This window comes from Xenopus tropicalis, chromosome 1 (assembly GCF_000004195.4).
Source record: "Xenopus tropicalis strain Nigerian chromosome 1, UCB_Xtro_10.0, whole genome shotgun sequence".
Lineage (NCBI taxonomy): Eukaryota > Metazoa > Chordata > Amphibia > Anura > Pipidae > Xenopus > Xenopus tropicalis.
The window spans coordinates 27314157-27458335 of record NC_030677.2 but is presented as its reverse complement, the minus strand read 5'-3'; the positions used below and the strand labels follow the sequence as shown (position 1 = coordinate 27458335).

At 38.4% G+C, this 144179-nt stretch overlaps 2 protein-coding genes across 3 annotated transcripts; both read left to right on the top strand.

The window, feature by feature from the left end:
• The first annotated feature begins 41492 nt into the window (after nucleotides 1–41492).
• On the top strand, nucleotides 41493–49951 carry nkx3-2 (NK3 homeobox 2). The gene is made up of 2 exons (XM_002940741.5): nucleotides 41493–42439; nucleotides 48578–49951. The coding sequence occupies exons 1-2, from the start codon at nucleotides 41902–41904 to the stop codon at nucleotides 49027–49029; spliced, it is 990 nt and encodes a 329-aa protein (XP_002940787.1). The 5' UTR covers nucleotides 41493–41901; the 3' UTR covers nucleotides 49030–49951.
• A 32020-nt stretch (nucleotides 49952–81971) lies between these two features.
• On the top strand, nucleotides 81972–143079 carry rab28 (RAB28, member RAS oncogene family). Of its 2 annotated transcripts, XM_018093837.2 has the most exons (8): nucleotides 81972–82282; nucleotides 87493–87589; nucleotides 98132–98220; nucleotides 102789–102918; nucleotides 129440–129543; nucleotides 132601–132678; nucleotides 136715–136809; nucleotides 139660–143079. In XM_018093837.2, the coding sequence occupies exons 1-7, from the start codon at nucleotides 82208–82210 to the stop codon at nucleotides 136802–136804; spliced, it is 663 nt and encodes a 220-aa protein (XP_017949326.1). In that variant the 5' UTR covers nucleotides 81972–82207; the 3' UTR covers nucleotides 136805–136809; nucleotides 139660–143079. The 2 variants fall into 2 exon arrangements, with proteins under 2 accessions (XP_017949326.1, NP_001025601.1); NM_001030430.1 differs by lacking the exon at nucleotides 136715–136809 and having other exon boundaries at nucleotides 82167–82282; nucleotides 139660–141175.
• Nucleotides 143080–144179: the final 1100 nt, after the last annotated feature.

The following is a 144179-nucleotide window of genomic DNA, read 5'->3' as shown; positions in this document are numbered from 1 at the left end:
TTTGATTCAGTAGGAGGGCATGCAGGCAGTCTGTCTGAATATCATACCTGCTTATAACCCTTCTTGACTGGTAAATGGGGGACCTGCAGGCATGGGAGTGACTGGGGCAGCAGGTCTAGAATGAATGAAACAGTGCCTGTGAATGACTAAATGTGTTCATGCCTGTGAATGACTAAATCACATAATTCTCAGCTGTTCAGCTTGCAGGCCAATCAGATGGATAGCGCTATGATCATCATCCATTTAAAAAGGCTATAGAATTTTTGCATTTTTCATCAACTCTGAACCTCTATGTGGAGCCTTCAAGTTTAGACTTATGACCCACATAAACAATTCACATTTAAAACAATGATACTTCTAGATTTCAAAAAAGGGGTTTGGAAATGGAACCATTGTTGGTTTAATCTATATAGTGAATAGTAGTGTAGGCATTATCATCATGTTTATTACCTGTACCCTGCCAAACCATGATAGTCTGTTCCATTTTTGGAGCATCTTCTCTACTCCCTCTAATAATGGTAGCGTTCAATTCATCTATGTTTAGGTGTCCTTTGAGTTGCTCCAAATTCAGGACCAAAGGGGTTTGTCTTTATCCTTGTAATTATCAAACTTCAAGGTGGATTTTGTTGTGAATAATTTCATTTTGTACTATTTTGTATCATTTGCTCCTGGTGGATACAATTTCATAATTTGTAAAAATCTCCTCGTGTGATGGGAATATTGTTATCAGTTGTGTTATGTATTGTCATCTGAAGAAAAGATCTGCCCACCAAACAGGTTATATAATATTAGGTTCAAACTGGAGAACTGGACCAAACTTGCACTTGTTTAACTTGAACCCCCCAAATGGTATATAGATGGTATGCGAAGGCATCAAATCATATGCTAAAAGAAATTACAAGCCTATATTTATCAAGCTCTTCTGCAATGTAAGATAAAACATTTCAATAGAGCCGGGCTGAGACTTCATGGGTAAATATACATTAAATACACATTATGTACAAATATATGTAGATGATTCTGTATGTTGCTTCTGCTCTGTCACAATAAAAACCACTGGTTACCGTGGAGTAAGAAAAGAAAATACATCCTCTTTAATCTGCAGGTTGGTATACCAGCACATAACTAACAATCACCTTGTTCTAACTAAATCCTAAAAGTAGTTACAACTAATCTAATTTTAATTTGTTACTATTTATTTAACAAAATCAGTCAAAATGAAGAAGCCATGTGTAGGAAAGCAAGGGCAGAACTTGATTCTGTATTTTATAGAGAAACCATTAGCAGCCCAGTTTAAAGTAATGGTTTATTGTACAGGTATCTGACCCCTTATCCGGAAACCCTTTATCCAGGAATTTCCCATAGACTCCATTTTAATCAAATAATGCACATTTTTAAAAATGATTCCCTTTTCTCTGTAATAATAAAACAGTACCTGTACTTGATCCCAACTAAGATATAATTACCCCTTATTGGGGGCAGAACAGCCCTATTGGGTTTATTTAATGGTTAAATGATTCCCTTTTCTCTGTAATAATAAAACAGTACCTGTACTTGATCCCAACTAAGATATAATTACCCCTTATTGGGGGCAGAACAGCCCTATTGGGTTTATTTAATGGTTAAATGATTCCCTTTTCTCTGTAATAATAAAACAGTACCTGTACTTGATCCCAACTAAGATATAATTACCCCTTATTGGGGGCAGAACAGCCCTATTGGGTTTATTTAATGGTTAAATGATTCCCTTTTCTCTGTAATAATAAAACAGTACCTGTACTTGATCCCAACTAAGATATAATTACCCCTTATTGGGGGCAGAACAGCCCTATTGGGTTTATTTAATGGTTAAATGATTCCCTTTTCTCTGTAATAATAAAACAGTACCTGTACTTGATCCCAACTAAGATATAATTACCCCTTATTGGGGGCAGAACAGTCCTATTGGGTTTATTTAATGGTTAAATGATTCCCTTTTCTCTGTAATAATAAAACATATGTATAAATAAATAATGTTTTAAGCAGACTTTAGGTAGGAGATCTGAATTACTGAAAGACCCCTTATAATCTATAATTTTTTTGGCTGCCATTTTAGCTTGGTCTCTGTAGCTTCCTGCTGCAGCTCTAGCCGTTGGTAGCATAGATCACACATTCTGATGGGAGGGGGAGTAAATTCTTATGAATTATTATGGGAGGGGGAGCAGGAGAAGGGAGAGAGCTGAGTAGACTCTGGCTCCCGGAATGAAGGCTTTTTCTGAGAGAGAAAGTCAGATACAGAAGAACAAAAAAGGAGAAATAATGTGTTTCTTTTGATAGAGGACTCATTAAAGCTTTTCTGTGAGTGCTTATGGCTGTATTTACATAGACCTTTCTGATAAAGCTTACTTAGTTTTTCCTTCTCCTTTAAAGATGGTGGCCACATAGATCCTTTTTTCCCTTTTAACCGTAATGGCTTATAAAGGAAGAGTGGTCTAATCTAAATGTAAATGTTGCCTAATATACTTTAGCTTTAAAGACTCAAATCCCCTGCAACCCTTACCCACAAAGAGCCATAAACATGTTGAACTTATTATATTCACCATAGTGAGGAGCATCAGGCACCAGGAATGAAGTCATTAGATACACCCATTCACAACTGATTACAAATACAGACCTCATACTGTTTATACAATTGTACATTATCCAGGACGAAGAAAAAATGAAGGCAAGATAGATATAAATATTTCAGCCTACTGGGTGTTACTAAATATTTTGAATTTTCAACCAAGCGTAGCTCAGCCCTGTGATAATGCGCCTCGTAACATCATCTATTTTCTGGGCTAAAGCTGGGATGTCACAAAAGGAGAGTAGGAGTGGATGAAGCTATCGAAAAAAAATCCTGCACTGTGATTTTTTGCCACTTAATATGCTTTTAAATGTGACCGTGCTGCCCTCGCTTTATACTTTGCTGTGGATTCCATTTGCGCCGTTACCATAGGACTCGTGTTCTCGTTAGCAGTAATGACTCACATGTTTTGCTGGACAAACTGCTTCCATTTCCAGCCAAGATTCTGTAAAACGAGGCCAAACTTCATTCTAGCGGCAGTAGGGAGTAGGGAGTTGATCCCATTTTGGGTGAAAGCCAGGATCTCGGTGAACTTGTTTAATCTGAAATTGAGTTGGAAGTTTATTTCTTCAACGATTCATTTTTTTGTTTTATTTGTAGGAAACGGTAGGGTCGTGAACCTTTGTGTCCGATAGAGATTTAGTGGACTATTTGACAGCGCAATCATCTTCATCGTTGCTGTTTATAATAGGACGGTAGCTATTCCTGATGGGTTTTAACACGTTTCTTCCAATGAAAGACGTTTACGGGCCAAAAAAAACCTTTGGGCACCGCTATTAAAACAAGGTTAAAGGCTGTCTCCTCGAGAGGAGTATATTCTACTGCTGAGCCCGACAACCTGTTAAAGTTGGCCGGGACCTGTAAGTAATATGGGTGCACGTCTTTGTAGCACAATTTGTTACAACGTTGCCTGGAAGCCAACGTGTCTCTCAACAAGAAAGATGTGAAATAGCATAGATATGGTTTCAGTTTAACGATTTGAAATGGGTTTCGTAAAATTCCCATTGCCAGAAGCGGTGTTACTAATATGCCATTAAAGGGAAACAAATAGTGCAATAAAAACCCAGATTATCTACACAATACTAGAGAATGGGATGGAAGGCAACACCATCAATGAAAGGGAAGAACAGGTTTTATCAGTTGCAAAGTTACACATTCTCCTAAATGACTAAAACATGCAGAAATTATTCAAAGAAATAACTCGATAAAGTACAGGTATGGGATCCCCTTTCCGGAATCCCGTTATCCAGAAAGTTCCAAATTACGGAATGGCTGTCTCCTATAGACTCCATTATAAGCAAATAATTCTAATTCTTACAACTGATTTCCTTTTTCTTTGTAATAATAAAACAGTACAGGTATGGGACCTGTTATCCAGAATGCTTGGGACCTGGGGTTTTCTGGATAAGGGATCTTTTCGTAATTTGGATCACCATAACTTAAGTCTGCTAAAAATCATTCAAATATTGAATAAACCCAATAGGGCTGTTCTGCCCCCAATAAGGGGTAATTATATCTTAGTTGGGATCAAGTAAAGGTACTGTTTTATTATTACAGAGAAAAGGGAATCATTTAACCATTAAATAAACCCAATAGGGCTGTTCTGCCCCCAATAAGGGGTAATTATATCTTAGTTGGGATCAAGTACAGGTACTGTTTTATTATTACAGAGAAAAGGGAATCATTTAACCATGAAATGAACCCAATAAATAGCTCCCAATCCAGGTATTTTTGCAAGTTAAAGGCACGGGGATGGGCACACTGTGTCTTCCTGAATCCAAGTTGGCAAATTGTTTCTGTTTCAAGTGAACACTTGAATTTTATAAACGAGAGCAGCTTTCTGATATGATTTATTTATCTGTGAAATCTAAATGGTGCACATCTGAAACTTACTTCCATTTGTATCTCATTTTATTTATTAAAGAAAATATTTTTTATTTACTGAAGAAGAGAAGGTGGTATTTTAACTCAGTGATACATCCTCCAAAATATTGGCCTTTAGAATAGAAACTATTATGAAATGCAATTCATATTTAAGAACATTTACAAATATAAAAAATAATATATTTCTCACTGAAATAAAAAAACTTTCTAAATATAATCAGTTCAAAATTCTGTACTGTTTCTGAAATTAATTTTCACTATTCATGCAGCTTTGTGTTGGTTATTTATAATACATATTCTTGGCAAAGGGAGATCCCCCACTAATGGGTTAGACCTAACTGTGCACCTAAATCTAACCCTGATTTCTGCATAATACTGAACAGCATATTCTAGATGGGGCCTTACCAGCGCTCTGTAAAGGGGAAGAATAACCCCCTCCTCCCGTGAATCTATACCCCTTTTAATACAGCTCAAACCTTGTTTGCCCTTGCAGCTGCTGCCTGGCATTGCTTGCTACAGCCAAGTTTATTATCTACAAGGACTCCCAGGCCCTTCTCCATTATGGATTTGCCTAGTGCAGTCCCATTAAGGGTATAAGTGGCTGCATATTTTTACATCCCAGGTGCATGACCTTACATTTATCCACATTAAATCTCATCTGCCACTTAGCCGCCCAGATTGCCAGTTTGTCAAGATCCTGCTGCAAGGTGCCATTGCTTCCAGTACCCTTCCCTAAGTGACTAATGAACAAATTAAATATCAGTTGACTAATACAGAACCCTGCGAGACCCCACTGAGAACCCTACTCCTAGTAGAGAATGTACCATTAACAACCACCTTTTGTACATAATCCTTTAGCCAGTTTCCTATCCATGAACAAACAACATTACTAAAACCTATAGAACTTAGCTTGAAAACTAGCCATTTATGGGACACTGTATCAAACACTCAAGCAAACTTCAAATAGATCCCATCTACTGCAACCTCCCAGTTCAATTTCGTACTAAACTTATCATTAATAGCAATCAGATTAGTCTGACATGTCCTGTCCTTCATAAAGCCATGCTGATTACTGCTCATATTGCCATTCTCCAGAAAATAATTTTGCATCTGATCCCTAAACAAACCTTCAAGTAACCCACAGACATCAAATTTAATGGCCTATAATTGCCATAGAAAGCGACACCCATGTCAAAGAAAGTGACACACAGCTAATTTGTCACACGGTGAACATTTTAGCTGCGTGAATCATTTTGCCTATCCCTAATCCTAATCCCTCTTAAATAAAGGAATGACATCAGCTTTCCTCCAATCCATAGGTACCAAACCAGATGAAAGAGAGTCTGAGAATATCAGAAACAGAGACCATGCTAAAACTGACCCTAGCTCTCTGAGTACCTGAGAGTGTATTCCAACTGGCCCTGGTGCCTTGTTCACATTAATTTTGCGTAAACCTTTATGTACCATCTCCTGCGTTAACCACTGACTTGATTGAAGTGAGCTATCCGTGCCTTTATCAGATGGGCCATAAAAAACTTAGTCTTTGCTTCCCCAGTAAAATGTTGCTTTTTGCAACAAACATTACATGAGATAACATTCTGGTCACTATTACCCAGTGGTTCAACTACTTACACATTTGTTATACTTTCTGGGTTGTTTTTGGTACTATAGAATGAACCTGGTTGGCGCCTCAACAACCTGGGATGTAAAATTGCCTGCTGCTCACTCCAATAAAGTGCTGCAAAGAGCTGAACACATCTGCGTATAAGTAAATAAGCCCTCTTGCTTCTAAAGGGAATGGGTGATAGCCATGATTATTAGCCTAGAGGAGGACTGAGATTCCTTTAGTATCTCTGAGGAATGGTTACGTGATATTCTGGTACCCCGGAGGAGTAGAAGGCTGCATGAAAAGGCTTGCAATGAGGAGATACTGAAAAAATGAAACCACAGACTGTGGGACTAGACATTAGAAACCTCAGTCTCAGTGAAATAATCAAAGCTAAATGAGAATTCCAGAAGTGAATGCACTTGACACAAATACTTTTCATTCTCTGAGTATGGTATTGCTGCTATCTGATGTACTTGCTGCTACAAGCTTACCATTTAGAACTGACCCTGTGAGTGAAACCTGCTACTAAAGGTTACACAGGAATGGGAACCCAGTTAAGGTTCTGCTAACTGCTGGAGTTAAGATGATGCTGGAGGAAAACAGTTCCAAGTGGAATACTGAACATATGGAATGTTGCCTCTGTCACCCTTTGTGTTGGTTGTACACATAATAAATTATGTAGGGCACTTAAATCTAAACGTCACAGATCTCTTTCACTTGTATTCCTTGTAAATGACTGCAGTCACTGAAATCAGCTAAAATGTACAAAGACAAAACCTTTAGAAACAACTCAAGTTGGAGAGTTCCAGATATAAGGATATGATTCACTGATGCTTCTCCTTCCCTCCACAAATACTCTTGAACTCAGTTTCATGGATGGATGGCCAGTTGATGGTCTTCTAACCATGTTCTCCTGAATAATGTAGGGAATGCACCCACACCACTCACTTCAAGTTGGTCTTGTCCTGGAGGTAAATTTGGGAACTTATGGTGCCAATAAGGTAGCCCTCTAGTTCCTCTTGCTTCCACCTTCTTCTGACTCTTTATCCAACTGCCCTGCTATACAATACATTATATAATTGCATCTATTATGAGATAATGCACCCTTGAGATTACAATTCTTACAAATCTTATTACAGAATGCCAGATTCTTGGAACTGGGCAGATACCAGATCATCTACATGTACCTGTGCAAGCAAAGGAGAAAAGTGCGTCAACTGTTGCCTTCAGCTCTTTAAAGTCATGTGGCATTTAGGGCATGCATTCAGTTGGCTTGAATACTGAGGATTCAGCCAAATCCAAATCTTGCAAAAAAACATTTTTTCCAAATTCTGAATTCGGTGCACTCGTGCTGTATATCCCTCAAAACGTTGACTTATTTCCTAATAAAACCTCAGATGTGCCTTTTGAGAGAGATGGGAAAAACCACATAAACAGTGCTGAACAAAATGGCTGCAGTCAGAATACCAGACCACTGATGGGATTGATAACAACTTGTCGGCTTTGTTTTTCATTTTGGCCAAACCAGTAACTAGTGATTTAATCATTTGTTCCTTAGTAAAATCAAAATTCCCTGACAACCTCAGAAAAAAATAAAATTCCAGCTACATTTTCTTACTCCCTGCTAGGAGATGCTTTATTGCTCAAATGATCCAGTATAAATAGCAATAAAAATATCACATTTTAAAGTTTCCGTTTCAGCATTCCAAAAGTCCTCTATTCTCTCCAAGCCTCCTTTCCAAGCTGGTTATTTGTACTTTCAGCTCCGTGTTAGGGCAATAGCACATGGGGCAACACGGAATGTCTCCCTGGATTTCCAAGCTCTGTGGGCGGGGGATCAACTACTCCAAATCACTACTACAAAAGTTTCATGAAGGTTTTTCAAGGGTACATGGGTACAAGAGTTGTCTTCATGAAACTACAATTTCAAATTCAAAGTTGATGGAGGGCCAATTAGGAGCACTTTGTCCTGTGTCTACAGAGTATAAAATAATCTAAATGACCCTGTGTGTAGTGATGGGCGAAATCTTTCACCAGGCATGGATTCACGGCAAATTTCCACGTTTCGCCATTGGCAGATTGTTTCACAAAACGGATGAAGAAATTCGCCGTGGAAAATTTGCCACGCGTCCAAAAATTGACGCAAGAATAGTCGCGCATTCAAAAATTGTCGCAAGAATAGTCGCAGGCGTCAAAAGAATAGTCGCACGTTCAAAATTGTTGCAATAGTCGCGTGTCCAAAAATTGTCGCAAGAATAGTCGCAGGCGTCAAAAGAATAGTCGTGCGGCCCAAATTGTTGCAAGAATAGTCGCACGTCCAAAATTGTCACAAGAATAGTCGCAGGCGTCAAAAGAATAGTAGTGCGGCCCAAATTGTCACAAGAATAGTCGCAAGAATAGTCGCATGTCCAAAATTGTCGCAAGAATAGTCGCAGGCATCAAAAGAATAGTCGTGCGGCCCAAATTGTTGCAAGAATAGTCGCACGTCCAAAATTGCCACAAGAATAGTCGTGCGGCCCAAATTGTCACAAGAATAGTCGCAAGAATAGTCGCACGTCCAAAATTGTCACAAGAATAGTCGCAGGCGTCAATAGAATAGTCGTGCGGCCCAAATTGTTGCAAGAATAGTCGCACGTCCAAAATTGTCACAAGAATAGTCGCAGGCGTCAAAAGAATAGTCGTGGGGCCCAAATTGTTGCAAGAATAGTCGCACGTCCAAAATTGACACAAGAATAGTCGCAGGCGTCAATAGAATAGTCGTGCGGCCCAAATTGTTGCAAGAATAGTCGCACGTCCAAAATTGTCACAAGAATAGTCGCAGGCGTCAAAAGAATAGTCGCGGGGCCCAAATTGTTGCAAGAATAGTCGCACGTCCAAAATTGTCACAAGAATAGTCGCAGGCATCAATAGAATAGTTGTGCGGCACAAATTGTCACAAGAATAGTCGCAAGAATAGTCGCACGTCCAAAATTGTCACAAGAATAGTCACAGGCGTCAATAGAATAGTCGTGCGGCCCAAATTGTTGCAAGAATAGTCGCACGTCCAAAATTGTCACAAGAATAGTCGCAGGCGTCAATAGAATAGTCGTGCGGCCCAAATTGTTGCAAGAATAGTCGCACGTCCAAAATTGTCACAAGAATAGTCGCAGGCGTCAATAGAATAGTCGTGCGGCCCAAATTGTTGCAAGAATAGTCGCACGTCCAAAATTGTCACAAGAATAGTCGCAGGCGTCAAAAGAATAGTCGTGGGGCCCAAATTGTCACAAGAATAGTCGCACGTCCAAAATTGTCACAAGAATAGTCGCAGGCATCAATAGAATAGTTGTGCGGCACAAATTGTCACAAGAATAGTCGCAAGAATAGTCGCACGTCCAAAATTGTCACAAGAATAGTCGCACGTCCAAAATTGTCACAAGAATAGTCATTGGGAAATGGCCTTCCTGTAACATGGAGCTTTCTAGATAGCGGCTTTCCGGATAATGGATCCCATACCTGTACTTACAAGGGAGATAAACAGGGGTCAACTGACATTCATGGCTTTCTACAGAACTACAGAATGTTGATTTATTTTTATAAAAATAGGACATTTGTTGCCAAGAAATTGTTTATGTGCAGGTGCTGCTTGGACAGATATGACCTTTAAACATAAATAAGTACAACATTTAGGCAATTTTCATGGAATAAAAATGATTTGTGTGCATTTGAGTAACATTTTTATTCACAGATAATGTTTTGTTGATTGCACTCAGGCATGAATATGGAATTTAGGGATTCCTTTCAGTACTGGCAATATCCTTTTTGGAGGCTTTGGTATTCAGCCAAATCCGAAAAGTCTGAACTTGATGCACCCCTAGTCTAAACGTAAATGAATAGCTTCATAACATGGAGTTTTATACATTAGGGAAACTGGGTATTCTATGTGATATGTTCTGTATGCACAATACATTATTTTCATTGTAACTGGGGGGGGGGGGGGGAATGAGGTTCCAACATCTGTATTTGTAGTACTGATTATACTACAAATATAATAATAATTATCCCCTACATAATAACATGGTAAGTTGGGTTGAAAAAAGAAATACGCCCATCAAGTTCAACCGTAATGCCTATATATAACCTGCCTAACTGCTAGTTGATCCAGAGGATCCAGCCCCTTCCTGTGATATTAAATTGGCTGTTGACTCCTTCGATCAGTAGAATCGAAGAACTTTAGAATGGGAACTAGACGTGGCGAGAAGTGGTTTGTTCTAAACCTCATTATATCTATCTATATATTTTACATTTTCCAGGGGACAGATTCTAAATGGTGTAAATTACAGGATAATAACAGAGCTTGCCTGTACGGGGCCGCAAACAAACTGCATCAATTCTGGGATAATGTAAAAACTGGAGCCGTATAATCCGAGTTCTGATGTTTCAAATACCAGGGCAATGATTTCCCCCAGATTTGATACTTATATCAGAGGGTGCTATTATAAAAACAAAAAACATTGTTATTGTGGCTGATTAAAAGTTTAGCTCTCATATAATAGTAAAACATGGTCCTGAGGCTAAAACCTAGATCAGATATCATTCTGGAAGGCAATGAAATTGGACCGGTAGAACCAGTCTACCCAACACAGACACCTTTACTCTCTATGATAGACTGAGAAAATTCCATTGAAACAATTATGGGAATTCCCAATGAAGAGAGGCAGCTATGCGTGATTCAATGTTGAGGTTTAAATGGGTTTTATATATTTATACTTTATCATTAAACATGAAATGAAACCCTGAGTGAGCCACGGATCCTGTCCGATTTCCATTTTGGATTCTGCTAAAACTGTTAAAATGGCAGCTGGTCTTCTGAAAGTTCTGTTTCTCTCTTACCCTAGTTGGACCTTTAGTGGGTGTAGGAGAAGCTGGACATGATGAGCTGGGGTTGATTTTCAACTGAAGGAGTCCTGCTGCTTAAGGCAAAATAACCCTCCACAACTACTGGTGAAAACCCACTTGTAAATCTTGAAATTATCTAGAAGTAAGAAAAAAAATGACTTTATCGCAAAATTACTTAGTAAATGTGCCCCAGGTGTTGGACCATATTAGGCTGTAAGTTCAGCCCTGAAGCCACAGATCATATAAATGTGGTCCTCCGCCTAAAACCTAGATCAGATATCATTCTAGAAGGCAATAAAACTGGACTGATAGGGCCATCACCTTTACTAATACACCTTTATGCAAACATTTCCCTTTTAAATGTTATTTTTCCTTGGTAATACATACCCTTTTCTCATAGTCATTTCGATTGCTGAAAAGTTGGGTAAATGTTCACCAAACACAAGTAATTTGCTAATTGGCAAGTCACGAAGCTCCTTTTGCAAAATCTACACCTGTTTCTTCTCTTTAACCTTCACAAAATGACTTATAACATAGTGAAACTTGTAATAAAAGCAGTTAAAAGAGAAAGAAAAACAGCAGAGAGTTGACTGACATGAGCAGCGGTTAAAATGAGTTGGGAAACGTTCAAAAATGAGAAACGCACTGGCAGCCTTAAACTTCTCCTTCACAGAGCGACCACAATACAAGTATCTTGGAAGTCGTCCATACATAATAGGAAATGATAGCAGCAGCCAAGCATCTTACACAGGGAAATAATGAATGACAGATAATAGACTCATGGCCAAAAACTTAAAGTGTTTTTTTAGTGGAGAAATCAATTTAAATGTTTTCTTTTTGATTAGATTGTACGACATCATTTTTTGTGTTTAATTATAACGTTGTCACGCTTAATTTAAAGTAACATGGAATCTTAGCAGAATAAATATTTCAAGGGAAAATAACAGATTTGGGTTATTATGTACAAAAAACAAAGAAACTAAAAAAAAAATAAATTGAAAAATCATGAGCACCAAAAGAATCTCCCTTCTCCACCCTGATTCTGTAGGGCTCATTGTTGACTAGCTGTTGAATGGCGAAAACCTTAGATATATCACTTAGAGTCTATGTATTTTGAGGAGCTTTGATTATCTGATAAATTGTGGAAAGTGGAAATGAAGAAACATGGAGTTATTTATTCTATTCTATGAAGATTCTCATTCATCCAGGCCATGATATACAGTATCTAGTAGAATTAAGTCTATGGAGATTCTCATTCATCCAGGTCATAATATACAGTATCTAGTAGAATTAAGTCTATGGAGATTCTCATTCATCCAGGCCATGATATACAGTATCTAGTAGAATTAAGTCTATGAAGATTCTCATTCATCCAGGCCATGATATACAGTATCTAGTAGAATTAAGTCTATGAAGATTCTCATTCATCCAGGCCATGATATACAGTATCTAGTAGAATTAAGTCTATGAAGATTCTCATTCATCCAGGCCATGATATACAGTATCTAGTAGAATTAAGTCTATGAAGATTCTCATTCATCCAGGTCATGATATACAGTATCTAGTAGAATTAAGTCTATATAGATTCTCATTCATCCAGGCCATGATATACAGTATCTAGTAGAATTAAGTCTATATAGATTCTCATTCATCCAGGCCATGATATACAGTATCTAGTAGAATTAAGTCTATATAGATTCTCATTCATCCAGGCCATGATATACAGTATCTAGTAGAATTAAGTCTATGAAGATTCTCATTCATCCAGGCCATGATATACAGTATCTATTAGAATTAAGTTTATGAAGATACTCATTCATCCAGCTCATGATATACAGTATCTAGTAGAATTAAGTCTAAAACAGCTGGACTTTTCTGAGTTTTTCTTGAAAACATTTCACCACTCATCCAAGTGGCTTTTTCAGTTGAACTGAAGAAGCCACTTGGATGAGTAGTGAAACGTTTTCAAGAAAAACTCAGAAAAGTCCAGTGTTTTAGACTTAATTCTACTAGAAAAGTTTTTCTATTGTTTTTTTTTTGTAGAAAGAAAGCTCTTAATACTGGGATTGTTAGCCATTCTGGGATTGCCTTTCAGGCTACCCTGGACACATTTTGTTATAACCCTGGCCTTTCCCTTTCATGCCACATTCTACAGAAAGTAGAATAAAAATCATGATCTGTTGCCTTGGGAACACATGGGCTAGGGAGCAGGGCTCATTGGTCAAGTTTATTTTGATCCATAAAGTGATACTTCTGTGCTGGAGAACAGCTCTTCTAACTAGCACACTAAGGGGCATATTCAACAAAGTACGATTGTTTCCGAATACAAAAAAGTCTTATATTTTCCAAGTTTTCATACTGTGCATATTTTCTCCCTTTTTTTTTTTTCGTTAATTAGCACAACTTTTTCATACTTTGCGACTAATTTTACACAACAAAAACGTATTTGTTGCAACAAGTACGAAAGTTTCGGATTCATTCAAGCTTTGTTATCATGACTTTCCTTGGGCCAGGTTGGAGCTGCAGAGTGCCATTGAGCCCTATAGGAGACTTTCCTTGGGCCAGGTTTGAGCTGCAGAGTGCCATTGAGCCCTATGGGAGACTTTCCTTGGGCCAGGTTGGAGCTGCAGAGTGCCATTGAGCCCTATAGGAGACTTTCCTTGGGCCAGGTTGGAGCTGCAGAGTGCCATTGAGCCCTATAGGAGACTTTCCTTGGGCCAGGTTTGAGCTGCAGAGTGCCATTGAGCCCTATGGGAGACTTTCCTTGGGCCGGGTTGGAGCTGCAGAGTGCCATTGAGCCCTATGGGAGGCTTTCCTTGGGCCAGGATGGAGCTGCAGAGTGCCATTGAGCCCTATGAGAGGCTTTCCTTGGGCCGGGTTGGAGCTGCAGAGTGCCATTGAGCCCTATGGGAGACTTTCCTTGGGCCGGGTTGGAGCTGCAGAGTGCCATTGAGCCCTATGGGAGACTTTTCTTGGGCCGGGTTGGAGCTGCAGAGTGCCATTGAGCCCTATTGGAGACTTTCCTTGGGCCGGGTTGGAGCTGCAGAGTGCCATTGAGCCCTATGGGAGACTTTCCTTGGGCCAGGTTGGAGCTGCAGAGTGCCATTGAGCCCTATGGGAGACTTTCCTTGGGCCAGGTTGGAGCTGCAGAGTGCCATTGAGCCCTATGGGAGGCTTTCCTTGGGCCGGGATGGAGCTGCAGAGTGCCATTGAGCCCTATGGGAGACTTTCCTTGGGCCGGGATGGAGCTGCAGAGTGCCATTGAGCCCTATGGGAGGCTTTCCTTGGGCCGGGATGGAGCTGCAGAGTGCCATTGAGCCCTATGGGAGGCTTTCCTTGGGCCGGGATGGAGCTGCAGAGTGCCATTGAGCCCTATGGGAGGCTTTCCTTGGGCCAGGTTGGAGCTGCAGGGTGCCATTGAGCCCTATGAGAGGCTTCCAAAATCATGCACTGAAGGATCAAAGTCAGAAAGGTTCCTCCCGCCGTTTACGATTATTAGGATATGAAAATTTTGTGACTTTCGAATCGCCAATACAATATTATCGTAAGCATTTTCATGACATTTCCGATCATCAGAAATGATTGTATCTAATCCGAATTTTACCCATTTCGGGATTCGAACTCGTACTTTGATGAATCTGCCCCTAAGGGTTATCCATTTATCTAGCAAAGAGAACCACAAATTTCATGACCTCTTTCATGTTTGTCTCTGCACTGCATGAATTCCTACCAATGGCATCCAGTCATGGAAAATAAACATTTAGGCCACTGGGTTTGAGATATTTTTGTTCCAATCCCTGCTTTGCTGTAAAAAATTGGTAAGGGTGACAGATCTATGAAAATGTCATTTATTTGTAGTTCTAAGACTATATACAACAGTAAATAACTGTTCTTTCCAAACCTCACCTGAGTTGGCCTTTTAGGTGGTTCTATCCCCATCCACAGCTTTGGGGCACCCAAGGGTACAGCAACCACAATCTTCAGTGTCTTCAACACTTCTTCCCTACCCATATCCCTCTTTACCCTATAATACCAACCCCAGTCTACAGACTACAAATTGCACCCAGAAAGAAACCCTACTAGTTTGTTATTGTTACTTTTACTAGTTGCTGTAAATAAGACTTCCACAATGTTAAACAATTCCTACTTTGAAAACATATATGTTGCATTGTTTTTTCAATCCCTTTTAGACTTTTGCCTCCCACTTTCTCTCCATAACACTCGGACTTTTTTGAAAAACAAACAAACAACTTATAACTTAAATCTTATAACTTAAATGACTCATTCCCTTATTTCTTTGGTCTCTTTAATAGAATGGCACTGTTAGTGGAGAAGGTGTACAGATTATATATATGTGTGTGCAAAATATTTAATTATGGCATTGCAATAGAATAGTTGCTACCAGGCTCCATAGGCTTTGTGTGCCAGTGACCAAAAGGTTTCCATGTACAACAAAAGGATATTTTTAAAGCTGAAAATATAAAAAAAACCTGCAGTTGGTGAGTTTAGTGAATGGGAGGTGTATTTTCCAAAATCAAGTTATTTTAAAAATATAAAGTGTTTCTAAATCATTTTTTTTGCAGATTCATTGCAAATCACTATATTCTTTTACTTTTTAAGCAATCAAGGTTTCCAGCTTCGATTTTTTTTCAAAAATAACTGAGCAGTCGAAATTTATTTTTGAGTTTTTTCTAATTTGGATAAAACTCAAAATTCAACAATTTTAAATAGATGTATTAACAATGGAGTTCCAGTTTTTTTCTGCAATTCAAATTATTTTAGAGCAAAAATAGTGAATTCAAGTTTTTGAAAGTCCAACAATTGAGATTTATTATGCGAAAAGAACCTGAGACACTCAAAATTTGCAATCTAAAAGCTCATGTAGAGAGTTGGGAAAGTCATGTTGAAGTCAATGGGAGTTGGGAAAGTCATGTGGAAGTCATGTAGAAGTCAATGGGAGTTGGGAAAGTCATGTGGACTTCATGTAGAAGTCAATGGGAGTTGGGAAAGTCATGTGGAAGTCATGTAGAAGTCAATGGGAGTTGGGAAAGTCATGTGGAAGTCATGTAGAAGTCAATGGGAGTTGGGAAAGTCATGTGGAAGTCATGTAGAAGTCAATGGGAGTTGGGAAAGTCATGTGGAAGTCGTGTAGAAGTCAATGGGAGTTGGGAAAGTCATGTGGACTTCATGTTGAAGTCAATGGGAGTTGGGAAAGTCATGTGGAAGTCATGTAGAAGTCAATGGGAGTTGGGAAAGTCATGTGGACTTCATGTAGAAGTCAATGGGAGTTGGGAAAGTCATGTGTAAGTCATGTAGAAGTCAATGGGAGTTGGGAAAGGCATGTGGAAGTCATGTAGAAGTCAATGGGAGTTGGGAAAGTCATATGGAAGTCATGTAGAAGTCAATGGGAGTTGGGAAAGTCATGTGGAAGTACAAAAAGAACCTTCACCCGCACTCCCTCCGCTCTCCAATAAACAATTACCTGCTCAGTGCACAATGCTTAGAGGGATCAGCACCCTCCCACAAACTCCAAACAAACAGATAGCAATGGCACTCAAGAGCTATGTACGGGACTTGCCCTTAAAAAATCCTTTATTGCATTTCCGCAATAAAGGATTTTTTAAGGGCAAGTCCCGTACATAGCTCTTGAGTGCCGTTGCATCTGTTTGTTTGAAAGTCATGTGGAAGTCATGTAGAATTCAATGGGAGTTGGGAAAGTCGTGTGGAAGTTTTGTAACAGTCAATGGGAGTAGGGAAAGTCGTGTGGAAGTCATGTAGCAGTCAATGGGAGTTGGGAAAGTCATGTGGAAGTCATGTAGAAGTCAATGGGAGTTGGGAGAGTCATGTGGAAGTCATGTAGCAGTCAATGGGAGTTGGGAAAGTCATGTGGAAGTCATGTAGAAGTCAATGGGAGTTGGGAGAGTCATGTGGAAGTCATGTAGAAGTCAATGGGAGTAGGGAAAATTCAAGCTAGTTTTCAATACATAGTTGGCAGACCCATTATAACAATAGGTAGAATTTGATTTTACTGTGTTCAAGCTGCGCTTTTACATTTTTACACAAGTGCACTTTTGAGTTTGGTAAAATGTTGAGTTTATAAGATTTGAACTTCGATAAATCAGCCTCCCTATGTAACTTTTACATGCTGCACTGGTAAAGATAGCATTTGGGGCATCTAAACTATTTTTTAGTTTTTGTTCGGTTCGTCTCCTTTATGAGGAGTGAACACCCAAAGACCATTACATTTTATTCTGCCTAGCATTTTGTTTGTATCCATCTTGAATTATAGATGAACTCTCCTAGTATTTCTAGTGGATGTGGAATCTTAAACACCCCAAATATGAAATAGTTTAAATATAAAAATTAAGGTTCTGAATTTGTTTAGTACGTGGCTAAATCTTTTTTGAAGGATTCGGTAATCTGCAATGAGGGGTTTGGTGCATACAATGTACGATAAACATGGTGTAAGAGAGAGAGAAAAATTACATTTTGTTTGAAGGCCACGGGTCGGGCTGACAAGATATGATAAATATGTTGACTCAAAGTGGCCATACATGGTAAAATCTCCTTGTTTGGTTAGTGTCACCAAACAAGTGTATCTTCTCCCGATATGCCCACCTAAGGTGGCAATATTGGGCTAATTCAATCATTTGGCCCTAGGGCCAAATAATCGAATTACCATGGTGAGCATAGGTGCTGTCAAACTGAGGATTGCATCAACAAGCCAATGTGGTCCCTGATCCAACAGAAATTCAGACCTGTCCAATCGAGATCTGAAGGACCTGAATCAAGGTCATCTATGGCCACCTTTAATGACCACATTTGGAAGATTCATGGATTTAAATGAAAAAAAAAAAGCTACTGATTTTATCCCAAATCAAATAGAATGTTTAAAGGTCATGATTAGACAGCGGTGCTATCCATAGAGCATTTGAAACATATATTTTTTTTAAAGCAGTTTTATTTGCCATTGCCCTGTTGTGTGGTTGTTTGTAAAAACAGCAGTTACAATGTTGAGATGAGCTGAAAGATTGAACCAACACAGACAAGATGCAGATTTGGTGCTTAGCGTCTGTATATGGCTCTCCTGTCCAGCGACATCCATACACGTGCAATTGTTGGAAGCAGTTCCCCAATTCAGCACGTTTGGGTTGGGGCAGTGATACATCAGTAGTACCTGGGGGCTTTAAACCTTAATCAGGGTTTTACTGAGTCTCTTTTTAATGACTGTTATGTATATACACCTGCATTTATTTTGCCACCTACTTAGGTGACAATGAGCCTTTGTACATACTAATATTGATTTAGGGTGAGCACTCTAGCCCATCTTCCATGTGAAGACTATTGTTTTTCCTTTGATAGACCTTTTATCCATGATAAGGCAAGTAACCCCACATTACGGGATGTTACTGCAAGTCTTTGCCTTGTCCCCATTGATTATTACAAGACTGAAATGAATGATTAGAGAGGAATGAACAAGGGCTGGGAAAAAAGGACAAATAAGACTGGAGTCCTAGTGAAAGGCAAGGTTACTGATACCTACATAGAAGTAAGTGACAGGCCGGCACTAGGGTATCATTATACCTTCCTATAAATACTGTAAATACACAAGGGAAAATAAAATAAATTCTAATGTCCATGTAATAATAATGACAGCTAATTCTTTCCAGAGCTAAAGTTGAGAAAAATGTCTTGTTCAAGTTCCAAAGCTCTTTGTAGAGGCAGCAGGTACCTGGCAAACTCTACCCAACTCTTTCATCTCTTATGGACCATTCTCACTTACATCTTGATCTTGAAATATTAGATAAACATCAGTTGTACGGTTAGACAGTGAGCAGATGACGCCTTATTTGGCTCTGGAACTTAAATGAGTCAAAACTGCTGTTTAAACTCTGGTCATCATTTTAGGCATTGGAAACTGTGAAAAGGGTTCTCAGTGGGGCAGTGTTATTGGAGGCTAATGCCTGCATAATTAAAACCAAATGGCTAAGCAAACATACCACATATGCACAACATATGAGCTGGATGATAAAAATGTTAGCTGCTGTCATCAAGTCGGCTTCATCGATGTATTTGTATATATGTTTATGCATGTACAGTCCATCTCAATGTTTCTAGGTAGATTTACACCAGGGATCTTGAACTTATGGATTTACAGCTGTTGCTAGAGAACAACTTGTACTCCTTCCCAACAACCAACACCTAACAGCTGCTGGGGATACAGGGGTCATTCTGTTGCAGTAGCTCGGGAGTCAAAGATTGCCAATAACCAAGCTCTAGGGCCTCAAGCCAAATCATTTTTATATTCCTTTTATACAAATATGCCTTATATATGTTTCCTTGCAGCACTGAGGTTCTAGATTTGTTTCCAGCCAGGAAACTATCTGAAAGTTTGTGTGTCCATACAGGCAGGTTTATTGGCTCCAGATCCAAGTGACCATTGTGTGTTTGTGAATGTGACAGGGACTGAGATTGTAAGCTCCACTGGGGCAGTGACTGATATGAAGCATAAGCAATCTCTGTAAAGAGCTGCAGGTTATGCTAGAACGTTATAAGTAAAGTGAGAGTAATAATATACACCAAAAAGATTCAAAAACATCCTGTTGTTGAAAGACTTTTGGTGACTGACACACAGTGCATATGGAGCCCAGTAACCATGATAGATTCCATGATAGATGCAATTCTGTCATGGGAAAAGCAGACTCTTGCACTGAATTTCATTTTTCAAAAGAGCAAACTGATTTTTTTATATTTAATTTTTAAATGGTCACAGTTTTCCAGGTGCCCTTAGCCATGTGACTTGTGCTCTAATAAACTTCAGTCACTCTTTACTGTTGCACTGTAAGTTGGAGTGATATCCCCCCCCAGCAGCGATCAGCAGAACTATGGGAAGAGAGCAAGATAACAGCTCCCTGACACCTGCATTGCTAAAAATGCTCCCCTGCCCCACCTAACGCTAGCAATGATAACAGCAACAATAAAAATCCCTATTCCGATATGACGCCTACACACCAATATTACAGCTAAAAATATAATTTTTTTGGTTCAAGAATAAACAATCATTTACAATGTGAACAGTGTAATTTAGTCATACAAACTACACCATAAAAATCATGACAGAATCCCTTTTACCACCAAATAAATGTGGAAAAACTTGATTTGAAATTTAATAAATTTGCCCCTTATTTATCCTAAAAAAATTAGAAAACTTGTGTTTTGCTTAATAGTTATACTACAAATATATCAGTCTGTATTAGTTATCACTTCTTAGTGAACATAACCAGTAAGCAATTGCTTAACCAATGGTTTCCATGTTTGGTGAGTGCATTAGTGCTACAACCATGTGAATCTTGGTTGTGTTGCTGATACATTCAGATCTGGAGAGGATTCAGCCTTTTCTGCATAGCATACATACATACAAACATACATACATACATGCATACATACATACAAACATACATACATACATGCATACATACATACAAACATACATACATGCATACATACATACATACATACATGCATACATACATACATACATACATACATACATGCATACATACATACATACATACATACATACATGCATACATACATACATACATGCATACATACATACATACATACATACATACAAACATACATACATACATGCATACATACATACATACATACATACATGCATACATGCATACATACATACATACATACATGCATACAAACCAGGCCAGTCTGAATGAATGAAACAAACTGTGGAGTCTATACAAGAACAGGAGCACATGTAAGGTATAACAGTATAGGAAGTGCTGCCATATAAACAACAGATGCAGTGCTTGGTGCCCACATGTCCCAAAAGCCTAGTTTTCACTGGATAGGTTATTTTCCTCCATTTCCTGCAAATAAGTATCCACCAAATTTTGTTAATATATATTTTGTGGTATTTGCTTTATTTTGTGAAAAGCAATATGCAATGCTTGTGTTTTTTGGCAGCAGAATAGATTGCAGACTGTAACTAATGTAATTACTTGCCCAGCATGAAAGCTATTATGTTTAATGCCTTACAATATGTCTTGTGGCCTCAGTATGACTAAGTAATTCATTGGGCTCATAGCTGTTCTACACTGGGGCTTCTCCGCTCCAAGCCTTGGTGGCTCCGCACATGGCAGTGTTTAAGGGCTTTCCTACCTGAGCACAAATGCGTTGATCCTCACAAAACTAATTCTGGTTGAACCACTTGTGTCGAAGCAGAAAGAGGCTTAAAGGGGCAGTATACAGGCTCAGTTCGAATTGGAAAATAATTGCTCAGGGCTTTTCTAACTGAGGATGGAAAAGGTTCTACCTTTATTAAGTGAGGGTCTGATTACAGCTTGGTGGAACCAATCACATGTTACAATTACTTATTGCAATCTGACCACGGATAAAATATTATTTATTATCATCATATTATCTACTGGACTGTATAGAATTTGAATGTATTGCATATTATATATACAGTAGCCTTCCCAGAGGTCCAAGACATGTGCCATGAGAGTGGTCTCTCGGTGTCACCTGTCAAACAGTCCATTATCTGCACCTTTTTTTTCTTCTGTGTCTTTGAGTCTTACCCATAGCTGAACCTCATATCCTAGATGAGTCTGAGTAAGGATTTGTAAAGATCCTTTTTATTATACTTTATATAGCGCCAACTAGTGTTGAGCAAATCTGCCCTGCCTTGCCGAAAAATTCGCAAAACTGCAAAAAAAAAAATCACTGAAAAATTGTTGCGCAAAACAATTTGCCAATGGCAAAATGTAGAATTTCGCTGTGAATCGATGCCTGCCAAAAAATTCACCTCATCCCTAGTGCCAACAGTTATTCATGTCAGACCAGTGGAGATCCACTAGCCTATGATCCAGTGATGAAACTATATGGCGCTGTGGCTCCCCACAAAAATATCTTCGGAAGGGTTCTGGGACACACGACCCTGCCTAGTTACGTCTCCCTGACTGGATGTGTCCCACTTTCCTGCCCACTTGCTCTCAGGTAGGAAATCGTCCAGGGTTGGGTGGATGTCTCTAAAGTTATAAATGAAGTGACCCCGTGGTCCGGGCCCCCTTGTGCCCCCATGACCACAGAGTCTACTTCTATAGTTATGCCACTGTACGATCCCTTTAATCAGAAGATAATTTTCCTACTTGTATGTGATGCAAACATGGGGAAACATACAGATGCCATTCTCACAGTGCCCTGGCAGGAAGCCAACCCAAGACCAAAGCGCTGATGGGAAACATTGCTAACTGTGCTGCCCCACTGGGACACGGTGCCACCATGGATCTACCCGTGCTTGGCCAGCTTCAGTCGCAGATGCATTGCAACCATGGGGAATTATTTGCCAAAGTCCTGTCCTGTTTTTGCATCTTTTCCAGGGTGATTTTCTCTCTTGCACCTGGGTTTGATCCTACGGAGATTACTTTGTCAGTTTTTCTTAGAATTCTTTAGTGGGTAATGCCTATATTTTATATGCATTAGAGGGATTTCTGCTTCCTTAAGCTAAAGATGTAAAACCGGGATGAGAATAAACCTTTAAGAATGAAAACCATGAGCTACACTGTACAGTTTAATAAAAAGAAAATAAATGCCCTTGAGGGGCCTAATCAGTGTCTTAACGAGAATCTGAACATTTGTGGCAGGATTTGGAAATTGAAGTCTGTCAACAATCTCCAACCAACTTGGCTGTGTGCAAAGGCGACCAGGCAAAATAATGCGCCTTCCAGATGTGCAAAGCTGGTAGAGACTTATCCAGAAAGACTTGCAGCTGTAAATACTACCAAAGGGGCTTTCACCAAGGTCTGTACAGCGGGAGGGGTTTTTGAATTCCTCCCCAATTATATTTTGGCTTTGCATTTCTGCTGAGGAGCAGTTTTTGAACAGTTTTTGTCCATTTATTATACTATTTATTTGCTTTTTATTATTTTAGCCTAAACTGCATGCCCTTTAAAATACAGTTTGTGCAGTAGCAGTTACTTGTTGGTCCTCTCGTCTGTTACAAAGTGCTGAAATCATGTGCGTGTTTCACCCTGTACTCTCTAGGGACCCGGCTTGGTCGGGTTTAACATCCCCATGCCATCATACAATTGCTGTAGGTCTTTATCATAGAGAGTATATGGAACACCAGGCGTATACTCTCACAGTTTCCCAATGAGCTTGCTATAAAAGCTGATTAAATACCCCGTATCCCGGCAGGCCAGTCTCCTCCTCCTGTAACAGACTGCTGACATCATGTGATCACTAGCAGTTACTTTTTAATCTCCTCCTCTGGGACAGAGTACTTAAACCAGATGACAGTCACATAATCTTGGACACAAAATATATTTTTTATATATATTTTCACAGAATAATCTCACATCAGATAGATCAATGCAGAACTAATCATTCACATGCCAAAACCCATATTCTTTTATTTCACAGACTAGAAATACAAAAATAGATCTCAAGTGAATATAAAGGTCATAAAAGCAGAAAAAAGTATTTCTTTTTCAAGCCTTTTGGGGGGTGATGTAATAAAAGGCAGTAAGTTTGCCCAGGAGCAGTAACCCATAGCAACCAATCAGCAGGTAGTATTTACTGGCCATCTGTTTAAATGCAAACATCTTATTGGTTGCCATGGGTTACTGCTCCTGGGCAAACTTACTGCCTTATATTACATATGGGGGTTAGTGTTCTTTGATCGTTTCTTCAGCATCCTGACATACAATTTTAGCTAAAAATAATTTCTGCCATTCTCTTTCTATACTAACTGCAAATTATAGTTTAATGGGGCTCAGACTTTTTGGGTAAAGACCACCTTCATGGTTCAAGTTTACTCACTGCCCTTTCGGCAGATCACGCTGACATAACTCCATTCATCAAAATCAGAAAATAAGTGTAGAAAATGGTGACAAAATTCATCACATCACATCGACGGGCTTCACCATGTAAAAAATGGCATAATATTTTATGTGTTTTTTTTTCTTTTAGAAACTTCCTCCAGACATAACAGTGTCAAATCTGGTCTTCCGATGGCGAAAAAAACAAAACACACTAAATTTGCCATTTATTTTACGCGGCTTTTTACACCTTTTTTTTTCTACAAATTTCGTTTTGCACAGCATAATAAATAGGCCCCTAAGTGTTCACTTACTGTATGTAAATAAAAAGAGAATAGGAGGATTTGCAAATTACTTATCTTATTAACCTATATTTAATTGCAAAGAGTACAAAGACAACATAGCAAATGTTGAAACTGAGAAATGTTAATGTTTTCTGAAAAATAATAGCTCACTTTGAATTCGATGCTGGCAATATGTTTTAAAAAAGTTAGGAGAGGGCAACAAACGCCTGGAAAGTTTGTGTAATGCTAAGAAGAGTATGCCAGAGAGGCCGGGGGTCTCAGAAGTAAAGATGGGGAGGGGTACCCCACTCTGTGACTCACTGTATGGGGAAATAGTGGAGCAATTTAAGAATATTATTCCTCAATGTCAAATTGCAAAGAATTTGGAATATAGAGTACATAATAACATTCAAATATTCAGAGAATCAGGAGAAATCTCTGTACACAAGAGGCGAAGGCTGAAAGCCAATACTGCATGGCTATGACCTTCCGGCCCTCAGGCAGCGCTGCATTATAAACTCAACTCTGTAGGGGAAATCCCTGCACGGGCTCAGGGATACTTCCCTGTCTGGGAACATAGTTGGTCGCTGCATCCATAAATACAAGTTACAACTCTGCCATGCAAAGCCATATATATATAAAACCAAATATATAAACATGATCCAGACACAATGACACCTTTTCTGGGCCCAAGGTCATTTCAGATGGACTGAGGGAAAGTGGAAAACTGTCCTGTGATCTGACCGATCGAAACATGAAATTCTTTTTGGAAATCATAGATGCCTTGAGCTTTCCAGGCTAAAGAGGAGACAGACCATCCGGCTTATTATCAGCGCACAATTGAAAAAACATTATTGGTGTTGGTATGGGGGTGCATTAGGGCAAGAGGCATGGGGTGCTGGCACATCTGGGAGGCACCATTAATTCTGAATGATACATACAGGTTTTGGAGCAATGTATACTGCCAGCCAGCAAACATCATTTTGTAACTCATTTTATAAAACTCAACAAAACAAAATCTGATCAACAAATGAAAATGTCCAAGTAAAATAAATCACAAATACAATTTTAACCTGAAGTACCTTGAAAATGATTTTTGCCCACTGACATTCTGCTGCCATCATTGGCGGAGTCTTGTTTTTTTCATTTTATTGATACTTTTTAATTAGGTTTGTTTGAGCCCAGTTTTAGCAAAAGGATTTTATCTCTGTACTAATAAAACAGTAGCTTGTACTTGGTAACTAAGCTAAGTGAATCAGTTTTGATGGAAAACAATCCTATTGGGTTTATTTAACACTTACAAGTCATAAGGTATGGTGATCCACATTATGGAAAGACCTCCAGGTCCCAAGCGTTTGGGTAACACAGTCTATACCTGAATCACAAGAATATCAGTAAAAAATAAACCATAATTTGCAATTTGCACCTGGATACATTCCTCCTGCTCTTTGCGCCATGAATCTTTTTTTTATCTTTACCAGAAAATTTGATTTGTGATTACTTTAAAACTAGGGATTATACGTTCATTCAGTACAAATGACTTTTTACTAGCTCAATTTCTTCTATTCTTTGCTTGATAAAAGAAAATTGAGCAGTACTGTATATTTGGTTTTATTCCTAGCTCAGATACATTATGGGAGAGCCCTGTAACCAATTAGAAGTCTGGACAATATCCTCATCACATACACCGTGTAACCCATCAGCTTTTGTCCAGGTTTTTGCATTATATACGGTTATTACAGGCTCTATCAATTCTAACATTGAACAGGTGCAGTAAAATCAATATGGCTGTCACAACCTGCTACAGAGCGGGCTCTGCTATGACATATACTAACCTCAAAGTGTCGAAACTTATTAGAATTCCATAAGCAAAGAAAATTATTTAAAAATCATCATGTACATAGGAATAGCAGGGAAACAGTGCATGTGTCTGACTGGTACATAGGAGTTGGTAACCTAACCACCGCAGGGAAAAAATGATCCTGTCTCTATGAATTGGATGGCAGCAGAGTATTTGTAATACGCCAAGTATATCCCTCCTGGCTACATATATAAGCAGGCATTAATATTAAAGGAAATCTATAGTATACCCCCAAACAATGTAGGTCTCTACAAAAATATATTGCATAAACAAGCTCATATGTAAAACTCTGCTTCAACTAAATAAACCATTTTCATAAAAATGTACTTTTTTAGTAGTATGTGCATTGGGTAATCCTAAATAGAAAATTGCCATTTTAAGAATTAAGGGCCGCCCCCTGGGATCATAGGATTCACAGTGCACACAAACAAGCCAAGGCACACATACATGCTAGGCCCCATCAGCCAATGAATGGGCAGAGTTCTGCCTTTTGCTCCCACACTACTTCCTGTTACAGTTAGAGCTGCATTATTTCCTGTCAGCTGATCTCTGAGGGAGCACACAGCTCATCACTAAATGGCAGCTCAAGGGAAAGGATGTAAAAGGGCAATATTTACTGATATATATATTCTTTAATAGGTCACTTAACATAATATAAACTGTCTGTTGGCTAAACATTCATTCTGGGGGTATAGTTTGCCTTTAAAAGGGATACAATCATAATTGTATGATTGGTTGGGGGTCACCACAACATGAGGAACTGTATTAAAGGGTCACAGCATTAGGAAGGTTGAGCTTCTCTGGTCAGTTCTAAGCAAAAAGTTCTAAACTTTCTTGAAGAAACTTACCAGCAGGTGGCACTGTTGTTTCATATTACATATATTAGTTTAAAACTGCCAATATCTTGAAACCTAGAAAAAAATAATGTATGTTGAGGGTTTACATTTCCTTTAAACCTTAACTAACAAATACAGGTGCCTCAGTAAAGTCACAGTTTAGCAGAAATGAATTACTATTAAAAGATCTAGTTCCAACAGCAGCCTGTACAGAGTAACTCTTGAGTGGCCTTCTGGGGAATAATCTCTTGTCAATAAGAAGCTTGCAACTCTCAGAACTTTGACTAAACCACCTTTATTTAACTGTGGCACCATCACAGTAACGTTTCAGGCTCCATTAGCCTCCTTTCAAGTTAGCAAAGCTCTCACTGACAGTCTGGTCTCGAAACTGGTGAATTTCTCACTTTTGGTGCTACCACAGCTCAGGCTTCTCAGTGGTTCTAAAGACTGCTTATACCAAAAAAGAAAACCCTTGTCCTTCTAAAGCACCTACACAAATATGACGTAACCCTATCACTGACTTGTTTACTAAACTCAACTCTTGTGAAGCCTTCTGCCAACTAAATCTTCCATTCTCCTCCAATTCTTTAACATAATGGAAGTTCTCAGATCAAAGTAGATTCTTCCCTTTACTATGAAGGAGCATATTACGTATTATGTAGGAATGGCTGTCCTTTAAACATTCAGATGAGCCAAATTTGGCCAACCAAGTAGGTGGCTGTGACGCACGGTTTCCCAAAACCCAGAACAAGTGCCAAGATTCCGGTCTAAACTCACTCTCCTGCCTACAACCATCACCTCCACTATTCGGATGCTGCCAGGTCTTGTGAGAGAACCAGGGCATTTTATTAAATGGAAATCCAGCTTTTCTAATGCAGCAATTGCAATAGCACTCTCTGCACTGGTGGGGTACACAGAGGGTCTAACAGGCACTCACCACAGGTCCAATAAATAGCGACGGTTTATGAAATCTTATAGGAGGATAGGGAATTCTTCAAATAGAGAAATTCCAAAGAGGAGTGACTAAGCTGAGGGTCTGGAAGGTCTCACTTATCAGGCTGTCCGTCCTATGTTATATACAAATCTATGCAATGCTGTTCCATAGGTGAATAAAGACTTAGCAAGCCTGAGCCTCCAAAACCAACACCAATAATATCCTAAAACACACAGGCAATTGCAGGTCCAGACTGAAATTCAAAATAGGCCGTGGCACACAGGGTACACAGGGGCCCAAACAGCCCCCACAGGGCAGATTTTATCTTAAAGCATGGAAAGGGTCTTGTGAAATAAGAAAATACAAGGCTGCTATTATCTTTATTATTAACTCCTAGGGAACTCCTTGTATCCCTTGAACTCAATTAGGTGGAGGCACATGGTGTTTTGGTTCATCTCACTGGCACCAACACCACCCTTTGTGCTTCTGCCTTACTAAACAAGCAAAGGCCGTGCATTCAGCAGTGTAACTACTCTGTGCCAGTCCCCCCCCAAAAAAATCTACCCACCCTGGCCACCTTACTTCCACCCACCCACCCTTCTATCTAAGTGCTGGTGGGGAGCAGGGATTTAACCCTTGTTACCCATGTCCTTCTAAAGCACCTACACAAATATGACATAATCCCATCACTGACTTGATACTAAACTCAACTCTTATGAGGCCTTCTGCCATCTAAATTCTCCTCTAATTCGTTAACATAAGGGAAATCCCAGATCAAAGTAGATTCTTCCCTTTACTACGAAGGAGCATATTATGTATTATGTAGGAATGGCTGTCCTTTAAACATTCAGATGAGCCATATTTGGCCCACCAAGTAGGTGGCTGTGACGCACGGTTTCCCAAAACCCAGAACAAGTGCCAAGATTCCGGTCCACTATTTAGATGCTGCCAGGTCTTGTTGTGAGAGAACCAGGGCATTTTATAAAATGGAAATCCAGCTTTTCTAATGCAGCAATTGCAATAGCGCTCTCTGCACTGGTCGGGTACACAGAGGGTCTAATAGGCACTCACCACAGGTCCAATAAATAGCGACGGTTTATGAAATCCTACAGGAAGATAGGGAATTCTTCGAATAGAGAAGACAAGTGACTTAGTTGAGAGTCTGGAAGGTCTCACTTATGAGGCTGTCTGTCCTATGTTATATACTAATCCATGCATTGCTGGTCCATAGGTGAATGAAGACTTAGCGAGCCTGTGCCTCCAAAACCAACACCAATAATTTCCTAAGACACACAGGCAATTGCAGGTCCAGACTGAAATTCATATTAGGCCATGGCATTTGAGGTACACAGGGGCCCAAACAGCCCCCACAGGCCCAATAAACAGTGTCAGTATATGACATCTTCATGGGAGGAGAGGGTAATTCTTCCCCTTTACAAAAGCACTGGTAGGGCCCCATCTATGGGCATATGGAGTGCAGTTATTTTCTCAAATTAAAAAAAATTAAATGGAACATTATTGAAAGTCAAAAGTTCAAAGAAGAGAGATCAAACTGAGGGTATATACCAGCCTGAAGCCAGTTAGGTTGGGATTGTGTATGCTGAAGAAAGGTATTTGATTACTTTGAATAAGTATAGAGACACAAGGGCAGATTTTATCTTAAAGCATGGAAAGGGTCTTGTGAAGTGAGAAAATACAAGGCTGCTATTACCTTTATTATTAACTCCTAGGGAACTCCTTGTATCCCTTGAACTCCATTAGTTGGAGGCACGTGGTTTTTTGGTTCATCTCACTGGCACCAACACCACCCTTTGTGCTTCTGCCTTACTTAACAAGCAAAGGCCGTGCATTAAGCAGTGTAATTACTCTGTGCCAGTTCCCCCCCAAAAAATCTTCCGAGTAGCAAACCCTACCCACCCTGGCCCCCTTCCCCCCCACCCACCCTCTTTATCCCGTGGCCCGCTTGTGTTTAAATCCCCACTCTTCTATCTAAATGCTGGTGCGGAGCAGGGATTTACTTGCAACAACAGAGTAAGCAGACCCCGTGGAGCCCCCCTGTCTCCGGGGCCCCCCCACAACCAGGGTCTGCTTTGTCTATTGTTACGCCACTGTGTGCATTGGACATTAATGGGGACAACTTTTCTTATATTATCTGGAGTTACCTCTGATAACCCCTGCATCTGTTATACTATCATACTATCCTTTTGTACCCTATTTTTAGGGTAAGTGTGCTTTTAACCAAGGCAGAAAGAAATCTGTTCTATCTCCCCATTTACTCTTCAGTGTTCCACTCATAGCCGTTTTACTTGTAAGGGTGAAATTCTCAATGTCTTTCATTCATACGGGCAGGGCTTTTACTGCTTGTCAGAAAAATATTAATAATTGATTATAAAATGAGAGGAAATTGCTGACCATAATGTGAACATTGGGGTCATTTAATATACAATACCTATTAGTTCTAGCTACAAAACCTGAATAGTTCCATTACTGCAAGCTAACAAATCAAAATATTCATGCTCTAATCCAAACCAGGAATGTATTTGTGTAATTGGTCATGAATGTTTTCTTTGTACAAAATTCTATAGCTGGGAAAGTTCATCCAATATACATAACAAATTTAAACTTCACACTTTTTAAGAGTGCTTCTGCGCCGGGCCCTATAATTGCAGCCTTCACATAGCTGCGCATAAAGTGATTTTATGAATAATTATACCTTTTATAGCCCTTTACCAGTGGGGGGATATTTAAAGGTATATTTTGGTCAATGAACTGAAGGCTGCTGCAATTCCAAGGAAAATACCCAACCCGCAGATTGTATATCACTTCTTGTGCTTTGCAGGGGGCGAGGGGGGGGGTTTAAGAAAGTGTGAATGTTTACTACATAAACCAGATTAAAATGGGCACATTTAGTAAATCTCTGCTACTCATATAAAGACTGCCTGATCCATGGAGAAATCTGATTGCTAAGATCAGGGCAATTTTTCATTTCAGGTTCAGTCTGATCAGAGAACTCTTTTGGTGCCTTTTTTAAAATGACCATAAATAAGGTTTATTATGACGTAGTGTCTTTTTTTAATAACCTTAACTACTTTATTTACTATGTTATAATGACCAGTTTTCTTAGAATATTATGCCTAATATAAAATTTGCTGTTCCCTGCTGTTTGCTGGTTCATAGGCATTGTAGTGAAGGCTAAGACCGTCTGAACCTTCCAAACCAACACCAATGATTTTCTAAAACACACAGAAAAAAGCAGGTCCGGACAGAAATTAACAACAGGCCCTGACATTTCAGGTAAACATGGAACTAAACAGCCACAGTCAAATGTAAAAAGACTTGGGGAGCAACACAAGCACCATAAAAGTTCATGGAGGTGCCAAATAAGGGCTAAGGTTGGCTATTAGGGAGCCTCTATGCACACTATCAGCTTACAGGGGCTTTATTTGGTAGGAAATCTTGTTTTTATTCAACCAAAACTTGCCCCCAAGTCAGGAATTCAAAAATAACTCCCTGGTTTGGGGGCACTGAGAGCAACATCCAAGGGGTTGGGGAGCAACATGTTGCCCCTGAGCCACTGGTTGGGGATCACTGGTGTATGGCATCTTACAGCAGCCCCTCTGGCATTTCCCAGAATCCACAGATTGCCAGTCCGGGTCTGGGAAAGAAGTTCTACATGGAACTATCATTTAATTGTGCCATGTGGTTATGGAAGTATTAGATATGGAAATAGCACTGTGTCCAAGGGTTTTGGCAGAATATAACAGAAAAAGTTTGGGGTCTGGTATTATAGTTGAAACTGGCACTGTATCCTTCCATTATACATGGAATAGGAACTGCATTTATCCAGGTGCTCTAGGATGAATATTAAATAAAAAAGGTACTGTATTTATCTTGTCTTGGGCACAATGTTTATCCTGTTGTGTTCAGGGTGAACATTATAGTAGTAATCAGCCCGGTCCAGGCAAGAAACCAATACCCACAGTGCCTTGGCATGTAAAGGAGGAGAATGACAGAAATGTTCAAGGAATTGATGAGTTTTTATTATATTTGGTTGCTTTTACCCAGTGGTGTAACTTTGGGGGGTTGGGGCTGCCCTGCTAAATTTTATTTTGGGCCCCACAAACTGCATGAAACCTAAGAGAGATCTAAGGGAAATTATTATTTCGCCGGCGGGATGGCACACGCGGCGGCACGATTTCCCGAAAAAGCCTTGCGAGTCTTTTTCGGCGATTTTGGGAAATCGCGCCGCCGCGTGTGCCATCCCGCCGGTGACTTACATGTTCGCCAGTCCGGGTCTGGGAAAGAAGTTCTACATGGAACTATCATTTAATTGTGCCATGTGGTTATGGAAGTATTAGATATGGAAATAGCACTGTGTCCAAGGGTTTTGGCAGAATATAACAGAAAAAGTTTGGGGTCTGGTATTATAGTTGAAACTGGCACTGTATCCTTCCATTATACATGGAATAGGAACTGCATTTATCCAGGTGCTCTAGGATGAATATTAAATAAAAAAGGTACTGTATTTATCTTGTCTTGGGCACAATGTTTATCCTGTTGTGTTCAGGGTGAACATTATAGTAGTAATCAGCCCGGTCCAGGCAAGAAACCAATACCCACAGTGCCTTGGCATGTAAAGGAGGAGAATGACAGAAATGTTCAAGGAATTGATGAGTTTTTATTATATTTGGTTGCTTTTACCCAGTGGTGTAACTTTGGGGGGTTGGGGCTGCCCTGCTAAATTTTATTTTGGGCCCCACAAACTGCATGAAACCTAAGAGAGATCTAAGGGAAATTATTATTTCGCCGGCGGGATGGCACACGCGGCGGCACGATTTCCCGAAAAAGCCTTGCGAGTCTTTTTCGGCGATTTTGGGAAATCGCGCCGCCGCGTGTGCCATCCCGCCGGTGACTTACATGTTCGCCGGTGGGATGGTGGGTCATGGCAACTCGGGGAGATTAGTCACCCGCGAACAGGGAGTTTTGTCGCGGGCGACTAATCTCCCCGTGTGCCAGAGCCCTAACCCATACCCTTATTTGCAGATAACCAACTAAATAAAAGCCAACTACTGGTCTTCAGTCACATGATACTAAAAAAAGGCACATGATAATTGTGGTGTGGATAGTCACTCAGATTTGGCCACATTTAATCCTGCAAATCCACACCCCCCCCAAAAAAAACTAGCAATGTATATTTTCTAAGCCAGTGATCCCCAACCAGTGGCGTGTGAGCTCCCCAACCCCTCTCATGTTGCTCCCAATGGCCTCAAAGCAGGTTTTAATTTTTTAATTTCTGGCTTGAAGACAAGATTTGGAGGCATAAAGACCATGTGTACTGTCAAGCAGAACCTCCTGTAGTCTGACAGTCATCATTGGGCTATCAAATAACCAATCACAGTAAAAAAAGGTTAAAAAAAGGTTGGGGACCCCTGCTCTAAGCAGTAGCTGAATGGGAGATCTATGACCTGCAACCTGGTTATGAGCCGAAGGGGGAACCCTAAGCAAATGCTGGACAAGGAGGGGTTATGTGCTGAAAAAAAGTCCAAAAACCTCTGTGTATCTGAGGGGGCATGAACTGGAAAAGTCCTCTGTGTATGATACACCCTATTAGTGTTATTATTCACTATCATTTTATCATTTTCTCAGCATTCCTGTTCTATGATACAAGATACATTAGAGCCTGCTAAGGGAAAGCCTGTTGCAGATGGATGTGAATGGTTCCTGCTGCCTGTGGATTCCCTTCCCCTGCAGAGGGATCTTTGATTTCAGCAGACGTATTCTCTGCTCTCCACCAAGGGCTGTGGGGGGACGGGACCCCCAGTTCTCAGAACACAAGGCAGGGCGTAGGGCCGAGGAAAGAAGACAAACAATCATATTCCTGGGACACCTTGCCAAGTCTGAGCTTAAACATTTCTACTATCGGCTTGGTAAATCCTTCAGCAGTTCAAACCTGCTTGTAGGCGGCGTCGCCTTTTGGAGCAAAAATAAGAAAAATGTCAATCTTTCTTCCATTGGTGGAAGTGGTCATTAACCACAGTTCGCAAAAGCAATATGACATTTGCACAAAGGAAAATGTGTTCCTGCAAAGGCATAATATTTTCACACTGTGAATTTTTTTCCGTGAACAACTTTTGTTCAAATTCCCTCTAGGCCCATGGCAGGAGGAAAGGCCGACCCGGACTCAGTGCCCCATAGCGCGGAGCTGCTAAACACAGGCACGACATACAGCGCAGAGCTATGGGCACGGCATAGGGAAACATAGGCTCTGTTAATTGTGTTCCCGTGTGGGGGAATGCATAAAACAGCCCCCGTGTGGGATTACTGTATATGAATCAATGGTCCTGATGAAGCACCTTTTCAATGTACATTCATTTTTCATTGTTTCATTTATTGTTCTCAGTTCTCCCGGGTGGTTCTGACTTTTATGCAGTAGATGCTGGCGGATCCGACTCTTGCTACATTGTATCAAGAACCAACAAGACAGTATCTCACACGTTTATGGGCCACTCTTGAATCCGTAGCCTACTGGGGCCTAATAGTACCTAAAGGCTGTTAAAGGTTTCAGTCATTTTTACATGCCTGCTCTATTGTGTGTGGACTTGTGTGGTTTTGTCCACTACAAAACAGCTATATCCAGTCTGCAGCCCTCTTGCTTATACTACAGCTCCCAGCATGCCCTATGAGCCTTTACTGTCATGCTGGAAATGTAGTTCAGCAGTGTACTACAGATACAGCTCCCTTTCCCCATCCCAGGGGGGCCCTACTGAGTATTATTACCAATAAACAAATAAAATCTGTATGGGAATACTTGAAATTTCAGTTTATACAGATAATAATGACTTGCCTACATTTAGTTTTAGGCTAAATTTTATTTTGGGCCCCACAAACTGCATGAAACCTAAGAGAGATCTAAGGGAAATTATTATTATGGATGCGCCAAACCCACAATTTTAGGATTCAACCAAATACTGAAGCCACCACAATTCCTAAGGGCTCTGGCACACGGGGAGATTAGTCGCCATCCCGCCGGCGACTCGCCGGTGGGATGGCGGGTTATGGCAACTCGGGGAGATTAGTCACCCGCGAACAGGGAGTTTTGTCGCGGGCGACTAATCTCCCCGTGTGCCAAAGCCCTAACCCATACCCTTATTTGCAGATAACCAACTAAATAAAAGCCAACTACTGGTCTTCAGTCACATGATACTAAAAAAAGGCACATGATAATTGTGGTGTGGATAGTCACTCAGATTTGGCCACATTTAATCCTGCAAATCCACCCCCCCCCCCAAAAAAAAAACTAGCAATGTATATTTTCTAAGCCAGTGATCCCCAACCAGTGGCGTGTGAGCTCCCCAACCCCTCTCATGTTGCTCCCAATGGCCTCAAAGCAGGTTTTAATTTTTTAATTTCTGGCTTGAAGACAAGATTTGGAGGCATAAAGACCATGTGTACTGTCAAGCAGAACCTACTGTAGTCTGACAGTCATCATTGGGCTATCAAATAACCAATCACAGTAAAAAATGGTAAAAAAAGGTTGGGGACCCCTGCTCTAAGCAGTAGCTGAATGGGAGATCTATGACCTGCAACCTGGTTATGAGCCGAAGGGGGAAATGTAGTTCAGCAGTGTACTACAGATACAGCTCCCTTTCCCCATCCTAGGGGGCCCTACTGAGTATTATTACCAATAAACAAATAAAATCTGTATGGGAATACTTGAAATTACAGTTTATACAGATAATAATGACTTGCCTACATTTAGTTTTAGGCTACTGAATATCAAGATAACTGATATGGTGACTTTTTTTATTTATATATATTTTTTCAATTTTAACAAATAAAGCTTGATACAATAACATGTAAAGAAAGGATAGAGAAATGAAAAATAAGAAGTAAGGGGAGTTGCACAAAGTCTGGTATTTAAGCTCAAAAAGTCATCCCACAATTTCCAGGTTTTAATGTTTTTAGATACCTTTTTGTTAAGCTGTTAAACATCTTTTCAAATGTTCCATTTTTATTTACATCTTCGATAACATCCCTAATGTTGGGAAGATGTTGCTGTTCCCAATATCTTGCCAATAATATTTTACTTGCTAGAAGAATATGCATTAGAATAGTGGTTTGTTTCAAAGGCAGGTATTGGGGTAATGATCCAAGAAACACTAGTTCATGTGATTTGGGTATCGGAGTTTTTAGGATATCTTCGATAAGTTTAAATATTTGGGACCAATAAGTTTGGCATTCCCACCATATATGGAATAAGGATCCAATTTTCCTGCTAAGTCTCCATCACGAGTCCGGAATGTTCTAATAGATGTTGTGGAGTCGAGATGGTGTCCAATACCATATGAATTGTAGTTTTATCACCTGTTCTGTATGACTGGTGGCTTCTAATATCATTATATAAATTAGTAAGTGATTAATACAGAAGACATGAGAGGTCACCTCTTCATCCTCTGTGTCAGGGCCCTGTGGTGCAGAACCAGCCAGCAGCATTGTGCCTTTTGTGCCAGTACTTTATCCCATACAATATACACACATGCCTATGCTAGTGACATCCTTGGGTCTCTGCTTTTGCCCAGCTAAACCATTACTATTGCAGTAACTAGGGTACAACATTAGGTGGCAGGGGTTAGCCATTTTTTTTTCATTGCTGAACCAATGCAGTTTTTGATCCAGTATTTACTAAAAGATTTTTTCTTTTGCTGCATAGTGAGCAGGAATGAAATATGGCCAAATTCAAATTGTGAAATTAGGAAAAGTGGATACAATGGATAAATAGAAAATTCAAGTCATATTTATCTCTGTGCATCAGGGCACAGCCCATTGCTATCCTATTGGTTAGGGTTAGAAGGTTCTGTTGTGAAAGCTTTGGCAGATGATTTTTAGGAGGTTTGCAGTAAGGTAGAGCCTCATGAAGAGAAAATGTAAATGTAGTCTATTTTGTCTGGGGGTCATAGCCTATTGGAAGGTGGGTGTAGTTTGTGTCAACAAATTTTTGTATTTTTACTATCCCAAATGACACATGACATTCAGTAATAGGTGAATTAGGGTAATATTATAAATGGGTTTAAGTTTCCTACTTGCCTAGCAACCCATAGCAACTAATGAGCAAGTAGCATGTAATGGTCAGCTGTTTGAAAACAAACATCTAGATGCACGTAAACTTAAGACAACCTTATTGTAGGGGAAATAACATTTCTAGTGAATAACAAAACAGAGGAGCCAGTGTTTTTCAGGCTGCTTTTCAGGACTTTATAAAAACATTGCAAGCAGATAGCAGCAAATCATTAGGCACCAGAACGAGTAGCTATTTTATATTGCGTGGGGAAGGCTTTGCTCTTGCATGAACTGAGGGCCCTGTCAGAAAGATGAACCAGCTGCACCCACTGCCAACTGAGGCATGCCAAAGGGTGCTGGGAGTTGTAATGCCAAACCAGCTGAAGGGTCAGTTGCATTAACAACACGCACATAGGGGAATGCAGGGCAGTTTCAGAAGGGCAATTGCAGCAGTTTGGGAGCCATGTGAAGAGACCATCAAAATTAAATATTTTCCTCCATAAAGAACTCTGACCACCTTTCCCCTCCTCCCAGCTTTGAACTGAGGTTCCTCCAGCTCTGCGGGCTTCCTGCACCCATTCAGTATACAAAGCAGAGAAACTTTTTCTATGTTCCTTCAGCCCCCTGCCTTTGGCTTTCAAATGTCAAATCAGAGGGGGAGTCTGGAGCTGCATAAACTAAAATCCCTCTTCTCTCCATACTGAGCTGCTGCAGCCCTCCCCGGCCAGAGCTAGACCCCCAAAGTGTGGCTGCTCAGCATATGTACAGCTGAGAGGAGGAATTTTCTCTATGTAGCTCCAGACCCCCTCCTTAAACTGGTAACTCTCAGGCAATCTGGGGGGAGTTGACAGTGATGGTAGGATTGTGCCAAGACAGAAAGACATGTGGGTAGGAAGGTGCCCAAATAGCAAGGCACGTCATAGGGTTATACAGAGACAGAAAGGGATGTGGATTGGCCAAGACACAAAGGCATATGGGTAGGAGTGTGCCCAGACAGCAAGGCATGTGGATAGGGCTGTTCCCAAACAGTAAGGCACAGGGCAGGATTGTGCCCAGACAGCAAGGCATGTTGGTAGGACTGAGCCTGCTTGTTAGCCATTTCAGAGCCCCAATAAACCTTGGGATATAAACGGACTTCCTGGCAGGGGGAAATAAAGGAGAAGTCTGACTGTGAGGAGATATTTCCTTTGGGTGAAAGGGAAGAGAAGGAAGAGTGCCGTGTGGGGCGCACCGTGCGGGGGACTGGGGAGGTGAGTGAGGGGCAACGTTAGTGCTGTATAAATAAACACAGACCACCCAGCTTGTCTGCCAGATCCCTCGTCTGTGTGTCACTCTTGTCTCTTATTCATAGGGCCGTAGGCTGGGCTCACTGGCACTGGCTCTTCCACTGTCCCTGCTGGGCACAGGGCCCACTGGGTCTGGGTTTTGTTAGAGTGCTGCATTTTGTACACACTTACACATACACACACAGACTCATACAGTGCATGTCTATAGGAACACACACATATATGTAAGTAAACACAAACATAATTACACCTAACATTTAAACACCTATTAACTCACCATTATAGTGTGTGCCTATTAGATCAACGTCATGTCACTAAGTGTGTGCGAGTGTGTTAGTGCCGCAGGGGTCAGTTCTGAGGACTCACAATGTTCCTATCCATGGGATCTCCATAAATACTGCAATCAGCCACAACATTCTATCAGAATATGGAATAGAATCGGATGCACTCGCTTCAAATTCTTGAATCTATCTATCTATCATCACCTATCTATCTATCTATCTGTCACCATCATGTGTCTGTCTCTATATATAACACCATATTTTTTTTTTACTCCCAGATACCAGTTACTATTTTTCATGTATGTATGCCTATAAATTAATACATATCTAATAAATATCTAAGAAATACATTTACAGGGAGAATGTCTCAGTGTGTCTATGTAATAATCATAATCCAGAAATAAATAATGCAAGCAGGATTTGTATATTACTGTATTTATCTGTACAGCTGGGAAACTAGTCTGTATCATATACAGTAGTAGTTGGGCTGCTGGCACACACACACACACACACGTACAATATAGGAACATACAGATTACACACAAACACAGAGTGAAAATGACACAATCACAGACACATTGGTCAGTACACAGAGAAGGTGTATGTATGCATGGGGCCATATGTACCTCCGTTTGCTCTTAACTCACACAGATCTAGGTGGCTGCTCTCGCATACTCCTGCCTCTCAGAGTTGCAGAGAAATTTTTGGATTGTAATATCTATGTATCTATCATCTATCTATCTATCTATCTATCATCTATCTATCTATCTATCATCTATCTATCTATCTATCTATCTATCATCTATCTAATCTATCTGTGTGTCTATCTATCTAGTATCTATCTACAGTATATATATCTTTCATAAGCATCCCTAATTCAGAATATCTACATATTCAATGTAAAATTAATATTTTATCTATCAATGTCTCATATGTCTGTCTCTATAGATAATGTAATTGTGGAATTTTACTTGAGTATAAACAAGCTACATAAAGTACAGCCACCTTTAATCTAACAGTATTTCTTATTTTCTTATGTGAACCTCAGGAGCGCTCTCATTTACTGCTGTGTATACTGTATATATATATATATAGATCCTTCATAAAGGTCCTAATGTGGACCGAAACGTTGGACAGAAGTGGTATGTGAAATAAAGACATTTTGTTGTTTTATACTTGAGAGTGCTGGTTCTTACCAAAGATATGCATTTTTTTGACCGTGCACTTCGACAGAACGTTTCGTGACGAGCATGGGTACATTTTCTTTGAGATATATATATATATAGAGAGAGAGAAAGAGAGAGAGAGAGCCCGTGTGTGTATTGTTGCAACTTGTAAAAAGATAGAAAGAATAATAATAACAAAAAAGAACAATAAAAAATACCACTAATAACAATAAGACAGTATATGAGCAGTACATGATTTTCCCTTTACTTGCATGTGGTATCCGGGTATCGCGGGTTCTTCAGCGCAAATATGCTAATTTACAAAGTGTATTGTGTGCAATGCTGTGCACTTTCTTTAGCTGAATATACAGCTCACTGTACAAATAAAACCCACAGTTCTACAACAATTGGAGCCCTTCCCTGCAGCCGGTCTCACACTAGCCTATCATTTGTTTCTCCCCTCCAGTATTTCTGTGTATTGGTGGGATTATGCCGGTACAGCTGGGAAGCCAGACGGAGCCTAATAAGCAACAGGCAGGCTGCTGAGTGTGTAAATGAAACCATTACAGCTGTGTGTCACAGAGTAACGGGGTGATTGTGCCAGTGAGTGGGGTGATTGTGCCAGTGAGTGGGGTGATTGTGCCAGTAAGTGGGGTGATTGTGCCAGTGAGTGGGGTGATTGTGCCAGGGAGTTGAACGGTTGTGCCAGTAAGTGGGGTGATTGTGCCAGTAAGGTAATTGTACCAGTGAGTGGGATGATTGTGCCAGTAAGTGGGGTCATTGTGCCAGGGAGTGGAACAGTTGTCCCAGTTAGTGGGGTGATTGTGCCAGTAAGGTCATTGTGCCAGTGAGTGGGGTGATTGTGCCAGTGAGTGAGGTGACTGTGCCAGTGAGTGAGGTGATTGTGCCATTGAATGGGGTGATTGTGCCAGTAAGGTAATTGTGCCAGTGAGTGGGGTGATTGTGCAATTGAATGGGGTGATTGTGCCAGTAAGGTAATTGTGCCAGTGAGTGGGGTGATTGTGCCATTGAATGGGGTGATTGTGCCAGTAAGGTAATTGTGCCAGTGAGTGGGGTGATTGTGCCATTGAATGGGGTGATTGTGCCAGTAAGGTAATTGTGCCAGTGAGTGGGGTGATTGTGCAATTGAATGGGGTGATTGTGCCAGTAAGGTAATTGTGCCAGTGAGTGGGGTGATTGTGCCATTGAATGGGGTGATTGTGCCAGTAAGGTAATTGTGCCAGTGAGTGGGGTGATTGTGCAATTGAATGGGGTGATTGTGCCAGTAAGGTAATTGTGCCAGTGAGTGGGGTGATTGTCCAATGGAATGGGGTGATTGTGCCAGTAAGGTAATTGTGCCAGTGAGTGGGGTGATTGTGCCAGTGAATGAGGTGATTGTGCCAGTGAGTGGGGTGATTGTGCCGCTGATTGGTGTGATTGTGCCAGTGAGTGAGGTGATTGTGCCAGTGAGTAAGGTGATTGTGCCATTGAATGGGGTAATTGTGCCAGTGAGTGGCCCCATTGTGCTGGTGAGTGGGATACAGCGCTGGGAATTCCATGGAATACTGGCACTTAGCTGTACACTTTAATAGCAAGCCAGTTATTCCAGTGCCCATTTGAAGGGCAGACGAGTAAGATTTCTCAGGGTACACACTGGCAGAACACTCAGCCCTGTATGTTCCCTATCCTGACTTTATATTTTATTAAGAACAGATAGGAGGGACGGCTATCAGCACAGCTGTGACTCCACTACAAATCGTTCCAATGTTCTATTTCGTTGCTATGTAAATAAACAGATAACGATCTCTGGGAGAAGAGGGACTGCTGCTCCATGACTAGAAAGGGTTAAAATGTCATCCTCCTCCAGACTCACTCTAATTTCAACATTCCCCACAGGAGAGCAACCAATGAGCTGCCTCAGTAGTTCAGGATTTAACCAATAGGAGTGCTGTGACTGCAGCTGTCACTCACAGGTGAGAGGGAAGAGGGAGAGGGGCTGTGCAGGCTGCAGCATCTCATGCCAGGGATCCAGCGGCACAGAGCTCAGCCTGTGGCTCTTGCACATTGTCAGCACCAACCATTGCCTTCACTTCTTGCTACAGTAATTACCGGTCCTGGAAGAAGACTTACTTCAGGAATCACTTACCTGATCTGTCAGACTTGCAAGTTGACATCCCTACAGTTTGTCAGTCACATAGACAGTGAGCGCTTGTGCCAGCCCTGCAATCTGCCAGAGTTGCTGCCAATCCCACCGCGTGCCTGACCCACAGGCTGTCACACCAGGGAGTGGGCTACAAGAGACTGTGGCTTGTCCTTAATGAAACCTGTGGATCAGTAGATTTGCCAAGAGACACTGGTCTTTGCACCCGGGTCCCTTTATGTTCAGAGGCCCACTGGATACCCCCTGGGCAGCCGATGTTCCCCCCAGTGGCCCACACAGGATCAAGGCTGGCCGCTCTGCCCTGCTAGTGCCTATCTTGGGATCCATTTGGGGAGCTTGGTGCCCAGAGCCAGGAGCCACCCGGTGCCGGACACTGGATCCGATGGCAGCTGTGCGAAGCTCGGGCAGCCTGACCCCATTCTCCATACAGGCTATTCTGAACAGGAAAGAGGAGCGTGCCCGCACCTTCCCCAGGCTGGGCTCCGCAGTCTCTCCCGCCTGTTGCTGGAGGATCTTTGGGGAGACAGAGGCAGATGGACTGGGCTCCCTTTGCGGAGGGACACCTGGGACAGGAGCCGGAGGAGAGCCAGCCGGGTGGGATTCAGACTCTGCCCTGAGTGAGGAGGGAGAACTGGGGAGGCCGGGGGACACCGGGGAGAGGAAGAAGCAGAGGCCGCTGGAGGCCAGAACCAAGGGGGAGGATGAGGAGGAAACCCCAGGCTGCAGCGACTGTGAGATAGGAGCAGGCGTCCCAGGTACTGGGGAGGGGAAGCTGTAACTTCCATAATATATCTTAGATAGGATATCTATGGCAGAATATATATATACATATACATATAAAGTTCTGTCTGGCTATCCACGTATTTGTAAGTCTGACTACTTGCCTATCTGTCTTCGTCTTTTATATATTTAGTTTTATATTAAACTTTCTTATCTTCCTCTCTCGAGCTCTGTCCATCTGTCTAGCTGATTATTCTTCAGACTATCAAGCTAGCTGTCTATCTATCACACATCCATTGATCCAACTATTACTCTATATATTTTTTATTCCTATATTTAGTACCCCCCCTTTCTATACACACACACACACACATATATATATATATATATATATATATAATCTCAGTATTTCTGTTTCTAGAGAATGTGTAATATCCTTTGCTTTTATGCTATAATTTAATTTATCTATCTATCTATCAATCATATATCCATTTATCTGACTATTGCTCTATATATTTTTTTATTCCTACATTTTTTTTATTTCTTTCTCTATATACACAAACGCACACACACACACACACATATATATATATATATATATATATATATATATATATATATATATATATATATATATAATATTTCCCATCTCAGTTATATCTCAGAGAATATGTATTATCTTTTGCTTATAACTATTATCTTTTAGTTATCATCTATCTACCTATCAAATATCTATCTATATATCTATCTCTCTTTCTGAAACTATTAATTATTACCCATGTATGACTGCCTTTATGCTTGAGATATGTAACACTATTATTAGGCACATTATGTATAACGTAACCTAGTGAATTAGCAAGCAGGGCTCTGGAAATGTTATTATTATTATATTTAGTAAGTCAGTAATTTGCACATGGAGCAAATTCTATCTGCTCTTTAGAATGAGGTCTCATTGCCAGAATATTCAGGCTGGAGGTGTTATAACCCATCCCAGATTATTATCATTATTAATAAGCACAGTTTTACTTATACTTTTATTATTTATAATCACACAATTCAATCATAATAGTAATTCATATTATCCTTATTGGTAGTACGATAGTAGTAAGTTCCATGTTTGTTATTGCATTAATGCTGCAGCTCAGAGTGGTAGAAGGAAAGAAGCTGCCCAATAAAACTGATCTTGTCCCCTTATTTCCCTATGTGTTAGCACTCGCAATTTGGGGACGGGTCCCAGGGAATCAGAATGGATAGACTTTCTATAACCAGGCAAAAGTGTCTATTTTGGGTGTAGCAGATGCCCCCCTGTATCTCTATCTATAGTATTATCTTAATAATAAGATTAGCCCTGCACCGTATTCCTAAAAGAAAACTTTAGCATTTCCGGGGAGAGTTGGTTCCTAGGCAGGAATAACACAATCTGGTCTGATGTCGTAAAATTCCTGCAACTTTATTCCGTACAGCCCATTTCTTTTTTCTAAAGATACTGGCACGGATATTTAACAAGGCAGCAAATAATATAAATTCATCTCCACGATATGGAAATATTATTTCACTCTTGTTTGTGGTGCATTGACCCACTGTCACATTGCTTTGTACTTTCCTTGTTGTAGAGGGCACCAAAAAATGAACAAATTGCTATTACAAATTAAACACTTCCATTTGATTACTGGGAAAAAAGATATATAAACATATATAAATACTATATACTTGGTACTAGAATTACAATACATTACAAATAAAAATAATGGAGTTATTTGTTAAAATTCCATGTCAGACTAAAATTGTTCCAAATTCCATGGCACCATGGACTTTTTAGTTTAAACATTTATTTTATTGTATATACAGTATATATATATATATATATATATACCTATAAACAGGACCAGAACACCATTTCACAGCAATTCTTCTATTTATTCATTCACCGTGCGTTCCAACGTTTCGGTCCCTCCTGGGACCTTTATCAAGGACATTGTGCAAGTGAATACAAACTTAAGTAATATATATAATATTTATATATATTGGTAGCGCTGATCTGAGATATTATAAAATATATCTATTTATTATGCCCTGTTGTCTGTGATATTTTTTTTTAAAGGAAACTGATATCAAAAATAATTTTTATTTGGGGGGAAATGATTTATTAATTAGCAAACTATTTTAATACGGATGTACATACAGGCATACATGTATGCGTGCAAAATATACCTGTAGTTACAGTTTTATTAATCAGTTACATTAATATACTCTAAAATATCCTAGGCCACGACGGTTAAAACTCAATCCTTAAATATAAGGCAGTATTTGTTTATTAATTAATAGGCCAATCACATGACTTTTTCAATCACTGATATATTTAGCGCATATATTTGATTTTGCATTTATTGGCTCGGCATATTGTTATTATTATTAAGGCATATTTATAAATCTCTGACATATTCCGCAGTGCCGTACAGGGTGTATAAAGCACACAGATTACACACAAGAAGCGATCGGTATGGGAAGTAAAGAGTTCACAGGGACAAGAGAAAGGGATTTGGGCTCTGTTTGTGAAGTTTCCGGCCCCTGTATGACAATGAGTATAATATACAGAATGAAGATTTAATTAAGACTGATTTACAGTGGATATTTGGGGCTCCCCATGGGGGCCCACCGTCCCGCAGGATACATTAGTAATTAGCTGCTCGCTGCTCTGTGAGTGACAAAAGGAACAGAAGTCAGTGGGAGCGGGGTCCTGGGAGGGATAACCTCTGCCCTTTATCCCTATGAAATATTACCTTTCTCTAAGCAGAATTAACATCTGACCTACACTGGTGTGAGTGGTCTGGGCAAATTATCTGATTATTATATAACTGCTTCTAATACACCGGGACAGACTTTTGTCACAAGTGAGAGCGCCGACACCTCACAGTGGGGAGTAACCCTTGTCCTGCCAACAGATAATGAGATTAACAAAAACAACATAGTTGTAAAGCACCAGCGAGTTCCTTTACAAGGATTAACTAACCAGGGTTAGAGAAAAAAAAAACAGGAAGGTTATAGGGCCCTACCGAAAAGAGCTTACGCTCTAAAGAGATGGAGAACATTTTACAAATAAGTGGTTAAAAATATAAGAATGTACTGTAGAACTACCCAGCACTCTGAGATTGTTTCTATTACGTTTTATTTGTTATATGTGTGTCTGGGAGAAGATGAGTGTGAATATATTCCATGGGTGTGTTAACATGTGATATACTTGTGTAAGGATTTGTTATTTGTGTAAGTGTGTGTAGTACTTTATGTGTAATATAGTATGTGCATGTGTGTGTGTTATAGTCTGTTATGTCTTATATAGTATGTGTATGTGTGTGTGTTATAGTCTGTTATGTGTTATGTAGTATGTGTGTGTGTTATGGTCTGTTATGTGTTATATAGTATGTGTATGTGTGTGTGTTATAGTCGGTTATGTGTTATATAGTATGTGTATGTGTGTGTGTGTTTTTGTCTGTTATGTGTTATATAGTATGTGTATGTGTGTGTGTTATAGTCGGTTATGTGTTATATAGTATGTGTATGTGTGTGTGTTATAGTCTGTTATGTGTTATATAGTATGTGTATGTGTGTGTGTGTTATAGTCTGTTATGTGTTATATAGTACGAGTGTGTGTGAGTAAGAGCACAGAGAGAGAGAGTGTGTGCATTTGTGCGAGAGAAAGGGATCACACTGATACGCACGTAGAACTGTACAGAACGTGGCAGAGGTTTCTAACCCTCCGAGAAAGGGAATTACAGAGCCAGGCTAGTGTTTCCAACTATTGTTCCTTTTTCTTTCCTCCTATCTGATGTGCAGTGAGTACAGACTACAACCAAGTACAATAACAACAATTAAAAAATAATATATCCAGGGCGCTGAGCAGGAACTTCTTCATATGAATAGATTTGTTGGGAATTATTTGTATATATTTATATATATATATATATATATATATATATATATATATATATATATATATATATATATATATATATACATATTATGTATTATATTATATATAATACAAACCACAGGCAGTATCACACAAGAAAATGTTTATTTGGTGCACAAAATAATAAAATAGTAATAATAAATAAAATATGCACGATACCATAGGGTAGATTTTCATTTATCATGAAATAAAGTTTTTAGCAGAATGAAGTCTAAACCAATGGAACTTGCTGAGTTTTCTTGAAACTGCGGAACTGAAGAAGCCGCTCGGATGAGTGGTGAAATGTTTTCAAGAAAACTCAGCGAATCCCATTGCTTTAGACTTAATTCTACTAAATATCATACCTGGTACATGGTATAAATTTTTGGATTCATTGATGATTGTTTTGTGCACCAAATAAACGTGTTCGTGCGTGATACTGCCTGTGTATTGCTTATTCAGAGCCCAGGGCAGTACGTGGCACACATATAAGGTGGCTTACTCTTAAGTATTTGCCTTAACTGATTGTTGCATTATTTCAACATACATAATTTAACCACTTAGCTGCCATCTACATGACGGAACCTGATTGTTAGCGCCGTAGAAGTTACGCTTCTGGGTTTTTCTTTGATCTCCGCTGCGCCACGTGTTTACTGGCAACATGAAAATCATCATTTAAGGATTAGGGTATTAAGGAAAGTTATCGCCTGTTTAAATGTTAATGAAGTTAATCATGTGAAAGTAAAGGAGAACAAAAGGTACACATTATCCAGACGGGGTCCTCTGCTCTGGCCCCCCCCCCCCCCACCCTGCGGCTGCAGCAAGGGAACCCACCAGGATGTGGCCCTAATTCTCTGTACTGATGCTGAAAATGCAAAGGTTGGTGGCTGCCATGACAGGATCCTTGACTTTGGATTCTTTGCTATTAGGTGGTGATTGGTAACCAGGAGCATGTATTCTCCGAGCAAGGAATATATCAGATTTAAAGAGGTTGTTTTACCTTTTTTTAGTATGATGTACAGAGTACTAATTTGAGATAAGTTGTAATTGGTCTTCATTTTTTATCACTTGCAGTTTTTTTTATTTATTCAGCTTTTTGTTCAGCAGCTTTTGGAATTTCAGAAGCTCTCTGATTGCTAGAGTCCGATTTAACTTAGCAACCGGGTAGTGGTGAAATATGAACAGAGGAGTCCTAAATAGAAAGATAAGTAATATATATATGTAACACTAACAATAAAAGTTTAGCCTCGCAGAGCAATAGCTTTTTTACTGCTGGGGTCAGTGACCCCCATTTGAAAGCTGGAAAGTGTGAAAAGAGAAAGGCAAATAATTAAAAAACTATAACAGATGCAAAATAAAGACCAATTGGAAAGTTGCTAAGAAAAGGCCATTCTATAATGTAGTAAAAGTTACAAAACTCCTTTAAGTGTTCATGCCCAGTCGCCCCCATGGAACAGAAGTAAAGACACCAGTCATTGGTGCTGCTAATCTCACTGTGCAGCTTTGTATTTTCAGCATTGGTTTGGGGGGCACAGCCGGTCAGGGGGTGTCCTTTCTGTGCCTGAGGAGAGGGAAGGGGGCCCAGTGCTCTGGTTAAAGTTTGACTTTGTTGTTCTTTACATTTTTTTTTCTTCTTTAACATTTTCAGTAGTTTTAAAAATCCACAGCCACAGGTCTGTCTTCCTTCGCAATGTGTTATGGGCTTACATAACCCCTGAGTTCTTACTTTCATTAGTTGCTGCCTCTGTGAGTAGAAAAGCCCCCCTTGGCCCCCCACTTGAAGGAAAGCGGAGGTCTCTGCGAGAGTTGCTGCTCCCTGAGTGAAAGGGAGAAGCGCAGCTTGGAGAGCGCAAGGCTTTGCTGCTGACGGAGACACAGCAGCTTCTGAGAGCGAGAACTGAATTTCTCTGCAGTGTGTGATTGGCAATAATGTTATCAGCAGAGCAATTTATAACAGAGCACATTGAAAGAAGACTGACAGTGTATGGCTTAACCCTCTCTGTGCTGCACTGGTGTAATTAAAAAGCCACTGAAATTCTAAGAGTAGGTTCAGAAATCACCTGATATCAACTAATCTACTGACAATTTTAAGTTATTTTATGATAAACTACATTCCTAAATGCTAATTGATTAATAATTATACCTCACCGCTATAACTATATTAAGAGATTTATAGCATACCATTAACACTAACCGTGCCTCTTCTTTCTACCTTGCCCTTCTTCAGATCCCAGCCCCCCAGATGAGGACCCCAAGTGTGAGCAGCTGATGCTGGAACCCCCCAAGCAGAGAAAGAAGCGCTCCCGGGCTGCATTCTCTCATGCCCAGGTTTTCGAGCTAGAGAGACGCTTCAACCACCAGCGATACCTGTCCGGGCCCGAGCGGGCCGACCTGGCTGCCTCCCTTAAGCTAACAGAAACCCAGGTGAAGATATGGTTCCAAAACAGGCGCTACAAGACCAAGCGCAGGCAGATGGCCGCTGACCTTCTTGCTGCAGCCCCTGCAGCAAAGAAAGTAGCTGTGAAAGTGCTGGTGAGGGACGATCAGAGACAATACCAGCCTGGGGAAGTCCTGCGCCCCTCACTGCTTCCCCTTCAGACCCCCTACTTCTACCCTTATTACTGCGCCCTGCCTGGCTGGACACTCTCAGCAGCTGCCTGCAGTGGGGGGACTCCATAAGCAAGGTGGGCTTCATATGATCACCCCCGCCTTGGCACCCTTGGGGCTTGAATACTGACTTTTCTCTTTAATTCTGCACCAGCAAAACTGTGACCAAAAAGGATTTAATCAATTGCAGACTTTGTCCATGGTATCCATGTTGTCTATATGCCGTATAGGTTTTATATCTATATTATAGCGCCTTATATTCTCTATGGAATGACTATGCTTTCTGGGCAAGTTGAGGGGCCTATGGAAGGAGATCCCAAGTTTGGACTCTGGGTGGCCCCCGCTGACTGCATGGGGCTGTTTATAGGTTCCCTGGGTGTCCAGGGCTATGAATGTACAGTACAGAGCTTCCTTATCGCTTTGCCATTCCTCCCTTCCTTACCCTCTGCATCATCCATGTGGTCGATGATCACTTAGGTAGCAATCCCAAGGGATATCCCATGTTGGGGTGGGGAGGTAAGACATTTCTAGCACTTTCATGCTCTTGCAACCTGTGGCCCTTTATCTGCGTGTATAAGTCTCTGCATTCCTAGACAGTTAGGAATTGTAGTCCGACTACAAATGGGGGGCCACAGAATGGATAAGTCCAGTAGAGATACTTCCCAACATGCATCACGGTTTTATCTCTGCTTGACTCAGTGCCTTTCCCAGAAACCGTGTAGGCATCTGCTTCATCGTTGCCTTATTTTTTAACACAAGAAGCAATCCTTTTATAATCTTGCAGTTTGTAGATTCATACGAATCTGGCACTGTGGCCTAAGCTACATTATGTACTTTTCCAATGAAATTGTGAATATGAATTTTTTTAATACTTTGTTTTTTTTTTCTAATTTATAAAGTATAGTTTAACTAAGAAACTTATTGTGTCTTTCTTTTCCTAAAGTGTTAACTATTTAGGGGCTCGGCAATATTTAGGTACACTTCCATTGTGGGACTTGCAGAGAAAGGGTTAACCTAGTATCGTTTATGTGCTCCGTGCATTAACGCCTGTGATGTCTTATATGCTAAAAATCCTACAGTCGACTCCCTGTGATCCTGGGTGATACCACTTCTCTATGCAGATTATTTCGAGGCAGCCGTAACTGAGCAAAGAGAGGGTTAACTGGTGCCATGTTGGACTCAGGAGACCTCAGTAAATGGCAGGAATAATTTGGCTGCCGCTGCAGCTCTTCAGTTTCCCTCTCTCCCAGCAAAGTGTAAAGTCAACTATAAACCGACACTGATATTTTGAATGTGTAAAGTGTAAAAAAAAAAAAAGGTTTCTCCTTTTTTTTATTTTTCAGGATAAAAATAATAATTTTATTGCCAGGAAACAAGTTTCACTGTTAAGTGTTGAGGAATGTGCGTGGGCCTGAAGCTACTGCTTATGTCCAAGGAAGTGTTTAGAGATGCACTTTAATGGTGAGCACAACCCCTCGCTATCTCGGCACAGAGCTGCACATCTAGCGGTCGGCTCCCATACGTGGCTCTTTGTGTGCTGGGTTATATGCTGATGGAGCATTAGAAGCAGGGTAAGAAGAGAAATTGCTTATTTATGGATACATTTATGGGACCTGTTATCCAGAATGCTCGGGACCTGGGGTTTTCAAGGTAAGGGGTCTTTCTGCAATTTGGATCTCCATACCTTAAGTCTGCTAAAAAACAATTTAATCACTAAATAAACCCAATAGGACTCTTTTGCCACCAATAAGGATTCACTATATTTTAGGATTAAGTAAAAGGTGCTGTTTTATTATTAAAGAGAATAAGAAAACATTTTTAACATTTTTCACTAATTGATTAAAATGGAGTCAATAGGAGACAGGCTTCCCATAATTTAGGGCTTTCTGGATAATGGGTTTCTGGAAAATGGATTCCAAACCTGTATATAAGTATCAAATCATTTTCATTTTACAGTTATATTTTTAATATCCTGGGAATTCTTACATTTATTGATTTGGGTTGATCACTGGGGCCTACAACTAAAATAAGGGAGTACAGGTGTGGGACCTGTTATCTAGAATTCTCAGGGCCTGTTTTTTTCCGGATAAGGGGTCCTTCCATAATTTGGAAATCCATACCTTATGTCTACTAAAAAATAATAGAAATATTATTTAAACCCAATTTGTTTTTTCCTTCAATAAGGATTAGTTATATATTAAATAATTTTTCGATTAAGATGGAGTCTATGGTAGTTGCCCTTCCCGTAATTCGGAACTTTCTGGATAATGGATTCCAAACCTGTATATCTAAATTTATATATATAAATAGTTACTAACCATATACATTAAGGCAGCTAACCTAGCACTATATTAAACATAATCCACTAGACACCCAACCAAGGCACTCTGGGCTTAGAGATACAAACCTACTCATTGCTGTCTGAGTCTCATCAGACAGCACCCCCAGGGCCGTTCATTTGGACTAAAGCATATTGTCCTGTCTGCATTACAGATGCCCCAAATTGACAATGCCCTGCCTACATATTCAGTAAACCCTAGGGTCCCTAAAATTAAAGAGAGCTGTGGAGGTGAAACCCTGCCATTAGCAGTTATAACTCCTATAGTCCCTTTTGGAAATGTCATTACTGAAATCAGATACATTTTCATCGCATTTTGTCTCCAGACAAAGAGGCCTAACCAGAACAAATAAGAATGCAATGTATTGGCCTGGCCTACAAGGAAGGAGAGCAGTAAAATACTGGTAATAAACAGGCGCAGTAATTGTTACAGAACAGGAAAGGCCATCTATCATAGACTCCAATATAAGCAAATAATTTTAATTTTTAAAAATGATTTCCTTTTTCTCTGTAATAATAAAACAGTACCTTGTACTTGATCCCAACTAAGATATAATTACCCCTTATTGGGGCAGAACAGCCCTATTGGGTTTATTTAATGGTTAAATGATTCCCTTTTCTCTGTAATAATAAAACAGTACCTGTACTTGATCCCAACTAAGATATAATTACCCCTTATTGGGGGCAGAACAGCCCTATTGGGTTTATTTAATGGTTAAATGATTCCCTTTTCTCTGTAATAATAAAACAGTACCTGTACTTGATCCCAACTAAGATATAATTAATCCTTATTGGAGGCAAACCAAGCCTATGGGGTTTATTCAATATTTAAATTAATTTTAGCAGATTTAAGTTATAGAGATTTAAATTACGGAAAGATCCCTTATCCAGAAAACCCCAGGTCCCAAGGATTCTGGATAACAGGTTCCATACCTGTAATAGTTACATACAGTTTTTGTATCAGGCACAGTAGGATATTTACAGTATGGCAACTTGTCTTAGTGGGGAATCCTGAGATAGAATTCCTGATCTTACTGGGAATTAGGGATCAATAGCAGTTGGGGAGCCAGTATTCAAGTATTCAAGTTTTACATGCATTATTAATTCATATCTTTCAATATATACTATTAAAAAAGTATTTTAAAGATATGTAATTCCCTTCCCGATATCCTGTGAAGTTGAGTTGCTCTTCTCTGCTTTGCTGCTGGGGCTTGTGGGGTCTTCTTTCCAATCAGAAACATCAATGCAGTAGCCTTTGGAGGGAAGTTCCCCACTTACTTTATCAGCCCAAAATTCAACCTTAGTTGGGGCAAATTTGATTTGGCCATATTTTTATGGCAATAACAGCACTTGTCTTCAAAATCTACTGCACTACAGACTGTGTTAGAAAGAAACGGAATTGCCTTACAGCAGTGGTGCTCAAACTGTCAGTGAAGACCCATCTAGGGGGGCTCATAGCAGTAGCTAGGGGCACCCAGTTTGAAGGCCTGTGGTGATAATATAAATACCTGTGGAAGCCCAGCTTGAATGTAATTTAGGGCAAAACCCATTTTACTGTCCTAGCTACAAAGTTATTCTCACAACTGTAGGCGAATGGCTGATTTTACTGACCTCAAAGGTCGGGACATGACCACTACCTAACAAGGTAGTACTTTCTATAAGGGATGGTGACACGTTGCAAGTTTTAACAACAAAGTGTCACTATCGCGAATGTGTCAGTCATGTATTCTAATGGAGGTGTTCTAGAACAGTGGCCCCCAAGCGAATGAGGCGGTGGTGCTAACCAAATGAGGCCACAGAGAAAATGTGTCCAAAACAGAGCTTCTCTAATCTGTTTTTCATTAAGGCTTCAATAGTAAGCACCCAGAACTCACACATTACTACTGAAATAACAATCCTTTGGAATACAGTACTCTGGTACTTTAGATATGCAAAGTAACACCAGTTTCTGTCATGTATTGAGAACAAGCATTCCACTTGAGCTATACCAAATCTTTTTTTTCACCAAGTGTGCCTCACTAAATCTGATAGTGTGCTTCACAAGTCAAGCTATAATGAACATGTCTGGGCACTGTAGTTTAGCAAAAGCTCAAGAGCCCTAAGGGTGCTGCCTTAACTTAATCCATTCCACTTTATTTAAGTTATGGCAAAAGGACAGTACAGTATTATAAAATGCATCCCTACTCCCCCCTTCCTCTGGAGAAAGTGGAGCTTTGCAACAAATTTTGCATTTGCTTGACAAAAAACCCTTAGCAACCCCTTTGCATTTCTTGCAACAAAAGGTTTGTGCCTGTAATGAACGTAATAAAAGTTCTTAATGATAAAGTTACGGTCACAATTACACCATCTTCAAGTAGGTGTTCAACATGCGCAATGTAATAAATGTTTAGTGATAACTATAACATTGCGAGCAGTGCAAAAAAGCCATTTTACATAGCGCTTGAGATTTGTATTACAATCCCCCTTAGGGCTCTGGCACACGGGGAAGATTAGTCGCCCGCGATTAACTCCCTGTTCGCGGGCGACTAATCTCCCCGAGTTGCCTTGCCCTGCCATCCCACCGGCGAACATGTAAGTCGCCGGCGGGATGGCAGACGCGGCGGCGCGATTTCGCGCAAATCGCCGAAAAAGACTCACGAGTCTTTTTCGGCGACTTCCGGAAATCGCCCCGCCGCGTCTGCCATCCCGCCGGCGACTTACATGTTCGCCGGTGGGATGGCAGGGGTAGGCAACTCGGGGAGATTAGTCGCCCGCGAACAGGGAGTTTTATCGCGGGCGACTAATCTTCCCCGTGTGCCAGAGCCCTTAAGTTTATTAAAACATCGTGGTCTACAGAGCTTGACAGAGATCCCAATATACAGTAGGTGTAAATAAAGTCTTTTATGCTAAGGGCAAGTAGTGAAGGTTCTGTGAAAGGCCAGTGTGTGGCGTGTAGTTATCCCGCTGGCAACATCATTTTTTATGACTAGAATTTATTTGTGTAATGGAAATGTGTGAATGTATGCAAGCCCTCAAATAGATGGAGACTATCAATTGAAATATATTCAGGCAATTGGAATTACAGGCCCGTGTATATCTTCATGTGTTCATGTGTTAATGACCTTTTTAGAGATTATGAGGTGGAAACTTGAATAGATTCTATCAGCTTAAATTTCCATTTTTTAGATATTTATAGTATCTATGTGCATCTAATTGGTGCTACGTGTTTACTAGGTACAGGTATGGGATCCATTATCCAGAAACGCCCTATCCAGAAAGCTCCGAATTACAGGAAGGCCATCTCCCAAAGACCCCATTTTAAACAAATAATTAAAATTTGTATATATTATTTTCTTTTTCTCTGTAATAAGTAAACAGTACCTTGTATTTCATTGTAACTAAGTTATAATTATTATTGGTGGTAAACAATTCTTTTGGATGTATTCAATGTTTAAATGTTTTTTGAGCAGGCAAAGTATGGAGATCCAAATGACAGAAAGATCCCTTATTCAGAAACCCCCAGGTCCCAAGCATTCTGGATAACAGATCCCATACCTGTATATCAAATTGTTACATGTTAGTTTATGTAGGACCTCTGACCACTGTGGTTCCAATAAAAAGAAGTCTTAGCCATACAGCAAGAGTTGCTAGTTTATTATGGTTCTCTATCAAAGCTGCCCACACTTCCCAAATGACTTGAGCCACAGGGTTGGCGTCTGGTGACTTGACTTTCTGGAGGGTATATGATATACCCCCTAGAGTAAATAGTAAGGAGAATGACTCTGAATAGGGCACGGCTACATTCTGCTTTACATATTGACACAGGCTGCAGTGAAAACCCTGGCAGCTTGAAGGCGGTAGTACAACGAATCCTAAGCCTGTAGCGCTGTAGGGTCCCTTTCTTAATACTTGTACGTCCATCACAAGGAGACAGGATAGTTACACTGGAATATGGAAGCACAAGGGGCTTGTTTGGACACAACTACCTTTCATAAATGGCATCAATTTGGTGTCATTTTACTGAAGTAGCTTGTATATGTATAACACTTATTTGTATTCAAATATATATATATTATATATAATTGCATTTATACAGTCTCATTGTGTACACAGAGGGGCCATAAAGTGAGCCTAATGAAGGTACTAAAAAGAAATTACTCAATATATCTCCAAATAAAATCACAGAGAGAGTGAGTGAATGTGATAGGGACATTAGATTGTAAGCACCACTGGGCCAGGGACTGATGTGAATGATGTAACATTTCTTTAAAGCACTGGAGAAATATGTTGGCACTGTATAAATACTAGGAAATAAAAATAAATACATGTGACACTTCTCTAAAGCTGGTCATACACGCACCAATATTATCGTACAAAACCTTGTTTCATATGATATTTGGTGTGTGTGTATGGCGGCTCGACAAAACGACCGATATTGCAAAGGCTGCGGAAATCGGTCGTCTCCTTGATCAGCCAGGTTAAAAGATTTTGATTGGGCGCCCAAGCAAAATCTACATTTAGGGCTCAGCAGGTGGAGGTAGAATTTCTATTGTTTCTGCCTCCATATCTGACGATTCAGCCCTGAATGTCAATAAAGGGTGGGAACGAGCTTTACTGCGAGCAAGGGTCGCACAAAAGTTTGTTATTGCTATGTGTATGGCCACCTTTAGATGTAAAATAGTTCCTAAAATGGTGTCATTATGACTCTTGCAGCTGATGAAAGTTGGAGAATGAGGAGCATGAATAAGTGGCCAGAGACACTAAAAGGCTTTGTGGTATATAACAAAAGTGAGTGGGACAAAGCAGCCAAAAGAAAGAAATAAAATCACATTGCAAGTCCATGCCTGGCATAGCTAGCCTGGTAACAAATACCAACGGCTCATGATAAATAACACATAGAGAGAGGTTTCACGTGAACCGAGTGATAAATGCAAATATGTGTAAGAGGCAGAAATGCTTAGCAGATAATGTCTGTCCCCTCTTTCATTTGATTAATAGTTTGCCTGAAAACATACCCTGGCCATGTTATTCCTGACACTTTCTCCAACAGAAACACTTCCTGAGCTTTGTGCGACCCAAACAAAAGTATCCCAAAGAAAGCACCTGTGTGTGTCGGCTGCATGCCGAGCGTCAGTGACCTGTAGCACAATGCACCCTGACAGGCCGCCGAGGGAGGCTAATGGCAACACTGGGCCCCTCTGTACAAAAAGGCAAAGAGGAAGAAGCAGAAGGGATGAATTCAGAAAACTTAATTAGCCTTTAAAACAGAAGGCACGGAGGTTTGGGCTTGTTTTTCCCTGCACTCTCTTGCAGAGTATCAACATGTTGAATGACAGTGAAAATGCTCCGGCACACAAACACTTTGAACTGGTATCTACTCTATTTACAAAACAAACAGGGGACAAAAAGAAAAGAAAAGCAGCCGAATGAGGACCACAAGGGAGTTGCACATGGTAATATTTTTAGAGCTGGTCCCATCAACTTGCCTGATATTGGTGTTTCTCACTAAAGAGGAGCAAGTTACAACTATAGTTTTGGGCAGGCAAAAAGCCCCATAGGCTGTCACTGCTGCTGTTTCCTACGCACTCAAGGTGATTGGTTGTAAGGAAACTCTCTCAGCCCAGCAGTTGTTTAATCATGCCCCCATTACAAAGAGGGTATAAGACTTTTTTGGTCCAAGCCCTCCTTGCCTCATAGCAAAGTTATATATATATATATTTAGAAAGACTTTTGCATGAATCATAGGCAGAAAGCTGGCTTAGACACACGCTAGACTCCAGGGCTCACACGTGATGCGCACTCCAAGTATCACAAAAGGCCAAATGACGTTAATGACTGTCAGTTTGTTTGGTCACCTGGCTGCTGGATACTCTGTCTGTAGTAGGCCCTCCTGCTGTGACTACTGATAGCCCTGATTTGCCCTCTGCTTTAACCCCCTTGTGTGTCTTACTCTAGATAATTGCCTACCATTGACTGCCAATAAACCCTGCTTGTTTTACCTGTCAGTTCTACAATAAAGATTGCTTCTGTTTTGAAGTACCTGCCTGTCTGGGTCTTCCTCAGAAGTGGCATCTTGGTGGTCTGAGCTGGCCCCCTGATTCTGCCCCAACACTAGGGCAGAAAGTCTTTGTCCCAAACCTCACTCTAATTGATCATCATGGAGTTTTTTTAGAAGAACAAATAAGCACTGCCTACAAATGTTACCTTTGGGCTGGGTAACCCATCCATTGCTTTGCTTATGTATAGGAGCCTTTGCTTTGGCACAAACAATTATTACTAATACTGTATATTAAATATTTCCATAACATTCAGCCTTTTGTTTATGAAGGTTAGCATTCACCTCAAATTGTACACTATTTAGGCTTCAGCTTTCCCTGACTAGCTCTACTTCGTAAAAACCCCCCATAGTTTTCAAGACTAAAAATCAGTGCAATTCATGAGTTTATAAAAAGGGACGTAAATATTTGGTGACTCATTACAATAAAGGAATAATTGTAAGAAGGAGCCATAACATTTTGGCTAGGACCCCCAGTTTCTTTAAAGAGATGTAGTTTCTCAGGAAGCACAAGAAGAGTGAAGCAAAAAATAATATATTGAAATATATTGAATCTGTGCACTTCTCCAGGAGGAAAAGCAGAAAGGGAAGGTGTAGGATACTCATAGCTGGGATATTTCATGTGTCAACTGAAACAATGATAGAAACAAATGTAAAGTGCAGCAAAGTGACTTCTGCATGTATGTTATACACCGAATCCTGCCCTTCTAATGGTTGGCAGCCAAATGTTTTCTCTCTGCTCCTTCTACTGTGAGAGTTCATCCATTTGCAAGTGGGATTGTCTGGTGTGATATAAACAACTCTAATGCAGCTACCGGTCAGGAGTCATTTGTGAAGCCCTTCTTTGCTGGCTGAAACAGAATGGTTGGCAAGTTAGACAGAGACAGATGCTGTGTCACAGAAAGAGACAGATTTACACATATACATAAAGTTAGAGAGACAAGACATATGGAGAGAAAATACTCAATAGATACTCAATACATAAAATTGTATCCTTTAGTGCCCATGTATGGTGCAAGATGGATAGACGGATAGATAGCCAGTCAATCTACAAATAGGTACATAATTTTGCTTACCCTGATTTTAAGTTTTCCCTTATTTGACACTGTTCTTTTTGTGGTCCGTATTTAACAACATTTTTTTGGTCTCTTGAAAACTGTAAAATGGGGCATCTACTGTAATAGATATATGTGCTAACAAGAGACAGAGGGATTTGTGAAGAGGAATAAAGATATATAGGTACATACAACAGTAGTTGGAGAGACAGATATAAATGGATAGATAGATAGATAGATAGATAGATAGATAGATAGATAGATGATAGATGATAGATAGATAGAAAAATAGATAGATAGAAGGTAATATTCTCTTGAATTCAACTTGAACTTGTTTTGAACGTAAATTACAGTGAATATATGTGTATGCCCCCACATTATATCTGAGGAAATGCACATTATTTTCTAATGTAAAGCAATTATTTTTAGCTCGGTGTGTGAGGCGAGAAGGGCGTTGATCTAATCACCGAAGTGAATATCTCATTCATAAGGGGTGCCACTTAGTATATTATTTTGGGAAAAAGCAGGGGAGGAGGGAGTTTGTTCACCTATTAAATCACTAGTGGGGAATCGCCGGGCGACTGGGAAAGTACAAGCAGTGTAAAGTCTCATTGCACAATTTCAGGATTAAAATTTATGACCTCCGAGAATTTGCATCCTAAAGGCCAGGTCCCATTTATTGTTCAATGTATATTTACCATACGCCTCACTGACAAACCACACCGGTCTCTTTATGAGACAAAGACAAACCGGCCCTGCGAGGCAGATTGTATTTCAGAAAACTGACCGGTTCTTTCGTGAATAAGGCTAAGAATTGCATCATATTTAGCAAAATAGTTTTTAAATGTGAATTGCTGATATTGAGAAGCATTTGCGTGCTATGAAAATATGACTTTTGCTGCCAGTTATTTGTTATTTATGATATCAAGTATTCATCAAAATCATTTATTATCAAAACTGCTGTGGAGTTGTTTCCTTTGCCCTGATAAGCTTTCTTATCTTCATCACCTTCTATCAAAATGCCCAATACCAGCAATAAGTTGCTTCCTCTTGATGTCAGTGGAAAACCTAGGAGCATTGGTGTAACTACAGGGAAAGAAAGGGGGACAGTAAATGGGGTTTATGTAGGATGTGTGGCCCATTGCTGTCTTATAATTATAGAATTCTTGCCATAAAGCATAGCAGAACTGCTGCTTTGTTAGATAGAAATAAATGATGCAACCATTTGATCTTATGCTCCAGTGAAAGCACAAAATGTACTGAAAGTTTTTGAAAAATGTAAATAACCCGTAGGGGCATTTTCTTGGCTTTAAATCATGTTTAACCCCATTCTTCTTCCTACAATAGATAAGGAGCTAACTGGGATTATTGTGTTTTCACAAAGGATTACTCGGATCACTGAGAAAATGATGGATATTCTGAACTGTTTTGCCCACATTAGTTAGTAACATTGTTCCTGGGTTCTGTGATATGTATCCCCATGGGAGATACCAGAGGCTGGCCAGTGGCAGGAATTAGCTGGCTATGTAGCATCAGTGAAAAAAAACAAAGCAAAATATGTAAAGAAGAATAAACTTTAAATGCAGAAAATTGATAAATTGTATCTACAGTACCAAATAATATGGCCTTTGGCATGCTCAGTGTTTTCATTGATCCAGTACAGGTACTGGAAGTCCAGTGCTGTATGAACTGAACTAAAGGCTGAATGGTCTGGGATAAGCAATTCTGAGTGGCACAGAAATAAACATCTAATTGACAAAGAGTATGATTTACCATCAGGCTAAATACAGCTAATAGCCCCCAGCACTTAATGTTCTCCTCCCCTCCCTGTGCCCCCTTGGGTTATTTCTCAGATCTCCTAGCCCTGTTTATTAGCCCAGTTTATCATTAGGAAAATACAGCAATTTGCCAGGCAGCAGCAGCCAGTTCAGCCCTTAGTGAATGCTCTGCCTGTGTATGCGCAGCGTGGCTTTGTGCATCAGGGATAATTCCACTCTACAAGTTAATGGAGGCTGCTTGACATCCATAATGATCCTCAGTCATTAGGTTGATCTGCTCTAGCACACACAGACGTGTTCCAGTTGTTGGGACAGATCACATTTCGCCTTTAATGATGGAAAATTACCGTTCCTAATTCTCCGGGTTTTGACACCTAAATCCACACGCCACATGTTGATGAAAAATAAATTTGTTATTCTGAGACATAATGACACATCACCCATCCACTTGGATTAATCAGGGCTGGCACGTAAATGCATTCTTTCTTCTGATCAGCTCAACCTGTTGCTGGCTGAGCTTCCCCTTTCTTTTTTAGATGTTTACCTGTCAGTGCCAATGTGGAACCATTCTAGTCTTTCAAGTGCTATCTCTCCCAAACAAGCCTATAACCATGGGTGCCATGCAATATGTGATATTTACAATGTACTCAGAGTCCCTGTACTAGAGTCAGAGCCACCTTCCGAGTGGTAGCCAGGAGAGTTGAACCGTAATCTGCTTGGACCATAAGGGTTTATCAATGCTTTAGCACATTTACCCATTTACCTCTATCACAGATTACTTAATCTGTCTATTGTCTCAGGTATTCTTGCTGCTGGATCAGGAGATCCCAGGGCTTTGTGTCCAGGAGTTATTCCTGCAGGGTCAGGAGTTTCCTGGGTTTGTGTCAATGACTTATTTCTTCCAGGTCAAGAGAACCCTGGGCTGGGTGATCAGGCAATATTGTCCTGGCCCTAAAGATTTATAGGTTGTGTGTTCAACTGCTATTACGAGGGAAGTGTTCAGGTGGTATTTAAGTGGGATAGGGGCTCTTTTGAGGGGTGAGTTTAGGTTCTGTTATCACTCATTCTTAATGCTCCCGTATTGGGTGCTCAGGTTTTATTGCTGTTGGTTGATGATAAAATATGAGACAAGTCAGTACATATATGGCTGTAAGGGCTGAGCTGCTAAGAACAAATGATATCTTGAAAGATTTTACATCTGTCTTGAGAATATCTGCATTTTTCTGCATTTGTTTAGTCTGTTTTGCACATAGTGCCTAGTTTACTATTTTAGATCTGCTGTGTTTGTAACATAGAATCATTTAATATGGTTCAAGCTCTGCCATCTACATTTTTTTAATGTATTTAGGACAATATAATGTTGTATCTGTTTAGACCACACCCTTTCTTAGTCAGATTCATTAGGCACAATTAGTCAAAACCCAGTTCTTAAGATTTATTAATGTAATTTCCATTTTTATTTATGGGTTTTATATCAACAGTATGCTTAGCAAGAAGCAAAACACGCCTTGCATAATATTTGACATATTCACTGCATATATATCAGATTTGCTTGAGGTTTTTAAGCAAGGTTAGATAGGGAGTAAGCACGGCATACTTGCTACATACTATGCTCCCCATCTGCCTCTAACTGCCCCGTTACCACTCGCTTCCCTACTGCTAAATATAATTATGTATTGTTGTTCTCAGTGAAATAATTGCAATCGGTCACAGTGCTACTGGCTCAGTCTGCTGGAGGCTATGTGCCCTGATAGCGTCCCATAGTGTGAAAAAAATGGGTTGAACGGGTGTTAAACACCACCCTACTAGTACTATTTGCACAGTGGGAAGCAACCAGATCACTCAACACCCAAGATGCAAACTGCTTTGAGCAGTCTAGCACATTCATTTTCAATAGACAATTAAAATCAGCACAGTTCAACTGTAATTCTCAGCCCTACCACTCAGCCAAATCATGAATCCCCAATATATACAGTATTGCATAGAGGTTCAGACAATTATTTTCCAGAACAGGAGCAAATTGTTCCATTCCAAAAAACAATTGCAATTAAAATGACTTTTGGTAAAAATGACCAATCATTAAGCACCTTTCATGTTTTCAGAATATTGTCTCTTAATCAGACACACTCAATTTTCAGGTTAAAAATCTTTCATGTATTTTTTAGGTTATCGGCAAACTTTTTTCCCAGGTTCACAGGCTTCCTGCATTTAACTCTAAAATAAACAGCAACATTAAAACTGTGATTTTAATAATAGATTGTGTTCTAAGGGTAATACCTAACATTTATGTTACAATATCATGCTTTTTTTACCTAAGCACAGGGGACATCGATGTGTATATCTTGCAAGAAAACATCTAAATCCTAATCTAAAAAATTGGTTTTACATTTCTAATGATACATTGATTAAAGGCTGCAATCTGTTTCCTCCTTATTTAGTTATCCTCTGTAGTCTTATGAGATATATGATTGTTTGTGCTGGGCAGACATGTAGAGAAAACTAATTAATTAAAATTAAGCTGCCAAATTGTTCTTTCTACTTCATCAGTATAAAATGCCATTTTTTCTTCACTGATAAATTATGTGTTTTTAACAAGTACGAAATAAGCCGTGTTGCATCTTAGGTAAAGCCCATACAGAGATTTGTAGGGTTTTACGTTCACCTTTTGGGGCAATTAAATGATAAGGTATTCAGCGTGGATTTTATTTGGCACTTAGGTCATAGTTTAATGTACGTCTGTTATTCCTAGATCTGAATGCGCATGTAACTGTTTTGGTTTAGTGCTTAAGACATAGTAAAAAAAGGATTCAAATGCCATTCCCAGATTTATACACTAATCTGACAGCTACATCACGTAATACATCACTGACACACGTAGAAAAACAAAGTGGTGATAATGCAAACAGCACACATTCTGCTACAAGAATGTAAAAGTGCCAAAGACGGTTCCAACAAAATACACCTAATAACCATTTCAAAATAAAGGAAACCCTCCGAAGGTGGGGGCGTTCAGCACGGACATTTACAAGAATTAAACAGAAATAACGGCCAAAGCTTTTTTCTTTAAAAAATTAAATAAATAAATACAGTTTACAAATACTCAAAATATAGTTCTACTAAAATACTTTAGTAACAATTGAAAAAATAATCAGAACCCTTTGTATTTAACTCTTCCAAAAGCAATTTCAACCTCTATATATAATAAGCAAAAGAGTATTTATATGTTTAATTGCCATAAAAACAAACCCAAATGTATTTTGTGTTCACAAATGATTCTTCAATAAAATATCAACTGTATAAAATATAAATAAATTGTCAATCAAAATCAAATAATAAAGATGGAATCAGGCAGACAGATAATATAAATAGAGAATGAGGATAGTGGTACTCATTGCCTGATTAGAAGGAAAGTTGTGGAATACATGGAGAAATTTCCATACAATATGCACAATCATTTTTTTTACTTTTATACTAATATTTTTGAAAGCAAGCACTAATATCTGCGAGAAAGTGGATTTCGATTGCTTATGTTTTTTTCTCCATTCTATCCTTTGTCATTGGTTACATTTAGAAATCAAATCTATACTCTCTAATTACATTTTATATTTCTTTTTTACATTTTTAAATAAAAAAGTGTGTAATGACAACTTCTACAGTATGTACAGTACTATGTATGGTAATGTAAAATTAGAAATGAAGGGGCTGATTTATCAAAATGTGAAATTATAGATTTTAGCACAAAAAAATTCACCCACTCTCTGTTCATTCCTATGGAATTTTTAGAAGCGTATTTATCAAATGGCGAAATCTAACTTTCCCCCATTGATAAATACGCTTCTAAAAATCCTCTAGGAATGAATAGAAAGTGGGTGAATTTTTCTGTGGTAAGCTCTAATTTCTCACATAAATCTGTCCCTTAATATCTTTTAACAAATACCTACATTTGGCAGAATGTATTCAGCATGTAATAGGCACTGTTTTATAAACACCTATTAGCTCTATAAAACAGCATTACCATGTTATTATATTAATATATTATTTGTTATGATGTGTTACATTTTGAATATATATATTAATGTAATTGGCAGGCTGCACGCTTGCTTCTCTTATCTATGGTTTAGTTTAGATATATCTTTTCCTTTTTTTACTTTATTAATAATGCATTTTATGCTTTCATTTCTGTGACTAATTTCAATGAACTTATTATGACATGGTGTTTTTTCTTCACTCTTTTTCTTTTTTATAAAACCTTTATTGTTTTACATTTCCTATTCAAGATTTTGTTCTTTTTACGGCAAACTCCTTTGCCTCTAACAGCATGTTCTTACACTCAGCAGTCGGCTTCAGGGGCTGGAGGGAGGGGGATAGGAAGTGTCACGTAGCTTTTCTCTATTCAGTGATCACTGCAACACCGATCGACTTCAGGGAAGGAAAAAGGGGCTGCGATCTGTGACAAGACACAGAACTTTCTGCTGCTCAACTCTAAATATTAAGGAATCATATACAAGAATTGCTTACATCATGTTCTAAATTAGTATTAATAGTGTTAGTATTAGTATTTTTATGCAAAGCAGCAATACAATACAATACAATACAAATATTTTGCACAATATGGATTTACAGTATAGTAACACAAGTCAATATAAAGTGCATGGAAGGAAAGAAATGAGTTATGGGTTTATATAAGCACTATGGGGCAGGGACCTCCTTCCTACTGTGTCTCATACCACATGGCACTTACTCCCTGTGTATTTATACTTATTTATTGTGTTTATTATAACACTTGTCCTCCCTATGTGTAATTTTGTATTTTGTAAGATTGTACAGCGCTGCGTACCCTTGTGGTGCTTTATACATAAAGTTATACATACATACATGATGGCATAAATGTGTACAGGCTAGAGAGAGAGGTGGTAGCAGTGTCACCAAATGCCTCTTCAAAAGACATAGAGACACTGCACTGCTGAAGTATTTAAGATGTTATTAATTCCCCCTCTATACTTGTTTAAGTGAAGTACTGTATAAGTAAAGAGCAATGACATCTATGGTGTATTTACTACAGAAAAAATAGATATATACTCATTATGAATTGATGATGTTGGATCAAAAGGAGATAGGATATTTTGTGCTTTATGCACAATTAAAAAAAGAATGAAATATCATATTCCTTCCCATTCATCTTATAAAGCTCTGTTTTACTAAACAGGTCTTATAATAGGCAGTTTTTGCCCACAGATTCAAGTTTAAATGGAAAATGCTCTCTTTATAAGTTACTCAGGTGGCTAGATAGATACCTAGTTTATCTATTTATCGGAATAACACAGGACACAGAACAGTCCTTAATTATGTACAGAGAAATTTAGAAAAAAAAATCAACAGAGGGCTAGATTGTAATGCGTTAGCCTGTTGGGATAGGATACACAAGAAGCCTGAATTCTATTATCAGTATTATTATTATTATTAATAACATGTATTTTAAAAGCTCCAACATATTTCACATCGCTGCGCAATAAATAAATAACAGCCGATAACTGATGCAAGCAGTAAGGAGGGTCCTTCCCAAAAGAGCTCATAGTTTATAGTACTGTGAGCATTAAATATATATTAATAAGTCAAATTCTGCCCGCTGTGTTGGTTATTCTGGGTTATTAGACCTGGTGCAACCTTTATGACTTTAATTACATCAATAACTCTAGTTCTTGGCTAGGTAATAAAGTTATTAAAGAATTAAGGGACAGAGTGCAGACCAGTCTGGTAGTGACTGGGTTAATACTGACTACATAACTCCATTGCATATTCAACATGAAAACAATGAAACGCATTAAGTATAGTGTTAGAGAAGTGCCAATCGTGGTCGAAGAAGGAAACTTGAGATCTTATTTTGAGGGAAAAGTAAATCAGTTCCAGTCTGCAACCTCCAGTTGTTGTTGAACTACAATTCCCAGTAATCAATCAGCCGTTTGCTTTTATAGAGATGACTAGTGAACAGGGTCAGACTGGCCTGCTGGGGCACCAAGAGTCATCCCAGTGGGCTCTGCTGCACTGGGCTCGCTGTCTGCCTGGGTTCTGTGCTGTGGAGGAGGGATATGTCTCCAGCAGGATGTTTGCTGAATGTCGGTGTTAGGTAGAAGTACTAAGTGGGGCGGTGGGGTTTTGCGACGGGGTGGGGGGCCCTTGACGTGATAGGGGACCCCAGATACCTCAGTCTAGCACTACCAGTAACTGCTGTCCCCTGATGGGTCGTTATGGGTTACTAGACCTAGTGCAGCTATATGACTTTTATTACACTACCCCAATAGTTCTACCTGCTTTGATCTTGGCAAGAAGACAGACTAATATAACTCTACTAATTAAATGAAAACTAAACCCTAAAAATTAATGTGGCTAGACATTTAGGCTGGTTTAGCAAGTTTATTATATGAAATATGGATTTTATATAATAAATTTACTGAACCAGCCTAAATGTTCAACATATCTATAGTAGCAATAATCCAGTCCTTTAAAGTTGTCACGGGGGAGACCATACTGGACACTTCTGTTAGACGTGTCAGTGACACTCCCATGCTCAGTGAGCTCTGAGCAGCTGTTGAGAAGCTGAGCTTAGGGGTCATCGGAAACTATCAAGCAAAGAAAATTATGTTTGTCTGTCATACAAGCTGATCCTATCGGGCTGATGATTAAAGTCTGATACCATGCAGTAATCATCTGTGTTAATTACTAATCAGCCTTATATTGTGACATTTATATTCTATATATACAGTATATTGAGAGTGGGCCCCTAAGCTCAGTAACTGACAGAGCAGAAAAGAAGATGGGGGGCTACTGGGGCATCTTTGGGGGCACAGATCTTCCCTGCTAAAGGGCTGTGGGTGCCTTGGGCTGGTACAGAAGCACAAAACATCATGTGCAACATTTCTAGCCTATTTCTTTAGTTAAGCTTTAGTTCTCCTTTAAGGAGCAGACAGCAATCCAATCTGGCAGTGACTGGGTTAATAGACTGACTATACAAGTCGACTGCATATTTACCATCCCAACAGTGCATGTTACTCAACTCTATCAGACCAGATGTGGAGGCTGTCTTTGGGTACATGACATCAATATGATTACTATTATTTCTTTAACAATAAAACACATCATAAAGGAGACACCTACAAAAACACAGAATGTAATGAAAACATGTAATCATGGAACTGCAGCATTTTAAGGATTAGGACCCTATTTATAAACAGCAAAAGCAAATTAATTCTATTTTTCAAGATGTCTTACTTTTTTTTTGGGGGGGGGGGGGGAGGGAATCAGAGCTGCCTGCATGTAAAGCAATCAAAAGGGTTCCATAGACATTGATACAATAGTGAAATAGTTAAAAAGCTTCATCGAAATAAAAATATGGTTAAAATAAAAAATATATATATCAAAATTTGACATATTAATTTAATTTGACTTATTTAACCTTTTGATCACAACACTATACAGTTTTGGTTAATTTGTCAAAAAATAAAATAATGATTTTGGATAAACTTCTGTTACAATTTTGGTTGCAAAAGGTTTTAAATATTATTTTTATTAGGTTTTATAATATAAAAATAATATAAGCCAAAAAGGTCAATATAAAAAAAAACCCCAAAAAGGTTTATTTACAAATTTACCCAAAAGTGCACCCAATGAATCAGTTGCAAATGCCATTTTTGAGTGTGGATTCTGGAAGTGACGCAACTACCCACTTGATGCAACATTTGTGTCAAACCATTACATTACATTAACATTTATTTATAAAGCGCCAACATATTCCGCAGCGCTGTACAATAAGTGGGTTACATACATTGTACATACAGAGTAACATATAAAGCAATCAGTTACCGATACAAGAGGTGAAGAGGGCCCTGCCCAAAAGAGCTTACAATCTACAAAACCACAAGCACAATTGCGCAAACCAAAAAATCCATTACAATCACCAGTTTGCATTTCCATGTCATAATTATGTTTCTTATACTACAAAGATGTGTTTTTCACAAATTTCTCACAGCTAAAGCACCTCTATTGTAACAACTGCTACAAATCAACCCATGTCTTTGTGTGCTTTCAATAGCATCTTAGCTCTATTTACCGTATGTCTGTTTTCATCAGTAAATATGGCCGTTCTGCAGCTTACTAAGTAAATGTCTTATTCCATATGAGAGGTTAGAAGCTGGGAGGCAAATCAAGAAGGGCTCTTTCATTAAGCAGGTGTTTGCAATACCAGTAAGCCGGTTAATACTTCCCTTCTACATCGAATTTACAGAGGATTACAGAAAATCGATTTGGTGTTTTCAAAGGCTATGGGGGCAAACATCTGTAAGGCATTATGCACAGAAATCTGCCTAGGTCGTTAGCCAAACAGGGGACACCAGGGGTCTAGGTGCAAACACAGTGGAACCATTACTGGGATATATAGGCTAACATAAAATATTGCAGAGACATATTGGCAAAGTATGGAGTTAAAAAAGTGGGGGCCTTGGAAGCTTGGGATACTAATTTGATGGAAATGTAAATCAGGTCAAGTCTGTAACCCTCCAGTTTTTGCTACAATATTCAGTATCCCACCTAGAGTTGGTACAGGTATGGGATCCGCTATCCATAAACCTGTTACCCAGAAAGTTTAGAATATCCCATAGTGGCAGATTTATCAAAATGTGAGTTTAGAGCTTAATACATTAAAACTCACCCACGTTCTAGTAATTCCTATGGGATCTTTAAAAGTGTATTTATCAAATAGTGAACTTTAACTTTAATCTATTAATAAATAAGTTTCTAAAAATCCGATAGAAATGAAAAGAACGTGCGTGAGTTTTTATTTACTAAGCTCTAAACTCACAGTTTGATAAATCAGCCCCATAGCGTTCATTTTATTTAAATAATTCCGATTTTTAAAAAGTATTTCTTTTTTCTTTGTTATCATAAAACAGTACCTTGTATATGATTCTAACTAAGATATAATTAATCCTTATTGGAGGAAAAACAATCCTATTGGGTTTAATTCATGTTTAGTAGACTTATAGTATGGAGATCCATATTACAGAAAGATCTGTTATCCAGAAAACTTCAAGTACCATAACTGTACTTGCAACAGCGAATGGGTCACACAATGAGCATTCCTAATAATAATGTTATCCGGAAACCTGTTATCCAAAAAGCTCAGAATTGCAGAAGGGACAAATCTACATAGAGTCTATTTTAATTAAATACTTCAAAATGTTTAACAGTATTTTCTTTTTCTCTGTAAAAAAACTAGGACCTTGGACTTGATCCCAACTAAGATATAATTAATCCTTATTGGAGGCAGAACAATCCTATTGGGTTTATTAAATGTTTAAGTGATTTTTTTTTTAGTAATCTTAAGGTATTGAGATCCAAATTGCAGAAAGAACACTTATCTGGAAAACGCCAGGTCCTGAGCATTCTGGATAATAGGTCCCATATCAGTACTACTAAATAAACAGGTTATTAATGCATGTCATTGGCACTTTTACAAATTGCATTTTTACTAATGCTGGGGAGGGGACCCCACTGTGTGCTGCCTTAACCAGCCTTCAAGGTGGAAAAAATTCCAACCAATCAGTATATAAAGGAGTACTCTCAATAACTGACTGAAACACAGGAAGTTTTCCTTTTCAGTACCTGAACTTTGTATCTATGCCAAAACATATACGGGATTGCAAAGTATTGTACTATAGCAGGAGGCAGCATTTATTGGTCTAGTGTTTAAAAGCAAAGATCTGATTGGGTTACAAGATTAGAAGCAAACTTTGCTTATTAGATTATCACTACAGTAGCCATGCAGTTTTATTGCAAAGGCAATGGGGACCAATGATGAAAGCAGACTTTGATGTATTTTTCTGCATTCAGCATTTGTCCCTTTTTCACATGGATATCCATTATGAACCATTGTGCTATAGCACGAAACGCATTAGACATTTTTTTTACTGCTGCTTATAATAAAAGGTTGTTTTCTTTTATCATCACCTTTTTGTGTGATCTGCCATATATCTTTTTGAACATTGATACAGAACTTGTGGGATGAAGATTAATACTTGTGTTGCTGTGGAGTGCATTGCAGAACAACCAAATAATGTAATGCCATTAGGACCGGAAATAGGGGTAAAGAAAAGAAGCACTTGCTTAAGGTCAACAATGGGGGGCGCCAGACATGCACCTGTTCTGTTGCCTACCCCTAGTCCGGGTCCTTGTTGCCCCAAACGTTGTATATCACCCCTCGTCAACACACGCATATTTGCTCACTTGTGAGCCCAGGGAGACAGGGTGGTCGGCCAAGTTAACTAGGGTGTATGGTTGTTTTGGCCTGGCACTGAATGCCACAGAAACATTTACTAAAATATCTATGTCAGCATAACTTGCATGTGTGGTATACCCACTATGGGTGCCTTTTGTAGGTATGTGTATATACCTGTGTGTGTATATTACTCAATGTGTGCATGTCCTCTACATGTATAATTTTCTAGGTGTGTAGATGTCTGTATGGTACTAGTTTTGCATGCTGTAGTTTTTTGGTTTTGGCATGGTTTGGTTTTATGTGTCTACAGCACCACCTTTTCGTTGTAGGTTGATCCCTCTGGTGCCCTGGTTGGGGGGGGGTAAGGTGTTTCATCTAGGAGAAATTGAAACTCTAAAGCCCTCAAGTACAGAGAGCGAGGGGACAAGAATGTAGCAAGCACAAGGTTTGGGGGAAGCTGCTGTCAGGTAACAATGAGCTTTAGTTGGTAAACAGGCCAAAATGGCCAAGAACTCAAAATGAGACCTATGACCTGCAAAGCAATGCCAAAATAAAAATGGCCCGTTAAATACCTTTGGTGCCAAAAAAGTAAGCACAATGATGCCATCACAAATTGTTGCATGATGACATCTCTTCTGCACAGCTGCAGTGTTGCAATGATGTGCAGAAACTAAGAAACCATGACGTTGGCTGGTTGGTTGGTGTATCTATCTGTCTGTCAGGAAAAAGTTCCTGGCGGTTAGGAATGTGTTAATGAACTGACACACTGATGAAATAATTTACTATTGATCAATGTCTCAGATGCTCAGAGTGTGTTCAACTACTCTGAGTTGTTAAACTCCACTCTGGTCAATGGAGTGTTAGCGTTCAAACCCCACACAATTGTTAAATTGAATTACCATTGAATAAATGTTGTTGAGGGGTTTAAAGATTCAATAAAACCTCTGCCACAACAAATTGTTACAGTGCAGTGAGGTTGTTGAAAGTGATGGGTGCAGTATTGAGCAGGTGGATAACACTCCAAAAGTCCCATACATGTGACAGGTCTCTGATGTATGGATAGGTATAGAGGTACATGGCAGATAACAGATCAATGTTGAGTTACTGAGAATTTTGAGAGCTCTCAGAGTGCGTTGGCGGCTCAATAAGCTCCTACTGAAAGCATCAAAGGAAAATCTCCATAGTTATCATAGGCAGGGCAATTAGAATTTGGTCTCTTTAGAAAGGAAAATTAACTCACAGCAGCATGGTTAGTAGAAGAAATGCAAGACTACTGGCTTATATATAATTATACACTTTTTTTTCTTTGGAACCCCATAAAGAACGCTCTCCTGTAATTGTCAGCTGATTATTAGCAGGACCTAATGATGTGCTGGGTAAATAACAGGGAGAAATTCAGCATATTGAATGAAGGATTTATTTACATTTGTAAATAGGTGAAAACATACATCAGTACAAGATGTGAACACGTATTCAGTCCCCACGCTGGGATATAAAAGCCTGGGGAGTGCAGTAAAAAACATAAGAACAAACTGCATTAAAAAACTTAACTAGGGCAAAACAGTAGTGCCTTTCTTATTTACATTTCATTAAAACCCCATTAAACCGTATGCTCCTATTAAAAACACATTAGTTTAAATAATGTCAGGATTATTTACTGTGCCCCAGATGAGCAATAATGGAAAGTCTACAAATAGAGCTCATTACCCACCTGTGCCAGGTGTTTATGACACCTTCACCAATACTGGGAATGTTGTTTCTAGAATGAATTCACAGACAAACACAACTGGAAAGGAACATAAACCTATTGTCTTAAAATGGGATCAGTGAAAGCAGTGCCTGTGCGTGCTTGACCTGACCAGGCAAATCCCACGGTGAGCTGTCAGCAGGAATCATCTCCGAATTCTTGGCGATGATAAACGGACCCTGGATCAGCCACTAAATGCATTATTGCTTGGAGAGTTTACGGAGTGGGAGTGAGAGAGAAAGGCCATAAAAAAGAGAGGGAGGAAGCAACAGCGAACAAGCAAAGATTATCTACCTATGTTGTAAAATTAAAAATACAGGACTGGTAACAGGAGAAAATGAAAATGTTTTTAAATGTAAGGGTAGATTTAGCCATGGTTAGGGTGTGAATGCCAGCTAATCAATTTTCCTCTTGATTTGGCCGATTTCCAATTATCTCTATATCACTAATTTAACAAAATTGTTCTTTTTCAACAATTTTGAATTATTTCTCTGTATTTAGAGTAACATTTTCAATCACAGATGACAAATAAGAACATTAAACTAACTTGTTTGTTCAGTTTAATACTGACAACTATTCAATTATATAAATTTAAACACTTTTTGATGCAGCCAGCAAGGCTGATGTGGCACTAAAGCCGGAATATTGAAGATTGTGAACTCTAGGGCACTTTCAGTGGCCTCTGTATAGTGAAAGACAAAGGATCAATACAGAAAGTTGACAGTATAATCAAAGTTATTTTTTTGAACAGCTGGCTATATATGCTCAGATTTGGTGAGGCAATTTGGCTGATTTCGACCATACTGCCCGACCATCTGGGCATATATTGCAAGTCAGGGGCAATTTAGATCGTAGTTGATCGAACATTATCTGTCCTAATGGAAGTTAACAGAGCTACCTGCAATGAGGATAATGACAAATAGGGGGTACGGCTCGTAGTTTGCTACTAGTCTAGTACTCCATAGCAATCAATCAGCATTTACTTTTACTGTTTAGCTCTTGTATATGTGTGAAGCAATCATCCTTAAGAAATAATGTTGACACAATTTTTTTATTAATTTATCTGTAAGTTTCACATTCTTTCTGTCCTTTTCATTAATCACTCCAATTATACACAGCCAGATTAATATGATAATTAGCAGGTTTTCCAGTATGCTAAAATAAGGCACTAACTACAAATCAGCGGATAAATTGTTCTCTGATCAACCTGAATCTATTCCGTAATACATTGTCATTCACTTCCCACACTTTTGGATCATTGCTAAACATCCCATTTGCAGAGCTGGAATGTCAAAAGAATGCCAATTCTGCAAGGCAAGTGTGGGCAGCAAACTGCTAACCTGACAGTAACACTAAAAGAAGCTTGAGAATGGTCAGTATTTCTGTGAGGGCATGTATTTTAATGGACTATGGGAATTAGGACGTGCTAACATAAAAAGAAATAAAAAAGCTAATTTGCTATTATTATATATGGTCATAGGCGGCTAACAAAATGCCAATCCAAACGTGCAATTTTGTGATAAGGTGGGAAAATGAAAAGAACTTTCGTTTAGTGCCACCACCTCAGAGTGGTCTGAATTACCGGTACACCTTGCTTTTTAAAATGTTATTTAGAGTAATCCTGTTCCTCATTCTCTTATGTTGCTAATTGCTGCTGCTTTGGAACGTTATGTCTATTTATTTTATTAAAACACTACACTACAGTGTGACACTTTGGCTATGCCCCTTCTCCCTTTCTTAACATTAAAAGGGAGCAAAATAATTTATTTTCACATTTTGTTTGCTAACAGGGCCTGAGGTATAGGGTAAGTGAATACAATCACTGGGGGGTGCCTAACATTTTGATGATTCCACCTTCCTTTCTTTTTGTAAGTCTTTATTTTCATTTTTCAGTTTTTTTGCGGGTAGGGATACAGAAAGAAAAAAGGGAGGGGGAAGGGGAGGGGGAAATACAGAAATAGAAAGGGTAACTTGGTACAAAAACATGGCAATTTTCCCATTATTGTGTTATACATCTCACTTAAAATGCATAGTTTTCAGAGTCTTTCAGATTGATAAACATAAACATAGACATAACTCTTGATGTGGGAAACTGCCTGGGTGGTGGGGATGGGAAGCAGGTAGGCGTGATTAGATACTATTCTCTTGTCACTTGTTGACCTTTACTATTGGTGCCTGTTATTGGATATATTCTTATATACTATAAATGTTTCCTGTTCTTGTTTATTTTCTATCATACTGATTGGTTTGATCAATCTAACCATATTTTCTCATAGCTTTTCATTCTCCCATATTTTATAGCTGTTAATTCTTCCATTTCCACCTTCCTTTCTTCCTGAAGGTTTTCAGCAGTCAGCATAAAAATAGTAGCTTCAGGGTCACCTTGAATCAACAGACACTCTTGCACATGATTTTCTCAACAAATGAATGGATGCCTAACCCAACAATGCCAAAGTGTAAGGAGCATGTTTTATGCAAGTACCTTTAATAAGTACTGTCAATACCCACACAGCCTTGTGTCCATCTCCACTGAGGCGCACTTGAATTCATCAATGAGCCCCCTGGAGAATGCCTGGAACTTGGGTCCTTTAAGCACCCCTGGGTTGCCTTATGTGACAACACACCCATGATCAGAGTACTTAGCTCATAAGACTCAAAATAAAATCTGTGAACATACTCAGATGCATGATGAGATCTTGTCAAATATATCTATGAAAGTGAAATAGATAATGTTTTAAAATTTAAATACATAATCATAAAATCTCAAATATTCACTTATTGGTGTAACTGACCTTCAGATCCTTTTCTTCTTATTTTGTGAGGTCACATCATTTATAAAGCAGGAAAGCATGTGAATATTTCCTGTTGCAATGGTCTATCGCACATGTACATTTATTGAGTTTTTGGTGCCTAAAGAAACGTTAAAGTTTGTCCTTTGCTGTACATCATTCCTAGATTAATTATGTGACAAGCTTTAGTCCCCATAATGATATTTAGGGGCTGATTTACTAACCCACGAATCCGACCCGAATTGGAAAAGTTCCGACTTGAAAACGAACATTTTGCGACTTTTTCGTATGTTTTGCGATTTTTTCGGATTCTGTACGAATTTTTCGGATCCAATACGATTTTTGCGTAAAAACGCAAGTTTTTCGTATCCATTACGAAAGTTGCGTAAAAAGTTGCGCATTTTGCGTAGCGTTAAAACTTACGCGAAAAGTTGCGAATTTTTCGCGTAAGTTTTAACGCTACGCAAAATGCGCAACTTTTTACGCAACTTTCGTAATGGATAGGAAAACTCGCGTTTTTACGCAAAAATCGTATTGGATCCGAAAAATTCGTACAGAATCCGAAAAAATCGCAAAACATACGAAAAAATCGCAAAGTACCGATCATTACGAAAAAAACGCAATCGGACTCCATTCGACCCGTTCGTGGGTAAGTAAATCAGCCCCTTAGCCTTCCATATAGAGTAGAATAGGAAATAAAGGTATACAAAGGCAAATCAAGCCAAACTAAAATACATGACAGATAAATAATATTTAAACTATACTACTTGGAAATTTTAAAAGTGCACAGGTCAACTAATGCATGTATTCAAAGACACATTCAGTTGTTAAACAGATGTAAACTCGCATGATAATAACTATTTTCTTTTTTTTTCCCTTAGGTGGAATTTTATGCTGACTGCCGCAGTTATACAAACAGTAACTACATTATACACACTGGTATTTAAAAGTAAATAGGATTATAAAACAAAATCATGGTAGTTTCCCTTTAAAGGAGAGACAGAACAAGGAAATTATTTTCCTCTCCCAGGCATGACATGCTCACAGAATTTTATATGCCTATAGGCTATTGAGGCTGCACTTCTCACTTAGAACTTATGTAGTGCTTTGGGCAGACCTTTTCAGCATCTACATGAGGCCCCAGGGTATTCTCTGTTCAGCCTCTTTTCCCACTTCATAAAACAAAATTGAAAGTAGAATTAGCTACACAAAACTATCGCCACTAGGAATATATTTTGTGCAAAATTGGTAGTTCACAAGGAATGTCAACAACCCTCACAGTAAGACCTCTAAATTACATTCCAGGTAATCCTGCAGTGTGAACATTCCGTATGTAGTCGCTACAAATCTGATTAATTCAGTTTTCGTATTAATAATCATGGAGTATTTTCTTGGGTTTTTATTCATCCTACGGCATTTACCTAAGGCATTCATCCTAAGGCATTTGCATTCACCTCAAAACTCATTCATATCAATGCACCGTTATTATCTATAAGACTTAATTACTAATACAAGCTCAGATTGCAATATTGTGCACAAATGTACTTGTACCTATAAACATGCCTTACCCCTTACCAATGCACCATTTCAGCTTCTTTTATAGAACTGCTAGAAGGCGACTGCAAGGTACGAAGCACAGGCCCATAGACACTACCACTGACTTACAATTATGGGCTTATTTATCAATTTTTGAATTTGTGAATTTTTCTTCTACTTCAAATAAACTCACAATATAACCAACTCTAATGTTTGCTTATTAATTAAAAAATCTGAATATAAAAATCTAAAATAAAATCATGGGAAAAACGTCCCTCAAATTTGTGAGTTTACAAGCTCTAAAAAATTTGTATAACTCAAGTATCCCAAAAAATTGCTTTAATTTTGCCTAGGACAACTCCCATTGACTTCTACATAAACTTGCAAGCTTTTAGATGTTTCCTGATTTTTGCACTTAATGAATATCAAACATTCAAGCTTTTGAACCATATTTTGAATATTGGGAGTTTTAGAGCAAACAAATTTGAATTGTGAAAAAAATTCTAATTCAAGCATTAATAAACCACCCCCTTGCTGAATCACATGTTGCCATTATTTATACCTTCTCTGGAATTCACTCCCACAAACTGTCAGACTTTCTCCAAATCTCTCTGCCTTTAAGAGATCTCTAAAAATGCATTTATTTAGAGAAGTTTACCCTAATCTAGTTTAACATAACCTTAGTGTGCTGCTAAAAGCATTACACCTCTCACAACTCTGGTCTTGCCCATTCCCACACCTTGTGTCTCAATCCTTTCTTCTTTGATTGTAAGCTCTTTTGGGCAGGGCTCTCATCACCTCTTGTATCGGTTATTGATTGCTTTATATGTTACTCTGTATGTCCAATGTATGAAACCCACTTATTGTACAGCGCTGCGGAATATGTTGGCGCTTTATAAATAAATGTTAATAATAATAATATTTATATTGAGTACTATAGCATCTCAGAAGTGATGCACACAGTTTGCCAAAGCGGAGACTAATTTGTGCCCACATAGACAGTGGTCTCCAGTTGCAGTTATTGTTCTAATTATATCCTAGCCCTAGTGTCAATCTGGAAAATGTTGTTGCCACTGTTGGCCATTTGCCAACACTGTTGCTTTAGTGGGCTGTGTTCATCTTAAAAAAAAAGCCCCCCCCCCCCCCCCCCGGGATTTAACTGCTGATGCTCCATGTAGACATTTTGATGTGCTGCTGTGATTAAAGTCACCAACTACTAACATAAAGTTTTTGCCTTGTAATCACACTAACACAGCCCCCATCTAGACAGAGCTACATATATTTTCTAATTTCTGTACATTATCTAAAGTTCATTTGTTTGAACTTTTTTCAAAGAATTTGTATACATTATCCATGCACAGTAGCAGACAAGCCACTAATAATATAAAACTATTTAAAGGAAAATAGTTTAACAACCCTGAGCCCCCTCCATAGGCCTATGCACTGTTTTCTGAGCTGTCATGTAATGCAAATCTGAATTAAATACTAATCACTTTGCTTTGTTATCGTTATAAATATATTGTATATACACTGTCTATTGTTGGCCCCTAAGCTCGGGTAACTGACAGCAGCCCAGAGCATTTCCTGGCAATCATATAAAAAGATGACAAAGTGGCCATATTCCGAGGCACAGACTTTCACTGCTAAAGGAATTGTGTTTTCATTTGTCTGGAGCAGAGGCCCAAAACATATCGTGTAACATGTCCACACTAATTCTTTGTTGAGCTTTAGTTCTCCTGTAAGTAAATTGACCTGTAGTTAATACAAAATTAGAGTGTTGTCAATGAACCTCATAAACCACCAATATGGAAATGTAAATATCAGTATTACTGAAAACACAAGTTTCCAAGGCTGAACAAAATGTCCAATGTATTTCAAAAGTATTTCACATTTTTTTTTGCTGACAACACTAAATTCTGCAAAACTATAAGTTCCATGCAGAATGCTGCCACTTTGCAGAGCGATTTGACAAAACTGGGCAGCAAACTGGAAAATGAGGATCAATGTGGACAAGTGCAAAGTTATGCACTTTGGTAGAAATAATATAAACGCGAGCTATTTACTAAATGGTTGTTTGTTGGGGGGATCCTTAATGGAGAAGTGTCTGGGGTTTTTTGTAGATAACAAGTTGTCTAATTCCAGGCAGTGTCATTCTGTGGCTACTAAAGCAAAAAAGTGCTGTCTTGTATAAAAAAGGGCATTGACTCAAGGGATGAAAACATAATTTTGCCTCTTTTTAGATCCCTTGTAAGGCCTCACCTTGAGTATGCAGTGCAGTTTTGGGCTCCAGTCCTTAAGAAGGATATTAATGAGCTGGAGAGAGTGCAGAGACTGCAACTAAACTGGTAAAGGGGATGGAAGATTTAAGCTATGAGGTTAGACTGTCGAGTTTGGGGTTGTTTTTTCTGGAAAAAAGGCGCTTATGAGGGGACATGAATACTCTGTACAAGTACATTAAAGGAGATTATAGGCAGATAGGGAATGTTCTTTTTCCCATAAAAACTGTCAACGCACCAGAGCCCCCCTCCTTTAGATTAGAGGAGTTTATATTTGAAGCAGCGTAGGTGGTTTTTCATGGTGAGGTTGGGGAATGCCCTTCCCAGTGATGTGGTAATGGCAGATTCTGGTAATGCCTATAAGAGGGACCTAGATGGGTTCTTGAACAAGCATAGTATTCAAGGCTATTGTGATACTATTATCTACAGTTAGTACAGGTTTGGGATTCCTTATCTGGAAACCCGTTATCTAGAAAGTTCTGAATTAGGGAAAGCCCATCTCCTATAGACTCCATTATAAGAAAATAGTTCTAATTTATAAAAATGATTTTCTTTTTCTCTGTAATATTAAAACAGTACCTTGTATTTGATCCCAAATAAGATATAACTAATGCTTATTGGAGGCAAAACAATCCTATTGGGTTTAAATGATGTTTAAAGGAAAAAGAAAGTCAAAGTCACTTGGGGGTGCCAAAATATTAGGCACCCCCAAGTGACTTTAACCGCCTACCTTTTACCCCAGGCTGGTGCCCCTGTTCGGAGAGAACAGCACCAGCCCGGGGTAGCTGCCTGCGCTTCCTCCTTTGCGATTCGCTGCGCGCGCATACGCAGTAGAGTGAGAAGCCGAACTTAAACATTAAAGTCGGCTTTTTTGCTCTACTGTGCATGCCCGGCCACCGGCAGTTTAGAAAGCGGAAGCCGGAAGGAGGAAGCGATCCGCTCCAGGTACCCCGGGCTGGTGCTCTTTTCTCCGAACAGGGGTACGAGGTAAGCGGTTAAAGTCACTTGGGGGTGCCTAACATTTTGGCACCCCCAAGTGACTTTGCCTTTCCTTCTCCTTTAAATGATGGCATGAAGATCCAAATTAGGATCCCTTATCCGGAAAGCCCCGGGTCCCGAGCATTCTGGATAACAGGTCCTATACCTGTATTAATGTTTGTATGTGAGTGTATAGATAGGTAAGTATAGGTTTGTGTGTGCTGGTTTACTTGGAAGGGTTGAACATGATGGACTCTGGTCTTTTTTCAACCCTATGTAACATTTACAGATAATGTTAAAGTTACATGACTCATGTATTAGATTCCTACAATATTTAACTGCAAGTGTGCTAAGACATATGTAGTGGGTCTCTCACTATATGATTCTTGAAAACAAGCACATACTGTACCCAGAATACATAGCCTGGTTGGCACTCTTTTACAGTGTATAGGATCCAATTTCCAGAAAACCTTTATCCATAAAGCTCCCAATTACAGGACAGCCACCTGTAAACGTGAAAGTAGGGGTCTGGAACAGAGATCTCAAGATGTACGGGGAATGGAATAGAGGGTTGTGTCTGCAGGTGGGGGGTAATTATGTAATATAATGTGGTAGTTTGGGTATTTTCATAAATGGCTACTCAATATATATACGCGTGTATAAATATATACATGTAGCTGTATCCTTCCTTTTGGAGATTTGGAAATGGCAGCCTTACTGCAGGCCCCCCCAGAGGTCATGGCGTCTCGGCTAGTTACGCCACTGAAACAGGGCCTGGCATTGGGATGAATTGGGTGTGTTATATTTGCCACCTGGTTGGCAAATATAGAACAGTAAAAATATAGAAAGTTTATGCTTTTTTTTTACAGAAATGGCGGCAAACTTTGCCTCAGCTGGCATCTTACAAGTGAACTTTTAGCGATGTTTGCAATTTTGGGTTCGCCTTAGCTGGAGCCAAATTTTGACCTCTCACCCCAGAGCCAGCAGATACATGGCAGCCAATAAGGCAGCTCTCCCTCCTGGACCACCCCCGGACCACTCCCTTCCATATATAAACCGAAGCCCAGCAGCCATTTTACATTCTGCCTGTGTGTGCTTGATGAGTTAGCATAGGGAGAGAGCTGTGCAGGGATTTGAGGGACAGTTTAGGTAGCTTTGCTGACTAGTAATCTACTTTCTACTGCTCTGTATGTAGCTGCTGGGGACAGCTGTCCTGCTGATCTCATCTGCTGTAACCCAATAGTCCTTTTTATTTGCTTTTATTTTCTGATTACTGATTACAACAACGTATTTTTCAGAGAAATGTTTGCCCTTGATCCCCCTCCTGCATGTCACTGTCCAGGTCGTGGCACCCTTTAAACAACTTTAAAATCAGTTTTCTGGCCATAAATGGCTTTTCTAGGTTTCAAAGTTCGCCTTCTCATTGAAGTCTATGGGGTTCGCAAAGTTTGCAAAAGTTCGCACTTTTTGGCAGAAGTTCGCGAACGGGATCGCGAACTTTTTTTGTGAGGTTCGCTACATCTCTACTTACTAGGGAGGCAAAAAACCTGTAGTGCAGCGGTTCTCAGCCTGTGGGTCAGGAACCCTTTGGGGGCCGAACGACCCTGTCACAGGGGTCACCTAAGACCAACAGAAAACACATATTTCCGATGGTTTTAGGAATAATTTTATGGTTGGGGGTCACTACAACATGAGGAACTGTATTAAAAGGTGGCGGCATTAGGAAGGTTGAGAACCACTGCTGTAGCGTAACATTAATTAAGACAGGTGTCAGGGTGCTATCACTTAGCGCCCTGTACTCTGGGCCCCAAATTGCACCTTTATTGACCAGAACGCATTTATAAACGGGCCCCATAACCAGCCAGGTAGATTTGCCACATTTTAAAACAAATTCACAGGCAGGACTAAAGCCCTTATCCAAAAGGGAATTCGAGTTGACACGAAGAGGGGACAGCAAATAAGTCATGGTCTTAAACATTCCTAAAATCTGTATATATATATCTAGCCGTACTCCGGCTTGGATAAAAGAACTAACAAACGCTGCCTTCCTAACTCTCTACTTGGCTTCCAGCATTAACCTTAGTTACGGTGAAGCGTCATTAGCTCGGAATAAACCACTCCGTGAATGAGCGTTGCCGGTAATATTTATCTACTAAACAACCGAGGCATTTCAGAGCATGTCATAGTTTTATGTAAATACGCACTTCGGTTCACGTTTAATTACTCATAAGAATCTCTTTGCCGTCAGAACAAGCTTCGCTGTAGCGTTCTAAAACTTTGAGCATTCCCAGCTCCCCCCACTAGCACAAGTGGTTGGTTCCGGGGCTGCAGCCAGTGACAGGCTCTGTAGGGGGAAGATGGCGTCTGGTTGCTTAGCGCTGCTCTTGTAAATCCGGTTTGCTAAATCCGGGAGCCTTGTTATCCCCACACCGTTACCGAGGCTGCTATAGAAATGTCTGACTCAGAAGAGGAGAGCCAAGACCGGCAGATTAAAATAGTCATTCTGGGTGATGGAGCCTGTGGGAAGGTTAGTGATACCCTACTGTCAGTCATGGGGGGCCCTTGGTTTCTGAGGGACACAAGGGATGTCAAAATAAAAGACTGAGAGTGCCAGGCATCACAGGCAGGGACCCTGCATTTATTAAATATGCTTTATTATTATTATTATTATTATTACTTAGGGGTATATTTATCATGCTGTGTAAAAAGTGGAGTGAAGCATTACTGGTGATGCTGCCCAGGGCAACCAATCAGCAATTAGATTTTAACAGAAAACCAAAGCAAAGCATCTGATTGGCTGCTATGAGCAACATCACTAATGTTTCACTCCACTTTTTACATAGCATGATAAATTACATTACATTAACATTTATTTATAAAGCGCCAACATATTCCGCAGCGCTGTACAATATGTGGGTTTCATACATTGGACATACAGAGTAACATATAAAGCAATCAATAACCGATACAAGAGGTGAAGAGGGCCCTAAATATACCCCTAATTATTAGTTGTTTGCTATTTTTAGTATATAGATCAAGGTTTCCAAAGGAAACCCTGGAACTACCTCCAGCCTGGCCTGGGCAGGGCAATAATTCCAGGGTTGGACTCATCTGACTTGTAGCAAGTAAAACAGATGCTGTTGTTGGTGCCCTGCAACGTGCGTGCCATTCATAATATGTACACTGTGCAAACTGACTTTGACTATCAGTCGTCGCAATTACACTGAAATTCTGTAAAAAAAAAACAAACAAACCGTTAACTTGTGTTCTAATTCAAGAACTTTCTTCATAACTGAGCCTATAAACTTAAACACATAGGCAGGGACATGCATTGGACCTAAAGTTTTCCTTTAGGGCATACATTTGTAACCTATGGAAACAGACACAAAAATGTTTTGTGCTGTGGCTACAACTCAGTTAATCTGGCCATACACGCTAATCTGCTCCTTTGTATGGTTAGTTTGTTAGTTAGAGATATTTGGTAGAGATATTTGCTGTAATGTCCCTTACAGGGATCTGTAATGTTAATTGGTAGATGATCATAGTGAATCACTGGTACCACTTAATAGCCAAATGATAAGAACAGACTGTCCCAACTCTTTTAGCTGTTGCCAGGCGGTATTGCAAACTCCTGGTAATTGTGCAATATATAATAATTATAGAGATAGCTATTATGTGTATACATTACCCCCTTTGTATTTACTAGTAGCAGCTACTTCTTGTGGCTACTAAAATAGACAATGCTTATCATTTACTGATAACAGTCCATACGTGTGTTTTAGCAGAGGCAATTGTCAGTATTGCCAGGTTATTGGCAGGTTATTTTCAGGCATTTATTAGCGGTGACAAGTAGCTGCTACTAAGTAGCTCTGTGTGTCTTTACAAGGAAAGGCTAAGTAACTTGGGATTGCCAAAATGTTAGGCTTTAGTTAGTGACTTTAATCTCTTACCTTTTACCCCGGGCTGGTGCCCCTGTTAGGAGAAAACAGCACCAGCCCGGGGTACCTGTAGCGAGCGCTTCCTGCTTCGTTTTGCCTGGACCCCACGACTGGTGCATGTGCAGTAGAGTGAAAAGCCGACTTCTCTGTTAAAGTTCATCTTTCTAACTCTACTGCACATGTGCATGCATGCGTAACAGGAAGGAGGAAGCGCTGCAGCTGCAGGTAGGGGATTTAAGTCACTTGGGGGTGCCTAACATTTTGACACCCCCAAGTGACTTTGCCTTTCCTTGTCCTTTAAGGGTGAAGACACACAGAACTTCTAGTAGTAGCTTCTTGTCATGGCTACTAAAATAGACCATGCTAATCATTTACTTATAACTCTCTACATGTGTTTTAGCAGAGGCAGTTTTCAGTATTTTTCCTGGCATTTAGTAGCCGTGACAAGTAGCTGCTACTGAGTAGCTCCATGTGTCTTTGCCCTAATATTGGCAGCATTCTAGTTTTATACAATCTGCTACACAAACTACACTTCATGCAGAAGTTCCTGCAGTCCTGCAGAACTATGTGGGTAGCTAATTCGGCTGTGTGGGTAGCAGCTCATGAACCTTGACAAAACTGTAAAATTGGAACCAATATATAGAATAGGCATCATTACTGTAAGGCAGAAGTGAATGTTCAGTCAAATTCAAAACTTTCTGGGCCAGAAAATACATTGTAGTTTATTGAATGTGAATACGGCAAATTAGATTCAGAAAAGCTGGTTCAGTACTAACACTTCTTTTGTGGTGAGAATAAACTAATGGACCTGCAAGACATCATTTGTTTTCACATCTTAAAAGCAGTGGACCTTATATGAGAATGGCCTAAAAGTGCACAAGCTCTGCCCCACTACTAAATAAAACACAGCAGGCAAAGTGCCTCAACCCCCCCATGCTTTATTGCCTTTAAACACTTTTCCCATTCTGAAATGCAACTTTATTTTATCTTGCATTAGTTCAGCGGGTTGTATAGTTTTAATCTCCTAATAGTAAAGTAAAATAACTAGGGGGTTGTTCAGTTTTAGTCTTCTAATATTTCAGTAAAATTAACTTTAAGTTGTAAGTATGTGAATACTCATATTGTCATTGATTGGGTAATGAAGGGAAGGTTCTGCCCTGTACTTACTGGTAATGAGAGTCATAGAATCTTGCTGTTTTACAATCCCCTCATGCAGAATAGCTAAGGTTAACAACATTTTAATCCAATGAATCTGATATATTATATGAGCAAATACATCAATTTGTAATCTGACTTGTGGTTTAATTGAAACAACAGCCAAGGCAGCTTTAGTTTGGAAAAACATAAATCTGCCTATTTAAACTCACGCTTGGGAATAATTTCAGTGAACCCTTACCTAAAAAAAAAAAAAACTCTGTGTGTAACTGTCAGATCACAAACTCTGGTGCTGCTGCGATGTATGTTTGGGCACACCCTAGTATTGTATTTCATAAGTTGTGACTTATGACATTTTGACAAACATTTTGATGACCAGATTCTCCATTAAGGTCCATTCACGCAGCTATTTTGGCTTGAATGTGCCATCCGATGGTGTTGCTTATCTCTAAAAAGCATATTCCAGTACCACATGAAGGTCATCTAGTTAAGTTGGGTATGGATTGGGTGCAAATGGAACAAAGTGAGCTATTCTTTCGGCAAGCGGAAAAACGCTTTTCTGCTTGCCGAAAATATACGCCACACGCCTCATCTGACATTAGCCGTAGCCTTAGGCTAATGTCAGACCAGGGGTATGGTGTATATTTTCGGCAAGCTGAAAAACGCTTGCTGAAAATACCGCCAAACGCCTCCTACCTGTGCCTGCACCCGAATGAATGGCATATGCTCGGGTGCAGGCACATGTAGTCAAAATACACATAAAAATGGGAGACTTTGAATTCTCTCGAGTTTTTATTGCGGATATGGGCTACATGTGGCTGCACCCAAGCTTATGCCATTCATTCAGGTGCAGGCACAGGTAGGAGGCATATGGCGGTATTTTCGGCAAACGTTTTTCAGCTTGCTGAATATATACACCATATGCCTAGTCTGACATTAGCCCTATGCAGCATAATCTGAGCAGTACTGATGGGTAAACAGACAGTTAGGCTAATGTCAGACAAGGCGTCTGGCATGTATTTTCGGCAAGCTGAAAATCGTTTGCCGATAAAAAGCGCCATCTGCTTCCTTCCTGTACCTGCACCCGAATGAATTCAATACGCTCAGCTGCAGGCACATGTAGCATATATCCGCATAAAAACGCGAGAGAATGCAAAGTCTTGCGTTTTTAGGCGTATTTCGGCTACATGTGCCTGCACCCCGAGCGTATTCCATTCATTCAGGTGCAGGCACAAGTAGGAGGCGGATGCCACTATTTTCGGCAAGCGATTTTCTGTCATTAGCCTTACCTGGTTTATCTTTTTGTTGGAAAAAGGTGGTAATAATAAAATTACATTATCGCATGATTATTCTATCTACAAAATGGGAAGATCAAGGAACAAGGATTCACTGACAGTGGATGAGCTGAACTGTTGCATCAAGAATAACTGCTCCTTGTATTCTGAGGCTGTATAAAGGGCATGGCTTTAATTGGTTTTACATGCTTGTATGGCTGTGTAGGGCTAAATTAAGTGCTTATATGGGAAAGGACAGTTTGCTTTTTCTTTTTTTTTAGGAATTTTTTATTGGAATTGATTCTGGCATAGTTACCTAGAGATGTCTCTGCTGATATACAGTCTCCTTGCAGCACCATGACAAAGCTTTAGTTAATCTTATCAGAGTGTAAGATTATCTTCATCCCTATTTGTTACCAAGATTTTCACCAGTGTCTTGGGTTACATATTTCTTTACAATATTAGGAAATATATCTATATTTGGGAAAAAAATAAAAAAAATCTGTTCAAAATTCAAGTATGTCAGTACAGGCAGTTTGCTCTGTTGTACTCTGTTGGTTTAAATAAACCAATACCTACAATATTAGATTGACATTGCAGGGGCTATGCTGGCTAACCTGCCATCTGTCTGCTTTGACACTTACTTGCTGCTATCAGGAGCAAACAATTTGGGCCTCATTTTCTTTTTTGGCATTTAGCCAGAATAAACTAATTGAATATAATCTGCCTATACGCATTGATGGCCAGATTACTCTGATGCTGAATAGTCGGATATGTGAAGGCAGACACTTTGATCAACATGAAAATGTTTCTGCCCTAAACAGAAAAATCATTAGTCATTTCTATAGTAAATGATAACATGAGCTGATCTAATTGTAACTTATCTGGGAATTATGACAATATTATATTAGTCTGATGCTGTGTGTTTGGAAGCTGCCTATCTCCTGGTGCCTCTGCAACTATTGGTTTACTGAGGGGAAAAAATTTCAATAGAGCCTAAGCAGATTGCCTGTTTAGTAAGGATTTAGTGCCATGGGCAGTTTTGGACCACAAGGGTTCATTTGCCAAGTAAAGTGTATCAAGTAAATATGTATTCAGTAGAACACTTGATAGACTTTAATCCAATATAAAATCCCCATGCTTTTATCCATTTACTGACACCAACATGGTCTGCTTAGTCTGTTACAGTGCTGTGCTTGGCTTCTCATCTAGGAGCATAATGATGCAGAGATTCTAATACTAACATAACCACTGCTGCTTACTTGGTTGCGCCTATTAGGGTTAGTTAGCAATGTTTTAAAAGTGTACCATTTTTTTTGACTGCTGAGCCAAGCTGTTTAAAGTCAGACATTTTATACATTTTCTTTTAGACGTCTCTGGCCATGCGGTTTGCTCAGGAGTCGTTTGGGAAACAGTACAAGCAAACAGTGGGAATAGACTTCTTTCTTAAGAGGATAACGTTGCCAGGTAAGATTCCCAGTCCACAGAAATTTTGTATTAAAACTGCTGGTTGCAAAGAAGTAGACTTTTAAAGCAAAAATAATATTTGTGTTTATTGTTTATTAAAGGAACAGTTCAGTGTAAAAACAAAACATGTTTCTAATATAGTTAGTTATGCAAAAATGTAATATATAAAGACTGGAGTAAGCAGATGTCTTACATAATAGTCCTTTAACCTCTCTATCTGTAAGTCACCAACTTAAGGGGGGGCACATGGGACATAACTGTTCAGTTAAGGTGGCCATACATGGGCAGATTTCAGCTGCCTTCAGACCCTGCCAAACCCTGCCAAATGAGCAAATCTTACCGTGTATGGCCACCTTTAGATTAAAAACTAACTGAACAGTTATGTCCATATGCTCTCTAACCTCTTAGTCACTGACTTTAGGGGGGGGGGGACACATGGGACATAATTGTTCAGTTAGTTTGTAAACAAGCAGGTCAGATAAAAGTAAAGGAGGAAGTAGTGTCCTGGCCATTGTGCCAGACATCTGCTCACTCCAGCCTTTATAAGATTACATTTTTGCCTAACTATATTGAAAAAAAAAAAATTATTTTGCAAAGTCTATCTATTTACACAGTTTCCTTACTACACTGAATTGTTCCTTTAAGGGAATTTTCTTCGAAAACAGAGATAGACACACTCAAGCAGGTAATTATTCATTTACCAGCTTCAGTGTTATTGGTTATGGTGCAAGCCCAAGTCCTCTTACCTTTTATAAAAACCTGTTACAAAAGGCATGAAAAATATGTACATGGATCACAGCCAGAATTATGCGATTTATGCTTGACTGTTAACTATGTCTCCAGTATAAATGTCCATCCATGAAAGTGAATTCACCTTTCTTCTTCTGGCTCCTCACACCAATGTCCTGTTCCAGGTGATTAACACTAATATGTAGAAAAGATGTCTGCGCTGTGCTGGCCAGATCAGTAGGGGACTTGGACTTTGCCAGGGATCTAAGTGGGCTAGAAGTCCCAGGAACCACTAGAGGATACAGTTAATATTAAAGTGACAATGGTTATCCTTCAACATAATGCAATTATTCTGATAAAAAGCTGTATTTTTGGGTAGCGGCGCAAATCCTTTGAGTAAGCTTAGAGCTCCAGCACATACACTGATAAAATAAATGAGCCCTTATTCATTTTAGATGTATGCTCCACCTAGTGGCATGTTGTAAAAGGTTTTGGAAAAGAATACACACACATATATATAAAAGTAGTGAAAATAAAAAACAAACAAACCCCTTTTAGTGACTGGGCAATTAGTCCCCAAGACTTTTAAAATCCGGTGCAACTAGTCCCCGCGTGGTACATTTAGCAACTTGTATACTTGTGCACGGAGATTAGTTGCCGTAGCTGCGTCAATGCTACTGGGGTTTAAAAAAATAGCACCGGCAGCTTATCGCCCCATCTGTCTTTGCCCTTACTTTATAACCCTACCATTTTCTTCTGCATAGTTACAATCTGTTATCTGAAACATAAATAAACCCTCAACAATATGTATAAGCAGATTATATATATAATGCTTCAGATTTTGTAGTGCAATGGGAGAAACTGTAATGCTTCCTTGGATGTTGTGCATGAACCAATAAAGAGCTGCACCTGTTTGTCCTAAATCTGTTGCAAGTTGCCCTCAGTGCAACCTGCAGACCTCCTGATATTGTTTAACTGCAATTCCCAGCTAAAAAATTGTTGGTGGCTGCTTGCAGTTGTAGTCTAAGTCTAACAAACTCTGATGGGTCATACTTTGAATACAGGTTCCAAAGAGTAATAATATACACTCATATTTTATTGTCAGTTTAAAGGAAAACCCTACTTATGAATAGGCTTTGGTCTTCCTTTAATAACATTTACAGGCACTTCAGTTTCTTCAAATTAATTGCATCCTGGGCAAAGATTCTGGCACTTATGCAATGGTTTCTTTACAAATAATACCCATATGACCTTAAATGAAGAAATATATTTATAAGAAAAAAAAAATGCATAGTATACTTAATAGAAATGACTAATCTCATACGTTCTTGAAAGCTACAGTATAGCTATGTAGCTGCTGTGTTCTAATATGTGAATGCTGTTTTATGCAAGGCAGCATGAAATTGCTGGCATTTAATAGACCACTAAAATGTAGTGTCCCTTGGTACTCATAAAAATACAGTTTGACCATTCAAGATGTTTCAGTTCATGGTGCAAAGGAACCATTTACTGACTTGCTGCAGCACACTGCATGGAAAAAAAAGAAGTTGCTGGTTAACCATGTCACTGCCAGACAATCTGCGGAGGGCACCCTTCAAGCCACTTATCTGCGAATCCTGTTTGTTTATACAAAGTGTGTAAAGTTTACATTGCTAAATAAGCAGTGATAAAAGAACAGAGCTGTGATAGCAGCAATATCTAATTAACGTTGTTGCTTCTGTCAGATAACTGTCTGTTGATGGTGATAAAAGGTATGGCCTACTCCAGGGATCCCCAACCTTTCTCACTCGGGAGCCACAGTCAAATGTAAAAAGACTTGGAGAGCTACACAATTATCATGAAAGTTCATGGAGGTGCCAAATAAGGGCTGTGATTGGCTATTAGGCAGCCTCTATGCACACTATCAGCTTACACCAAGTTAGGGATTCAAAAGTAACTCCCTGGTTTGGGGTCACTGAGAGCAACATCCAAGGGGTTGGGGAGCAACATGGTGCCCCTGAGCCACTGGTTGGGGATCACTGGCCTACTCTCTCTTTTCTAGTTTCAGTCGGATAGGACAAATTTATTCCATCTGCAGTAGTAACCAACAGCTATGCATATACAATAGATCTTCACTGTTTCTATTAGGTCATTGATAATATAGAAAAGTAAATCTACTTTAAAGGGGACCTGTCTCCCACATGTAAAAAGCTGTATAATAAAAGTCCTTTAAAAATTAAACATGAAACCCAAATTCTTTTTTTTATTAAATCATCCATACCTGTATTTATAAATCTGAGCGGTGAATCATTTATTGCCTGCCTCGCCTCTATGCTGCAGGCAATATATGGTTGACCGCTCAGATTTTTAATTACAACATTCAGATGTGCAGTTTAGCAGTTGTTGCTTTCTCTCTGTACTGTTGTGTAGCTAAGCTTGCAAATGACCACACTACACATTTTCAGTGGTTTGAAATAATGATCTTGGGCGGTGTTTTATGGTTTGGGTTAGGGCACATTTTCTACTTACCCCTTGTTCTGGCCCTAAGTGCAACTTTTGGCAATCCTGTCCCCCCGGTCCTGAACCTCTCTTTGGCTACTATATCATTTTTGCCACTAACATGAGGAAAACAATTCCTAGGCTTAGCTCAGCTTTAAGACATTTCATTTTAAAGGAACAGTAACATGAAGAAATTACAATGTATCAAAGTAATTAGAATACCATGTACTGTTGCCCTGCATTGGTAAAAGTAGTGTGTTTGCTTTAGAAATACTACTGTAGTTTATAGAAACTGTCTAGCTGTGCTGTGTCAAATGGAAATAGGGCTAAACTGCACAGGTTTCATAGCAGATAACAGATAAGCTCTGTAAAACACCATTCTGTTCTACAGAGTGTATCTGTTATCTGCTATGTTACCTGTGTCTTTTCTCCTATTTACTAGCTAAAATAGCTGCCCCCATGGCTACACAGCAGCTTATTTATATAAACCATAGTGGACTTTCTGAGGCAAACACACAACTTTTACCAGTGCAGGGCAACAGTACATTTATTACAACAGTAATTTAAAGAACTTTTATATTTTGGTGTTACTGTTTCTTTTAAGAAAAAAAGTGTGACTTTTTTGGCAACTGTAGTATTACTACTCTATAGTTATTGCACCCTTAGATTTAACAAATATTAGTGCTTAGGCTTCAGTTCAAGTTGTTAGGCGCCCCTTAACAACTTGATGTCTTAACTCCTACCCCAGACTGGTACTCCCCTTATTCAGAAAATGCACCAGCCTGCGGTACTGTTTGCTGCACAATTTTTTTGGTTGTTGTCCGTTGTCTTTTGTGCCAGTTTTTGAGTGGGGCATGTACAGTACAGAAATCTCATAAAATATTGTACTGTACTGGGGGCTGCCTAGTAACCTGGCACCCCCAGTGATTTTAGCTTATCTTCTCTTTTAATTGATTCTTATAAAAATAAATATATAAATAATTCCAATGCCATGTTTGCAAAGTGCAAGTACAGTTTTATCTGCAGCTGAGAAGCAACTATTACCCTAGAACACATAAGGAAAGTTGCTGCTTTTAAGTAAATCATATTTTTTTGGCACACTGTCATATATATAGTTACATAGGGTTGAAAAAAGACCAGAGTCCATCAAGTTCAACCCTTTCAAGTAAACCCAGCACCCACAGACCCATACTGACCTATTTATACTCTGACATACAGACCCATACTGACCTATCTATCCACTCACATACAGACCCATACTGACCTATCTATCCACTCACATACAGACCCATACTGACCTATCTATCCACTCACATACAGACCCATACTGACCTATCTATACACTCACATACAGACCCATACTGACCTATCTATACACTAACATACAGACCCATACTGACCTATCTATACACTCACATACAGACCCACACTGACCTATCTATACACTCACATACAGACCCATACTGACCTATCTATCCACTCACATACAGACCCATACTGACCTATCTATCCACTCACATACAGACCCATACTGACCTATCTATCCACTCACATACAGACCCATACTGACCTATCTATACACTCACATACAAACCCATACTGACCTATCTATACACTCACATACAGACCCATACTGACCTATCTATACACTCACATACAGACCCATACTGACCTATCTATACACTCACATACAAACCCATACTGACCTATCTATACACTCACATACAGACCCGTACTGACCTATCTATCCACTCGCATACAGACCCACACTGACATATCTATACACTCACATATAGACCCACACTGACCTATCTATCCACTCACATACTAACCTATCTATACACTCACATACAGACCCATACTGACCTATCTATCCACTCACATACAGACCCATACTGACCTATCTATACACTCACATACAGACCCATACTGACCTATCTATCCACTCACATACAGACCCATACTGACCTATCTATCCACTCACATACAGACCCATACTGACCTATCTATCCACTCACATACAGACCCACACTGACCTATCTATACACTCACATACAGACCCATACTGACCTATCTATACACTCACATACAGACCCATACTGACCTATCTATACACTCACATACAGACCCATACTGACCTATCTATCCACTCACATACAGACCCATACTGACCTATCTATACACTCACATACAGACCCATACTGACCTATCTATCCACTCACATACAGACCCACACTGACCTATCTATCCACTCACATACAGACCCACACTGACCTATCTATCCACTCGCATACAGACCCATACTGACCTATCTATACACTCACATACATAAACCCATATATACCAACATCAATACTAACTAGATTTTAGTATCACAATAGCCTTTTATATTATGCATTTCAACAACATGAAGTCACATTTAAAGGAGAACTAAACCCTCCTAGGTACAAAATTCCCTTTAACTGCCCTCCATCGACCCCCCTCACCTCTCCCTTCTTGCACATCCTATTACCGAGTCTCACCGTGGACACGGGCCGTGTGTGAGCATGTGCAGTTAAAACTGATTCCCGACTAGCCCCAACTGTGCATACTCCTGTAGGGTCTGTATCGGCGGTGAGACCCAAAGCATTTTCTAGTTGACAGAAGATGGCGCCTTGCTACTCTGCTGCCCTGCTTTTTTATGTCAGGTTTTTAAATAGGGCCACTTATTAATGTAATAGGATGTGTGAGAAGGGAGAGGTGAGGGGTGTCGATGGAGGGCAGTTAATGGGACTTTTGTACCTGGGGGGGTTAGTTCTCCATTAAAGATCTGAGAACTGTTTATATGTTTTGGTTATGTCTTGGCAAGTTTTGCTGCAGAGGGCAGACGCAGGACTATGCAACACCTCTAATTTTTGGGGGTTTGACCCTGATCTCTGATAAATCTTTTTCCTGATCTGGGTTGACATGTAAAAGCGGAGAGAACATTCTCCTCTGTTTTTTTCTACACAGCCTCAAAACATCTGGCTGCTTATTTCTGGATTTTTGATAGTTTTACCTGCATGTTACATCCTTCAACAAATAATCCTCAGTATGTAATGGAAACCTCTGTGACACTCTTAGAACTGTGGTACTTATGTGTGACTATGTGTGTCTATTTTACCATTGTAATATAATCAGGTTTTCAGTCCCACTGAAGCAATGTGGTGTTGGCCAGATAAATACTTCTGCTTAAACACTGTAGTCTCCATAGGTTTTTAAAGTACAATGTACATGTTCCAAGCAGAAGCAGCCAACTATAACAATTTAAGTTTTTTGATAAAGTAAATCACTCAATTTAGACTTTTTTTATTGTAACAAATCTCGGCATACCATTAGCGCAGGAGGGTCCTGCAGCGCTTCTCAGAGGAATATGTCGCAGGCACTGCAAGATTGAAAGCGTTAATTGTATATGGATCTGTTTAAACCAAATCACATAAATATTTTCTAATACCATTTCACTGCAAATACTGACCCACTCTGGAATGCTTGTAACCCAGCTCTCTGTGTAGTCTGGATGCATTCACTGTGCACATTTTATAGCTCAGTACGGTTGGACCATTCAATCAGGAACTGCAGAAAGAGAGTTGTTTGGTTCGCAGACAAAATACCTCCAGGAAGTTTGTGGGCATAAGGCAGCAAAACGGTCTCCACTGTGCACAAAGATATTTTAAGCCTTTAGTGCTAGAAGTGGGCAGGGGCATGTTTTCACTTACATTTGGCCATACAGCACTTAAATTGTAGGTTAACCAAAGAACCTAGCAGCATTTTACAAGTTTACCGACCAAATTTCAGGGTGGCTTTTTAACAGTAATCAAAAGCTCATCATGCACTTTTGGAACCTTTAATTATTCATTATTGATTTCTGTTTCAGAATTCAATAATTGAAATAATTTCTCTTTTGTTAAATCTTAGATTTCTCCCAAAATACTTACTAAAAAGTGTTTATTCAGTTTAGTTTTTTGTGTGTGTGTGTGTGTGTGTATGTATAATATATATATATATATATATATATATATATATATATATATATATATATATATATATATATATATATATATATATATATATATATAATTACGGGAAGGAGTCTTGTGACAAAGCTACAATATTGGCATTGATTTTAATATGTCCATTTACATTAGCAAAACTGGTCTATAATTTTTCCACTGGGATGCATCTTTATTTGGTTTATGAGTATTTTATTATGGAACGATATGGATATTAAATCAAGTACCCAAAATAATGATAATCATGCCCCACAAAAAATCTCATTAAACTAAAATTGCTTTGCTAATAAACCCAAACAGACATGGATATAGAAGTACACGTTATAAAATAAGCGCCCGCTTAAAAAAAAATATTTTGATGAGACGGCTGTATTAACCAAAGTTTTGATGGCAATCTCCTGTAAAAATTCCTCTGGAGCATGCTCTTATCATTCCATAATGGGCATTTCATTAATTAATCTGTCTTTTGGGTGTTACTAAAGAGCTTTGTAAGAACTGGGCTGATACCTGGCTGGACCTAGCTGTTGGCATAATTTTATTGTTTCCTCCTCCCTTATTGGTTTCATTTCCAGCATTTTTCATTTTTGATTTATCAGGTAGGAAAATGTAAATAGTACAGTTAGGAATTCTGTATGTGTTACAAAGTTATTGTGAAAGCAAAAATTGTACAGGTATGGGACCTGTTATCCAGAATGCTCGGGGCCTGGGGTTTTCTAGATAAGGGATCTTTCTGTAATTTGGATCTCCATACCTTAAGTCTTAAATATTGTATAAACCCAATAGGATTATTTTGCCTCCAATAAGGGTTAATTATATCTTAGTTGGGATCAAGTACAAGCCACGTTTTTATTATTACACAAAAAAAGGAAATCAGTTTTAAAATTCTGAATTATTTGACTAAAATGGAATATATGGAAGATAGGCTTTCCATAATTCGGAGCTTTCTGGATAACGGGTTTCCGGATTAGGGATCCCATACCTGTATTGGTCCTTAAGGAAATAACAATCTCTTTATGAAGCATCAAGTTTGCAAAACATATATATGAATATTGTTTAGGACTTAAGAACTTTGCCTAACTTGTTACTTCACTTCAGAGTCTCCTATTCATTGTTTAAAAATGGAACCATGGATTAAAGTAGTTTGTAGATCAGTTGTGTTGGTGATTAGAACCTCACCCTAACTTCTAAAAATCTGCATTGTATGTAAGTAATTTGAATTCTCAGCCAATGACAAACCCTTATTTGACAGAAAGCAAGCTCGTTGGTGCAGATGCATGGTTCAATTGTTCTCTCACTAGATATTGTACGTTCCTAAAGGTTGTTGTGTTATGCCATTTTAACACTCTTCCTCTTAATGTATTCTGCTCTTGTTAAGTGCTGTGTGTATTTATGGGGCTACACAAATAAACTTAACATAAATCCACGCAAAGGGCATCTGCTTAACTCATTTTGAGAAGATGTGTTGTGTTCATCTTATTTGTGTTCAATGTGAAGTGTTAGTGCATATTCTATGTGGAATGCACATTGCATGGTGGAATTTGAAGACCCTTTTCTAAATGCATATAAACAGAACGAAACTTAAACCAGATATGTTTTCCCAATGCTGTAAACCACCTTGCTGTAATTATATGTTAATGGCAGACCACCTTCAATGGGAATGTTAGATACCTTCCAATATACTTAGTGCTTTAAAGGCATTAGAGCATTGATCTGCAAGTTGTTACATGCAAGAGGATAAATGCATGAACTAATATATATATTTACCATGTGTGAGGTTCATATCCTCTGTATGATACCAGAGAATAATATGGCAGCCTTCTGACCTTCGTATTTAAAATGTAGTAGATATATATCAGACAAAATAATTAGGGATGCACCGAATCCAGGATTCAGTTTGGGATTCAGCCAAGGTTTGGCCTTTTTCAGCAGGATTTGACCGAATCCACGCTCCTGGCTGAACTGAATCCAAATCCTTAAAATCATGGGACTTTTTAACAAACCCACCATTCTGTAAGCTTTAACCTTCAAAATAAAATGCAGCTCATTATATAGAGGTATTGTCTGTGGACTGCTAATTTGTTTTGTCCGATTTTCTTCTGGCCAGGACCTGTTATCCAGAATGCTTGGAACCTGGGAATTTCTAGATAATGGGTCTTTTAATAATTTGGATCTCCATACCTTAAATCAGGGGTGGCCAGACTTTTTCCGGTCGCAATCGACCGGACCGATGCGGAATGCGGAAGTGCTGCGTGAATGCGTATGTACGTATTCACGCAACACTTCTGCATCCCCAGGTTGATCGCGGTCCACCAGAAATCCACGGGGGATCGACTGGTGGACCGCAATCAACGTATTGCCCACCCCTGCCTTAAATCTACTAAAAAGTAATTTAAACAATAAATAAAACCAATAGAATTGTTTTGCCTCTAATAACAATTAACTATATATTTGAATTATTTCCTTAAAATGGAATCTATGGTAGATGCCCTTCTCGTATTAAAGAGCTCTCTGGATATTGGATTTCCAGATAACGGATCCTATACCTGTGCTGTTTTATTATTACTGAGAAAAAGGAAATCAGTTTTCCAAATTTGAATTATTTGATTAAAATGGAGTCTATGGGAGATGACCTTCTTGTAATTCGGAGCCTTCTGGATAACAGATTCTATACTTGTACCAGCATATTCTATAGACATTGTACATCATTCATATCTGTCCCTGCCCCAGTGGATTTACATTTCAAGGTTTTTATAACAGAGTGCAGTTAACCTGACTGTATAGCTTACCAAACAATCTAGTAGGTATCTGCTTCCTCTTGTACATTTACCCTGTCTGAATACTCTCCTCCCCATTCTGTGGAATGAAATAGCCAATTATAGCGCTTATTTGAAAGTAGTGGTTACAGAAATTAGTCTTTTGGTGTGTTTTGTTGTTGTTGTTGTTTTTTTTTTTTTTTTTACTCTCTCTGTCTCTCTATATACATTATTTTTTCTGTACTGTTTTTTAAAAAAGAGCTGCTTATTCTCTCACCATCAGGGCAAGTAGAGTTGGCAATTTTTAGTAATTCATACTTTTCAGAATTCGCTTTTTTTTCAGCACGACCCTATTTAACCTTGGCAAAGCAAGCAGCATAGTTACATTCACTCATATTAATGAATAAATACAAACATTTTGATAAGTAAGACTGAATAGCCTGTCTTGCTTAGAAGACACAAGCTAGTCATTAGTCATAGAAGCTAAAATGTTTGTTTTTATTATAATACATTTAATGTTTTATCACCTGTGTCTCTCTTTTATTGTTTAATAGGAAATTTAAATGTAACTCTTCAAGTCTTGGACATTGGAGGACAGACCATTGGTGGCAAAATGCTGGATAAATATATTTATGGAACCCAGGTACTGTAGCAAAATAAAATGTAGTCTACTTTTATATATTTTGATGACTTTATGTAGTTACATCAGAAAAAGTTCGGTGTAGTCAACTAACTCATAGCAGCAGTGAAGTCATAGCATGTTCCCTAGGCCACAACCTTTTAAGTTTATGTAAGGGAAATGATAAAATAATAGAATGCCTATACAAAGAATGGGGACCTACAAGATTTGATCCTCTTATTGATAATGTCCCCACCAACCTGCAAGCTGTGCCAGAAAACATTCATGGAAGCTAGGTGGGAAATAAGAAATAATTATGCAATACACCCTTTGTATATTCATTAGAAAAATAACAGCTGAAAGTATGTTGGCCCTCTGTGACTTGCTGTAAACAGCAGTTTTCATAATTATTCATTATTAATGTTCATATAGAGCTCCTTCAGGATTAGTATGGCCCCAATCTGCACCATAGACCTCTTTGAATGATATCTTACATTTAACACAGCGAACACTGGGTGTATCAATAATCATTCCACTACATGGAAAAATATAAGCTTTTATTTCAAGCAGTTTAGAGATTTCTCTCTATGTAGATCACTGTAACCTGCAGAATTCTTCATTTTCTTATGTATAAATGTAATTGATTTGGTATGGCTGAGCCGGTTAATCATGTGAAACTATTTACATTAGTGGTGCTGTACATATAAAGAAACACATACATACTGCATCATTTAACCTTGCCATTAAGAGGAAGGAAGGGAACACATGCTGCTGGGATTATATTATTTTTTATTAGAGTTTATAATATTTTAATTACACTACTCCCTTTGTGTATTTTTTTCATACATCCAGCCTTATTTTGAAAGCTTAAAACAACTTCCCCCCCTCTAATAATCTTTTCATTGCAGTTGCGTATCCAGCCAAATCTTAAAGGAATTTTAACATCTAGGGAGACTATAATAGGCACCATTATACTTTTCTATGAAATGCCTAATAAATCAGCTGCAATAACCACCCACCCTTGCCATTTTTAAAACAGGAGTTTTGGACCTACATTTTTAGCAGAGAGATAATCACCCAACTTACGTTTTTGCCCCATTTGAAAATCCCTCGCTTCAGTTATTAAAAGAAAAATATTTTCTTAATTTGAAATTAAAATTAACAAATGTCAGGCAAAATGATACACTGCCGAATGCTTACACTTGATTGCAAATCCAATATATGTTACCAAGTGAGACTGGAGATTTAAGAAGCAGTGAAGTTTAATATTAATATAATTTGGATTTATGTAGAGCTGAAGTAAATCTGTCTTGAACTGGCTTGCTAGTTCAACTCTGCAAAATGCCTTGTTTGTAGATCCCCAGCTGCTTTAGAGAGACGACTTCTCATTTCCAGGCATTGTGGCTTGGGTCAGATGTGAAAATCACAGTAATTAGTAGAGGATTTTTTGGGAAATCAACACCACAGGTACAGTTTTCAGAGCACGTCCCCTGGAGAGAGAGAAGGAGGAAAAAAAAGTGATATAAGTAAAAGAGGAAATTAACAGTGATCCTACACCCTCCAATTTAATCATAAACTACAAGGATTCTGAAGTAAGAGAGGAGAAAAGCTGAGAACATGTTGGTGCAAACAATAAAGGAGAAAAATGTAAACGTGGATTTGCGCATAAAAAGGACTTGTATGCAATAGACATTTTAGGTTATAAATTTTGTTGATTTCATGGGCTGGGAAATATCAACAACTTTCCACTTTCCAATCTAATGTCATAAACATTCTACAAAATATATTCTACTGGTAAAATTACATTTTAATCTCTATTTAATTTGTTGGGTACATGGTATTTTAAAAAGGTTTAGCCTTTTAGAACATGTAACATTTTCGATTGCTTACCAGAAATGTGAGTGTTACCATATAAAGAAATATACATGCAAGAAAAGTAAACTTTAAGTGGATACTGTCCCCATATCGATTTCCTTTTTAGATTATCTTCCACTGGTGTACATTATCTAATAGTGATAACTGGACTTGCTGAGTAGTCTTAGGCTGATGATACACGAGATTAGTCACCTCCCATGGTGGTGACTAATCTCCTCAAATGCTTTCCTACCAGTCGGAAAACATAAGTGTTGCTTCAGCTTTCCGCTGTCGTACAAAGTTTCCTTGCAAGGCAACTTTGGGTGACTTGGAAAGCTGAAGAGACACATGTTTTCCTACTGGCGATTTACATCCTCACTGATAGAAAAGCTTTTTAGGAGATCAGTTGCCACTGCTGGAGGAGATTCATTTTGGGCCGACTAATCTCCTCATGTGTCATTGGCCGTAAAACATTTCACCAGTTATCCAAGCAGCTTTTTAGTTTAACTAGGTGGTAGCGAATTCCGAGGCATTGTCTAGTTTAGTAGCCATGGCAAGTACCTGCTACTAGTAGCTTCATGTGTGTTCACCCTAAAAGTAAGCTCTGGCACACGGGGGAGATTAGTCGCCCGCGGCAAAACTCCCTGTTCGCGGGCGACTAATCTCCCCGAGTTGCCTTCCCCCTGCCATCCCACCGGCGAACATGTAAGTCGCCGGCGGGATGGCAGACGCAGCGGCGCGATTTCGCGCAAATCGCCCCGCCGCGTGTGCCATCCCGCCGGCGACTTACATGTTCGCCGGCGGGATGGCGGGTCATGGCAACTCGGGGAGATTAGTCGCCCGCGAACAGGGAGTTTTGTCGCGGGCGACTAATCTCCCCCGTGTGCCAGAGCCCTTACTGCACCACAGATCTGTGTCCTGGACCTGCACATTGATACCCACAGTCTTTTACACTTGGGCTACTGTTACAGGACTTCCTTTGCGTTCCAACCCCCCTGGCCCTGGGCAAGAGCATGCACAGTAGCATGACGTATCTGCACGTGCAAAATGATAAGGGTTCTAAGGGAAGTTACATCACACCTAACCAAGATGGTGGTCGCAGGTATAAATATATGTACTAAAGATATGTTTCAGCACTAAATACAGGAGTATCATAGCCTGTTTTGGAAAATAAACCCGGCTGTTTAGCTCCATTTACAGGCCAATCTGTGGGCATAAAGATGATCCTGTTTTTTTCCTTTGATACTTTTTAAAACAGTTTTTCCACTGAACTTATTCTCTCCTGTTTGTTAGCCAGTTTTCAAAGAGACAATCGCTGAGTGCATTGAGCGAGTTACTAAAAATTGCAGGTATGAAGGTCCCCTGAAATTATCCTTTGTATTGTGTGTTAATTTTTCAATCTGGTCTACTAATGTTAGGCCGAGAGGTCAATCAGAATTCAACCAATCCCAAACAGTGTCAAGCTATGATTCCTACACTCATCCACCCCCACGTACCTGCACAAAAAAACACCCACGTTCTATTATTATTATTAACATTTATTTATAAAGCGCCAACATATTCCGCAGCGCTGTACAATAAGTGGGTTTCATACATTGGACATACAGAGTAACATATAAAGCAATCAATAACCGATACAAGAGGTGAAGAGAGCCCTGCCCAAAAGAGCTTACAGTATCCCTATTGGATTTTTAGAAGAGTATTTATCAAGTGGTGAGTTCTAACTTTTACCCATTGATAAATACGCTTCTAAAAATCCCATAGAAATAAAAACTCCCCCAAGTTTCTCCCCTTTATAATAAACTGTACCTACAATTTATACCTCAAATTAGCATCTCCCTTCTGCAGGATATGCTGGAGAGCAGTCTTTATTTCTTTGCATGCACTTGCCCTGATTTTGTACTTTTAATAACCATTCCGTTTTGCTATTCCTCTACCAGCCTAGTGAAAATCTGCCACATAGTAATTCATCAATAGGCAGGCGGGTTACAAATGACTGAATGTGACTTCTCTGGAGATCACTTAATCATTTCTGCCATGCATTTTACCACTGTTGGAAACCTTTTAGAATTCTCACTTATTCTAAATGTAAAACTTTTTATTGTGAAGGAGACTGAAGCAACTTTCACAGTTTCTTTTGCAGCACTGTAGAAACGTATGCCCCATATGCCTACTTTATGCATATTTTAGAGATGAAGCTATTCTTGCTACTTTTCCAGTTCTCTTTGATATCTTCGGGTCAAGTTTGATTAATATAATTTAGCATTAATCCTTAAATGAGCAATATATTATAAATTGTAGTTCATATTAAGTGGTTTTCCCGACAGACGTATAAATTGTGTTTAAAACTCATAATAAAGAAAGAGCTATGTTTCAGTGCAGCAATAATTTCTCATAGGATCACATTATTTCTCAATTTGCAAAGTGCACTGGTTTTTATACCGCACTCATTTCCCAGGAAGGTCCTGAATTACCCCTATAGCCCCACTGGCCCTTTAACACCTTATTAGTAGGACTGTGCTGTTGACATAGTTTGTTGAAATAATTATCTTTGGTTGAGAATGCCTTTAAGCTGCCACTAACACTAACTGATAACCTTGAGGTAATCCTTGCTTCACTAATGAAATAATCACTCACGGTACCTAAAATACTGACATCCATCAAACCAGTCTTTTTCATTTGCATGTGTCCTCTGTTTTTTTTAAACAGACTGATAAAATGATTTCTTTCTTTTTCAGGGAGTTCTTTTGGTGTATGATATTACAAATTATCAGAGCTTTGAAAATTTAGAAGACTGGTTTTCAATGGTGAAGAAAGTAAACGATGAATCAGAGACGCAACCTTTTGTTGCCCTTGTTGGCAATAAAAGTAAGTGCTGGCTTTGACGTTTGTGGTCTATATGTTATACTGTATGTATACTGTGAAAAGTCTGATACTGGTGGTTTTAGATTTCTGTGTTTTAGAGCAATGTAACCAGGCTTTTTTGGGTTTCAGTTTTTATTTTAGGAGTTATTTGTCCATCATATTTTAAACTTTGATGCCCTAAAGACCACAATGGGGAAATGTCTACATATCCTAAAGCTATTTCTCCCCCCAGAACCTGATTTTTCAACTGAGATAATGTATTCAAGGGAGTTTTCACCCTACAATTCTGTTCTAAAGACAATTGGTATTTTGTCTTCACGTTCTATTTTTTCTGTTTTTAAATTCTCTTCTTACTATATTTCTGTAACAAATTAGAAACTTGCTCTAAGAAAAAAAATAAAATAAAGGGAATTATTTATTTTATCAAAAGGGTGGACATAAATACAATATACATAAATACTTTCCATACAATCGACGCTCTAGAATCTCACAAAGAGTTTCCACAGGAATCTGAACCTTGGTCTCAAGCAAGAGATCTAGCATCATAGGAAGATCACTTAACCCCAGGCCATGATTTTTATTTTTTTACATAATATAAGGAAAATCCTGCTGTATGAGCCATTTGGCCATAGTTCCAAATATATTGTAGACAGTTATTAAGTATTTATCCTAAATTACTGGGATTTCAGAACTATCTGGGAAAGGCCATAGGCATGCTCCATAAAGCCTAGTTGGTCTGCAGGCTGGGACCCTTATCCAAAGCTGAGCTGTTTCCACTAACCTCCTTTCCAGGGACCCTGGTAACTACAGGTATAGAACCGATTATCCAGAATGCTCGGGACAAAGGGTATTCCGGATAAGGGGTCTTTCGGTAATTTGGATCTCCATACCTTAAGTCTACTTAAAAAATCAATAAACGATTAATCAAACCCAGTAGGATTGTTTTGCATCCAGTAAGGATGAATTATATCTTAGTTGGGATCAAATACAAGGTACTGTTTTATTATTACAGAGATAAAGGAAATTCATTTTAAAAATGTGAATTATTTGATTAAAACAGAGTCTGTGGGAGACAGACTTTCCGTAATTCGGAGCTTTCTGGACAACGGGTTTACCTGTACTACTCTAGGCTATCATCTTCTTCTGTATATATAAAAAAAAGAAATGTAATAACATCATTAGATTAGCTGTGAATAAATGCAAGTTTTAACTACCATAGTTGTTGCAAAAATAGTGAAATCATTGCAACTTTTATCTCGGGTGGGTTTTCTGTAAAACTGATTTCAGGGCAAAACTGTTTCCTGTTAAACATCTCAGAAGGGTTTACTGTAAAATGAACCCAGTAGTTTCACAAGAATTGCTTTTAACATATCATATGTTTGAAAAATGTATTTTGCTTAATCTTATTTTTTGGAAATCTGGAACAACCTTGCTTGCTCTGCCTGTTTGCTCTCTCTGATGAATCTTTAAGTGTCAAACCTGCATTCTTACAAGAGATATTATAAACAGGTATTAACCCAGGATGCATGAGAGCCGCACTCCTCTTGATTTATAGTCTCTTTGATGGTCCCAGGGGCACTGGTTATCTAATGTTTCTAGTAAGGGTAGGAATTATCAGACAACAGTGCACCATGGATGGATGAATGATTTAAACTTATAGATATTAACCAGATCTTCCCCCTGCTCCCTTATAGAGACTAATAACTCAGATTTTTAAACAGTCTACTTGACAGATAGGGGCAAGTAGGAGAGTGCATCAACTCTAATTAACAATGTTGACTGTATGTACGCTTTAGCTATGATAAATTGCCCCAACATGGCTGTCTCTGTGTAAAAAAAAAACTTATGGTTAGTTACACAATGAAGCTTAAAGGTTACATGTTAATGCAGTTCTTAAAGTCTACTTCTCTGCTTTCAGTTTTGATGCATTATTCTTATAACACTTCTATAAAAAGTAGCTTTTTAAATCACCTAAATCGCAGTTCAGTATTTTCCTTTTGTGCATATGGGATTATTTTTAACTTTCAATAATTCCATTAGTGAAATTTTGCCTTGATAAATAAAATAAATGTAAAAGAGAGATAGAGAGCAATACAAGGGAAAGTTGTGCACACAAGTCTTTATAAATAAAAAGTGAATCTTTATTCAGTGTTTCAGATGACACTCGACCCTTCATCAGGAATAATCAAGAACTAAGATATAATTAATCCTTATTGGAGGCAAAACAATCCTACTGGGTTTATTCAGTATTTAAATGATTTTTAGTAGACAAGTTATGGAGATCCAAATTACGGAAAGATCCCTTATTCAGAAAACCCCAGGTCCCAAGCAGTCTGGATAACAGCTCCAGCCGTGAAACTACAGCCTGCTTTTGTCTAGCAAGTGTCCCAACCCCATCGTTCCTCCATGATCTGACACTGTGGCATACTGTGGGGGCAAGTCCGTCTCGCTGTGTTGGGGGTGGCCCTTAAGAAAAGGGATTCATACCATAAACTGTGTCTTTTTGGAACATAAAGTTTAATCAAAATGGTTCCAAATGTGCAAATTTGGCTGAAGATTTTTGGGGAAAGCTATTACGAAAGTAACCCAACCCAACTTCAATGCATTAATCTTTTATATTGACATTCATACTTTGCAAACTGTCCCTAATCTTTTTTTTTTTACAGAAATGAATAACTGTCGCTTTAAATATATATATATGTATTTTTATAAATGAATCCTCAACCTGTTTTTATTATTTTAATACAGCATAAAATTGGAGACTGGTTTTTCTATAGCCATTACTGTGTTTTAATTGGCATGAGTAAATCATTAATATCAAACTGTCAACATCTAAGTGCATGGATTCACTATTTTGCATGAGCTGCACTGAATTTAATTTTTCTAAATCTTTTCCTTTTGTGCAAATAAGCCTGTTTCTGTGTGAGACCCGTGTTAGTGTTGCTACAGGCGCGCATGTAGGTTTCAGTTTATATAGCTGGCAAAGAAGACATATGTCTAATAAAAGAGATGCTGCAGCAGCCATAGCTTTAGCCTGAATGTGCTTCTGTTTTTAGTTTAGGTAGAAATGTTGTTTCTGGACGTATCCTTCATACTCAGGTCTTCTTACAACAAATGGAAAACCCTAATTGCACCCCGGGGAATAGTTAATCTGGAGTGGACATATGGCGGACAAAAGTTGAGTCTAGTAAATGAAATAAAATTATAAACAGAAAATGTGTGAATGTCTGAAGCGTCTCGCAACCCTGCGAGATATCATGCCTCATAGATTTAACTCACTTGTGGCTAAATTGTCAATCCCTCTTTATTAGCTGCATTCATGTTTAACATGTTTAACACAAATCCAGCATTAAGTCTGACTTACATTTAATTAAAGTGATCAGTATCTGTTTCCTGATGGTGTTTAGGTTGGAGATGGCTGTTTAATAAAGTAGAAATAATACTGCACAAAAGCCCTGGCCTGTATTCTCCACGGTGCAACGGCAGATAATGTAGGCACGGCTAATCCCTGAGAGGCTGGCAATCTTGTATATATAAGAGTATGAAGCGGTCTGTTTATAGCAGGGAATAAAAAATTAACTATGGGCAACATTTTGGCTTCCTGGCTATAGCTATTACATGTGGTTGCGCTACTCCTGCAAAAGGTTAAGTATTAATGGAAAATGTTCACAGCCTTTTCACTCAGAAAAAACATGTTACTTGTAAGTTTTCTTTTGATTTTACTTTTACAGTTACATTGAATGTCTTCATTCATTTAGCCATCCATAAAGCAAATATTGTTGCACATGCAGTGGATAATAAGTCTTTTTAAGGCTACTTGTGTGGCATGTCACAGATCATTAACTGCAAGCAACCACCTGACTTGAGGAAAGTCTGGAAGCATCATTACAGTGAAATAGTCTTTTATTTCTTTATCACTGCAACACATTGATCGGGAAGAATGTCCCGCCAACCACATTTTCCTATGTATTATCACACAAAGCAACTGATGAGAGGGAAGGACAAACAGAGAAGTGTGAACAGCCTATTTAAATGGATACTGGCTCCCCCCTGACAGAACTGCAGCTTTGCCTCAGTGATCAAGCAGAGTCAGTGATAAGTATGGGGCTGCGATGCCATCAAAAATGTCTAGCAGTGACACACGGGGTGCTCTGTAGCTGACATTATTCTAACCAGATATGTTTTATTATGCAGTCCAGGAATGGAATTGGTTACCCAGAAATCCAGGAAGATCTGAATCGCAGGAAGGCCATCTTAAGAAAATGATTTCTATTTTTTTTAATTCATTTATTTTTCTTTGTAAAATTAAAACTTTGTACAAGCTGCATAAATCCTTGTTGCGGGGCAACAACATTTTTTAAAAATGTTGAAATATTTCTAGTAGAGTTTGAATATGGTGATCCACATTATTAAAAGATAACTTATATAAGCATTTAATCAAATTAATAATTGGGATAGTCATTTATATTAAATCCACAATATGCAGCGGTGCAAAAAAATCTCTAGTGGCCACAGAGGAAAATGCTCATTCAATATAAATCTGCACCAGTGTTACAGTTAAAAGAATATAGCTTTATTACAGTTCATTAAAATCATTGAAACCACTTACAGAGCTGTACATGGGCTGTGTACACTGGGTTTCAGTGATTTTAATGGATTGTAATAGAGCTATATTCTTTTAGCGAATTATATTGAATGAAATATTGCAGAATTATATTGAATGAAAAGATAACGTATGCAGAAAACAGCTGTTTTTCTTACCTGTACACTTGGAGGCCCATTTATCAACATTCTCATTTTCGTAGTTTTAGAGGTTTTGTAAACCATGAAAATACACATTTTCTCAAAAACTACGAATGCCAAGTGATTTATCAAAACAGCCTTTAAAATAAAGCATAAATGAAAAAGAAAATGCAGAAAAAAAGTGAAAACTGCAGCTTGAATGAAAAAAAAAATGCAGGAAAAAAACCCCTCTAAAACCAAGCAAAGAAAGATTAGCCAATTGAAAAGGGACAGCTGCCCTTGACTTCTACATGACCTCAACAGCTTTTAGATTGCACATTTTTACTTTGGCCACATTTTTGTTGCATAATAAATGGCGAGAAAGCTGACTTTTTTCATGACAAAATCACACATTTGTGCCAAAAATAGGAATCTTGAAAACAAAATATGAATGTTAGTAAATGTGCCCCCCTTAGGGGCTGATTTATCAAAAAATGAATTTCAAGTTTTCAAACTTAAATGTGAGCCTATTTATTAAAAACCTCAAAACGTGAAAACTCAGTCTAGAAATAATGTAGTAACAAATTTGAATGTAGCAAAATCACATTCTACCCAACATTTTCAATGAGTGCCAAATATCAAACACCTTTTTAAAAACTTGAATTGAAAAATAGCTTGAATTTTGCTAATACAACTCCCATCAAATTCTTTTCTTTGCCAGTGAATAAGCTTATGAGAGAAATAATGGCTGCTCCCTTTTTTGTGTGTAATAAATATGGAGAGAAAAACCTCCTTGTGCTGAATTACCTATGCCAATTTTTTTAAAAAACGGAAACATTTTTTAAAGGAGAACAATAACTATTTTACAAGCCTTTACTGGCTGCTTAATAAAACTGTCATAAATTGGGTTTATTTTTTTTATTGTTTTTTTTTTTTATATATATATTTTTCAAATGTAAATGGCTTATTATTTTGCTCCCTCTATTTAATATTTTTCCTACTGCAAACTAAGTCAGATATTAATGAGTTGGAAAGACTTGGAGTGGAACAATTTTAACTATGACTATAGACCATTAAAGTTAGACTTTGCGGAATGCCCTGCTGTATGTAACAAAACATATTAAACATCTTTAAAAAAAAGTTTATTAAACATATATATATGTGTATATTATCCTCTTACACTCAGTGGTGACTATGGCTAATGCATAGCAAAATGATTCATGTATTTATAAAAGATATAGTTATTACCGGCTGAACATTATCATTTATTGTGCATCATGACTTGATGGCTCCCGACTTTTCAACCCATAAGAATTAGCAGTTATAAATAAACGCAGTGGAAAAGAACCATTCTGAACAGTATTTGCGCTTTCTATAACTTAATTTTATCCCTTGATAGAACAAGACCTTATTGGACCTGACAGTTTCTGTAGCACAGACATTTCAATTTAAGTTTCATACTCATGTCTTTCAATTTCCTAAAAGCCGTCCCTTGGAGATGTCTATCATAGAATATCCTTAAAAGAGCAAAAACAGGTAAAGAAAAGGCTTGCACATAAACTACCTCAGAGTCTAAAGGTCAGGTATGTATAGTATTACTTACTGGCCAAGCCAAGAATAATTTGAGCTGCTACTCTTAATACCATAACTGTGTTATGCTTAAGTGATTGCTTTATAAGTGGAGAGTAGCATTCTTGGTCCCAGCTGGCAGTATTTGAAAATTCTTGGGCAAATATTGGAGCTCTTATCAGTAGGAATAATCTAAAATCGCACAAAGAATAATAAGATCATTTTGCCAGTTCTTTATGAATGGCCTTTAGTTTTGTATGTGTACATAAAAAGCACATTTAAGAGCTATGATCAATTAAGGGCCTGTTTATGCTTCTGTATATTTATTGACCTTTTTTTTTTATTATTAAAGTACTGACATACTTTGATTTTGCGCAGACTGGTTTCCCTAGCAAAAAATTATATCTGATTGTAAATTGTCAAACACAATAATTATCCGAATCTGTTCTGCTCAGGTTAAGTTTATTTTCACATCTCAAAAAAATACCCTTTTCATTTAGATTTTGCTAGATTTTATGTTCTGAACGTTAACACTAATGGCAGGAGTTTTGCCCACTTAGTATTTCAATAGAGAAAGGCAGATTGCCAACCATGGCGCCTGTCATTGACTCAAACTTGTCACCTTGAAAAATTCCCATTTTGGGGGCAACTGCCCCCCCTGTACAAGAAACTGCCTGGTGCGCCACCAGCCAAGAAAATGTAACAAATCTGCAGTGTTTCCAACATCGCTAAAACATCAGATAAAGGGCCAAATGCATTTGTATGAGGAAGCATCTTGTTGTGACATGGATTTATGGCTCATTTACCAACCCCACAAATACAAGAAGTGGGTCAAAGTGCAAAAAGCAGGGTTTTTTGCACCCATTTTTATGTGTGCATTGCCTTGTCTTGCCTCAAAAGTGATAGATTTTTTTTTTTTTTGCTTGAATCTAGCCAAATATACTTTAATTTGGTACTGCCAGCTTTTTGCTGGGCAGTAATGTTATAGTATATTTTTACACACTTAAATCCCTAAAAAGACCCCAAAATGAAACACCTGTCTCCTGAAATCCGATAATTTCTGAAGATTGCAATAGTCACAAAAATTCAGTTTGTTTGAATACGAAGATTTCGTACTTACGATCCGAAATTTTCGTATTGAAACAATTGTTTACTATTGGCGATCTGAAAGTCACTAAATGATTGTATCCAAAAAATCGTAAACGGCAGGAAAACCTTTCTGACTTTGAACCTTCAGTGCATGATTTTGGAAGCCTCCCATAGAACTCAATGGCACTCTGCAGCTCCAACCCGGCCCAAGGAAAGTCTCCCATAGGGCTCAATGGCACTCTGCAGCTCCAACCTGGCCCAAGGAAAGTCTCCCATAGGGCTCAATGGCACTCTGCAGCTCCAACCTGGCCCAAGGAAAGTCTCCCATAGGGCTCAAAGGCAATCTGCAACTCTAACCCGGCCCAAGGAAAGTCTCCCATAGGGCTCAATGGCACTCTGCAGCTCCAACCCGGCCCAAGGAAAGTCTCCCATAGGGCTCAATGGCACTCCGCAGCTCCAACCTGGCCCAAGGAAAGTCTCCCATAGGGCTCAATGGCACCCTGCAGCTCCAACCCGGCCCAAGGAAAGTCTCCCATAGGGCTCAATGGCACTCTGCAACTCCAAATTGGCCCAAGGAAAGTCACAATACCGAAGCTTGAATGAATCCGAAACTTTCGTACTCGTTGCAACAAATGTGATTTTGTTGTGCAAATTGCCACAAAGTACGAAAAAGTCATGCAAATTAACGAAAATATCACAGAAAACACGCCAAAAGTTGTAAACTTTAGAAAAAATACGAATTTTTTTGTATTCGGACCTGTCATACTTTAATGAATGTGCCCCATAATGTGGTAGATTTAAGTAGAAGTAGTATTAGTTTTGTAGTGTCCACTCTTTTACCTGTATATTTGTCTAAATTGCCAGAAGCATCCTATGCACAGGATATTTTTTAAAATGTACTAATTACTATAAAATGACTTAATTATCATTTATGGAAAAACTAAAACTCCATATTAGAATAAAAATAATTAAAGCATACAGTATCATTGAACTAAAGCTATAGGATGTGTGTCAGTGAGGCCACTTTGTTATAACAGGGACATGCTAATGGCACCCACGATGACATATTTGTCACCCACGATTAAATCTGTACAATAAAATGAAATGGCGCGTATGTTTTCCCCATGGCAATTTATTTTAGTGCCGGTGGGAAAACATTTTGTGAGATTTGTGGTCTGCAGTAGCGCAGATTTACCGCAGGTGACCGATCTTCCCCTCTGCCATTAGCCTTACTCTGAAATCCAGTTTCTTTGTGTTTGTTGATGACACCAAATAGAATCGTCCCTAGATATGGTTAAGTGTCTAAGTGGCAGATGAGATTCACTTTAGATAAATGAAAAGTTATGCGTTTAGGAACTGAAATGTGCGTTCTACTAACAGACTAATTGAATTGCTAATGGAAAGGCTCTAGAAGTACTTGTAGATAACTAGTTATTGGCAAGAGTGGTAATTTGTTGCAAATAGCTGGCAAAATATTGTCCTGCACAAATAAAATATCACCTAGGCTTACGGGCACATTTACTAATCCACGAACGTCCGAATGCGTTTTTTTCGTAATGATCTGTATTTTGCGATTTTTTCGTAAATTTCGCAACTTTTTCGTAGCCATTACGACTTGCTCGTAAATTGTCGCGACTTTTTCGTAGCCAATATGACTTGCTCGTAAATTGTTGCTACTTTTTATAGCTCGTGTAAGATTGCATATACAATACACTCGACTAGAAATGAAATGCAAAACACCACATTCTTTAAAGGGAAACGAAAGGCAAAATCACTTGGGGGTGCCAAAATGTTAGGCACCCCCAAGTGACTTTAACCGCTTACCTCGTACCCCGGGCTGGTGCCCCTGTTAGGAGAAAACAGCACCAGCCCGGGGCACCTGGAGCGGATCGCTTCCTTCTTCCGGCTTCCGTTGCTGGAATGCCAGCGGTGGGCGTATTCCGCAGTAGTGTGAAAAGGCGACTTTAATGTTTAAGTTCGGCTTTTCACTCTACTGCGCATGCGCGCGCAGTGAATCAGGAAGAAGCAAGCGCCGGCAGCTACCCCGGGCTGGTGCTGTTCCCTCCTCACAGGGGCACCAGCCCGGGGTAAAAGGTAGGTGGTCAAAGTCACTTGGGGGTGCCTAACATTTTGGCACCCCCAAGTGACTTTGACTTTCTTTTTCCTTTAAGAACAATGCAGTAGCTCACAACGTCAAAGGTGCCTGTACCTATCTAGCATGAGATTTACTAGCTGGGTTTTTGTGGCTCCAGTGTGTACAGATTGCATTGTTTCCAGTGTTTGAGAATCCTAGGTGCAAGTCCGTTGCATGTGTAGAAGCAACATGCAAAGGGAGCGCTGAAAGTAACTGTTCTTCAAGATGTGTTAATTTTAGGGTTCTCTTGGGTCCATGCACATAACGCTTTCTATTTTATTTAGAAAATTACAATTGTCATTTTGTTTCAAGTATAGGTGAGGATGTATTAACACAAGTACATTGGTGAATGACATATAAGCTAGATTTTGAACTTTACACTTTCACTTACTAGTGGTTTTTGAGATATTAGCAATTTTAGGCTGCTAATGTTAGGCTTTGGGTATATCAGCTGTCTCTGAAAGTTTTTTCTTAAGCAACCCTAGGGTAACTAACTGTATAGGAAGTACATGAGCCTCACTTACTTTCAGAGAGAGCTGTTGAACCAGAAAGTTCTCCCATAGACTCCATTATAAGCAAATATTTCTAAAAATGATTTCCTTTTTCTCTGTAATAATAAAACAACCTTATACTTGATCCCAACTATTTGGTTTATTCAATATTTAAATTATTTTTTATATTTTATTAAGTTATGGAGATCCAAATTACGGAAAGATCCCTTATCTGGAAAACCCCAGGTCCCAAGCATTCTGGATAACAGGTTCCATACCTGTAATATATGAACTGTATATAGGATACAAAAGGAAAATCTAACTGATTGTAATCACTTACCTGATACCCCAGCCCGTTAGTAATGTCCTGCACCCGATCCTAACACGCCTTCTCCCAACCTGCTGCTCTGTGGATATTTATATACCAGCGCCCGACCATCTCTGACATCACAGAGGGGGCGGGGCAAGCAACACGTATATAAATAGCCATTCCTGTAGGCAGAAGTGGAGTGCAGTTAGGTCGCGGGCAGGAAGGACGGCAGGAAGAGCTCGGCCCGAACTCACCATGTGACCCGAGGAACTTATGTGTGTGTTGGCTTGACCTGTGGGTGTCTGTCCGGGCTGCGCATCAATACAGCCCGGGGTACTGCACCACAGACTGATCCTCTTCTTCTTTGTTCAGTACCCCCAGGCAGACTCATGCACAGTAGAGTGAAAAAATCGCCTCTGCTTTGTGCTGCTTGCTAAAACATACCCCACGCCGGCACAATTCAGGGATTTAGACTTTCCTTTTCCGTAACCTGATTGCTTTATTTTTAATTAGTAATCAGAACTTGATTAACTGATCAAAAGAACCTAACAAGGTCCTCAAATACAGCAAGTGTCTCAGGTTCATTGTATGAGTTAAATAAGTATTTTATTTAAAATAACCCAGAATGCTGGAATTAACAGACTCAGATTTATTACAATATCATTGCAATGAGGCGTCAGATTCAAGTGTACATGGCAGTCAGAATATAAACACATGCTCATGATCAAATTAATGTATTTCATCTGTCTTCAACTAATAACAGTGTGTCATGCTATCTATCTGAGAAGGGGCATAAACAGTTTATTTTGTGTTTGGACTAACTTCCTGGAGGTAGTTAATGTGACATGCAGTTTGTCTAAAATGAGTAAAACCAGATCAGCACTCAAGATGTTTTCCTGATACCCCAAAATTTTACTCAGAAAACTGTTGTGGGAAGATATTAGTAGATTATTTCACATTTCCTTAAGGAAATTCTTTATAGGTATGTCTTTTGGATGCAGGATACAATTTGGTATTGTCATTATCCAGAATGATTGGTTTTCCAGATAAGGGATCTTTCCGTAATTTGGATCTCCATACCTTAAGTCTACTAAAAGATTATTTAAACCTGAAATAAACCCAATATGATTGTTCTGCCCCAATAAGGATTAATTAGATCTTAGTTGGGATCAAGGACAGGTACTGTTTTATTATTACAGAGAAAAAGGAAATCATTTTTAGAAATTAGAATTACAGGTATGGGGTCCCTTATCCGGAAATCCGTTATCCAGAAAGTTCAAAATTATGGAAAGGCCATCTCCCATTATAAGCAAATAATTCTAATTTTTAGAAATGATTTCCTTTTTCTCTGTAATTATGAAACAGTACCTTTTACTTGATCCCAACTAAGATATAATTACCCCTTATTGGGGGCAGAACAGCCCTATTGGGTTTAATTAATGGTTAAATGATTCCCTTTTCTCTGTAATAATAAAACAGTACCTGTATTTGATCCCAACTAAGATATAATTACCCCTTATTGGGGCAGAACAGCCCTATTGGGTTTATTTAATGGTTAAATGATTCCCTTTTCTCTGTAATAATAAAACAGTACCTGTACTTGATCCCAACTAAGATATAATTACCCCTTATTGGGGGCAGAACAGCCCTATTGGGTTTATTTAATGGTTAAATGATTTCCTTTTCTCTGTAATAATAAAACAGTACCTGTACTTGATCCCAACTAAGATATAATTACCCCTTATTGGGGGCAGAACAGCCCTATTGGGTTTATTTAATGGTTAAATGATTCCCTTTTCTTTGTAATAATAAAACAGTACCTGTACTTGATCCCAACTAAGATATAATTACCCCTTATTGGGGGCAGAACAGCCCTATTGGGTTTATTTAATGGTTAAATGATTCCCTTTTCTCTGTAATAATAAAACAGTACCTGTACTTGATCCCAACTAAGATATAATTACCCCTTATTGGGGGCAGAACAGCCCTATTGGGTTTATTTAATGGTTAAATGATTCCCTTTTCTCTGTAATAATAAAACAGTACCTGTACTTGATCCCAACTAACATATAATTACCCCTTATTGGGGGCAGAACAGCCCTATTGGGTTTATTTAATGGTTAAATGATTTCCTTTTCTCTGTAATAATAAAACAGTACCTGTACTTGATCCCAACTAAGATATAATTACCCCTTATTGGGGGCAGAACAGCCCTATTGGGTTTATTTAATGGTTAAATGATTCCCTTTTCTTTGTAATAATAAAACAGTACCTGTACTTGATCCCAACTAAGATATAATTACCCCTTATTGGGGGCAGAACAGCCCTATTGGGTTTATTTAATGGTTAAATGATTCCCTTTTCTCTGTAATAATAAAACAGTACCTGTACTTGATCCCAACTAAGATATAATTACCCCTTATTGGGGGCAGAACAGCCCTATTGGGTTTATTTAATGGTTAAATGATTCCCTTTTCTCTGTAATAATAAAACAGTACCTGTACTTGATCCCAACTAAGATATAATTACCCCTTATTGGGGGCAGAACAGCCCTATTGGGTTTATTTAATGGTTAAATTATTTCCTTTTCTCTGTAATAATAAAACAGTACCTTGTACTTGATCCCAACTAAGATACAGTTAATCCTTATCAGGGGCAAAACAATCCTATTGTGTTTATTCAATATTTATATGATTTTTAGCAGACTTAAGTTATGGAGATCCAAATTACGGAAAGATCCCTTATCCGGAAAACCCCAGGTCCCGAGCATTCTGGATAACCGGTCCCATACCTGTATTAACTTATAATGGAGTCTATGGGAGATGCCCTTCCCGTAATTCAAAACTTTCTGGATAACCGGTTTCCGGATAATGGATCCCATACCTGTACTTTATAACTCACAATTCCTTCTGGGTTTGTAGCTACTACACCTACCACTATATTTTTAATATGTTTATGGCGATCACAGTCCGTAAAGCAGGGTAATGTTTTCTGTATTTAATAATTTTGTTATCTAGATAACATGAACATATTCTAAAAACCTACATTTTAGTAGATATCTGCTACTGGGTTGCTTGGTTGAGTTACCCTTACAGTAAGCAAATTGATTTTTGATGCTAAGTAAATATAGTTCAAGTTATACATACATACTTTCTACTGTTTATAGCACTCTTGTTTCTTTTTAATGTGTACTTAAAAAATGTAAAACAAAAGATTAGCTTTTACAAAATTGACAACAGTAGAACCCATTTTCATCTTACAATGTATTTATTTACTCACGGTGACCATAAGTTCATTTTATGATCTGATCTACATTCTCTATATCACTTTGAACATAGTAACATAGTAAGTTGGGTTGAAAAAAGACATTCGTCCATCAAGTTCAACCATAATGCCTATATATAACCTGCCTAACTACTAGTTGATCCAGAGGAAGGCAAAAAACCCCATCTGAAGCCTCTCTAATTTGCCACAGAGGGGAAAAAATTCCTTCCTGACTCCAAGATGGCAATCGGACCAGTCCCTGGATCAACTAGTACTAAGAGCTATCTCCCATAACCCTGTATTCCCTCACTTGCTAAGAATCCATCCAGCCCCTTCTTAAAGTTATATAATGTATCAGCCAGCACGACTGATTCGGGGAGGGAATTCCAGAACCTCACAGCTCTCACTGTAAAAAATCCTTTCCGAATGTTTAAATGGAACCTCCCTTCTTCTAAACGGAGTGGGTGCCCTCGTGTCCGTTGGAAGGACCTACTGGTAAATAAAACATTAGAAAGGTTATTATATGATCCCTTTATATATTTATACATAGTTATCATGTCACCTCTTAAGCGCCTCTTCTCCAGTGTAAACAGACCCAACTTGGCCAGTCTTTCTTCATAACTGAGACTTTCCATACCCTTTACCAGCTTAGTTGCCCTTCTCTGGACCCTCTCTAACTCAGTAATGTCCCGTTTGAGCACTGGAGACCAAAACTGAACAGCATATTCTAGATGGGGCCTTACCAGCGCTCTGTAAAGGGGAAGAATAACCCCCTCCTCCCGTGAATCTATACCCCTTTTAATACAGCTCCAAACCTTGTTTGCCCTTGCAGCTGCTGCCTGGCATTGCTTGCTACAGCCAAGTTTATTATCTACAAGGACTCCAAGGTCCTTCTCCATTATGGATTTGCCTAGTGCAGTCCCATTAAGGGTATACGGGGCTTGCATGTTTTTACATCCCAGGTGCATGACCTTACATTTATCCACATTAAATCTCATCTGCCACTTAGCTGCCCAGATTGCCAGTTGGTCAAGATCCTGCTGCAGGGATGTCACATCCTGGATAGAATTGACTGGTCTGCAGAGTTTTGTGTCATCTGCAAACACTGATACATTACTCATAATACCCTCCCCTAAGTCATTTATGAACAAATTAAACAAAAGTGGACCCAGTACAGAACCCTGAAGAGGATGAATTAATAATTATTTATGGGTAGAGTGAATTAAGGCAGTGAAGTTCTAAAGAATTAGGAAGAGTAAAGAGCATTAATTTATACCTCAATTCAATTTAAAGAAATAATAATAATAACCTAAAAAATTACTTTATATATTAGCAGTTTTAGACTGCTATTACCAGGCTTTTGGCTCAACAGGTTTCCCACAACAGGTCTCTCTGATCGTTAGCTACCCTAGAGGTAATTGTTTACACAGGAAGTTCATAAACTGTTCAGATTGCTTATATTTTGACCTTCACAGAAAGCTGTTGTCACAAGTGTGATGTTAGCAGTTTTAAACTGCTAAAATCTCAGATGCCACTAAAAATAGAAGATGTAAATTGCAAACATGCTAAGGGGATTACTCTGAGTAAGTTTACATCAATTCCTGTTTTTAGTTTAGATCCACTTTCAAATATATTTGGTAGTTTAATAGACAGATGTATTATAATTTGAATTGAAAGGGGGTCTAACTAAATAGTCACATATAATTTGCATTACAATTAATAGGATGGTTTGCAATTGAAAACTGGGTAACCTTTGGGAAAAAAAAACCTCAGTATTAAATATGAGCTTGCATGTTTTACTGCATTTACATATTTTAACTTTTCTTGGATTATTATTACCTTGGTTTTTTTTTTTAAAAACTTGAGTAATCAAGTGGAACATGGTGTGATGTTAACTTTATTACTACTAAAGGTTTGGTCTTGGGTTTATACAGGCCAATGTATGAAAGAAAAACTTGTTTTTTCACTTAAGTTCAGTTATCAGTAATTGTGAATTCCATTTTCTCTGTTTCAGAACAAAACTAAAGCGATATTTGTCTTATTTATAGAACTATATAACATCTATCCTATTCTAATATAGTCTAGGTAGATATATGTACACACACACACACATATATATATATATATATATATATACACAGATTTTGATATAGGTTGTATTCTTACCAGAATTTCAGTTTTATGTTGTTATTCCTAAGAGCATCTTCATGGCCCCAAAGGACTTCTGTAATGCTTAAATTAAGTACCATGATTTGTTTTCTTATTTTCTGCATGCTTGTGTAATACACTGAGGAATTCTATGAAGACTGCCGCGGTTTCATTGCTTTTATACAGGTCACGCAGAATGACTTCTAATACTGTAATATTTTATAGCAGTACGTGCATTATTTATTATAATCCAGATGTTTATAAATAGGATAAGAATTTATAAATGAAGGCCTGTTTTTATTTAGTTTTATTTATTCAGTTTTATGTAAGTTTTTTTTACTTTTATTACCTTCTGCTCTTTGTTTATAGGATTTGTTTTTGTGTATTAATTTTGCTTAAGGCAATTTTTGTTTTATGTTGCTGAAACACAACTTTTGCGATATGCCTAGGTTAGGTAGGTAGCTAGGAGTCAGTCTGGGTTTTAAAGGAGAAGCTTGTGCAAGGAAATGGAGGCATGGGGGTAGAGAGTGGTCAGTGGGATAACAGATGCTAAAACCTAATAAAGAAGTAATTAGTCATTTTCTCATATGACCATAAGACCATACAATTGAGTACTAGCTCCTTATGTGCTATGCAGAGATCTTAATATGGTGGACCCATTCCTCCTTATAAGGACTGTGGTAATAGTAGCATCATGCTGCATGGTTGCTGTTCATCAGAATTAATGGTACAAACTATGGAGAAGGACAGCTAAAGAACCTGCTTTAAATAAAACAATAAAAATAAAAAACAATTTAGCATAAAGTGTTTATTTAGGACAATGGTCACACACTAAAGGCCAAAGTAACGCTGGAGTGGCTTAAGCCTTCGTATCAGTCCATTTGAGCATCTGTTGTGTACAACTGAAGATGATGTGCAAGTGTGCCAGTTTCACTTGCAAACAGTATGATAACTGGTACATACCCAAAACACTTCAGGTTATTGCTTAAAAATGTCACATAGATGACCATTTCATGCTATTGAGTAAAATTAAAGGGATTCTGTCATGGGAAAATATTTTTTACAAAATGCATTAGTTAATAGCATTCCTTTAGCAGGATCCTGCAATAATATTTGTTTTTCAAAAGCACAATCAGATGTTTTTATATTTCACTTTGAAATTTGACATGTGCCTAGATATATTCTTAGTTTCCCAGGTGCCCTCAGTCATGTGACTTGTGCTCTGGTTAACGTAAGTCATTTTTTTACTTTGCTGCGCTGCAAGTTGGAGTGATATCACCCCCCTCCCTTTCCCCCCAGCATCCTATCAGTAGAACAATAATCAAGTAATAAAATAACATTGCAATTACAATACCACCTGCAATTCTAAAAATGGTCCCATGCCCCACCTAGTGGTAGATATAAAAATAGCACTCAATAGTAAAACACCCAAGTCCAGCCATGACGTCTCCCAGTTACACTAAGGGGCACATTTACAAAAGCACGAACGCTCCGAGCGTATGTTCGCCGTTTTTTTCGGGCGTCCGCACGACTTTTTTGTACGGCGCACGACTTTTTCGGACGTTTGCACGAAAAAATCGGAAATGTTTTACCGCTGTTTACAATTGTTCGGTACGAAAATTTTGTGACTTTCGGATCGCCAATACGATATTATCGTGACTAATACGATTTTTTCGTAAGCATTTTCATGATATTTGCGATCTTCCAAAATTTTCGTTTCCAATACGATTTTTTTCCCATTCGTGATTCGGATTCGTGGATTAGTAAATGTGCCCCTTAGTAAGGTAAACAATAGCTTATCTGAAAGCAGTTTTTCATTGTGAAGTGCTGGTTCTTTCTGAAAGCTCTGTATTTAACACAATGACCCAAGATGGCTGCCTACACACCAGTACACACCAAAAAATACATGGATTAGTTCAGGAATATAAATGGTAGAATTAATTATTTATAATGTACACACTGTAATGTAGTAATATAAGCTACACCATAAAAATTATGACAGAATCCGTTTAAAGTGGTGTCAAGAGTCTAAATACTTTTGCAAGGCCCTGTGCAAACTACCGGTATATTATGTACACATAATCTGTGGTGTTCCTAAAATGTTTCCACTTTTTAGCTCACTACTGACAGAATGTGGATTGTTGAGATTCCCTAAATGATAGGTTATTTATTTAATCTCATATGGTATTTCTTGGAAATTGCTCAGGTGTCACAAATGTTCTATATCTTGCATATTTATTTATGACTAATTTAATGAAACCTAACGCACTACAAATGCTCTGACTGCATGCCAAAACCTTTATTTTTACATTTCTATTGCATTCAGTTATTAATATCAGACAATTACAGGGGGATGTAGAAAGCATTTCACTTTAATAACAAGCAGTGCAATTAGATTATAGGACTGTCCCACTCCTTTATATGTCTGTACAATGCCATTTCAATGGGGAGATTTCAGTTGGGTGATTTCAGGCAGCTCTCTGGGAAAAATTAGTCATAACCCCTTTAAAAATAAACTATACTTAACAAGGGCAGATCTTTATCCTAGAACATAAGAAAATAATATAAAAAAAAAAAAAAGTCCTTGACCTGCTAACATTCTTAATTTCATGGCGATATCCATGTTTCCATATAATGTTTATACATAAATAGGAATAATAAAGAAATTGCTGTTTTCTTGGTCATTTCTGCGATGACTGTAGCTTATATTTAGAAGTGAAAATATTCCCGTAATTTTAAGCACATGTAAATCAAATTAATAAATTATTAGAGCATTTTACTTGTCGTTTCTGTGTGGGCTAATCATGCTAGGTCATTATTGGAGCATTATGTAATTTCACAACTTGTATGAACAGCTGCAAGCACTTGGGGAGACATTTTTTTTTCTCTTAATTAGAATAATTCCATGATACAGTATAACTGCAGCGTTTCATAATTCTTTTGCACATATACCGTGTATACCTTAAGCATTTCAGAGGACATTTTGCTGCTGTAAAGGAAGGTTTGAGACCCATTTCTGTATAATATTAGATTTAATGTTGAATGTGAGATTCATCTTTGACTTCTATACAACTTCCTGTATTTTGGAAGAAGAAGCACAGTCATCCTCAGAGCCTCCCGTCCTTCCTGGAAGTGATTAATAAGATGTATACACATCTAAGTTTCATGTTCTGGTGATATATTTACCTTAACTGCCTTGTTGTGCTGCAGCCACAGTTAAAATGTTTCCCTGGCAGTGATTAATCTAGCAGTGTTGAAGTAACAAGCAGTGGCAATATTTAGATCATTTGGGTTAATTTGGCTGTCAGTCATTCAATTGGCCTCTTATACCTCAGTGCCTCTGCTTATGTTTTCCAATCAAAAGGTTAAGGAGAAAAAAATGTAATGTTCCATATTAAGGCAGCATAAACCAACAGTAATTACATGTCACTCATAATAACTGTGAAATTGCCCCTGTATCAATGAGCATTCATTAAATATACACAACAACACTGAAAGGAGCACTGGATCCAAAAAAACAGATTTGCTTAAACATAGATGTTTGTTATCCTTGAGCTTTAGACAGCCACACGCTAGCCATAAACCTGCACTAAACACTAGAAGCACAGAGTTATATCTATTTAGTTGTATTGTAATCCTGTTTATTGCCAATGCGTTACTACGGGATCAGTTAAAAAAGAATCACATTTGCTATTCAGAAGATGGTTTTTGTAAAAAATTCCTCTTTTGAATGTATCAGGAAAAAATATTGTTACTAGGTATACAGGTATAGGATATATAGTCTGGAATGCTTGGGAGCAAGGGTTTTCCAAAGGAATCTCCATACTTGCTACAAATCACTTAACCATTCAATAAACAGAATAGGATTGTTTTTCCTATAGATTATGCAGCTTACTTACCATTGTGCAAAATTATCCCCCCCAAAACACTTTAATTGAATTCAGCTGACAAGCGTCCCTCAACTCTGGCCCTAGTTACCTGGATTTCCAAAATGTCCTGCATGGATCCTGTCAGACCCATGTCTGACTTGGGCACAGCGACCTTCTTGGCCCCTACTATCAGACTTTACAGCAACAAGTTAACTTCTTTTCCTGATTTGGGAACCACAAAACTGGAAGTGTCATCCCTCAACTTGGTCAGGGGGAAGAAAATATATTTTATCTGTAGGGGGCGGTAGATTAGACCCTGCATTTTACCTCACCTGCATAGTCAAGGAACCAGAGACTTTTCACCCAAAACCAGACCACTTTGTGTGTATTCCATGGGTATCAGATTTGATTCAGGACTCTATTACAAGGTTGGATGGAAACTTTTGTGCCACTATATCTCAGTTTATTTCAGTGTAAGTCTATGGGGGGTAGTTTCAGCCATTCCTGCTGCCTTCCATTTGGGAAATGCCTGACAGCACCAGTACTAGAATATTTTTCTCAAATGTACCAATGGTCAAAATGCCTTATTTGCCATAGCCCTTAGATTTTAATTTTGGAGTTTGTGAATTCGAGTTGGTTTTTCTAACGCTTATTTTTTAATGTTGTAAACTCATTTGAATAAAAAAAAAAACTTGAATACATCGAATTTTTGAGTTTACAAACTCGACTAAAACTCAAATATCTTGAAAATAGGGCTTGACTTTTTCTAGGACAACTCCCATTGACTTCTATAGAAACTCTCAAACTTTTAGATGAAGTTTTACATTCCAATTTTCAAGCTTTTTAAATACCAGACATTCAAGTTTTTGAACCGTAATTCAAATTAGAGGGTTTTTTTTATATAGTAAAAAAAAAAAAAAAGCATGAAAAAAAAATCAAACTCAGACGTTGATGATTCACGCCTTTAACATCTGGTGATCCAAATTACAAAAAGATCACTTATCAGTAAACCCCAGGGAACCCCCAAACATTCTGGATAACAGGGCCCATTTTTATTGCAGAAAAAAACTGAGATCAGAGAAAAATAATAAGGAAAAAGTTACTCTTGTTTTATATTAAACATATTGAAATATATATACAGGTATATGATCCGTTATCCGATATCCAGTTATCCAGGAAGCTCCAAATTACGGAAAGGCCGTCTCCCATAGACTCCATTATAAGTAAATAATTCTAATTTTTCGAAATGATTCCTTTTTTCTCTGTAATAATAAAACAGTAGCTTGTACTTAATTCCAGCTATGATATAATAAATCCTTATTGGAGGCAGAACAATCCTATTGGGTTTATGTAACGTTTTAATAAATTTTAGGTTTTCCTGTCATGTGGAAAACCCCAGGACCCAAGCATATATATATATATATATATATATATATATATATATTATATATATGCACATATATACACACACACACACACACACTTTTTTTACCATAACCCTATAACCATGAATTCATTGTTTTAGCTCACAATTTGTCATCTGCATTTAGAATTATTGAACTTTTAACTAGTAGTTGGCTTAACTAATGATCACTTGTTTATCCCATTTTTCATTTACTTGTAAGTGCCCTTGAAAAATGTGCGTATTTAGCAATTTTTTAAGCAGTAGATGGCAGTTGTCTAGGGACATCATGTTTTTCTACTGTGATAAGAAAGTATACATTTTAATGTAAATATTATCATTGATACCATTAGGATTTTGTGCTTTGTAAGTAAACTCGATCCATCTTGACATTTCTTCCAATTCGTGGGGTCTTGAAATTTCTCCATTTTTCTGTATAATAAATAGACACAGATGGTTTTCTTCTTTACTAGGGTGTGTTGGAAATAAGGCACCACGGCCCACCATTAACTGTAAGGCTTTAATGGCAGTTTCCTCACTGTCCTGCAGTCTTGTTTCTGCTTGAGAACTTCTGAACTTGTGTCTGCACAATGTAAAGTGGAATGGATGTTACAAATCCTGGAGAATTGTATTATACACACAAAGCTCTGACAGACTTAAGTCTGTAAATCTGATAAAGGGATGTAATCATTATTTGTTTCAGACAAGCAATTGCGTGTGATAGAAACCAGAAAAACCAGTAATAAAATGAGGTAACAAGTTATTTCTGCATGGTCTCTCTACCTTAGAGAGTCTTTAAGAGTTTGTTTATGGCACCAATTCATACACAGAGAAGATATATTTTGTTCATATATGTCACAAGTTAATCCGGCGTATTTTAAATGGAAAATGAAGTGTGTGAACAAATGTAATAATTCACGGTTGACATTTATTGTAGCTCTACCATTCAGCTTTTATAATTTATTATGTACAGATACAAACCACAATTAAGTGGTTTTATTTTAACTAATAATAGCATTAGTGGGATTTCCTTTTTACTTACAGATCTTTAGAGGAAAAATATTTAGTGTCAAAAACCTTTTGCATAATGAAATAAGATGTAATTAGAAAAATGGCCCAATATACATTTTTTAAGAATTTTCAGTGGTTTTAATGTTACTGTAAATTTAATAGCAACTGAAAGCAGTATTTGTTTATCTCTTTCCGTTCTCTGATTAAGACTTTTGAAACTTCATGGGCCGATTCTAGCTGCTGATATCGGTCCCTTAGACCGATTTGGCAGCTAATTGCCCTGTGTAGGGGCACTAACGATGATCGGACAGGTTAAAAAATTTAGTCTGATTGGGGACCGCATTGGCTCGTTGATGCGGTCCCCGATCCGACTTCGCCTATACCCGTCGTTCTAATTCGATCGTTCAGCCTGGATTCGCCCGATATCACCCATTCTTAGGTGGGGGATATCGGGAGAAGATCCGCTCGCTTGACAACATCGCTGAAAGCAGTAAGTAGTGTTCTGATCATTATGTTAGACATCTGCTCCCTCCAGCCTTTATAGGTTACATTTTTGCCCAACTAACTATATTAAAAATATTTTTTATTTTGCGCATCTATCTATTTTACCCAGATTCATTTGTGCGCTGAACTGTTCCTTTACGTGTAGAGAATATAAAAAGATATTGCTTTCAATAGCAGTTACATTTAAAAATAACTTGAATGACATTGAAACATTTTAAATAATGTATACCACGCGGCCACAAAAAATTTACAGTCGTGATTGCTCATGTGGCCTGAACATGCTTAGAAACCTGTGCCACTATAATTAGTTTATACCCACAATGCAGCATTTTTCCAGATGGTGTAGTTTTAGGTGTGATACTGTTTGTGTCCTATTCCTTTGGTGCATCACTGCGGAGAGCCTGAAGCTATTGCCTATTTTGGAGGTGGTATTAGATATTATTATTATTATTAACATTTATTTATAAAGCTCCAACATATTCCGCAGCGCTGTACAACAAGTGGGTTTCATACATTGGACATACAGAGTAACATATAAAGCAATCAATAACCGATACAAGAGGGGAAGAGAGCCCTGCCCAAAAGAGCTTACAATCTACAAGATAAAGATGTAGTGATGCTTTGTGTTGCCCTGGCATATTTCAGTAACAATCCCCATCAGCTAATTAAATCTACAAACTATTTTGATTTTCTTGCTCAAAAACAAAAATCCCCAGAGTATACCAATTACAGACCTCCAATATCATTTTTTAAATAAAGCTTTTTATAGAGTAAGTGGACATTTTTAGTTGATAATCGAATGACACCATTATGCAGACTTACTAGATTTGCAAATTTACAGGTTTTTACAAGCCAGTAGGGTCCCTTCCTCAGGAAATCAGTTTAAGTTTTTTTCCCTATACTTGCTCAAAGAGCCTGGTTGTCCTTAAATGCTTGTGAATATATTTGCCCTATAATTTGACAGCATTGAGTCAACACCATTATAGGGACTGTACGCAATAAAAACAGAAACTGTTCAATGTAGCTTCCAGTCACCTCAGGATCAGATTTGGAGAAACTGGAATGTACACAATAAAACCTGCACACTGCTTGAGTACCATGCCCTTTGCAATGAAACATGGCATTGTTTGTTAGGTTTGGCTCTACTTCCAGTGGGTATATAATGGGAGAAACTAAATAATATACCTCACACTTGAATTATGCATTTTCTGTTTCAGAGCAACATTTTTGGAACACAGGCTTATAGGATTAACATTTGCCCTTAAAAATAAAGTATGTTGACTGCTGCAAGTGTTTCCAAAAAGCTTACACGGCATTTCCTTGTTTTCCTAAACTGACTTATAGTTGGAGTTAAATGCATTTACAAAACTGATATATTTTCATTTGGTATTGAGTACTAAGGCAAGGCGTGCTTCCTTTTTCACATATTAGTTATAAAGCTACAGCATAGCATGTGCATGCATTGCATAAAGGACTATCTAATTGTGCTCATTTATATGTTTGGTATTTTCATGCAATACTATACAGATAGGGTTGCCACCCTAGCCGGTAAAACACCTGCCAAGGCCGGGGCTGGTATTACAAATTTACCAGCAATGTAGCTGCCAGTAAATCTGTAATATCCTTAAGTTCAGCCCCTGGCCCACCCCTTTAACCCTCAATCTGCCCAGAACCCGCCCCAAAGGGGTTGAACTTGATGTACTTTGGTCTTTTTGTAACCCAACTTAACTACGTAACTGCATTGAGGTTTGCGGCTACCATCTTGGTTCTCTTTTTTTTCCCAGTTTTCACCAACCAGACACATGTGCAGTTGAAATGAGGTCCATATAGGCAACTGTGCATACCCCTCTTTTTCTTGCTCAGGAGGCACTTAAGGGCTATGTTGAAGTGCCTTCTGATTATGAAACGTGTAAAGTTCAAGGGGCCTTAGTGGATTCCTCGTGTCCTTTCATTAGCTCCTGACTGAAGCGCAATGGACAAGTCTGTCACAGAGTATGTATATGCAGAAGTGGGAAAAATATGGAAATAAGTAAAGCAGAGTAGAAAAAATAACTCAAATAACAAATAACTCTGTTACATTCACACACGCACAAGGGACAGTGTCATTAGAAGGGAAAACGGCCTTTATCTCTTGGAGTATAGGGAAATGCCTAGGGGAAATTCACACAGACACAGAAAACATGCATGCAAATAGTACTCAGGATGGCAAGGCAGCGGTACTAACTATAGAGCCGTCATGCTGCCCATTTCTTACCCATCACTGGCTTGTATGGAAATGTATACATACAAATATAAGAAAGAATTCTAAGTTCCAGATCAGAACGCATTATGGCATCATTCTTCAGTCAAAGTGCTCACGTCCCAATGTTTCCAGAGATCCTGTTTTTGACCACACTGACGGATCTTCACTTTTTTTATGATATGAATATAATCCTTACTAATAATTGGTATATACATTGTCACTGATTACTAAGGTCTGAAGCAGTTCCAGCTATATATAATGTAGGATAAAGAAATCATTTTATTCTTCACACCTTAGAGTGTGGCCATCCCTGTTTCTCTCTTTACTCTTCTAGCTGACACACAGCAAACACTATTTGCAGTATCCATGTTAATAGAGCACAAAATTGTGCCTACTGAGATATTTTTATTGAAAGCTAATAACTTTAATTAAGCATAATTGACAAGCATGCCTGGATATTTTTATAAGACATAATATATTTAATTAAGCATAATTGAGTAATTCAGCCAATGCTTAGTCAATTAACAAGCAAGGAGTTTACTCTTTCTACATGTTAAAAAGCAAATGCTTTTCAATTCACTTGGCAAGAAGAGCGCCTTTCTACTACAATGAACAGAATGGTCATTTTTTGCCTGTGGTTCTTCTCTGGGCATAGCATTACTGTCAGTGGAACTAACTTACTTGCCAAGTAGGTTTTCAAAAATCTTTAAATCCTTATTTCACCTCAAGCCCCCAAAACGCTTAATTTAAAATGATATTATGAAAAGGACAGATTTATACCTACTCTTCCCCATCTTCAAGTCCATACCCTTTGTATATTCATCACTATTCTACTAAGGTTTTCCTTTAGATTCCACAAAATCTATCTCCCACCCATCTGCCCCTCTATCTGGGACATTATTCTTATTTTATCATTTTTCTTGTCTATATTTTTGGGGCAGAAGCACTTTCAAAAGACAGCCCTTAGCAAGTAGTGGATTTTGAATTTTCTTTTAGTTTTATTTTTTTTTCCTCTTATTCACAAAATAAATTTGTATGTGACTATAATTCCTTTTCCTCTCTTACTTTGCCACAGAGACTTCTTGTTAGTGCTATCCTCTTTATTCTCTGGTATTTTCTTACTCCTAAGCATTCTTAATTTTTTTTCATGTAAATACAGGTATGGGATCCATTATCCAGAAAGCTCCAAATTACAGAAATCCTGTCTCCCATAGACTGAATTTTATTTAAATAATTCAGATTTTTAAAATGTATTTCCTTTTTCTCTTTAATAATAAAACAGTACCTTGTATTTGATCCCAACTGAGATATAATTAATCTTCTTTTGATGCAAAACAATCCTATTGGGTTTATTTAATGTTTTATTGTTTCTTTAGTAGACTTAAGTTATGGAGATCCAAATTATGGAAAGGTCCCTTATCTGGAATACCCTTGGTCTCGAGCATTCTGGATAAAGGGTCCCATACCTGTATTTGGACCTATGCCAACATCCAGTTCCTTTTTGGGTCAAAAAAATTGCCAAAAGGATTTCTATTGTCAGTATTACCATACACTACACCAAACTGGGCATCAGTCCCCATTTATAAGGTCTCAAGGGAATGTTTGGAATCATCAAAATACATTTCATTGCTTTGCCATAATAAATTTCTGATTTTTATATGTACATAAACATACACATGTATTTGTTTAATTAGATGACTGCAAAGCAAAGCTAATGCTACAATTTATGTATATGTGCCTAGATTAATACATCTGTTATTCCTTTTTAGTCGACTTGGAGCACATGCGAACAGTAAAAGCTGATAAACATCAGAGGTTCTGCCAAGAAAACAACCTAGGAAGTTATTTTGTTTCCGCAAAGACAGGAGATTCTGTAAGTAAAAATATGACAACATCAATATTGTCATTTGTGTTAGAACAAAGCTTGGAATCTGAAAGTGAAACTAGAAGAAAAATGATAGAAAAGGGTGTAGACTTATTGAGATGACCATGATAATACACATTTCTGCTTGGTTTTACAACTGGGTCATAAAAATGAAAATCTAAAGCCAAGGGAGAAAGCTTTGTGTAGTGAAGAAGAGGATATAAATTGTTTTTCCTGAGGAACTAGTTTTATTGGAGCTTTCTAAATTAAAAGTCAGATTGATTGTAGGAACAGATGCCTTGTGTCTAAAGGTATTTAGAGATTAGGATTTCTCAGGGGAGCACCTACATGCAACAGGGCCCTTAACCTTATGTTTCTAACAAGTTCTGTATTTAAGCAAACTACACTATAATAACCAAGAAATAAAGGAATGCTGTCTATGTGGAGTTGGCAATGGCAAGAAAAAAGTTTTGATACAGGGTTGAGGTTGAAATAGTTGTTGTGGTTTCTGGACCTAAGTTGCATCACCAGAGACTGTATTCTATGGGAAAGGACCGGGGCTGTACGTTCGGTACATAAATGCTTCAACTCCAACACTAACTCTTCAGTTTATGGTACCTCCAACTCCTCTGTTTTTAATATACAGATATAACAAACTTGCTCACTAGGAAGCTCACGCACTACCCTGTTGGCCATCCAAGCCTGTCACCACCAACATAAATGAGGATCCTGTTCAAGTTTGTGTCTAAATCTGTAACTAAGCCTGTGACATTGTGGCTCTTTATTTTATTTATTAAATAAACTACAAACATTCCCTAAACCTAAAGTGTGAACAAAAGACAAAAATGAAACCAGTAAGGTTATAATAGCTGAGCTGGACTTAACACTAGTTACGCACTGGCCTTCATTCTTACAACAGAGAAGTACTGTATTATGACTATGTATTATCTCTGAAATAGTACATTGTTTTTTTCATGCCAATTTAAATTTATTAGGAGTCGGAACATTTTTGCCTACTCCGACTCTAGGCACCCAAAATGGCCTCTGATGCCACAGCTCTGGAAAGGACAGTTAGGTGATGCCTCAGACCTGTAAGACACCCCATAAATCCCCCTTACCCTATTGTAAGAATTATTTTTGAAAAGTAATAACACCATAATGCTAACATAGTTAATTGAACAAACCGTAGGGAGAATTCTGCTGCTGCCTGACTCCAAAGGAAAGAAAAATTACGGTATGAGAAAGTTCAGCTTTTCTTACTTGCTTCATTGTTCAGCAGCACCAAAAAGCCTCATTTACAAAGCCCTTGGGAGCAAGAGCACAAAAGGGCTCATGAGTGAGCCCAGTGCTTAATTGTTTAACTAGGACCAACTCAGCTCTGCCTCATATTTACTAAAATTATTTTCTAAAATCATTTGTTAAAATGTTAACCAGTGCAATGACAGTATGCCTTTAAGGTGGTAAAAATCCAGCCGTTAATTTTCAAGTGCTTTTTTCAGCCAGTAGTACATCAGCGTAGAACAGCGGGAGATGACAAATCATAAACTGATGACTTGTGACATATAAACTTGGACTTCATCAACAGACCAAAGCCGCCAGTTCCATCAGTAAATCTTTAGGAACCAAACATTAGTAATCATGTATAAGGCAACTGTTAAACTTAATTGTCCATGACAACAAATAAGAAACACGGAGGACTGGCAATACAGTATTAGGGTGGATGCATGTTTTTCTTTTTCATTTCAAAAGGCACCATTTTTGGTAAGCTGATGAATGCAAGCTTTTTAATTATTATGATAACACCAACCTTCAGTGTTTACCTTATTTTTAATTAAATGTTTCTCTTTCCAACTGTTCCCCTTATTTTTCCTTTCCTTGGATTCATAGGTCTGTTTGGGCAGGCCCACAGTTGCACATAGCAGAGCTAATAGCAATTTTTTTTTTTTTTTTTTTTTTTAAAACCTGTTTCATCTACATGTGTTGCTTTATACATAAAATACATATATCAGTATCACGTCTAGCACAGAACAAATGATTGGTTCGTTTCATTAACAGAAAAGGTAAAAGTAAGAATATTGTACTACTGGCTGGAAAGTGAGGCTGTCCCACAAAAAAGATTAATCAGTGAACATTATCTTTGAAATCTTTAAATACCACTCCTGTTGTCCAAAGTTAATATTGAGGCTGCAGCATCCCCTTAATCACCCAGGATTCTTTCTCCTCCTCTAACCCATTTGGCCCCTCCCTCGGGAATTGGCTTTGGCTCTTGGCTTACTGAGCATGCTCAGTTTTTTCAGCTTCAGTTTAGCAGGCAATAAAGACATGGCATTGCTGGTTCCCACAGAATCTTGCTCTAGCTGTCTGCTCTTATATTTTATCCAAACTCCTCTCCTGAACTCAGGTTAACCATTACAGTGCTCAATCCAAGCAGGACCTTTTATCAGTAACTAAGTTCTGCCTGTGTAAGCCTGCATTCTTCATTGCAGGAACCAAATAAGTATCTTTGCGCACATGTGCTGTTTGCAGATGTAAACTTCACTGATGATGTGTGAGAGGAAAAATGGCCAGCAGTTGAAATTTGCTATTTGCTTTAGGAAAATGTGATTGTGCTTGTGAATATGGTGCAGTTGTATATGGTGTACCACTACTGAAATCCCTGGTCTCAAAGCTGTTTATTTGTTGTAAAGAGTGGGATTAGAGAATCCCTTTGAAGGTTCTTTTAAATGGGATTTCTGTGTTTGGAGCCTTTCAAGGGATTTTTCACTATCTGTAATATGTGGAACAAAAAACAAGGCACCATTTTTTAACCTGCCCTTAAAATATCTGGCAAGCCATCATATTGCTCCCAGCCACGGCCAATAAGCTCCCAAGTTGGCCTTGAGTGCCCAAGTTGGCAGCCACTGTTTGTCTGTGTATGGCTATCATAAGGTATTTTAAGGACTGGGGAGTAGAAATTCAGTGTTTACATGTCGACAGTGTTTACAGTTCAGGAAAGACTTGATGTATTTGAAAGTAACTAGAGGATGTCTGTTTTTAATCATTTAAACTCCTTTTTTCCCTTTGTAGGTTTTCCTGTGTTTTCAGAGAGTTGCTGCTGAGATCCTTGGAATCAAATTAAACAAAGCAGAAATTGAACAATCTCAGGTAATAATCCCACCAATATTTGCCCCCATCCCCCCAAAAAAATATATGAATATTAGGATGCTGCAGTAAATTTTTTTTTTATTTGCAAAATATAATTATGTTCCATAACTTCCAGTGATAACACTAAGGGGCTGATTTACTAAGACACGAATTCGAATCCGAATTGGAAAAATTCCGATTGGAAAACGAACATTTTGCGTCTTTTTCGTATTTTTTGCGATTTTTTTTTTTGGCGCCTTTACGACTTTTCGGAAATTGTCGCGACTTTTTCGTTACCAATACGATTTTTGCGAAAAAACGCGAGTTTTTCGTAGCCATTACGATTCACTCGTATCTTGTCGCGACTTTTTCGTATTGAGCGCTCGTAAGCGGCGGCCGAAACTTTCAGACTTAGCATGATTTTGGAAGCCTCCCATAGGACTCAATGGCACCCTGCAGCTCCAACCTGGCCCAAGAAAAGTCACCATACTGAAGCTTGAATGAATCCGAACGCTATGAAAAAATCGCAACATTTTGCGCAACTTTCGGAATGGCTACGAAAAAGGCGCGACTTTTCGCGCAAGTTTTAACGCTACGAAAAAATCGTCAGATTTTGAGCAACATTCGGATGGCAACGAAAAAGTTGCGATAATTTTCCGAAAAAATCGCCAAATACCGATCGTTACGAAAAAAAACCCCCCCTGGCATTCGGCCAGTTTGTGAGTAAGTAAATGGGCCCCTAATAGTGTTCATTCTTACCTATAGCCTCATAGGCATCACCTGGTATATTTTAACTAAAGCATTTTAGTTTAATGCAGCTTGTTACAATTAAAGGTTATGATGAAGGCATAATATTCAGCAAATTAATCAGATTTGTCACTCACAAGAGAGGGTGTGGCCAGCCGTAGAGCTGTTCACAAGAACTGAGTAATACTCAATTTTGTAGCTCTAGTTGTGCATGATATGATTTTTTCATACAATTCTATGCCTATTGTATACCAAGATATCTAAAGGCAATGTCTGAGCATGTGATGTTACATTGCACAACTGAAGTAACAAATTATAGTGTATGCAAATTCAGGGCTTATCCCACCTTCACAAATCTACAGATAAAGATGTATTATAAATTATAATACTTATTAAGGCCCATAGACCGCAATGTTTACAACTTATCTCAGCTAACCTATTGTTTCTCCTACTCCCATGTAACTGGAGGAGTCCCAAGCCGGACTTGGATTTCTTACTATTGAGTGCTATTCTGATACCTACTGGGAGCTGCTATCTTGCTCCCTTCCCATTGTTCTGCTGATCGGCTGCTGGGAGGGGGGGTATCACTCCAACTTGCAGCGCAGCAGTAAAGTGTGACTGAAGCACATGTCACGTGGCTGTGGTACCCTGGGAAATGAAGAATATGGCTAGCTCCATGTGAAATTTTGAAATTAAATATAAAGAAATGTGTTTGTGTTTTTGATAAAAGGATTTTAATGCAGGATTCTGCTGAAGAAGCTCTATTAACTGATGGGTTTTGAAAAAAACATGTTTTCTCATGACAGTATTCCTTTAAATTATGTAGTTGTCATAAAAACAGTCCAGGTTATCCTGATACTTAATGTTAACATGGATCCCACACAACATGCTTAAACTTGTTTTGTGGTATCGCCATCTTAAAATGGTCAGGGTATAAAATATTGTAAGACAACAATGTCATGGATTCCCCGTGGCATATTCATATATAATAAATTGTCTTGAATCTTTGTAATACATTTTATTACATTCTTACTAATAGATACAATGAAGTTGTTAGACCCGATGACCAATACTTTCTAATTGGAACTAGTTTCAAATGCTAGTTTCTCTAATGCTCACAAAAAAAGGAATGGCAAGTATTTAAAAATAGGATCCATAATATATACAGTAGTAAATATAACCTACGCTTTATCATAAAATCTCCTGGCTGTAGACTGTAGATCGTAAAATTAGTAATGATTAATGTAAAGATTACAACAAAGGAAATGAAGTAAATAAGCAGTAGTTAATTACATTTTCCTTGGTGACCGCATTTTAGTGTAAGTTGAAACAATTTTTATTATTGCAGAAAAAAAAAACGTTGCATTTGGATCACAGCCTTATAAGGACTTTTTATTAAAAATAAATAAATAAATAAATATATTGAATTCCCTTAATTACTAAAATAAGGGGATAGCCATAGCCCAGTAATATTTCATTTAAAAGTCTTTGCTTAGGGAATAAGAATTTGATTACTTTTTGATCATTCACCACTCAGAGCACTATAAGTAGTAGTAGAGATATGTTAGAGATAAATATTAATAGATAGAAGTGTTCTGGTATGGGATCCGTTTTCCAGAAAGCTCTGAATTATGGGAAGGCCATTAAATAACCACATTAAATGCATCTCAATCTTATAAGGAGCAAGCTGCATCTTTGTGTATAAGGTTGGGACAAGACGTATCCAGTTATTAACATCCTATGAATATGAAAAGCCTTTGAGTCTAATAGGACTTTAGCATCATTCATTTACTGTGCTGACCCATGGCCAGCCCTACAGGCAGATGCCTTCAGCCAATTACATAAGAGCATTTTTCTCAACCAGATTCAATTAGAAGAATAAACTGAGTTTAGGCTTGTCAATATTTGTTATTGCCCTAAATTTCTATAGTGCCAACTTAACCACATTAAATGCACAGATTTTAACAGAGATTGTTAAATGATTGCTTCACTCCCTGCATCAGTGGAACTTACAATGAAGAATCAAAGCTTTGAGGTATAAGTCAGCATTTGTTCACTTACCTTTGACATCCTGTGAGTGCTTCCACTATATTTGTGTTTATAATTACAGTGCTAGCAGCCATTTTCACTCAAGACAAAGACTAAATAGTTATAGCCATTGGTCCAATAACTAACTTAAAAAAAAAATCTTTCAGCGCTAGGAGTGCATTTCATACTTAGCAGCAAAAGCCATCCAGTAACTGTTTTCTAATTTCTAAATATGGCCCTATAATGTCAATTTTATCCTTTTGAAGACCTAAAGGTTTGTACGTTTGTATGTTTTAATTTATAAAAAAGTTGTTTTTCATAACTTTCACACATTCATTTCATTTTCATCTTCTGTTTCTTTATATCATTGTTTTTATATTAGTTCCAATTGAAGGCACTCAAATTTTGTTTCTACTCACTTCCATACTGACCAAGCTCAGTAGCATCAAACTCTTTGTGGGCAAATATTTAGTCAGGTGGGCACAAAAGCAGTTCATTATATAAGAAGAGATATTCTCATCTAGGGCTTTTGAGCCTCCAATGAACCTTGGTATTTCCCATCACACAAATTGCCTCAAATTAGCCTAAGGCAGAACAATAAAGATAGGACAGTTGGTTTTTTTTTCCCAAAAAGCTTTTTAAATCAAAATAGAAAGTATAGAAGCATATCATTTTTGCTAATGTTAAAGCTGGGATAAAATGTGCTCTTATAATTATTATCCCTTTACAGCAATGTCACACATGACAGACACTTTGTCGTCCAAAGTAAATCTGTTACCGTAGAAAATACCCCTAGTTTGCTTCCCCTTGGCAGTAATGTGAATTGCTGGTGGGAAAACACGTCGTGTTTGCTTCCTGAAGTTGCGTCATGAAGTAATTTTGGGCTACTTCCCGACGCATGTGTTTTCCTGGTAAGACATGATGGTGTTAGAAAGGAAAATTTGCAAAGCTTAGGGATTATTATACAAATATATTGTAACTGGTTTGCTTAAAATCATGGGATATCCCTGGAAGTATCTTAGCAGTTTCACACAATATTTCTATTTGACATACAGAAAGGGAATATAATTAAAAAAATATATGGTACTTTGCCTTTAATATCTTTGCCACCTGTTGGACTAAAACATATTAAAATGTTTTTATTTACTTCTTTGTGTTTTCTTTTTTTTCTGTTCATTTAGATTTCATCCTTTCTTTAACCATTTAATTGTATTTCTTTATCTCTTTTTCTTTATTTTCATGCTGATTGTTGGCTACCATACTTATTACATCTGCCTGGCAGCGTATTGTAAAGGCAGAAATTATCAACTTTCCTGAAGAGCAAAATCCAGTCAACTCCACAAATCAGAGTAAAATTTGCTTATTACAGTAGATAAGGTACTGAACCAAACAAAGTATTATACATAAAAACATGTGTAATACAACTGATTTCTGCTAAAGAAAACAATAATGCCTTTGTGCAACATTCACAAATCTAACAGTTCATATATAACAATCTTTGCCGTATTCATAGTTAACCAAAAACGTGCAGCTGAAGAGATGTTCACCTCGGAATTGTCCTGCTACTGATCCACAGACCCTGTTCTGCTTTTTTTTATTTTCTTATATGATCGCATAATACTGGCAGCCGACTTAACTCCTAATGGCTGCATTTCCTGTCAGTCTGACATTGCTTCCTGTGCTGCAAATCTAATATAACGATATAGTGCCATTGCAAGGCAGAAATTAACCAATGGCCTTTGAATTTATGCAACTGGTTAAAGTGCACAATCAACCAATGAATTGGTCCAATAGGAACAGAGTAAGGACAAAGCCTAGACGTGATGATGTAAGCATATAGGAAGTTCTCAGTGTTTCAGGTTTAAAATAGGCCACTCCCATTCCTTCAGAATACTGATCAGAGAGACAGAAAAAGGACTGATTTAGCAGATGTAAAAAGCTTTTACAGGGGCCTTTTTATGATTTTCATGGAAAATGGATTTTCTAACATGCTTGAGAGCATTGTTGGTGGTTTAATAAGATTTGGATATTAAAGGTGAACAACCCCTTTAAGAACTATTTTTCCTAATAGTAAAAGCTCAACATAGTATGTATTAGCATTTATTCTCCATAGTATTGATACCACATAATTGGGAGTTTGTATATTCAGGCTGTTAAACCTGGCTTTTGCAATAAGAGATTTTTCCACATTTACTATGTTTAAAAAAAAAAAAAAAAAATCTTCAATGTTAAAGATAAAACCAGAAAAATGTTTACTTTTAAGCATGTTCTACTAGTAAAGGATGCAGGTAAGCCAGCTGTAAACACACAGTAACAATCCTGTGCTCCATATTTGCATTTATATGTCCAAGTAGCTGTTACCATTTTCATTGCGTTGGCAACAATATTGGTTAATGTCAATTTAAGATGCATTATACAGGCTAAATAGCCTCTGTGATGACATCTTCTGCATACATCAATGGAACAGTGCAATTTGTTTTTTAATAAGTAGGTAGTTCTATTGTATAGCTGTATATGGAGAATGCCAGATAAGAGGTATGGCACCTATAACATGTATAAGTATATATGCAAATATACATACAAGTGATGTTCCCTGAACTAAATATTTGTGCAAAATTAAGGAATTCTTTTTGTAGTTTAATATTCTTAATTATGCATATATTATGTCACACCTATAACATAATATTGTTATAATACACAAGAGCCATGAATATTTTATAAAATATATTTTGTCAATGGTGCATAGTATTGTTAATTATAATCCGTGTACAAATGTCATTTGTGTCACTTGACTCACTGAAACTTGTCTATAAAAAACATAACATACCCATTGCGGTACATTATTTACAGTATACAAACCCTATGTTTCCTACAGTTACAATTTTACAGTTAGTATATTGAAAATATTGTAATGCGAAGAACTACATTTATCCCTTGTGACCAATTTCTTTGATGACTTTCTAAAATTCTTTACTAAGCGAGTTGTGAATGGGATTCCTTGATTAAACTTAAAATATCTGAAAACACATCTTAATAATTTACCACAGTGAAATCTGTTCTGAGACTTTGGTTATGACCTATAGTCTATTTAATTGCCCCTTTTTTATCTAAGAAATATTTAGCACACGATCGTAAAAGCGAAACATACACTGTATTTAAATGAGATATTATTGTGGTTTATATAAACATCTGCATAATTTATTGAGTTGCTGAAGCAGCCATGATTGCTCTAATGACTAAATATCATCTGTGGTTTCCACTAAAATCATGTACCCTCTGGTGGCCAAATCTAAATGATAAAAGGGTTGCATGGCTTTATTACATAGTAACATAGTAAGTTGGGTTGAAAAAAGACATACGTCCATCACGTTCAACCATAATGCCTATATATAACCTGCCTAACTACTAGTTGATCCAGAGGAAGGCAAAAAAAAAAAATCTGAAGCCTCTCTAATTTGCCGCAGAATGTGCTTCCAAGAAATAGTTTATCAACAATTAAATACAGTACTTTAAAGAGCCCTAGCTCCCCAAAGAATTCTCTAATAAAACTATTTCCCAGACACTGGTAAGGCTGTGGACACTGTATTAGCATTAGTGCAATGCTCTGGTGTCTGATGTTACATGTTATGATAGGCAACACTGAGGCAAACTAAGATGCAGATGCATTAGTAACATATTAGTAACTTAAAAAAATATATTTTTATATATGTATTTTACACAGAAAAGAAAAGCATAATAATGATGTATTTATATATAAAACCTTAAAGCGATACTGACATCTGGTATTAAAAGTTTTTTTTAAATATATCATCAATATATCATCAATTTTGCCGTACAAGTTTTACCTAAACTGTTATATACCCCAAGTTCCTATATGACAGACTGGTTGCAAAGGTTGGTCAGGTTGGTAACACAGTCAGGTTAAGGAACTTTATAACAATTACTTACAAAAGTAAACCTATTGGTGAATAATGATCAACATCGTACAGGTAACTTTTTATGTTCACCAATAATAGTTTTTGTCAGTATCACTTTATTGACATGCATAACATCCCTTTTTTAGTAAACAGAAGCAGTCAGAAGCAAACTGACTGATTAAATGCAAGGGAATATGCTCTCCAAAATATGTAAAAACTTGCCCTTTGTAGACTATGTAAGGGGCAGTCTTCTGCACTTATGAAGCTCTAAACTGCCTTGCTAACTGAGGTTTCTCTATTACTATCACAGAGAGTGGTGAAAGCGGACATCGTGAACTACAGTCAAGAGCCAGTTACAAGAATGGTCAACCCTCCACGAAGCTCAATGTGTACAGTACAATGAAATATGTTTTGACGTGGAGCCACAAATATTTTTTTACTATTGCACATGCTCATGGTTTACCAGGAACTTTGGTTTAACAGTGACAATCTTGATTGGTGCAATTAGAGGTTTAAAAACTTATTGCAACACTTTATTTTATAAAGCAGCAGGCAGCCTTGGGCTGGCCAGGATCCAGCCTTTGGACCACACACTAGGAATTATGAACAAGTTGTATTTTCAGGATACTTAAGAAAATAAATACTTATTGTGTAGAGTATGCCCCCTTAATATGATGCAGCTAATATTACTGAAAAGGCATTGGTTGGATCATATAGCATACAAATTACCACGGGTATAAACCACACTTCAGTAACCTTATGGGACAAGATAATCATCTTTTTAATGTATTTATGTTTCAGGCTCTGTATTAAGTTTAAAAGTATCACTAGCTATAACTGTGAATGTATTTTTTGTCGTGACAATTACATTGAATTATGTGTATCTGTCTCCAAAAAATGTTCATTATCCTTACATTCACATAACCTTATGTACACTGTTTATCGTACAATTGGATTTATTTTTTTCTCATTATGTAAGACACGGCAGACACAACGTAATATCAAAGCCAAATATCAGTTCCATAAGCTTTTTAAAAGATATCTTACTTCTACCTTTACTGACGTTAAATCTCAAAAAGCAAAGTGTCTAACAGGGCAGTCTGGCAACCATGTTTTTTTGCTCTCAAAATGCACCCGGATATTTAACGTTTCAGTGCCAGGATTTTATCGATCTTGTGTTGTCATGTGACATCAGGAAACAAGCGACAGGGTATAGATAAAAAAGAAACCTAGAACCATAGATTCTGCAACAATAACATGATGGTACTTTTCTGCAGGCACTGTAGATTCTATGGCATTTCTAGTGCAAGGGTAAAGGGGTATTTCTATAATGTGAAGCACCATATTTAAAAGATATTAAAAGAACAGTACCAGTTGTGTTGCCACCAACATGGATTTATGCAGCTTAGTCGCCATAAAGTATCCAGAGATAAAGGAAATAGGTAAAATAGACAATTATTTTCTTAAAAGGTACTCTGTCTGGATAATAGATCCCATACCGTTATTATTTATCTGACTATTTTATAGAATTTATGTCTACTGTGCTTATAAACTCAATCTATATTTTCAATCACAAAATATATGTAAATTAAATAGATTAAATCCAGGATATTTATTGTTTCAAAGACTGTATTTTAGTACTTAAAGGAAGAAGGTTCTTCCACACTGGACATGTTGGTAATTCGTTTGCAGTAGTTAAATCATCCTACTGCATAAAGTGTTCCAAAGCTTGGATGGACAACTATATATATTATGAAACTGTTAAGATTTCCATCGTTGTATGAAATGGGAGACTGCATAATAAAGGGTACTTCTTAGAAACAAAATAAATATTTTTTTTCTTGATAAATTCTTTGGAAGCACATTCAAGACCAACATACACACTTAAATCCAATTTGCTATATCTTTGGAATCTCCAATAAATTTGTATTTGTTGAGCTCTTAGGACAGGAATGCTAAGGGCAGTGAAACATGGTGTTTTACCCACCCTATTTGTGAGTAGCCCAAACACACTGCACCAAAATGCTCTCAATGACAATCACCGGAAAAGCTCTAGTTACAACTTGTGTCATGCATTTCTCTCCTGATGGAAATTACATCATATTCTTGCTTATTAAACCATTTATTGACCACTTTTGCCCTTTGCAGGGGCGTTGCCATAAAAAAGGGCATCAGAGTACAAATGAATAAACATGTAAAAGAGTGGTTCACTGTTGTGCACCATTCATGTGATGCGATGGAGAGAATTTCAGTAAAGGCCTAAGGAGAAAACACTTACCTTGAGGGTCCAACTCGCTTAGACCAGTGTTTTACAAATATTAAAATAGGGAATTGTCAGCCTATGAACTGCTTAGCTTATGTAATAAAGTTACTCTTCATAAAAGCCATTGCTGTCTGGATTACCTCTGAGAGATGAATAGAAAGTGGGTCTAATTTTAGTTAGCCAAACTGTGTCTCTGTGGCTACCTCTGTGCCATAAAAAGGTAAGCTAACAAATACAATGCTGCTGGTCTTCAGAAAAGCTGTGTATTAAGGAACTGGTTAGTCTCGGAAGATTTGGGGCAACAGTAATGGCAAAACGGCAATTGCCCACCAACATTTACATACTTCCTTAAGAATTCTTTTTTTTACCCCAAAGAAAACATGCTTCTCTTTACTTCAGCCTCATTATTAAAGGGTAACCATAAGAGAGCTGTCTCCAGTGCTGTTAATAGTAGAGATAGGTTCCCAGTTTACTTTACCACTCTGGCCAAAATCCATCTTAGCTCAGTAAGCAAGGCTTGTCTCTAGAAGTCACTGCGCAATAAACAGTGTTTTAAAAGAAAGAAGTTCAACCCATCAGCAGTTTTTTATTAAAATGATAAATGGCCGCCAGTCAGATGGGGTGTGTAAATTAATTCTAAATATCTTCTAAGGGGTGCACAAATCTGTATAGACTGCATAGCCAGAAGGAGCTTTCATCGCTTACACATCAGTTGGAACAAGAATGAAAATTACCTACTGCACCTTGGATACCTATTCTAATAGTCCGTTTGAGCATACTTGTCTACTAAGCATGTTCTCATTGGTCAGTACATCAAAATAAAAACAAAACACACTGAGGAGCCGTGTTGAAAGGTTGACAGCGAGCCTTATCATAAAGGGCATGTTGCTCTTGATTGTGTCTTCTCACCAGAGAGCATTGACAGACGAACAAGGACAAGTGCAGAAACTGCACCTTCCAGTCAGTGTTCATAAATTCTCCCAAATATTGCAGTTAATCAGAAAATGTTATAGTTTGAATGAGGCTTACTACAGCATAGAATAGGTTTTAGTATCGAGGTAATATGATGAGCTAATGTGCAAACAATGCAATATCTTATGTAAAAAAAAATTATCCCATAGGTAACTGTGAATTTATCAGTATACTCAGGAAGGGAGTCCCTGCTATGTATATTTAGATTGTAAGCTTTTCTGGGCAGGTCCCTTTTTACCGCTTGTATTGCTTATCCGTTGTATTTTTGTATGCAATTTGTATGTTCAGTATATTAATTTATTGTACAGCGCTACAGAATATGTTGCAGTTTTATAATTATGTGTTAATAATAATGTTACTGAATAATGTTACTATTATGCATGAAAGCTTGGTAATGGTTGGCTGCACTGCCTTCTGTCACTGTGTAGTGTAACACCCTTGTTCAGCTATGTCCTTTTCTTACATATAATAATAATTTCTTTGGTATTTTTGTGATTTGAAAGATGGTTTTTCTTCCTTCACCCTACATGCAGACAGAGACAAGCTGTTCAGCAAATGTAGGAAATGGTCCTTGCATTTCGGATCATTGGGAACGTATTCATCTCTTGTTTATACGTTCCTACTGTAAGTGCCAACAAGGAGAATAAACAACAACTGCTTCATCATCATGTGGAAATATCTCTTAATGGCTGAAAAGGAACATATGAAGTGAGATCTCTGGAAATTATCCAGCCTTTTGCACTAATTTGGCGGGGCACTATTTCAGCACTGGAAAAAACGAGGAAATAACACACGCACACCAAGCATAAAAAAGAAAATATGTTATTTGGAAATTAAGCTCAAAAGAGATGATTTAAAAAGGTCATTTATTAATGTATTTAACTTTATTAATATTAAGTTGTAAAGCTAGGACTTGCCCTAGGTTCTCACATGCAGGGCTTGTAGAGTGCAGCAGTCGTAGGTGAGAAGAATGAGGCATTTTAGTGCACATTTTCTTCTCATCTAACTCCACCAAAGTTTACATCAATACGTGATGCTACAATGTCTGCTGCATCTTTATAATGGTATGCAAAAGAAAGGGGATTTCAAAATGTATATTTCCTGCAGTCACTTGTGATTTAGTATCCATGCAAGTGCGTGTATTTACAAAAATAGGCTTTTAGTTACAAAGTTATGATCATAAAACTGACAAGCCACCATACCATAATAAAACCCTGTATGGTTGTCCTAACTATTTACCTTCAGTCATATTTTTCATAGGCTGGCACCTCCCTGCATGGCTGCATGTCTTGGGATAAGTGTCATGGTTCCAGTCACAGGGCATAATCTTCCCCCGCCATTAGCTTTTATAGGAAAAGGCTGCAAAGACCACAACATTGGTTCCACGGGCTTTATCCTCCCCGCTTGTGGCATTTAATGGAGAGAGACTGCACAGACCAATACCCATTTTTAAAGACCCCCATTAAAGGGATGAGTGTGGGATGCTAATTATGACAGCCAGTAATAGCAAGTTTCTGTTATAAAGTGTGTCGCTAGAGCACTCCATGACAAAGTAGTATATCTAAGGGGCTGATTTACTAACCCACGAATCCGAC

What these genes read in the sequence shown, in the direction of transcription:
- rab28 (NM_001030430.1), top strand. Translation starts at nt 82,208, where the DNA reads ATGTCTGACTCAGAAGAGGAGAGCCAAGACCGGCAGATTAAAATAGTC. An exon ending in TAAGAGGATAACGTTGCCAG is followed by an intron (nt 87,590 to 98,131) that starts GTAAGATTCCCA and finishes ATTGTTTAATAG; the next exon opens with GAAATTTAAATGTAACTCTT. An exon ending in CAGAAATTGAACAATCTCAG is followed by an intron (nt 132,679 to 139,659) that starts GTAATAATCCCA and finishes TTACTATCACAG; the next exon opens with AGAGTGGTGAAAGCGGACAT.
- nkx3-2 (XM_002940741.5), top strand. Translation starts at nt 41,902, where the DNA reads ATGTTCAGAGGCCCACTGGATACCCCCTGGGCAGCCGATGTTCCCCCC. An exon ending in GATAGGAGCAGGCGTCCCAG is followed by an intron (nt 42,440 to 48,577) that starts GTACTGGGGAGG and finishes GCCCTTCTTCAG; the next exon opens with ATCCCAGCCCCCCAGATGAG.